Below are 116941 nucleotides of genomic sequence, written 5' to 3' on the forward strand. Positions count from 1 at the left end.
CCAGTAACGTCCTCATGTTCCAAGTCAATGGAGTTCCCACTGATGCCCTCTCCAGACCATCCTACACCGAATCACCACATGTGGGACGCAGACCCGTGCAAGTCTGTCCAGTACCGGCCTTAGCTCTTTCATTTATATCCTTTGTTTTCTAATTAGAGATCCTCTATGTTTATCCCACGCTTTTTCGAATTCCGTCACCGTTTTCTTCTCCACCACTTCCCTCGGGAGGGCGTTCCAGGCTCTACCACCCTCTCCGTGAAAAAGAATTTCTCTAGTGCCACTAGATATCCAGAAGTGCTTAATAAATGGTGCCTGCTCTGCAGAGCTTACCCTCCAGTTAAGACAAACAGACAAAGACAGGCTTCCGCAGAATGTGATCGAGAGAGCCCACCTGACTTTTTTGGTTACCATTTGGTCCAGGACCTCAGGGGCACAAGACTTTATAATACTAATGTTTGCCAGTGGCGTCATGGTGGTTTACGACCAAACTAACATATTTTAAGAGATTTTTTTTAAGCATAATCAATAAGGGAAACAGGCAGAAGATATATTAAGCATCGCATCTATCACACCTGGTACCAACTGTCATGCCAATCAGTCACACTCCAGAGGCCTTGGAGAAAAAATAGATCACTAGACCAGCCATAAATTTAGAAAATGAGGTCTCCGCACGCAACGGCCGGGGGATAGAATTTCATAATAATGGTGGCAGACTACAAGCTGAATGCCATGCACAATTACACGAGCCCTGGAAGGACGTCGAACCGAGGCAGGTCTCGTCAGACGAATCCAATCAATTTCTTTGACTGGGTGACCAGAGAATTGGTTAGAGGAGGTGCGTTAGACGTGGTGTATTTAGATTTTGGCAAAGCCTTTGACGGCGTTCCGCGCAGACGTCCGATAAACAAAGCGAGGGCCCTCGGGATGGGTCCCAAAGTCAGGAACGGGTTGAGTGGAAGGCGAATGAGGGTAGCGATCGATGGAGATGGCTCTGAGGAAAGGGACGTTACCGGTGGTTTTCCTCGTGGTTCGGTTCTCGGGCCTGTACTTTATAACATTTTTTGTACGTAATATTGCGAAAGGGCTGTCAGGTTCCATAGGAGAGAGGCAACGCGTGAGAAGGCAGATTGTCTGTTGAGATGAGATTCAAAAAGCAGAACCCAAGAGACGAGGAGGCTGGTGGGGGAGTAACGAGAGAAGAGGCTGCCTCTGTAAAGTGCCGTGGCACCTTGAATGCGCTCTACCAGTGATTAATGGGGCACAGATATCACAATATAGACATTGGAAAAGCTTTTAAGGAATGGAAGGATATTCTTTTTCACCGAGACAGTGACCAGGGACGAGCTTCCAGTGGAGACCAAACCTTAGCCAATGGAGGAAGGAGGAAGAGCACCGATCACAGATGGAGCAATGGAACCCTGCAAGAGTACTGAGCGGACCCTCAGCCTTAAATGCGCTCACCCACTTCATGACCCTAATCTGCCTTCCCCAAAGGCTCCCTGCGTGTACACAGTACTTTCTAGTGCGTGGACGGCATTTCAAAACCCGGCCCTCGCTCCGGGTTTTGAAAAGCTTGCTCAGAATCGCGTCGGGCAGGAGGGCAGGGGCCTGGATTTTAACTCAAGTAAAATCTGATAACCCTATCCCCCCCTCCTGAAGCTTCTGCCCTAGGCAATTGCCTAGTCAGGCCTAATAGTCGGCCTAGTCCTGGAGATAGGATCTCTGATTGCACCACCTTCTGGTTAACATCCACACCTAAGGATTGGATTGGATGTATTCAGCGGTTTGCAGTGCCTAATACGTTAGAAATGAGGGTTGCAAAAAGCGATTACATTGCAGATAAAAGTTACATTTTCCAATCCACTGGAGGAAAGATAGAAACATAGAACATGACGCCAGAAAAGGGCCACGGCCCATCTAGTCTGCCCACACTAATGGCCCACCCCCTAACTACCTCCATGAAGAGATCCCACATGCCAATCCCATCTTTTCTTAAAATCTGGCCTCAATTACCTGTTGTGGAAGATTATTCCAGCGGTCAGCCGCCCTTTCGGTGAAGAAATATTTTCTGGCGTCGCCGTGAAATTTCCCACCCCTGATTTTGAGAGGCAAGAGGATGCCAGAGAACGTGACAGGGGAGGACATGAGAAAAAGAGTGGGGAGCAGTGTGAACACACGAGGAGCCAGAGACGTTGCCAGAGGAAGAGATTGCAGCGCGTAAAATGACAAACACCTGCTATTAGGAAACGATCATAATTAGTGCCGTGTCCTGCCCTTCCCAAAATCATTTCAACATATGCTTTCTTTACCGTGAAATGAAAGGCATTTGGTGTGTTTGCGTCAAGCGGTGCTAAGATGGCGGCTCCGGCAGGCGGACAAGGTCTGTTTCCCCCCTAGGTGGCGATTTGATTTCGGCTGGGACGGAGAAGGCTTTGAGGGAAACAGGAGGCCAGAGCTAAGCAGACTTTTATGGCTTGTGTCCCGCCAGTGACAAGATGGTTTGGATTAGGGTCGCCAGATATTCCAATCGGAAAATCCGCGCCCCCCCTAGACCCGCCCATTCCCGCTCTGTAAACGCCTTAATACCGCCCCCCCCTCCCAGTCCTGCCCTAGCCCCGCCCCCCCCTGCTGCCTGCTCAAGTCGGGCAGAGAGGACGTCTGCGCAGACGTCCTCCCTGTCCGACGCGATTTGTGGAGGCTTTTCAAAACCCAAAGTGGCGGGTTTTGAAAAGCCATCCGGACCCCCCTCAAAAGGAGCACATGTCCAGGGAAATAGTTTGGAACAGCTGACCATAGCTTTTGTCAGAAAGTATTAAAAACATGGGCTTTCGAAGATCGCAGGTGCTAAAGTGCCGTCATTTTGATTGCAAAGGCCAGCAAAATTTGGGATTGGCAATGTTCACTCTCAACTTTTTCACTGGTGTGGCGTAGGGGGTTAAAGCTATAGCCTCAGCACCCTGAGGTTGTGGGTTCAAATCCCTCCCTGCTCCTTGTGACCCTGGGCAAGTCACTTAATCCCCCCAATGCCCCCAGGCACACTAGATTGCGAAAAGTTTCAGCCTCTGATTACCACAGCTGGTGTTGTGACATCATAATGCCTCATTCCACCAATGCCTAAGAGCCAACCTCATCAGTGATGTCACAATGGCAGAACCCAAAGAGTAGCAACATTCCAGAGCTGAGATTGTGATGTCATAATGCCTCATTCCACCAATGCCTAAGAGCCAAACTCAACAGTGATGTCACAATGGCAGAACCCAAAGAGTAGCAACATTCCAGAGCTGAGATTGTGACATCATAATGCCTCATTCCACCAATGCCTAAGAGCCAACCTCATCAGTGATGTCACAATGGCTTCACTGTCCTACACCTGGATCACTTTTGCTACATTTTGATTTCTAGAGTGGCGGAGTGGTTAGAGCTGCAGCCTCAGCACCCTGAGGTTGTAGGTTCAAATCCCTCACTGCTCCTTGTGACTTTGGACAAGTCACTTAATCCCCCCATTGCCCCCAGGTACACTAGAGTTTGAGCCCACCGGGACAGATAGGGAACTATGATAAAGTACCTGAATGTAAAACCACTTAGAATATAAATTAAATCAATATTGCCCTATGGGCTAGGAAATCCAGAGATTGAGATAGGCCAGGGGTAGGCAATTCCGGTCCTTGAGAGCCAGGTCAGGTTTTCAGGATATCCACAATAAATATGCATGAGATAGATTTGCATCTCAAGGAGGCAGTGCATGCAAATCCATCTCCTACATATTCATGGTGGCGATCCTGAAAACCTGACCTGGCTCCGGCTCTCCAGGACCGGAATTGCCTACTGACTGTGTAGGTCTGTTGACTTTATACCAGTGGTTCCCAATCCTGTCCTGGAGGACCACCAGCCAGTCAGGTTTTCAGGATGGCCCTAATGAGATTTATTTGCATTCACTGTTTTCATTGTATGCTAAGAGATCTCATGCATATTCATTGGGGAAATCCTGAAAACCCGACTGGATTGGGGCCCTCGAGGAGGGACTTTGACACCCCTGCCCTACGAACTCTAGAAGGAGGGCTCACTTTGACTAGCAGTAAATTTGAGAGACTGAAATCAGAGCCAGCCTGCCCTGGCTTACGCATGAACTCCGTTCCTGCCATGGTATGCGATATAAATTTTTTGCTGTCAGTTCGGTAAATATATATTCTATCCCCACAGGACGACCACCCCCTCTCCATCAACCGCCCCTAACACATGGAGCGGAGCCGGGATATTTTCCCCTAAAATGACCATGCATGCATCATTTCAGGTTCTTCTGTCATCATAGCCCCGATGACATAAAAGGTCTTAGCGTCTGACCCTCTGTAATTATTATACGCCTGTCTGCGTTGTAGGTAGGTGTTTAGAGAAAGAAAACTTTGGACACAATCATAAAGTTTTTGAATACAAAGTTTTTATTGAAGGTGAAAGCTCTAGGCATTGAAGATTTTTTTTTTTTTTAATTTTCCTTAACCGTCCATGTTTACCCTATGGTTCTATAGAATATTTACATTCGGGTAGGATGCTTTTTTAAGGCCTTCGTCTTTTTACGTTATTTCCAGCACTTAGGGCTCCGTTTACGAAGGCGCGGTTAGGGCCTTAACGCGTGCGCTAAAAACCCCTGGCGCACCTTCGTAAAACGAGCCCTTAGAGCAGGGGTAGGGAACTCCGGTCCTCGAGAGCCGTATTCCAGTCGGGTTTTCAGGATTTCCCCAATGAATGTGCCTTGAAAGCAGTGCATGCAAATAGATCTCACGCATATTCATTGGGGAAATCCTGAAAACCCGACTGGAATATGGCTCTCGAGGACCGGAGTTCTCTACCACCCGCCTTAGAGTCAAAGTCCCTCCTCGAGGGCTGCAATCCAGTCGGGTTTTTAGGATTTCCCCAACGAATATGCATGAGATCTATTAGCGTACAATGAAAGCAGCGCATGCAAATAGATCTCATGCATATTCATTGGGGAAATCCTGAAAACCCGACTGGATTGCGTCCCTTGAGGAGGGACTTTGACACCTGTGCCATAGACAGAGAGAGAAGATCCTCAGTTATCAAGAAATGCAATCGGAAACCAAGAAAAAGTGGCAGGAAGATATGGAACTAGTCCCCATCGTTTTGGGTGACACGGGCTTGATAAAAGGCCATTTTCAAGTACACGTTTACAGGTTGACTATACAGTACATGGTACATCTGACGAAGTCCAGAAGGAAGCTCTCTTTGGCACGATGCAAGAACTGGAGTACGAACTGGTTGTAAATTTAAGAGATTGAGATCATAGTCCGCATACCCTGGCTTAGAAGGAAGATTCATTACTGTTACGATATAGGCCAAATGAACCCATTTGGAAGCGCTGTCCCAGAGAAGACCCTAAAATAATAATACGCTTTCTTATTGGGAAAGCAGAACAAAGAAGATCCTTCACACGCTAGCAAAATACCTCGGCTTGGGGGAGGTCTAACTAGGACATTGACCTTCATCGAATAACAACGTAGAAATGTGCAGGCAAAAAAAAAAATATGGAAATTATATCCCTGGCTAGACTCCGGATGCATTGCAAAAGTGGAGGGCTAGCCACCGAGATACATTTCTTCCTAAGCTAAGCTGTACTTGTGGGGTTTGAGGAATGTTATGTCAAGCAGCCAAGCTTCTGTCGCTGTGTGTTCCTGTAGAAAATGTAGGTTATAAATTTATTTATGTAGGTATTTTTTTAAACTCCACTTAATTCTAGAAGGATTACAACAAACATACATATCTTATATAAATCTGAAAAAAACATTACAAGAACATATCAGCCATCTCTACCACCCAAGGGAACGACGACAGCACTACGGTGGCCTCAACATAACACTTCCTGTTCTGTTCCTTGTGGTAATTAAGAACTTACTGGGTCAGACCAATAGTCAATCTAGCCCACGATGGCCAATCCAGGTCCCTAGTATCTGCTTGCCCTGTATCGGCAGCATGGAATGTCATTACTCTTTGGGGTTCTAGACTCTTTTGTTACTCTTTGGGATTCTGGAATGTTGCTACTCCTTGGGTTGGCCACCGTGAGAACGGGCTACTGGGCTTGATGGACCATTGGTCTGAACCAGTAAGGCTGTTCTTATAGTCTGTTATTGAGAAAGATATGGGGGAAGCCACTGCTTGCCCTGGATCAGTAGCATGGAATGTTGCTATTCTTTGAGATTCTGCAGGGAATCTCGATACTCTTTGGGGTTCTAGAATTTTTTATTACTCTTTGGGGTTCCAGAATCTCGATACTCTTTGGGGTTCTAGAATTTTTTATTACTCTTTGGGGTTCTGGAATCTTGATACTCTTTGGGGGTTCTAGAATCTTTTGTTACTCTTTGGGATTCTGGAATGTTGCTACTCCTTGGGGTTTGGCCAGGTACTAGGGACCTGGATTGTCCGCTGTGAGAACGGGCTACTGGGCTGACCCAGTAAGGCTATTCTTATGTTCTTATGATTTGAAAATCTGGCAACCCTATCCAGACGCAGAGGGCACGAGGTTTGTGTGGGGGTGAGACTGGGGGCACAGTGGGGCAGGGCTAGGGGAGGAACAGGGCAGAACCAGGTGTCCTCTATTTCTTAAAGAGGAAATCTGGTAACCCTCGATATACAGGTCTAGCTTTTGCCACTTTGCCACAGCCAGTCAGAGGCTGAATATCTGCTTGGCCAGCTCAGAACAAGGTTGCCGACTTTGACCTGGACATTTATGGCCCCGGCATGAACATCCAGGATCACCACGGACCATGGAAGGTAGCCGGGCTGCTTCCCTTGCTCTGAATATTGGCCCCAGGTTGTCTAGGTGCGAGCGCCAAGTAGAGATCTATTTCTAGCTTATTTCAAGAGACGGGTATGCATCCGGGTAGGGTTACCAGATGTCCGGATGACTTTTCAAAACCCAGCACTTTGTCCAGGTTTCGAAAAACTTCCGACGTCGGGACAGCATCCGCCAACGCACGGATGCAACGCGGTGACGTCACGCACCCATGCACGCCATCATCACATCGAATCTGCGCATGCGCGGACGCCATCCCGATGCACTAACAGATTAAGGGCTGGGGGACGGGACGGGGCATGACATGGGCCTGTGGGGGGGGAGAGGGGGGGCACGGCCAAGGGTCTGGATTTTCATTCGGGAAAATCTGGCAACCCCGACATCTGGGGCAAAGTGGCAGAAATTTCAAGATCCTGAAAGGCCTAGATAAGGTAGACAGGGACAGATTCTTCAGACTGTGGGGAACCACAAGTACAAGGGGGCACTCGGAGAAACCGAAAGGGGACAGGTTTAGAACCAATGCCAGGAAGTTCTTCTTCACCCAGAGAGTGGTGGACACGTGGAACGCACTCCCGGAGGCTGTGATAGGGCAGAAGACGCTACAGGGATTCAAAGAAGGTTTGGATAAATTCCTGAAGGATAAGGGGATTGAGGGGTACGGACAGAAGTAGTGATAGGTTATAGGATGAGTTCAGGGACCATTTGACAGGTCATGGACCTGATGGGCCGTGGCGGGTGCGGACTGCTGGGCGTGATGGACCTCTGGTCTGACCCAGTGGAGGCAACTTCTTATGTTCTTAGATGGTGGATAGATTGACGCCACCGTCAATGGTTCCTACTTCAGAGCAGGCATACAGATGCACATGTTTTGTGGAAATTTTAACTCTGCCCAAAGTCCATCCCTGAACATTCCCACGTAGTACAGTGACACAAACCCACTAAGTACCATTAGACACCACGTAACCACAACACCAAACAAAAGCAAAGCCTCAGTGCCTCCCCCCTCCCCAAACATAGGGACTACAGCAGTTACAATCAGTGGCAACCTACCCACTACAGCAGGGGTGTCAAAGTCCCTCCTTGAGGGCCGCAATCCAGTCAGGTTTTCAGGATTTCCCCAACAAATATGCATGAGATCTATTTGCATACAATGAAAGCAGTGCCTGCAAATAGATCTCATGCATATTCGTTGGGGAAATCCTGAAAACCTGACTGGATTGCGGCCCTCGAGGAGGGACTTTGACACCCCTGCGCTTCAGCAAAAGACTCCACTCAACGTGTGGTAACTTTTATCTAAGGTAAAAGAAGTCCAAGTGACAAAAAAAATGCCCATCACCGGATAATAAAGGCAGCAAAACCATAGAAAGTTATCTTCAAATATTCTTAAACTTATCTCTGGGAGATTGCTAATCTTCCAAAGATAACTTGAAGATAACTTTGCATGGTTTGGTGCTGGGCATTTCTTGTCAGGCTGCACTTTGGCCAGATGTTATTTACTCTGCCAAACGCCAGCGTTGAAAGATGTGGAAAGACCCGATCGGCTAGATCTAACGGGCATATTCGACTTCGAGCGGAGGGAGGGAGACTCCGCAGCATGTGACGTGAACTTGTACCGGAAGTTTAAATGCAGGCAGAGGGCACAGAGCAGAAGATTGAATGCCGCAAAAAACCAGAGGGAACGGTACAGATTAGGGGGGTGAAGAACTTTTGTGCATGAAAGAGGAGTGGGGCTTGGGTGGGATTGTATGTGATGACCTTAAGGTGGCCAAACATGTTGAAAAGGTGACGGCGAAAGCTAGAAGGATGCTAGGGTGCATAGGGAGAGGTTTGGCCAGTAGGAATAAGGAGTTATTGATGCCCCTGTAGACCTCATTTAGAATATAGTGTACAATTCTGGAGACCTTCAAAAAGATATAAACAGGATGGAGTCGGTCCAGAGGAAGGCCACTAAAATGGTACGTGGTCTTCATCATAAGGCGTATGGGGACAGACTTTAAGATCTCAATCTATATACTTGGAGGAAAGGCAGGAGACGTGATGTAAATGTGCATGAGTGGAGTCTCTTTCATTTGAAAGGAAGCTCTGGATTGAGAGGGCATAGGATGACCTTAAGAGGTGACAGGCTCAGGAGTAATCTAAGGAAACATTTTTTTACAGAAAGGGTGGTAGATGCGTGGAAGACATGGTGGGGGACAGAGACTGTGTCTGAATTCAAGAAAGCATGGGACAAGCATGTGGGATCTCTTAGGGAGAGGAAGAGAGAGTGGATGGGCAGACTGGGTGGGCCCTTTGACCTTTATCCATCTTCATGTTTCTGCAAAGGGATGGTAGCTGTGGTGACAGCAGAGAAAAGGGAAGGAGGGGGGAATGATGAGATTTTGGAAACCTGGGAGGCAGTAGGAAAGAGGACAGGAGATATGCTGCCCACCCGGAAGGGCTTTGGAGATGCTGCATTCAATTTTGTATGACTTTGGGTAAGTCACTTAACCCTCTGTTGTACCAAGTACATAACTAGTACCTTTATATAATATAAACTACTTTGGTTGTAACCACAGAAAGACGGTAAATCAAATCCCATCCCCCCCCCCCCTTCCTCAAGCAGGAGTGTGGGACAGATATAATGTAATATAAATAAACTTTCCACTGCTTAATCCTTTAACAGCTTGGAAGTCACTTCCTGAGGAATTTCAGGAAATCCCTAATTATTATGCCTGGAAAAAACGTGCATACAAATCTCTCTCATGCATATTCATGGAGGAAATCCTGACAACCTGATCTATTTATGAGAAACTTCCTAACTCCCTATTTGTCCTGTTTGTTTGATTAGATTGTAAGCTCTACTGAGCAGGGACTTTTGAATGTTTTAAGGTATAGTGAAGGCCAAGGCTTACAGTTTTGAAAAAAAAATCTGACCGATTATGATGCCATTTTGGGGGGGGTAGGATAAGGCAGGCCCTGTTCTGGGCTTCTTGGTAGCTATTGGAGTGATATCAAATGAAAAGATTAGAAACTACAGATCCCACAATGCCTTAGGGGCCAAAAGCCAGGGCTTGGCTCCTCCTTCCTCAGAGATCCCCAAACCCGATTCTCAGAAACACAAACCGGTCTGGTTTGGGGGGGGGAGGGATTTCCACAATGACTTTATCTGCAAACCTTACCTCCTCTGTATGTACTTGGATCTCATGCATATTCATCCAGGAAATTCTGCAACGCTCGAGGACCCTATCTGGGGACTTCTGGATCAGAACTATTTATCAGTCAGAAAAAAAGAGCCATTGAAGTGGGTCTTTAGATGTCAAAAGAATAGTGTCGTCATGTTTATATTGGGAACTCAATGTGCTTATAAAAACTGATCCTCGCCTGAGTGGCAAATGAAAACTAATTCCATGTTTAATGATTAACCGGTTTGAAGCTGGGCAGGTTTGGTGTTTGCCAAGAGAGGGAACCTGGACCAGTCCTGCGCTTTGGAGGGGTGCAATTCATGCCACTTTCGTTGAATGCAGCTAACTCATTTTAAAGCGTAAGCTCCGAAGGTTTACTCTAAAATCAACATTAATTCATTTTTTTTTAAAACAATTCTATGTTGTTTGGGTGGTTTTACATTCAGGTACTTTATCATATTTCCCTATCTGTCCCAGCAGGCTCAAACTCTACCTAGTGTACCTGGGCAATGAGGGGATTAAGTGACTTGCCCAGGGTCAGAAGGAGCAGCAAAGGATTTGAACCCACAACCTCAGGGCGTTGAGGCCGTAGCTTTAACCACTGCACCACTCGAGAAATCAAAATGTAGCAAAAGTGATCCAAGCGTAGGACAATCCAGCCATTGTGACATCACTGATGAGGTTGGCTCTTATTGGTGGAATGAGGCATTATGATGTCACAACACCAGCTGTGGTAATCAGAGGCTGAAACTCATCACAATCTGTCTAATGTACCTGGGGCACTAAGTGACTTGGTCAGGGTCACAAGGAGCAGCGAGGGATTTGAACCCACAGCCTCAGGGTGCTGAGGCCTTAGCTTTAACCACTGCGCCACTCGAGAAATCAAAATGTAGCAAAAGTGATCCAAATGTAGGACAATGAAGCCACTGTGACATCACTGATGAGGTTGGCTCTTAGGCATTGGTGGAATGAGGCATTATGATGTCACAACACCAGCTGTGGTAATCAGAGGCTGAAACTTTTCGCAATCTAATGTACCTGGGGGTAAGGGGGGATTAAGTGACTTGCCCAGGGTCACAAGGAGCAGCGAGGGATTTGAACCCACAACCTCAGGGCGCTGAGGCTGTAGCTCCAGTCCTACACCATTCTGGGATATTTATCAAGAAGAGTCAATGCTTGCCAGGGCCAGGGAGTTCTTATCCTTTGTGTTGGCTTGGAGACCTAGATAGTGAAGGCAGCTCTCATCTTAAATCATGACAGTCATCTTTGAAGCCACCCATGTACCGCTCGAGGCGTAACTTGGCTCTATGCAAGACCTTGCACAGAAATTATTCATGCCTGTTAAAACCTGCACCAGGGTAATCTAAAGACACTGGTCCAGTCCGGTTTTATATCGTTGCTGGGGTGGAGTGGGAAGAGGGTGGTGCCAGCAGCAGCAAACCGGGAGCTCAGACGCAAATACCTGAGTGGCTGGTTGACAGTGCGGGTCAGAAAGAGGGCACCTGTGGTCTGGGGTGGTTGCCCCAATGCCCCGTTCACCTCTGTCCGGAGGCTAAAGGCAGTCCAAAATAGTGCAGGGTTTGCCTCAGAATCAACGATCCCTCTAAGGCAGTGTATGGAAAACTGTGCGCCTCCTGCGATTTCAGGTGCCTCGGCCGCTATGTTTAGTGCGCCATGACTTGACAAAGTTTGCGGGACACTGCTCTAAGGAGCGGCTGGATGTTTGCAAGTTTGGTGCGCGTGTGACCCGACTCGTTCTAAAAACCAACAATTTTCGATCCCGGTATTAGCACAAAAAAAAGGCCATAGCACGTATGGTAATTGATTTAGCTTAGTTTAATTAAAATTTGCATAGCTTTCATTTTCTTTGAAAGTCTTCTCGGATCCGTATTGGTGCGAGCGACCGTGTAAAAGCCCCGTCAAATGTAGGCGCGATTGCTGACGCGCTTCGCTTAGAGGGAACATACCGCAAAATACTATGAAATGAGATGGAAGGATGCTTATAGGCAGCGGCATAGCGGGGGCGCCCCTCCCCCGCCCTCCCCACCGCATGCGCATTTCCCTATCCCCATACCTTTTGATCCAGCGCGAGCAGCCACAAACTTGCTGGTTGCGTCGACTAGGCATGGGGGGGGGGGGAGCGGTGAGCAGGAAGGGTGCAAGCGCTCCAAGGAAGACCGCGCCCAGGGCAGATCCCCCCCCCCCCCCCCGCACTCCTCTTACTATGCCACTGCTTACATGGATGTCACAGAGCAGAGAATAGATCGGTGGTCTCAAACTCGTGGCCCGGGTCAGGTGCAGCCGTGCAAATCCACCTCTGCTTTAAACGAGAGCGTCAGAAGTTTAAAGAAAACAGTTGTTGTTGTTGAACAGGTAAACAGAGAGCATACAAACGTGACCTGATTTGTGCAAATTACCTACAGCCAGCTATTGGGCGGAGGCGTTTTGAGCCAACTCCAACACTTTGACCGCTGTCAAACCAAAACGTACTGCACCAGAGGTAGCACTGAACTGGAAAGATTCATGATTGTGAAACAGCCCTGAACAGACTCTGTGGTCGACAGAGTACATGCAATTTGAAAAGCACGGCTTCAATATCTTCCTTGCTATGTGTTTCATAGGCAGCCTTGAACTGAGTGTAACCTCCAAAACAATAAGGCTCTTAAGTCCTTCTGCAGAAAAATCAGATGGGTTTTAGACTAACCGCTAATGCCACAATTTGAGGGCTGGGAGGGAGTCTATGGTAGGGTTACCAGATTTTCCGTCTGGAAAATCTGGACCCCTAGACCCGTCCCCAGGTCCACACATCCCCGCCCCCATCACGCTCTGGTTGCACCCCGCTGCGCCCCCGCCCAGGGGGTAAATGGCACGGGATAGAAGCAGAGTCCGGAGGGCATGGTCCAGGAAGAATAAAAGCTTCGGGCGCAGCTAGATTAGGAGGTCTACAGGGAAGCAGCCATTGCTTCCACCAGAAGTCCAGGAAAACCCGGACATGTCCTCTTTTTAGAGGATTGTCCGGGTGTCCAGACAGCTTTCTCCCCTGTTCGGCCCCATGAGAGAAGTGTTCCCAATGAAGAATGAGTTGGTTCCTGTTTTCAACAGGACTAGAGAGCATCCTGACATCTGTATTCCAGCTGAACCAAAGTAGACAATCCTACAGACCAGCCCATTGGTAACTGAGGCACGAGGGCTGATGTGCATCTTGCCACACCATTTCAAGGGAAGAGGAAGCATTTTTATACTAATCTGTTTATATTTTAGCTTGCATTGAGCTGCCATGTTCTCCAAACCCATAGGGAAGGCTTTCTGACCAGTCCTGATTTTGAACTTACATCCCAAAGCAATGTGGGATTTGTAGTTCCTGATTCTACCCATTGGCGTTGGTGCTGCGGGTTCCATAATGAATCAGAGATGGAGCTGTCAAAACTGGTCTAGCCTTAAATCTCCCTCTTGGAGCTGGTGCTTAGTTCCAGAAACTCTTGCCCTAGTAACTCTTCACAGTTGACTACGAATAAGGCCATCGCAACCTGCATTGGCTGACGCTACTTCCCTCTTCTTGGAATACTGGCATTCCAGGAGCCTGTGTAGCTGGTATGACGGCAGAGACATTGGCAGTGGTCCGAGAGGTAGATTGGAAGAGGACTCAGGCAGGCCTTATCCATTGTTCTACTTCAATCTCAGGATGGTGAGACCCTCCCACCACACCACCCCCACTTTTCAGTTGCAGTCTCCAACTCTTCAGTTTCAGGCTCAGAGAGATGCTTCCCATTTTTCAATCCCAGGGAGTCCGCATTGGGTGATTGACCCTTGGAACCTGCACACAGTAGGGTCAGCCCTTACTTTGAAGGTCAAGTTGACTAACTTGGCCTTGTCCAGCAGTAAAATCCTGTGAATTTGTCATAGCCATGAAAAAAAAAAAAAAAAGCAAGAATTCAGGAAAGCAGAGCATCCAACTTCACAGGTGTTTACTTAAAACAAGATCAATGATAACCTCTCTGTTACCAAAATATACTTTAGACTGGGTGAAAGTCTCGGTGTCCCAAATGCCTACTTAATTGATTTGCTTCTCCTTCAAATTCTTTATGGGACATTAATTTTCACCGGTTGTTAAACGTTCCTCCTTTTATTATTTCCCTGGCTGAAGAACAACTCCTTGAGCTTTCAAAACCTCCAAGAATGGGTGACGAGTCGGCAAATAAACAGAGAAAGAGCTGGTTAGCTCCAGAGCTGGGGCCAGTTGTCAGTGGCTTCTAAAACGTGCCCAGGGTTAAAAACAGAAGAACATAAGAATAGCTTTATTGGGTCAGACCAATGGTCCATCAAGCCCAGTAGCCCGTTCTCACGGTGGCCAATCCAGGTCACTAGTACCAGGCCAAAACCCAAGGAGTAACAACATTCCAGAACCCCAAAGAGTAACAAAAGATTCTAGAACCCCAAACAGTATCAAGATTCCAGACAGAATCTCAAAGAATAGCAAGATTCCGGAACCCCAAAGAGTAGCAACATTCCAGAACCCCAAAGAATAACAAAAGATTTTAGAACCCCAAAGAGTATCAAGATTCCAGGCAGAATCTCAAAGAATAGCAAGATTCCAGAATCCCAAAGAGTAATAAAAGATTCTAGAACCCCAAAGAGTATCAAGATTCCAGGCAGAATCTCAAAAAATAGCAAGATTCCGGAACCCCAAAGAGTAGCAACATTCCAGAATCCCAAAGAGTAACAAAAGATTCTAGAACCCCAAAGAGTATCAAGATTCCAGGCAGAATCTCAAAGAATAGCAAGATTCCAGAATCCCAAAGAGTAATAAAAGATTCTAGAACCCCAAAGAGTATCAAGATTCCAGGCAGAATCTCAAAAAATAGCAAGATTCCGGAACCCCAAAGAGTAGCAACATTCCAGAATCCCAAAGAGTAACAAAAGATTCTAGAACCCCAAAGAGTATCAAGATTCCAGGCAGAATCTCAAAGAATAGGAAGGTTCTGGAACCCCAAATAGTAGCAGCATTCCATGCTACCGATCCAGGACAACCAATGGCTTCCCCCATGTCTTTCTCAATAACAGACTATGGATGAAAAAAAATGATGGGTTCTTCTTGCTGGGCACATCTGAATTTCAGGCTTCCTCTATCTTTTACTCTCATCATCTCACACAGTTTAAGGACCCCCGTCCCACACTTCCTGAAATCAGAACATGTGGTTTACGAAAATAAATGCCAAGGCAAAAACAAGATGACCCGAATCTCCAGAGGAAAAGAACAGCAGTTCCAAACTGTGGAGACACAATGTCCTCGGACCTTCAGTTGTAGTTTATTCAAACCATAAAAACACAATATAGATACTATCCATATTTATCATGAATGGACCCAACACGGGCTGTGTTTCGGCTAAACACGCCTTCCTCAGGGATCCTAAGATATAAATTTAAAAAGGTGTGTATTAGGGTAAGTGTGTGAAAATTGTAAGATCAAATAGTGTCAAGCGTGATGTGAACTGAAAAAGAGAGTGAACTACACAAACTTTTGTGCTATTGTGATGAATCAGACAGACCTACGGCCTTAAAAGTGGTATGAGGTATGGAGTCCATTGACTAATTTTATTACGTTATAATTAAAATTATGATTCTCTTTTTTTTTTTTTTTTTTTCCTTTCTCTTAGATTCCTTTACACATCCAGGGAGGGTGGGTGGAATATTTATTTGGAAGAGTAAAGTTAATTATTTTTTATTATTGAAGATGATTGGCACACGTCGTACTACCATTTTTTCGGTAACAGCCCCAACGATTTGGAATTCTCTTCCGTTGTATTTAAAAATGGAAAATAATCTAAAATCATTCAAAAGCAAATTAAAATGCTTCCTATTTAAAGATGCTTTTAACTGAAGTTTTACTTTATCTTAAATTTAATTTTAACTGACGTCTTATTTTTAATCTCTTTTTTACTTTTTTTATTAATCTCCCTGCCCTTTTGTTCTTTCCATTAATGTTTCTTTCATTTACTATAACTATTGTATTTCTCCCCTCTTTACCTTGTGTGTCTTTTGTTCGTTCGTCCACAACAACTTTGTATGTATTATAGTTCGTCTGTAGTTTTTTTTTTTTTTAAAAAAGTATGTATTAATTGTAATATTGTTTGTCTAAAGGAAAAATTTTTTTTACTCTGTACAACGCTTTGTAGAATCGATAAGGCGTTTAATCAAATAATTAAAATAAACAATAAACAAAAAATAAACAATTATATTGATAGTATAATATATAATTTTATTGTTTATAATTAGGATAAGAAGGGGATAAAAATTGTTTTATGTAATAACTGTGATGATTACAATGTATTTTCATAGTTTTTTTTTCTGATTCCTCAATTGTATACATTATAAAGTTTGAAATGTCAATAAAGATTAAAAAAAAAAAAAAAAAAAAGTGGGGTAACGGCTCTAAGCCATAAATTCATGAAGACTAGTTGTGAAAGATCACAAAAAGAAATTGTGCATATAAGTAAAAAAGACTCCTCAGTCACGTCACCATTTCTCTCTCCACAGTCTCGTTTGTTAAGAAAATAAATGCCACCATAGCGGGACGGGATTGCAGAGCAATTGAGGTGCATTTAAAAATAACGGGACAGTATTCAGTCAGCGGTGATGAGGAAGCCATTTTTAAAATGCTGGTTGTCGCCGGCGGAACTGAATTCCCGGTCGGGGCAGCGGCCAGGGATTCCCTGGGTACGGCTAAAATTCTACGGCTGTAACCAGATGACAACCTGGTTGGCGCAGGACAGACCTTTCTCAGTCCTAAATTAACCAACTAGCGATCTGGGTCCTGCCGCTGAATATCAGTGGTGTCCGGATAACGCTCAGACCCCACCTCCAAACTGCCCTTGCACGCTGACCAAAGAGTGCCATGCTGCTCTGTCCGGATTTTCCGTGGCACTCTCTGGGTACTGCTGCTGCTATTAGTGGTGCCCGGATAACTCTTCCCTTCGTTGTTTTGGGGGGGGGGGGGTTGTTGGGTTTTTTTTAACATTTATTCTGTTTCTTTCTGTCTAATCCACAATAAAGTGGCCCAGCTGTCAAATTTGAAAGCTTGCAAAATTAAAAAAAAAAAATGCCACACTGGGAACTGCATTTCTAGTTTGCCCAAAGGGTTGGCATTGGCCCAGGTGTTCTTTTGTGAGAGCTCTCTGGATCCTTGAGCTGTGGCACATAGGTGTGACATGGACCCTACGAGGACTGGGTGTTATCTGCTAATTAACTACATCGATTGCCCAAGAGCTTCTGACTTGGACCAGCTTTCATGAGACTTATTAAGGAGCTCCATCAGGTTTGAGTAGCGTGTGGCTAAAAGCAGCCTTAAACGCTCTTTTTTCCTGTCCTGGGAAATGTTTTGCTATAGACCTAAAATAATAGCCATAAATTGTGAACACAAACAGCATTTCCATCAGTGCCTGGGAGGATCCAGCTATTCAGACACATTCCTGCATATGGTTTCCATATCTGCCATATCAAAGCGTTTTGCAAAGATATAATGTGGGGATGGGTGGCCTAGAGTAAACCTCAAAGCAATGGGCTGAAAACCAGAGCTTAAATCCCACGTCCCCCCCCACTCACATTCCTTGTGATCTTGGCCAAATTATATTGTCTTCCATTGCTTCACCTGCCCACTTAGACTGTAAGCTCTCTGGGGCAAGGTACAGTAGGATAAAATTCAAAAATTATTAACCCACATATAATTAACTAATCTCATGGTCAGTAATTCTTCCCCCTTCCTTCAAGAACTAAACCCTGTGAGGATGTGTCTGGGGAGGAATTAAATTGACGTCCCATTTGAAAATGACCCAGTGTGTTGCATGCCGTCATCTCCTCCGGGAAAATGCCAAGTTCGATGTACAAAGCCTTCTCCTTAGGACAGCCACAGCATTTCTCAAATGGGTTAATCCCTTATTGTGCTACCTAAATCTGAAATATTTAAACCCAAATCGTTTCGTCATCCTCCCCACTCTCTCGTGCAAGATTGGGCACAACCTGTGATTTGGGTTGTTTTCCAGTTTCTGCCTTATGGAATTCATTTTTTTTTTTACTTATAGACAAATTGAGAAGCCTTTACAAAGAGCCTTAAAATCTCTCTGTGCTTTTATTTGTGACTCAAATATTTATGTGTTATAATTAGGATTTATTCTGGTTCTATTTTTATTAATTCCTTTTATGTGTTCTGGTTTGTTTGTTTTTAAATGACTGAACCATCTATAAGTCATTTTAATTGGTCATTAATTAGAATGATAGTATATCAAAAATTATGAATAAACAAGTTTAACACAAAAAGAACTTCACATCTCTGCATGTGGTCCCATACAGTAAATCCAGAGACTGGGCCAACCTAGCCAAGGATATTAGAGCCTGATCCTGAGTCCGCTGGATAGTCTTCAGAACTAAACAGCTCATCTTCCAATGGAAAGTTTCTTCAATGTGAGAGAGCTCTGGGGCCTGGTCAACAGATTATGAATATTTGTGAATATTCAAGATGTATTTGGCAAATGTTTAATACATTCGCTGGAGAAATCAATCTCCCTACAGAGAGAATGGAGTGCTGACAATGGATCCATCTTCCAACAGATTAAATAATGGATCCACGCCATCTACTATCCCTTCCTCTCTCTTAGAGATCCAATGAACTTGTCCCAATCTTTCTTGAATTCACTGCCTAAGGATTTATGTAGCATCCAGATCTGCGAGATTGCGAATAGTACAAAATGCCGCGGTTCATCTCATCTTCGGATTGAAGAAATTTGATCATGCATCCCCTTATTATCGGGAACTTCATTGGTTGCCTGTCGAGGAAAAAGTGTTCAGTTTAAGTTTGGCTGCCTTTGTTGTAAAGTCTTATTTGGTTTATCTCCCAGCTACTTAGTAGATTCATTCGCCATTGCTCACTCAACTGTGTGCGAAAATCTCACTGTCTGTAGTTTTCCTCCGGTACAAGTTTGTCATTATAAAAAGTTTCATCAACGTCTTCTCTCTTTTCAGGCAGCACTCTAGGACAAGGACTTGAAGTCTCTATTGCTGAGTTCAGAGTCCTACCACCATTTTCAAAAACAATTGATGATTAGCCCCTCCGGAAGGTCCAAAATCCTGACATTGTTCCTTCTGGATCGATTACTACTGTCTTCAAGTTCCCTAGTCAGACGAAATAATAAAGTGTGATCCTGCTGGCTCTGAACTAATTTCTCTTTCATAACAGTGACCCGACTTTCTAAATTCTCCACCTGAGTATTAGAGATTTGTAGTTTGGTCAATGAAGCTACCTCTTCTTTAAGCTCTCCCAATTGATGAAATATTTGTTTCCTAAATAATGATTATTAATGATTATATGGTGTATTTTCTTTAACTTTGTTAACCCATAGAATTTACCTGTTATGTTATGAAACAGTTACCAGATTCTTGGTACCGGCAGTGCTTTAACAGGATGGACGAATAGATCCCATGGCCAAATTGGCCATCACCAAGTGAACCCTAAGATGCACAAGGGTGTGACCACAGAGCCTGAAGCTGCTTTTTGTCTTTTCATTTCTAGGAATCCAGCAACAGATAAGTAGAGCCAACAAATCTGATTCATGAGCAGTTGGGAAAAGCCACCGCCTGCTTGTAGCATTCCCGTGTCTGATTTCTATTGTTCATCAAAGCTAGCAAAGTATTTCTAGGAAACCCAGATGCCTGAAACCGCCCTGAACTATTCTGACTTTTCTTCCCTTTACTGTTTAATTCTTTGCATGTGGAACTTCTGTGCTAGAATCAGGCGCAACCGGCAGAAGTTCTCCTTGTCCATGCAAGTCTGTTCCTTGTCCCAACCTTTATCAAATAATCTGCAAAGCACCGTCTCAGGCCACTGAGTTTCTCTCTCCTTAATCTGGACATTTGGATCTTTGCTTCTTTATGGGTGTCAGGGGTGAACCGCTTTCTCCCTCGCTAGTGTTTTCTTGTTTTGGCGGGGGGGAGGGGAGGGAGGGGGAGGGTTGCAACAGGTACTGTAGGAAAGACTTACGAGGGTAGTTTGAAAAGTTTGGTAAATTTCCATGCGATGATGCCACAGTCCGTCAATAGGTATTTTGCAGAGTTTGACAAAACTTATTTTTCCTACGATACGAAAAAAACTGGAAACTTGTCGGACTAAGGCAGGGGTAGGGAACTCCGGTCCTCGAGAGCCGTATTCCAGTCGGGTTTTCAGGATTTCCCCAATGAATATGCATTGAAAGCATGCAAATAGATCTCATGCATATTCATTGGGGAAATCCTGAAAACCCGACTGGAATATGGCTCTCGAGGACCGGAGTTCTCTACCCCTGGACTAAGGTATCCTTTTACTAAGGCGTGTTAACTGATTTTCTATGGAGGCGTTAGCATTTAGCGCGCACTAAATCAGTTAACACGCCTTAGTAAAAGGACCCCTAAGTGTATAGCCCTTGATTGATACTATATTGTTTAACTTGCTTTGTCACCAAACTTTCTGAACCACCCTCGTATGTGTCCCTCCATGTAATTTTTCAGTGGTACACATAGTGTACAGCAGGGGTGTCCAATGTCGGTCCTCGAGGGCCGCAATCCAGTCGGGTTTTCAGGATTTTCCCAATGAATATGCATGAGATCTATTTGCATGCACTGCTTTCAATGCATATTCATTGGGGAAATCCTGAAAACCCGACTGGACTGCGGCCCTCGAGGACCGACATTGGACACCCCTGGTGTACAGGAACTTATGGCACAAGTAAATCTTGGGAACTGGAACTCACGCATTGTTGGGAAAGTTTAAAAGCAGATTGGCAAGAGGAGAAGCAGCCAAGGTGGAACGAGTGGGGCTGGCAAGATTTGCTATGCCCCCACCAGCCAAGAAAGAACAAGAGTCGGCAGTCGGAGCAGTGTGGTTGCCCAACCAGCTGAAGAGAAGAAGGATCTTTGGCCTCAGGAGGAGGCGAGAGGGCCCCAGTGAGATTCTGGAAACAGCAGAGGTTGGGGAGAGAGAGAGGAAGAATGAGAGAGTAGGAAGAAAAGTGGACGGGGAAGAGATCGAGGGAAAAAAAGTTTGTAGGTGGGGGAAGCGGGAAGAGAGCAGAGGGAAATGCCCCTGGGTGCTAAGTTGAGTATACAAAAGCACCAGGGCAAGAATGCTCTCGGTAACGGCCCCGACATGGTGGAATGCCCCACCGAAGGAATTACAGCTAGAAAAGAACACCGGAAAATTCAAGAAAGGGATAAAGACTCTCCTTTTCTCAGACGACTTCGACTGAAATTATGAAGTTGACAGAGAGGAAACTAGAGCTTTCAGGGATGCATGTAAAGAGATTATAGTTAGTTGAAATGGCCAACCTCCTTAGGAGGTGTGTAAATATAGTGTATAGAGCAGGGGTGTCAAAGTCCCTCCTTGAGGGCCACAATCCAGTCGGGTTTTCAGGATTTCCCCAATGAATATGCATGAGATCTATTAGCATACAACGAAAGCAGTACATGCAAAGAGATCTCGTGCACATTCATTGGGGAAATCCTGAAAACCCGACTGGATTTTGATTCTCGAGAGGGACTTTGACACCCCTGGTATAGAGTAGGACGATTGATTTGGTATAAACATGCACCTATCAGGCCTGTCATTTTCTTTGCACACTAAAAAAAAAGTGACATAGAGGGAGGGGTAGACTCGGCATCTCTCCCGCTGCAGGGGAGGGATGTTCGCCACCGCTGTAGGGAAGGGGTGTTGTGATGCAGCAGAAGAGAATGAGCATCTCTCCCACTGCATCACAACATGCCTTTTTACCAGTCTCTGACACTGCCATGCCTGTACAGGCACCCCGGGACCAGTCGTTTATTTTTGTTGCCAAAAGCCAATGCCACTTTTAGAAAATGACTCGGCATTTTAAAAAAAAAATCCACCAGAGGGCTCATTTAAGTGTTGAAGAGCCCTTTTACATGACATTGTCGGAGACTGCTAGAAAGCTTGCGAACGACCGAGATAATCCGCCACTAAAACGCACGCAAGCTAAACCGTCAGGAAACAGTTTAGCGACAGCATTAAAGTTTTGCGAATCTGGGCCTGGGTTCATTTTTTTTTTTTTTTTTTCCTCGAAAATTTATTGAAAGTTTTACAAGATACAAATGCAAAAGGGAAAATGGTACACACTGTCACAGTATTTGGGTACAATTTAAGGCTGATCGTGAACATTTGCAGGACCCTGGCACCATCTAGTGGTCTTTGGATAGTACTGCCTACTACAGGGAAAAATATTTGGGGAAAATGATTCCAGCTGACAAACAGATCTTAGGAGTATTAAGATGAAAGGCGTCTTCCATTCAGGGGGAGGGAAGGGAAGTGGAGAAGGGGAAGGAGAGGGGATATTACTTGATTTGCAATGGGTCATTTGGAAATATATTTTGAAGGAATGATAAAATTTGTATGAAAATATAATAATTGTGAATCTAATTGAAATGAAAATCTACAGAATATTGTCCCTTTTTATACTTTAATAAAAAGATTTAAATAGAAGATAAAAGGGGCTCTGTGTTCCCTGCCCTGAGAGTTTATAAGTTCGGTCATTGAAGCTTAATTGCGCCTTTTTTTTTTCTCCAGTTCAATAATTTTTATTAAGTATTTTAAAGGATACAAGAATCATTTAAAGTACATAGAAACAAAATAAAGCTTTCTGTATATAGAGTATACAAATCTATGTTTAGCTATAGAGGAGCAAAGGCTCCAATTATTGAAGGTGCATGTAAGGGATATGTAAGATAAAGATGAGAGAGAGCAGTAAAGGAAAAAGGAAAGAAAAATGAAAGAGAGAAGAGAAGAGAAGAAAAGGATAACAGGAGTGTCTAAGAAGATGAGCGCACATAGGAATCTAAGAATGACCATGGAGATTTGTTATATTTCAAGTTCATGCAGGTTCTGAATGTAACTCTTTTCTCATATGCATAGGATTCAAATCTATGATACATACTCAGAGAGTTCCACCAAAAAGTATAATTTAGTAGCGAAGGTGATTTCCAATTTTTTAGAATGTGCATGAGAGCAGTCACCAACATGGTATCAATGAGTTTAGGTGGACAATTTGATTGTGTGAAACATGGGTGTTGAGATCGAAGGATTACAATGTCCATAGAGATTTCTTCTGAGCAGTTAGTAATAGATTGTATGGTGTTCCAGACGTAGGTCCAAAAAGAGCGGACTAGAGTACAATGAAATAACATATGATCAAGAGTTCCTTCCTCTTTCAAACAGTTCCAGCAAACAGAGTCTTGCTTTAAGTTAGCTTTCCACATGCGAAGTGGGGTCCATATTGCCTGCCACATAAGAAAGTACATTGATTGTGATACTCTAGAAGATAAAAGCGGGCGATTTGTTGATGACCAGAAAAGCTCCCAATCAATGTCAGAAAGCGGAGTGGTAAGTATAGCGTCCCAGTGCTTCATAGAGTGAGGTGAAAAAGTGAAGGAGTGATCTCTTAAAATGCTGTAGAAGGATGATATCGCCTTGCCTTTTAATAGAGACAGAGAAGACCAGTTGTAAATAGTATTTTTGGAAGTCATATAGTCAAATCGTATATGCAAAGAAGGCAACACTCCAGTGAGAGAACGCCATTGTGAATAAGTAGAAGGAGGCAGCGAGTATGTAGAGCACAGTATATCGAATGGAACTAACGAGTTGAGGGTAGACAATTGATGGACAAACCATATACCTGCCCGCTGCCACCTTTTCCATGATAGAGATTTATTGTGATTTTGAATTTTGGGATTGTTCCAAAGGGACATGAGTGGACTAACATTAACTGAGATTTCAGTCAATGTATCTATAAGATAAAGAGCATGCTGCGTTGCACCCAATAAAGAGTATCTCTTTAAGTGCCTTGGTATTGACACCGTTAGTAAGCATGAGATGTGTAAAGGCGTACATAAAAAACATTCCATTTCAAACCAGGCAGGAAGATCTTGAGTGGGAAGATTTTGAGTGGTGGAGTTAGTGAGCCAGTAAGCTCCATATTTGGCTAATGAAGCAATATAATAGTGATAGAAATCAGGAAAGTTGAGACCACCGTTGATCTTAGAGGCTTTCAGTTTGGCGAGAGCAATTCGAGGTTTTTTCTTGTTCCAAATGAATTCAGATATTTTCATATTTAGCCAATTAAATAATGATTTCCGGCATAACAGAGGGAGCATAGAAAGGATATAATTAATTTGAGGGGCCAGAGTCATTTTGATGGATGCAATTCTACCCCACCAGGATAAAAAGAGTGGAGTCCATCGAGATGTAGTGTTTAGAACTAGATTTTTGACTTTAGATATATTAAGATCTTGAGCATGAACCGAATCTTTATGTATTAAAATCCCCAAGTATTTCACAGCTTCATGTGACCATGAGAAAGGAAAATGAGCCAAATCTGATGGAAGTATATTATCATTTAGAGGGAAGATCTCTGATTTCTCCCAATTAACAGAGTCTTTTTTTTTTCTAAGTGTCTGAAAATATGCCCAGTTCAGGAAGTGAACTCAAAATTTATGAAATCGCAGCCAACTTCAGCTCTCTTGAACCAAATCCACGTTTCTCTCCACCGCTCCACAAGTGACCTTTGAAACTTGAAAAACTCCTGACAGGTTTCTACCAGGTTTCTGAATTGCAGGGCTCAGCATCTTCCTTTCTAGCACTAGAAACCAAATTAATTGTCTCATGAAACTGTTTTCCAGTTCGCTGTGGGTCTAAGGGTAACAGCCGTTGTGCTGAGGCTCACTTCGACCTTATTCTCACTCTAACATGTTTGTCTCAGGCTTTCTTGAATTCAGACACAGTCTTTGTCTCCACCACCACTCTAGGGACACTAGTTCACAAATTTACAGAACTTCATTTGCAGCCACTGACACTGAGACCATCAGATCTGCAATAAATTCTCAGAGTGCAATGTGCATTTAAAGGGATCTGCTGTAAAAGAATGGAGTTCTTTGCAGGATCTCTCTCCCCTTGCAACGGCATTTCATTTGCCACCAGCAGGTGCCTGATGCCTGTCGATACCCTGCTCTCCGAAAGGGTAATAATGGTTCCCTTTCCCACAGGCATTTCCTGCTTATCTCAGCAGTATACCACAGAGAGCGTGACATAGTCAGCCTTCGCCCTTGCCAAGGTCACGGCTTTGAAGGGTGATATTCAGAAATAGCTCTTTTTTGAGAATGCGTGAAAACTGATTTGAAACACACACCCCCCCCCCCCCTCCCAACCTTGTTGGTAACCCTAAGAGCCACATCCATAGCTTGACATTTTCACTGGCTTCTGGGGCTGCGCTGACCGGAGTTGGGGAGGGGGGGGGAAGTGTAGGGTGGGAAAGAAAGGCAGCCTTGTTGTGGTCCAGCCACTGACTGACCAGAACAATGCGGAGAAAGGTCCCGCCACACAATGGGAAATTGTGTTTCCTGCGGTCTCGTGCATGGGGAAGGCAGGTCAATGCAAAGTGTCACACTGACCCTGCACCAGAGCATGGACAGCCACACCTTGGCTTGGGCATCCGGATAAGAAGACAGGGCACTTGCTTCCTGGGGGGGGAGAGAAGGGGGCAAAAGACCCCTTTGATCTGGAAATTTCCTGGAAACGGGTCATGCAGCCTCGATAGCTCATCCGCAGTGAGCAATGTCAGAGGCAGAAATTCTTCTGGACGGCAACAAAACACCTTCGCCAGGTAAGACTCTTGCTGTTGTTTTTACTCTAAATAGGTGACCTAAACACGTCCTTCTGGTGAAAAGCCTCACTTGATACGGGGCACCTATAAGTTGCCTTGAAATCTCTTTCCCTGTGGTTTATTTCTAACTAGGTAGAGGCAGCTGGAAATGTGTCTTTTCGTCCTGTTTCCAATACTGTTTATGGCAATTGTCTGTATTTTGTGTGTTTGTTTTAGAAAATGACACGGGACAAATTTTTTCTCATCCCCGAGGGAGCTCATTTTCCTGTCCCGTCCCAGCCAGTTCTTTTCCTGTCCCTGCCTCATTCCTGCAAGCTCCGTCCTCATCTGCACAAGCCTCAAAACCTTTAAAACCATAAGTAGCGACATTCTAGAGCTGAGATTGTGATGTCATAATGCCTCATTCCACCAATGCCTGAGCTCCGTCCTCATCTGCACAAGCCTCAAACGCTTTAAAATCCTACGTAGCAACATTCTAGAGCTGAGATTGTGATGTCATAATGCCTCATTCCACCAATGCCTAAGCTCCGTCCTCATCTGCACAAGCCTCAAACCCTTTAAAATCCTAAGTAGCAACATTCTAGAGCTCAGATTGTGATGTCATAATGCCTCATTCCACCAATGCCTAAGCTCCGTCCTCATCTGCACGAGCCTCAAACACTTTAAAATCCTAAGTAGCAACATTCTAGAGCAGAGATTGTGATGTTATAATGCCTCATTCCACCAATGCTTGAGCTCCGTCCTCATAAGTAGCAACATTCTAGAGCTCCGATTGTGATGTCATAATGCCTCATTCCACCAATGCCTAAGCTCTGTCCTCATCCGCGCAAGCCTCAAACCCTTTAAAATCCTAAGTAGCAACATTCTAGAACTCAGATTGTGATGTCATAATGCCTCATTCCACCAATGCCTAAGCTCCGTCCTTATCTGCACAAGCCTCAAACCCTTTAAAATCATATGTGTTCGAGGCTTGTGCAGTTAAGGCAGAGCTTACAGGAATGGGGCAGGGACAGAGGCAGCGACAAAACTTGTGGGGACGGGACAAGGAAACTGAGTTCCTGCGGGGACAAATTTCTCTAGTTTGTTTGTCATTAAGGACCCATTTTGCAAGGCCCCGTAGCGCTTCTCCCACGGCACATGCACCGAAGCCCATAGGAATTGAAAGGCCTTTGGCGCGTTTGCCGCAAGAGAAATGCTTCCGCAGCTTCGTAAAAACGGTGTGTACTCTTTCCCGGGAGCTCATCATGCATCCCGCGCGGCGTGCGCTATTTGCCGAGTGCACGCTATCCCTGGCCCAATGAGAAAACACAAATGCGTTTCGTTTGCTTTGTTTTCTGTGTTCACAAGATGCGGCGATATGGGATCTGTTCTGGACATTTCTCGTGGCATTGCAGACGGCAGCCCATCCCTACGGGACCTGCGCCATCCCAGCTGCCGGAAAAGCACCATATCCAGAGCTTAAGTTTCAAGTTTCAAGTTTATTTAATTTTTGATGAATCGCCTATTACAAATTCTAGGCGATGTACATATTACAATTTAGATAGAAGAAACTTACAAAATAAATTCAAATTTCAAATTTAAAACAATACATACATGAGTTTGAGGAATAGGGATAAAAGTTACAATATATGGGTTTGGTTAAAAAAGGGAAAAACAAAAGGAAGGGAATTATAAAACCAAAGCACCATGTAAGAAATAAATTTTAAATTAGTTGAAAAAACTAATTTTAAAAATCATAGGCATCTTTAAATAAATAGGTCTTTAAAAGTGTTTTAAATTTTACAATATCTTGTTCAGATCGAATATACTGAGGCAGAGTATTCCACCATTGAGGGCCCATAACTATAAAAATATCTGATCTTCTGGTCCCAATAATCTTTAATGACGGTACCGTGAGGAGATTTTGTTCAGATGATCGCAGGGAGCGTTTTGGCTTATAAGGAATCAGTGATTTGGAAATGAACTGTGGTTCATTAGATGCTAATGTCTTAAAAATAAGAAACAGTATTTTAAACATGATCCTGTGACCGATAGGCAACCAATGCGCATCTTTCAAGAGAGGGGAAACATGGTCAAACTTTTTTGCATTATAAATTAATTTTACGGCTGTATTCTGGATGATCTGTAGTCTCCTTTTTTCCTTATTAGTAATATTTAAAAATAAGGCGTTACAATAATCAATTTTTGATATTATAAAAGAATGGATTAATATTTTCAAAGATGATGTGGTAAGAAATTTGGAAATTGACCTAATTTGACGAAGTTTATAAAAACAGTTTTTAACTATGAGGGAAATATGATCATGGTACGAAAGTTTCTCGTCTATCAATATACCAAGGATTTTAACCGAGGGAACCAAAAGTCTTGGGCATCCCTTACCCACTTTATCCCTTTCACCAGCCCTAACAAAGCCTGGAGTCAGTTTACCACCTACAGTTTGAATTTGCTTAAAATGTTCCCCCTGGGGTTTAATATTCTGTGACTTCTGGAAGGGAGCATGCAGCTTTTCAAAGAATAAAATGAGTGGAAAATGCACAGGTGAGGCTTTTAGCTGTTTCTTAAATTTTGCCCGTATGTAGAATGGTGTCTCTGCACAAGTGATGCCTGTTTGGCCATTTCTAGTCCTTGAATGTTAAATTCTGAGTCACAAGATTCATCCCTCATCTTGATACAATGGAAATGATTTCAAAAAGCTAACTCCCCCTTCCCCCAACCTCACACTTTTATTAAGCCGTGGTACAGGCTCCAACATTGATCCAACGCTCATACAATTCCTATGAGTGCCGGAGCTAGGGATTTGGAAAATCTGGATCCCTAAACCCGCCCCCCCTGGCACGCCCAGTTGCACCCATCCCCATCCTGTTACGCCCCAGCCCCGCCCCCCAGCATTTGCTGGCATAGCCGCAAAGATTAAGAATCTTCCTTCCGTCGTGTTATTCGATTGCCCGCAAATTAAAAATATGACCAACAGTTCAGAAAGTAGCCTCAATTGTTATAAAATCTGCGCCACCATCCATGAATCACAGAAACCTCTATTGGGCATATCAAGTGAAAGTGCCAATCAATAGCAGGATGCTGAAAAGATTCGAAATATTTGAATGATCCTTTCTGGTGGCTTATGAATACATAAATTCAAGTTTAAAAAATGAAAAACAAACTTACACTGGTTACCTATGCAACAAAGAACGCGGAGACTTAGAGGGGACATGACAGAGACTTACAAAATCATGAAAGACATAGAGAAAGTGGAGAGGGACAGATTCTTCAAAAGGGACAGATTCAGAACCAATGCTAGGAAGTTCTTCTTCACCCAAAGGGTGATGGACACCTGGAATGCGCTTCCAGAGGGTGTGATAGGACAGAGTACGGTATTGGGGTTCAAGAAGGAATTAGATGATTTCCTGCAAGAAAAAGGGGATAGAAGGGTATGGATAGAGGATCACTATACAGGTCCTGGACCTGATGGGCTGCCGTGTGAGCGGACTTCTGGGCATGATGGACCTCTGGTCTGACCCAGCAAAGGGACTCCTTATGTTCTTATGTTGCCATCAGACATTGTATCCTGCTTCCCCAAAGATCTTACAAGAATTCTTCCAGATCTATAAACCGAGAAGAGATCTTAGAGATGTAAATGGGATGAAATTAAGTTTGGAGGGTAGAATGTCGACTACGCATGCCAGGACTGGAGCGTCCATGATATCTGTGGCTGGCGTAGAACTATGGAATGCCTTGCCTGGTATCCTGCGGTTTTGTATGGGGAGGATGAATTTTAAGAAAATGCTGAATGACTTCTTATGCTAAGGGATATTTCAGTTGATAATTGCCTTTTAGAATTATTTTGACAGCAATGTATGATTTAAAGCAGGGGTGTCCAACCTTTTGGCTTCCCTGGGCCGTATTGGCTGAAAATTTTTTTTCTGGGGCTTCACAAACGTGCAAACGTTGCGGCAAGACAGAGGAGGGAGCCAGCAAGACGGTAAACACCCAGGGGTAGCAGAGGAAAATACTGCATCGCCCTCAACCAGGGCCGCAGGTTGGACACCCCTGATTTAAAGCTTGATTGTATCTCTGAATTGATTGGATATGCGCTCTATCCAAGTTTATAACAGGGACGATTAATGATGCTGTTTAGACATGTCTATGTTATATGTGGTAATTGCAAGGAAACAAGATTTTATGTATGCGATATGGAAACCGCAAAGTTGTTTGCGGTATATAAATTTTTAAAATAAGTAAATAGATTAATGGCTTCTTTTGCAAAGCCACGGTAGAAGAATTCTGTGAGCGTCGGAGCATTTTCCTCGCCAGGCCCACGGTACGAGAAAACCTCTACCTTAGCTTTGTAAAAGAAGTCCTTGATTTTCTGCCGTAAAAGCCAGCAAAAGCAAGAAATGTGCTTTGAAATATGGCACTTAGGACTCCTTTTACGAAGGTGCGCTCAGCGGATTAGCACGCACACCGGATTACCGCACGCTAGCCAAAAATCTACCGTCTGCTCATAAGGAAGGGGTAGCGGCCAGCGCACGCGGCATTTCCACGCTTTAAGGCCCTCGTAAAAGGAGCCTCCGTGAAAGGAGCCCTTAATGCGATGTAATAACTGAAATATCGGATAGAAAGGTGCGTCATTTGGTGAGACGTTTGATCGATACGGGCAAGTTGCTATGGAAATTGTTGCGTGTGTACGTTTAATTGTTTTATTAAGGATGTGCATTTTGTAACCCGCCTTGGTTAAAGGCAGGCCAGAAATGATAATAAACTAACCCTCCCTTTTCTTCAAAAATATTCAGATTTTTCCAGATGTCTCTAAAGAGACTCAAAAGAGAAGAAGAGAATTTCTACTATTGAAGCCAGGTGTGGCCCAGATTGGGGGGTTTATTTTTTCTTAGATACCCTTGTAAACGTGTGGTAAGGTATCGTACTTTAAAATATGTGTTTTTTGAACCGGCTCATTTGACGGCCTTCCTTTCCATGAAGCGCCTTGAAAACGGAGAAACATCTGTGTCCAAGTAATAATTTAGCTCTATTTCAGCATCAGATAATGTGATTTCTTGCTTATTCTTTTATATTTCAATCCCTCCTGTTCTCTTATTTCAGATACTAATTTTGAGGACTACTGTGTGATTAAGTCAGTGGTCTCAAACTCATGGCCCGGGGGCCACATGCGGCCCTCCAGGTACTATTTTGAGACCCTCGGAATGTTTATCATAATCACAAAAGTAAAATAAAACCGTTTCTTGATCATATATCCTATAAATCAGGGGTCTCAAAGTCCCTCCTTGAGGGCCGCAATCCAGTCGGGTTTTCAGGATTTCCCCAATGAATATGCATTGAAAGCAGTGCATGCACATAGATCTCATGCATATTCATTGGGGAAATCCTGAAAACCCGACTGGATTGCAGCCCTCGAGGAGGGACTGTGACTCTAAGGCAGTAGTAGGGAATTCCGGTCCTTGAGAGCCGTATTCCAGTCGGGTTTTCAGGATTTCCCCAATGAATATGCATGAGATCTATTAGCATACAATGAAAGCAGGACATGCACATAGATCTCATGCAGATTCATTGGGGAAATCCTGAAAACCCGACTGGATTGCAGCCCTCGAGGAGGGACTGTGACTCTAAGGCAGTAGTAGGGAATTCCGGTCCTTGAGAGCCGTATTCCAGTCGGGTTTTCAGGATTTCCCCAATGAATATGCATGAGATCTATTAGCATACAATGAAAGCAGGACATGCACATAGATCTCATGCAGATTCATTGGGGAAATCCTGAAAACCCGACTGGATTGCAGCCCTCGAGGAGGGACTGTGACTCTAAGGCAGTAGTAGGGAATTCCGGTCCTTGAGAGCCGTATTCCAGTCGGGTTTTCAGGATTTCCCCAATGAATATGCATGAGATCTATTAGCATACAATGAAAGCAGGACATGCACATAGATCTCATGCAGATTCATTGGGGAAATCCTGAAAACCCGACTGGATTGCAGCCCTCGAGGAGGGACTGTGACTCTAAGGCAGTAGTAGGGAATTCCGGTCCTTGAGAGCCGTATTCCAGTCGGGTTTTCAGGATTTCCCCAATGAATATGCATGAGATCTATTAGCATACAATGAAAGCAGTACGTGCAAATAGATCTCATGCATATTCATTGGGGAAATCCTGAAAACCCCACTGGATTGCGGCCCTCAAGTAGGAACTTTGAGATCCCTGCTATAAATGACAATATTATTATTAAGACTTAGCCAAAAGGAAAGATTTATAAACTCTAAAGAGCTTTACCTCATGCAAAGTTGTCATTTTTTTAATAAGACATTAACTATTTTTTTTCTGATGCCCTCCGAGTACCTACAAATCCAAAATGTGGCCCTGAAAAGGGTTTGAGTTTGAGACCACTGGATTAAGTAGAGAGATATTTTCCTATTATAGTTTGATTTATTTTCTAGATGGAAAGTAATTTAAATATTATGTTTTCTTAATTACACTTTCTGTACAAGATGATATGCTTGTTAAATAATGTGAAAATCTATAAATAAATTAAAAAAATAAACTAACCCTCCCCCTTTTACTAAACCGTGATAGCGGTTATTAGCTCAGGGAGACGCCCTGAATGCTCCGCGCAACTCCCGGCACTCATGGGAAATCTATGAGTAGCACGGAGTATTCGCGGTTTAATAAAAGGAGGAGGGGATTGAACTAATAAACTGGACTATTTATCCTAATTAATTTCATCGGAAAGGGCGATTGCTAAACCTTTTGTAACAATGTCTCATTTCTTTTTCCTTAAATGAAAGTTTGTTTCTGTTCCTGTTTTAATTTTCTGTTCTGTAAAATATTCAGTTTTCTGAATTAAAAATATTTGAACGAATAAATTTTTTTTTAAAAAATCCTATGATGTGAAAAAAATGACACCTTCTGCTGCTTCTCTGTTTTAGACTAGCGCGCCCAGCCATGCGTCTGAAAATGCGAGGGCTGCTCCCGCTTTTGGCATCCGTCTGTCTCGCCTCACTTCATGCTGGTTTGGGTAGTTCTCGCGTGATCACTAAGAACAAAGGTCTGTGTTTCGTCTCCCTAGCGTTTGCCTCCCTCCGGGTCAACCAAATCTTCTAATCCAGGCCTGGTTTTGCCCCGTTTACTAATTAATGGTAAAAACAGCCCATCGTGATGGTGGCCCACATTGGCAATGCCCCTCCTCAAAATTATTTGGATACATTAAAGAGGTATGAGGTATAGAATGACACGGGGACAAATTTTTTCCCAACCCCGCGGGAACTCATTTTCCTGTCCCGTCCCGGTGAGTTCTCTTCCTGTTCCTGCCCAATTCTCGCAAGCTCTGTCCTCATCCGGACAAGCCTCCAGCACGTTAAAATCGCAAGCGCTCAAGGTTTGTGCAGATAAGACAGAGCTTACAGGATTGGGACAGAGAGAGCGACAAAAGTCGCAGGGACGGGATGGTGAAATTGAGTTCCTGCGGGGACTGGGGACACATTTGTCCCCGTGTCATTCTCTAGCTATGAGGTAGGAACTGGTACTGATAAGATCTTGTAATGCAGTTAAATTCAGTCCCGTTCAAGGCGGAGTCATCCAGTTTTCATGGCTGGATCTGACGCTGAGCCCTTCTGCGTCAGCCTTGGGCGAATCGTTTTATAAACCTGTGCCTCTGGGTTTCAAAATGTCTGCCTATGACCTTGACTTACCATTCATGCCGCATCTCCTTTGTGGCTTTGTTTTATAAAAGCGCTTTGATTAAAAATGCTAAAGGAAAAGAAACTTAAAATGTTTAGATATAGCAGGATAGAAATGTTTTTAGTGAAATAAAATGTAAAAAAAAGTCAAAGGATTTATGCTCCTACCTTTGGGGTCCTGTTACCAAGCTAGCACATGTTTACCAGAGCTTAAAGGGGTTTACCATGGTACGAGCAAAAAGAGGGTGGTAACAGGGGAGGATTTAGAATAAGGGAAAAAGTTAGGAGCTTAGCACTGATTTTCAGTGCCAGGCTCATAAATCTAGGCAAATGACTGGCAGGCCTAAATTTATGAGCATTTATAGATGGTCCCTGCTCGGAAGAGCTTACAATCTAACTCGGGCAGACAGACATGACATAGAGGGTAGGAGATGAAGAACCCAAGGTGAGAGGAGTTAGGAGTTGAAAGCACTCTCAAAAAGGTTGGCTAACATTTATAGATGGTCTCTGCTCTGAAGAACTTACAATCTAACTTGGACAGACAGACATGACATAGAGGGTAGGAGATGAAGAACCCAAGGTGAGATGAGTTAGGAGTCGAAAGCACTCTCAAAGAGGTTGGCTGACATTTATAAACGGTCTCTGCTCTGAAGAGCTTACAATCTAACTTGGGTAGATAGACATGACATATAGGGTTGGGGATGCAGAACTCAAGATGAGAGGAGCTAGGAGTCAAAAGTACTCTCAAAGAGGTGGGCTTTTAAATGGGCCTTGAACACTTGCCAGAGATGGAGCCCACTGTAGGGATTCAGGCAGCTTGTTCCAAGCAAGGCAGAAGGGACGGGGTCTGGAGTTGGCAGTTGAAGAGAAGGGTGCAGATAGGAGGGACCTACCAGCTGAGTGGAGTTCACCGAGAGGGAGGGGGGATCATAGGGGGCGATACGTGAAGAGAGATAGTGAGGGGCAGCTGAGCAAGTGCATTTGTAGGTCAGTAACATGAGTTTAAATTGTATTCGGAAACGGATGGGAAGCCAATGAAAATAGGGCACAAATTTATGAGCCTACCTTCGGAGCTTAAATGTAGGAGCTCAGTATTTTCTGAATATTGGACCCTAATTTAAGACAGTCTTATGAGATCTTTGTGGAAAAACCTCTTCAAATTTTTATGTGTCAGGTTAATCAGGTCTTATCTGTACCCATTTCATCTCCAATCTGAAATCTGTGTTTCGCATCTCTTTGGCCAGCTAGTACCCCAGGACCACGACATTTGCTGGAACCCATTTACGAAGTGATCCACACCCAAAGAGGTGCCAACGTCACCCTTCCCTGTGTCCTTCGAACTCGGCCTAGAGTCTACAAGGTGAAGTGGACCAAGATCAACCCAACGGATGCCCTAGAGAACATCATTCTGATTACCAATGGGCAGCAACGAAAGAACTACAACCAGCTTTCTTGGAGGGTGCGTCTGCGAAGGGGCCATCGGAACGACGCATCGTTGGTTATCACCGATGTGAGACTGGAGGATGACGGGAAATACAGGTGCCAACTAGTCAACGGCCTTGAAGATGAAAGCTTGTTTTTAAATCTACGATTAGATGGTAAAAATCCCATTGGATTCAAATATATTTATTGAGTTTTGACAAACAAATGTACATCATCTTGAGAAATGCCTAACATAACATAAAATATTATTTCGATCTCGCAATACCTTGCAGTTCAATGTGGGTAACAACACGCAATAAAAGAAACAGTTCATTTACAGCAGATTACAAGCTTAACTCACACAATTAATACATCGACAATCAACAAAGGCGCTAGGAATTCATACAGCCCCGAAGAACCAATGCTGGTGCAAGGTTGGGTTTGGTGCTCGCCCCTGGGAACTTAGCATGCACGCACACACATCAGGAGGGGGGGGAAGGAGTGGATGGGGGGGTGTTTGTACCCACTAGGACTAGGGTTATCAGATTTTCCATCTGGAAAATCCGGACCCCCTAGACCCGCAGGGTTTTGAAAAGCCGTCCAGGGAAACCCATCTAGTGCCCACCATCCTGGCTCTTGGCTGCAGATTGTGCAAAGGGAGAACAGAACGCAGACGCTGTTGCTCGTGAAGTCACCGTTGAAAGAATCTGATGCCTTTGCCGTTCTTTTTCTTATCTCTCTTCTCTCAATCATCCAAGGCGTTGTTTTCCCATACCAGGCAAGACTTGGACGCTACCTGTTCAATTACTTTGATGCAAGGCAGAAATGTGAGGAACAGGATGCCTTGCTGGCCACCTCTGCGCAGCTCTACCAAGGTAACTGTGACCCCTTCAGAGGCTGTGCGGTGCTTGAAATGAAGGAGGCTAATCTGTGCACTTACGTTTGGGTTATAAGGACCAAACATAGGGTTACCAGACGTCTGGAAAAACCCGGACATGTCCTCTTTTCAGAGGATTGTCTGGATGCCTGGATGGACTTTCCAAAACCTGGTCGTTTTTACTGGGTTTTGGAAAGCCCCGACTTCTGGCCGGGTTTTGAGAAGCCATCCGGACCCCCGGACATGTCCGGCGGAAATCCGGACGTCTGGTAACCCAAATTGTGGGGCTGCAGTCCGGTGGGCGCAGCTGTCGGCTCGGTCAGTCCCCTGCCCCAGAACAGGAAGTTGACATCAGAGGGGGCAGGGCCTACAGAGCCAATGGCCACGCACATCAGACCGTGACCCCCGTGGTTTCTCCCTGCTGTATCCCCTTCCTGGCTGTTTCTGGGGTAGGTCCACCACCCCACTGCCCCACCCTTGGTATGCCACTGTTAATAACTGTACTAGGAATTCACTGGAGGGCCAGTTTTATACACTACACCAGGGGTGTCCAACCTTTTGGCTTCCCTGGGCCGCATTGGCTGATAAAAATGTTTCTGGGGCCGCATAAATGCTGTAGCAAGACAGAGGAGGGAGCCGGCAAGACGGTAAACACTCGGGGGCAGCAGAGGAAAACACTGCATCACCCTCGACCAGGGCCGCACAAAATACTTCACGGGGCCGCAGGTTGGACACCCCTGGACTACACCAAGTGACCGTCCCACAAGTTCAACAGAGAAGTGGCTGTAGGGGGGTTTTTTATCCTGTTAGTTTGTCACTAAATTTTATTAACTTTTTATAGCATAATTTTAAAAGGGAATGGGCACTTGTATAGCGCCCTTTTGTCGCTTGTCATTTCAAAAGCTGACATTCAAAGCAGTGGGCAGTGGAGGATTAAGTGACTTGCCCAAGGTCACAAGATCTGATCTCACAACCTCTGGCGGCAGAGCCAGTGAGCCTCAGAAAAGGAGATTTCTGCACTTTAATGACCCAATCGTAACGTTTACGAGGGCGAGTTTGTTTGTAGGTACATTCAAGCGCCACCTTAAGTTTGTGAACAAAGGCCTGTGACCTTCAGGCCACGAGGTCAAAGTCCGCCCTAAGGCTGTTGCATGTTTTCCTGTCTTCGACTCCAAAGCTTGGACGGAGGGCCTGGACTGGTGCAACGCAGGCTGGTTATTGGACGGAACCGTTCAGTATCCGATCATTCAAACGCGGGGGCCCTGCGGAGGAAATATTCCCCCAGGAATCCGGACCTATGGGCCAAAGGACTCAAAGAAGGACAGATACGATGCTTTCTGCTTCACCTCCACCATAAAAGGTGAGTTAGCAGAGCAACATCCAGGGCTGCTTTTCTTTGCCTTCATAATGCCTCTGTATAAGACTCCGGTGAGACCTCATTTAGAATAATGTGTACAATTCTGGAGGCCGCACCTTCAAAAAGATATAAAAAGGATGGAGTCTGTCCAGAGGAAGGCTACTAAAATGGTGTGTGGTCTTCATGATAAGGCGTATGGGGACAGACAAAGATCTCAATCTGTATACTTTGGGGGAAAGGAGGGAGAGGGGAGATATGATAGAGACGTTTAAATACCTACGTAATGTAAATGCACATGAGTCGAGTCTCTTTAATTTGAAAGGAAACTCTGCAATGAGAGGGCATAGGATGAAGTTAAGAGGTGATAGGCTCCGGAGTAATCTGAGGAAATATTTTTTACAGAAAGGGAGGTAGATGCATGGAACAGTCTCCTGGAAGAGGTGGTGGAGACAGAGACTGTGTCTGAATTCTAAATCTTAGGGAGGGCTTGTAAGAGGCATTTTTTAAGGAGGGATTACCACTTGGACGTTTTACAGCGATAATCAAACGTTTTACAAAATGCCCAGGGCACAATTGGGACGTTCTGGGCTAGACCTGTTTTTAAAATGAATAAGGCCCGAAAAGGCACCCAAGCTGACCATGAAAATATGGCCCCACCGCACAATCCCTCAGTGGTCACTGACCCCCCCCCCCCTCCCTGCCCCCCCTAATGTCTGCATGAAACAGTACATATCTGTCTCTATGACGGCCGCAGAAACTACGGCCCCATGGGGTTGTCCAGAAAAACCTCAAGTTGGAAAAACTCTGCAAATTGAACTCGATTGGGCTTGATCAGAAAATAACTTTTAGCAAATTTTTTTAAGCCCATCCCGGCGTCTCTCAAAGCCACCGATTACATAAAGCTCCGTTTTTCTTAGAGTTTGCTATTAGTTTTGCTTAAAGGAGCAAATTTCTTCGTATTATAGCTCTAACTTTTGTGTTTTCGCACACAGTAACGATACACTGATAAAAAGACATTTTGGCCCAAATTCTAAATGGCAGCCCGATTGTAGGCAGCCAACTGCAGCCTAACCAGCAAATCGGGACACACGTTTGTTTGTTTTTTTTTTAAAAAAAGCCTCTCGAGGCAGGCCGTCTACATTGGAGGTGCCTCCGCAAGCCCACCTAAGGCTAAGCGTGGGCGTGGCTTGGACCAGAAGTAGCCTTAGGTGGGCCTAGGAACTCTATGCGGAAGATGTCTGTAATGTAGGCCACTCATCCCCTCCGTACATCACTGGCAGGAGGGATACCCAGTCCCTCCTTCCGGAACACCCCTCCACCCCCCCCAAACAATTATGGCAGGAGAGATGCCCAATCTCTCCTTCTGACACCCACCGCGATCCCCCCCCTCCCCTCGAATGATCGCGGCATGAGGGATGCCAAGTCCCTCCTGCCGACACCCCCCAGAAAATTCACCCCCACCCAGACCCTCCACCCCCACCACATCCGCTAGGCCCCTCCTATGGGAGGGTGGCCTAAGGGATCTGGCCAATCAGATTATTAGACCACTCCCAATGCATCCCAGAATGCACTAGGAGATGGGCCTAGCATTCCGATCAGCCCAGGTGTGTAGAGTTGGGGGATTGGAGAAGAGGGCAGGGGAGGAGCAGTGTTCTCACCCTCTATGCTACTGGGTCTATTTGCATACAATGGAGGCAGTATATGCTAATAGATCTCATGCATATTCATTGGGGAAACCCAACCGGGTTGCAACCCTTGAGGACTGAGGTTAGGGTGCCCAGTACCCTCACACAGGCCCTTGATAAGCCACTAATAAATTAATGCTTGGTGAACTGGAGCCCCCTTCACTCTGAGCTGAATGAGCTGCCATATTGTGGTGCATGATTTGGATTGAAGGTGGTAGATCGTAAAACGTAACTGGTATTTGTCTCTTCACTTCTTTCCCCAGGACATGTCTACTTCATCCCTGCACCCATGAACTTTGAAGAAGCCGTTCTGGCCTGCCAAAAGCAAGGGGCAACCATTTCCAAGGTTGGACAGCTCTACGCCGCCTGGAAGTTCCTGCACTTAGACCACTGCGATGGGGGCTGGTTGGAAGACAGTAGTGTACGATTTCCCATTGTCAACCCTCGAGACCGGTGCGGGGGTCTCCCAGACCCGGGGGTGCGGAGTTTTGGCTTCCCTGATAAGGCAAAGAGGATATACGGAGTTTATTGTTACACACAGAAGGGGGGTGGAGAGTGGAGGGGGTGAGAACTTGGCTCGCTGCGTCAGTCGAGAATGTTGCCACATCCAGGTTGGGCAAGTTGGCCATTTGACTCCAACTCAAAGGCTCTTCTGTAGAACTCAGTTCCCGGTTAATGCTTCCAAATCCATTTGAGAGTGTGAATTAAATCAATCCATGTCTAATCATTTTATACTTTTCAGATTACTGGAGGAGAGGATAAGATAGACCCCCAAGCTGTGCTCGGCACTGTTAAAACTCAGTCCCCCACCTCCTCCCGAAAAAGATGAATTAGCAAGAATCTTAACGAATTCATGCCAATTCCACCTTCCATGTGATCACTAATTCCTTCCCTGGTCATTAGATATAAATCGTATTTCTTCTGCTCTCTTTATAATTATTCACCTAACGTGGCGTTGTTCTGTTTCCGATCTTCAGCAGAGTAATTGTGTAATTAATTAGCATCCCATAATAAATTCATCACATCACCAAACGGTTTTCGCCTGATGTCAACTGGATTGTTCCGTAGGCAGGAGAAAGGGAGGAGGGGGCATTGCTGGGTGAACTCTGCGCTCTTTGCATCCTCAGGTGGGGGCTGTTATCAAAGCACCTTATCCTAGCAGCAATAGGCTCAAATAAAACTATTCATCTATTCTGTATAGACTCATTAACTCCTGCCCCCCCCCCCAGTGGCGTAGCAAGGGTAAGAGACGCCTCTCCCCCCGCCCCTTTCCCTACACCTCTAGTTGAAGCTGTCGCTTGCGGTGGTCAACGTGCTCCTCACGACCCCGTCGCCTCTCCCTCTGACAGGGTCGAGAAGAGCACGCTGTAGACTGCTGCGACAACTTCAACTGAAGGTGGGGGAAGGGAAGGAGGGGCGGAATGGGAAGAGGCAGGGGGGCCAGCGCCCCCATCAACATGGCGCCCGGGGTAGACTGCCCCCTCACCTCCCCTCACCTCACCACAGTCCCCCCCCCCCCCCGTTTCCTGGGCTCTGAACTAATTAGATTGTAAGCTCTTCTGAGCAGGGACTGTTAAAATGTACAGCGCTGCGTACGCCTTTTCAGCACTATAGAAATAATAAATCGTAGTGGTAAGTGTTCTCAAGACAAGGTGATTGTAAAGAACGGCTCTGCCCGCGATCATTCCTTTTTCTTTCTGGCGGGGGCTGCAGGAGCAAATTTATTTTTACCCACATCTAAACCCTGCTGCCTTCCTATGACACCGTAGGCCTGGAACAAACTGCCTGACTCGGGGCGTTAAGCTCCGTCTCTGACAGCGTTCAGATGCCGCTCCTTTGAAGCTGATTTAAATTCCTAACTCCCGCCCTTCTGCTAGCACTCGTCTGTCCTGAGTTCCCTCTGTAGACTCCTCCTCTTCCCCCTCCATCTGATCACTTTGTACTGATGCGCCTTTTTCTCCAGTTTGTCTGTCATATCTAGATTGTAAGCTCTTTCGTGCAGGGACTGTTCTATTCCATGTACAGCGCCACAGAAATGAGAAATGGCACTAGTTAAATTTCCATTCAGCAGGGCTAATTAATGATTTTCCGAGGCATGATCCAGACGATGCCACTGAAAATCATCGCAGACCTCCCCAGCTCTACCCAGATAATGCCAAGGAAGTCCAGAGGCAGAATGACACGCTATAAAACACCTGGAAAATGGCATTTAATATTTCCACTCTTCAGGAGTTGCCTTTGGGTTGTTGATTTGGTTAGATTCGTTTTCCTTTTTACAAGTATCATGGAAGATATACCACAGATTCTCGAATATAAACTGGGATTTTGGGGCCTGGTCCTGGTTTATATTCGGGCCAGCGCACCCCTCCCAAACTTATTGCAGGCCACCGCCAGGCTCTGCACCCTCACCCCCCTCCCTGCCGATCCCTGGGGGTCTAGAGGTGCAGCGGGCAGAAGCGAGCTTTCTGCTAACCCGGTCGGTCGGTAGCTGCCACGCGAGTTCTGGTTTTTTCAGCCGCTGAGCGGCACCAAACAGGAACGCGCTTTGGCGCTGCTGCTCGGTGCTGAGTGACTTCCTGACTGGCTCCCGCGAATTTGCATGAGAATTAGCGGGAGCCAGTCAGGGCAGGGAGGGAGAGGGCCTAGATGCAGAGCCTGACAGGGAAGGGAGGGAGGGAGGGAAGGGGGTTGGGTGCAGAGCCTGGCAAGACAGGGCACTTGAATATTAAGCTGCCCAACTTATATTCGAGTCAACCATTTTTCTTTCTTTTTGGGGGGAAAATGGGGGTCTTGACTTATATTTTGATCGTCTTATATTCAAGTATATACAGTAAAATTAGGTAATATTTTCTCAGCTATAGCCACCTTCTCCTGTCCTTTCAAGTGTTTTAGCATTTTGCATTGAGAAAGACATCAAATACACGTCTTGAAAGACACAGAGGCTGAAAACAGAGAAAAAAAAGGGACTTTTTTTTTATTCTCATAGCCCACAGCTCAAGAGTTGGGGAACATTGTTTTCATCTTACCTCAGGTTTTGTTTATTCCCTGGCCTTGTATGAGCTCCCCCAGGAGCGACTATGGTATGCCCCCATCGCCGGCAATGGAATACATGCCAGGCTGAAGGAGGACAACCCAATTGCTCTTCTCAGCGCCTCAAAAGTAAGGAAGAAAAGTGAATTCAGCTCAACCCTAGTTCATGAGAGAAAGTCTTCCTCTTTCTAGGGGACAGATGTGCTTCTCAGCCCAGTTCTAATGACATTGCCCCTTGCCTTAGCACAAAAACATATTCCCTGGCACCAACTGCATACAGAACTCGTCCTGGTTTTGCCCCGTTGCCTGTATGGATTTGAGCTTCAGGATCTCTTAAGAGAATCACAAATTCCAGTATGCAATAGCATAGAGACAATATCTCCATGCAGGCCATGGGGTAAAACCGGGACTGGACCGCAGGGCCTGTGTGACTTGGCTTCATTTGGTAACTCCATTAAGAACCATAAAGGCCACCCAGAAACAGAACGAAAAAAAGTCCATTTTGCAGCATCGTTAGTGGAAGAAGACTCCATTCCCTGTACGCTGGTTCCTGAGACATTTGATAAGTGCACCTGGTGAGGGGCCTAGAAAATGCGACATTCCTTATTCCCACTGAAATACAAAACTTTAGCTCTCCTATTCTGAGCCACATAAAACAGGAGAGCTGTCATCGCATACATTGGACAAGCTTGACCCATCCCAAGTTGATGTCCAACACAACTGTTGACCAGTCATAAGGAAGCACTTATGAAGTGACATTGAAGCGGTTCTCGCAGTTGACCGAGTCACTGTCTTGAAGAATCCTATTACGTATAATGGTAGAATGAGGGTCCTTTGTACAGGAAGTGCCTCCCTACCATTTAGCTCTCCCTCTTCCACCAGGTGCTAAGGGGAAGTGAAGTTTTCTTCCACAGGGAATCGTTTATTTGAGCAAGTCTCGAAAGGACTGTAGGGTTCATTGGGGGGGAGATATGTTAACGTCATGTTGAATGAGATCGTTGCATGAGATGGAATCCTCAATGCTCTTGCTCACAGCGAAGGTCTTGGTGTCACAGTGAAGGGGAAGTTCAGCCTCTACAGGCTCTGGGTGGACACGTCACTCTTGGGAATGGTGAAGCACTGCAGAGAAAAAAATGATATAATTAACTCCTGCTCTTCCCCCACTGTAAACCGTTTCATGAATTGTGTTGGAGCTGCTTATTCTGGGAAGTGCAGTTGATGGGGGCTGTTTTCTTCCTAAGATGGTGTCCACTAGCCATTGTGAATATTGGGCATCGGAGGTAAGGATATCTCTTATTTGTCCATCAGAAATCTTGTTGAAGATGGTTCTACAACCACCTCCGCTCACTACCTGTCCATTCATCCACTTAAGGCCTTGGTCTTCACTCCCAGTCCTTGAGGGCTGCTGACCGGACAGTTTTCAGGACGTCCTTAATGAATATGCATGAGAAAGATCTGCACACCTGCCGCCTCTATTGTATCCAATCTCTGTCATGCATATTCATTGGGGATATCCTGAAAACTGACCCAGCTCTCAAGGACTGGGCGTGGAGATCAAGGACGTAAGGTAAAGCTGCTCTGAAGAGTGAAGGGAACTCAGCAGAGTCCGAAACCGAAAGGCATGCTGCACAAGACTAGAAGAACCGAATCTCAGAACCGAAATGTAACATTTGAACAGTGTGAGCTGCATGAAAGGCAGGGACCACATTCCCCTTCATGCGGTGGAGTGAAAGCAGCTCTGACTCAGCCTCTCCTAGATCAGTCTTCGGGTCACACCCAGCCAATCGGGTTACTATGATATTCTCAGGTAATACACATGAAACGGATTTACATACAAAGCAGGCAGCGCCTACAAATCTCTTTCATGCCTATTCATTGTGGAACGTCCGAGTCCAACTTTGGACGTTTTCGGCAGCACATCCAAATATCGGGTAGAGAAAATGTCCATTTTAAAAATTGCAAAACGTGCGTCACGGGGGTTGTTGGGGGTTTTCGGGCACCTTTTTTTTTTCTTTTTAGCACTTGCTTGTTTTTAAAACAGGTCTAGCCTCAAACGTTTAAAATGGCGCCCTGGACATTTTGTAAAAAATGCTTATCCCTGAAAAATGTCCCAAGTCCTGAGCCTGCTTTAATCCCACCCAAAACACGCCTCCATGAAATTTTAGGTGCACTGCTGAGGAATGACATAGGAAACCCGTCTAGAAAGTAGGTTTCGAAAATGGCGATTGGGACGGTTTTTTTCGATGCAAACGTCCAAATGCCACCCAAAGATTTAAGCTTTCCTTTCCCTCAGTTAAGGGAATAAAAGCAATTAATAAACTTAGTCAATCTTTCATTTTCAAACTAACAGAATTATGGAATGGAATATCCTTTACTTTAAGGGGTCCTGGCTCCTTTCAATCTTTTCGTAAAACGCTAAAAACAATTTTGCTTGCAAATCATTTTGGAAATCCCTCTCATTAGTCTTTATTCTTTACTTTTTTTTTTAATTATTGTTAACCGAGTCGAGTTCCTCATTTGATGATGACCAGGTCTACAAAGCCAAGTTTCGGTTTAGTTCAGTTCTTTTGGGCGTTTTTTTTTTTTTTTTTTTTTAATGAGCCCCATAGTAAATGCCAGCAGAGAAGGATCTATACGGCGCATCCAAACGGTGGTCTTACTTCCCAACCTCTGAAGCTGGCGTCATAGCTCACCCCAGTTTTGAGGTCATTTCAGTTTTCATTTGATTGGATTCCATCTGTTTTTCGGTATCGTTGTTCCTCTGTGTTTATCCCATGCAGTCTTGAATTCCATCACCATTTCTGTCTTCACAACCTCCCGCGGGAGGGCGTTCCAGGCATCCACCACCCTTTCTGTGAAAAAGTATTTCCTAATATTGCTCCTAAGTATCCCACCCAACCTCAACCCATGACCTCAACCCCCCATCTCTGAAAAAGATTATTTTGCATATTAATACCTTTGAAGTATTTCAACATCTGCATAGCCTGAAAACCTAATTAGCTAGATGTGTCCCAAGGACTGGGTTGAGAACCCTTGTTCTAGATCTAGAATCATCTAGAACCCCCTCTGTGCTGATAGAGCTATATGGAGTACCTTCCCAGAAAATATCCTTATAGAGCAGTACAAAGCTGTGTTAATGTCACTGAATATTGTTTGGTGGGGAGCAAGTCTTCCCTCTAGAAACACAACATTTGGAAAACAGATGCAGGGCAAAGCTCTGTGCTTCGATACCTGTGCCGAGTGGTTCTCTGCTCTGTGTATTTGGAGCACAGGTAATGTGTGGCTGCTCCCACTGACCATCCTCTTGGCACCTAATGATGGGTGAGTTGTGCTGGATGAAGCCGCCGTGGCACCGGTACCGCACGATGGAGTTGATCTCATAGTTGCTTTTGGGTTTCCCAAAGACCAAAGCGTTTTCCACTTCTGGCGGAAAGCCACAAGACACTAGAGCCGGGGAGACAGAAGGACCTCGTCAGTTTCTAACGTACAGTGCTGTAGAAGGCTCATGATAAAAACACAACTGCTCGGAGAATGCATTGAGCTGCTTAACCATAAATCGATCAGAGACATTTACAACGCAAATCCCTAAACTAACTATTGAGACAGATAAGGGGGAAGCCGCTGCTTGCCCTGGATCAGTAGCAAGGAATGTTGCTACTATTTGGGATTCTAGAATCTTCTTACTCTTTTGCATTCTGGAATCTTGCTATGCTTTGGAATTCTGCATGGAATGTTACTACTCTTTGGGATTCTAGAATCTTCTTACTCTTTTGAATTCTGGAATCTTGTTATGCTTTGGAATTCTGCATGGAATGTTACTACTCTTTGGGATTCTAGAATCTTCTTACTCTTGCTTTCTGGAATCTTGCTATTCTTTGCAATTCTGCATGGAATGTTGCTACTCTTTGGGAGTCTAGAATCTTGTTTCTCTTTTGCATTCTGGAATCTTGCTATTCTTTGGGATTCTGTATAGAATGTTGCTACTCTTTGGGAGTCTAGAATCTTGTTTCTCTTTGGGATTTTGCATGGAATGTTGCTACTCTTTGGGATTCTAGAATCTTGTTTCTCTTTTGCATTCTGGAATCTTGCTATTCTTTGGAATTCTGCATGGAATGTTGCTACTATTTGGATTCTAGAATCTTCTTACTCTTTTGCATTTTGGAATCTTGCTATTCTTTGGAATTCTGCATGGAATCTTGCTATTCTTTGGGATTCTGTATAGAATATTGTTATTTGGGTTTCTGCCAAGTACTTATGACCTAGAAAAAGGACACTGGGCTAGATGGACCCTGTATGACTCCTCTTAACTAGCTAACCGTCAAATGTCGAGGGTCTAGTCCCACCCATCTCCGCCCAGTTATGCCCCAGATCCGCCCCCAGCCTCGCCCCTTCCCGACGCAATTTCTTTTCAAAACCCAGACAAAGTGCTGGGTTTTGAAAAGCCACCTGGACCCCCAGACATGTCCTCAAAAGGATGACATGTCCAGGGAAATCCAGACGCCTGGTAACCCTAGGTTGAAGTGAACCAAATAAAGATATCTGGTTGACATCAAGCTGCACTTCAAGCTGTGGATCGTTATGAATATCCAGCAAAAGATCATTACTTATAGCTATTGGTAATTGTAGATGCGGCTGCTTGGTAAAACTGGAAGGATTAGACCACAGACGCAATGGAGGACACCCAAGCAGTGGCATAGTAGGGGGTGGGGGCCAAGGGGGAGTCGAGGGGGGGGTCTGCCACAGAAGCCATTTTGCTTAGAGCGTGGCACTCCTCTTCCTCCCCGCCCCCCACCCCTGTTCCACCCCTTGCCTTCCCCCGTACTTTTTTTTTTTACTCCAACAGCGTGAGGTTGCTGCCCACATTGGGGCGCTCTCTCTGACGTCACTTCCGGAATCCACGCCCAGGAAGTGACGTCAAAGGGCGCACCGACACCGACGTTGGACACGCTGCTCACGCTGGAGAAGTTTTAAAAAGTTCGGGGAAGGGGGTGCACATGTGGCCGGGGGGGGAGAGCGGGGGAGGGGCACCATCGCCCCCAGGCACCACTCGCCCATACTACGCCGCTGCACCCAGGACTCGTTCTGTTTCAACATTTGCAATGGCCTTGATAAGCAGAAGTAGAGACATACGTGGAGCGTGTGATCGTTAATAAGAAGGGTTACCAGACGCCTGGATTTACCCAGACAGTTGGGGTTTTTTTTTTAAAAATGCAGCGGTTCATCCGGGTTTCCAAGTTTGGGGCCGTGTCTGGAGGGCCTCTGAGCACGCCCGGGTGTGATGCGATGAAGTCGCGCCCGTACGTGCTCAGAGTCGCTCCAGAAGCAGCTCTGAGCGAGAAGAGGTTTGGGGGCAGGGCTGGGGTGGGGCCACCTGTCCAGGTTTTCGCATAAAAAAAAAAAAAATCTGGTAATCCTATTAATAAGGAGCTTACCGAGACCCATTTTGCAGGTGTAGGAGAGGTGGTAGTTGCAGGGCACATCACTCCATTCCCCCTGGTCACGCGACACGATCACCACGCAGTCCTCTCCGGACAGGAAGTAGCTGTCAGGCTGACCATGGTGCCAGTTCTCATAGAGCTACAAGAGGCAGAGAGAACGAGAATCAAGAGATAGCTCCAGACGGAGCAGAAAGTCATAGGTCCTGGTTTCATAGTAAGTCTCGAGTCTGCCTCTGGTGGTGGCACCAGGAAGCACAGTGTAAGACGGTATCAGGAGCATACTGAAATGTGATCAAGGCTGGAATTTGTGCATTCAGCTCTGGAGCTGCTGTGGCTTCAGACACTGCACGGGAAGAACTTTGATTTGCCAGCCCCTCCCCCTTCCCACTGTCTCCCTTGCTCTTCCGTGTGCACGATCACGTTTCCATCCTGTAGACACAATTCCTTCACTACTGTGATGTCAACAGTCTTTTATTCATCTGTTAATGGTGGTTTCAGCAGCGGTTTGAAATCTGAGTTGAACGAATGGGGGGGGGGGGTGGAGGCGGGTGGGCAGACTTAGGAGTAATAAAACATGTCTTCCTAGGAAAAGGTGACTGGCGCAGAGAGCAGCTTCCCAGCGAAAGCGAAGGACGCGTAAAAATGGTATCAAATGTCAGACTAATGTGAAACAGAAGTCCCTCGGCAGGGAGAGAAACGAGGGCAAGGCCAAAGATCAAACAGCATTTGCGGTGTTGCAGTCAGAAGAGAAATAGGTGGATAAAATGGGCCTGGCAAGACTATATGTGGCAATCCTTTTCATATTCAAAAGGACGGGATCCATTTATTATACCTCACGACAGAGATCAAAGTGAAAGTGGGAATGTCATTTTCCCACAACCTTCACGTGACATGGGCTTGGCTCTCCGCCGTCTGTGATGTTCCTGGAAACCACGGCTGGTATTGCAGCTTGTACAGCGGTATTAGAGTCTTCTCTAGGCTGGCTTCTCTTCCCCCTCCTCATAAGCCCCCAATTTAAAGCCCGCAGGGCCCCAAGGACGGCACGTAAGAAGGACTCACCAATGGGTTTCCATCAGACCACTGAAAGTCTCCCTCGATGGTCTTGTCATTCAGGCCCGTCCACTGATAATTCTTGTATCTGCCTGGGGAGGAGAGAGCGGCAATTAGAAGGCAGGAAAGCGTGAGCGAGAGAGGTACAGAAGAAGAAAACAACCCAGTACTAGGAGCAGCTACTCATTAGTGAATTTTCTAGAATTATTTATAATTTTTGGATGCTGCTGGTCCCTTTCAGATGAAAACTGCAATCATGTGGGTTGCGGAAGGCTAAAGGAAGCAAAACTCGAGCCATATAGTTACAGATTCTTTCCAGCCTTTGCATTTGAACACACGCGTCTAACAGAAAGTCATTCCTATGCCATGTCACTGTGGCCAAATTCTACTGCACCCTATTCAAAGCCCTAAATGGAAACGGACCAAGCTATCTGAGCTAATCAGGGAAAACACACCCAGACCAAGGAGAATTCAAGCGCACTTTACCTCCCCCCCCCCCAATCAAAGGCATGCGATGCAAAAAATATATACGACGGACTATTAGCCACCAGAGCAGTGAAACTAGACTGCCACCTCTCCAATCTGTTGACTATGACGCCCAACTAGAAAACATTCAGGAAAGAACTTAAAACCTTTCTATTCAAGAAATTTATCAAATGATCTAACTACACCTGATCGGCCCTCCACAGATCCCGACGCATACTACATCTATTAACCATGTATTCTCCCTGGAAATACCTAGGCCGACTCTTGTTGTAAACCAGCCAGAACTGAAAGGTATTGGCGGGATAGAAGACACCAGTGTCATGGACCTGCTGTCTGTCCTTTCCAGCGTCTCTACCTGCCCCCTTCCAGCCCGCTCAGTTTTACGGTTTCATCACCTCGACCTACGGCTGCACTGAATTGTTATCAAGTTTCCAGGGGCACAGCGAGGGTGACCAGTGACACCCCTCTTCCCCACGCACCCCTTCCACGTACCTTTTTGAACTTGCTTTGGAGCTCTCTCTCTCTCTGGTGTCGCTTCCTCTCGGAAGCGTCATCAGAGAAAGCGCCGAGGCTAGCGCTGTTCGTGCCGAAGTTCGAAAGATATGGGGGAGGGGCGTGGCCACGCTCGCGGCAGGGGGAGCCGTGGGAAGGGGGATGGGGAGGATGAGGGGTGCCGGCTCCTCGAGGAAGATCGCACACACACCCCCACCTCCCCGCGCTGCAAGTTTCCTGCTGTCTCCTGGTCCCTCCGCCCAGTGGCACAGCTGAGGAGGTTGGTGCTTGGGGCGATGGCGCCCAGCATTGCTACGCCGTGGGACAGACGTCTGGATAACCCTAAACATGAGGCCTAGTGTATTTTTTAAAAAATTTTTTAAATAAAGATGCTCTTTCTACAAATATTAACAGAGAAATCTCTGATTTTGGGGGTCTTATTAATAATCAATTTATATACCGCAGGGCTGTAAAGTTCTACATGGTTTGCAAAAAATTAAAAAATTGACAATTAAGAGAAAAAGTTAGATAACCAAATAATTAGAAATAATACTATAATGATCTAGAATGGTTCATTACAATATCCCTACCAGTTAGTTGCCTAAATGTTTCCAGACCAAATATGTCTTTAAATGTCTCTTAAAGTCCAAATAGGAATCAGAAAGCATAATCCGATGTCCCAGGTCCTTATCCCATAATGCTGCCACGCACTTACTGTTGATAAAACTTTGCTCCTCGGGGCTCATAATGCTTACGAGGTGTCCCCCGTAGTTCCTGCAGTCCAGTTCGGCCTCTTCCCAGTTCTTGCGGCTCAGAAAGTGCTGGTAGCAGAAGCCCTGGAACTTGTCCCAGCCGCGCTGGCACTCCCGAACACCTGAAAGCGAGATCCCAGCAATGGCGTTTTAGTGGCTCGGGATATGGCATTGCGGGCTTTCACAGACACCTTGCTGCATTAAAGGAGGCGTCCCTAAGTGACTTTATAGTCCTCGCGGTGCAGGGTCTTGAGAACGGTTCAGGTGCAGCTGGGGGTTGCTGCCTCACCCTGAGGAAGCTGATCCAGTCCTGGCTTTACCCCCCCCCCTCCCTGTGCATGCATGGAAGTGCTTCACGGTGATTTAAGAGCAATGCGAAAAGCAGGTCCATGCGTGCGAGGAGAAGCAGGCAGCCCAGTGTTCAAAGCCAGTGGCTTATCTGTGGATGTAGCAGGACAATAAGAAAGCAGACTGCGTGGCCTGATTCTATCTATATAAGGGACCGGTTTGGGGGGGGGGGGAAGAAAATCCCCTAATTTTCAGCCATTATCTGAATAACTTACACATTTAGGTTAGGCTAGGGTTACCCGGATTTCCCCGGCCATATCCTCCTTTTGAGGACATGTCTAGGGGTCCGGACGGCTTTCCAGAACCCGACACTTTGTCCGTGTTTTGAAAAGCTTGGAACAAATCACTGTCGGGCAGGACCGCATCTGGGGTGGGGCTAGGATGGGATTGGGGGGGGGGGTGGTACTGGAGTGGAACTGAGCGAGCCTGGGGAGGGGGGGGCGGGCCTAGGGAAAATCTGGTAACCCAAGGTTAGGCCTTCTGACTAGATGGTGCCAGTGTGGTATTGACACCACTGCCTGTATGTAGGGTTGCCGGCCGGCCAAATTTATCCGGACATGTTCTCTTTTTAGACTTCCTCCCTGCCTGGACAAAGTGCTGGGTTTTGAAAAGGACGACATGTCTGAGGGAATCCGGACGTCTGATAACCCTAATTATGGATATCCTGAAAACTTGACTGCTCCCCAAATATCTGCCACACTGACCTCTTAGCCTGTTGGATGTTCAGGATGTTTATCTCCTGCATATTAGGGGACCAATGCTCCGACCGCCGCATTGAGCGATCTCTTATCCTATCCCAGACTCACTTGTTTCACAAAGATCTCCTCCGTGGCCTGGAAGACAGAGGCAGGTGACTCTGTCTTCCATCTCCATGCAGGTCCCTCCGTTGTGGCAAGGATTCGGGATGCACTCATCTGAAACATTAGAGAAGCCTCAGTTTATGGATTTAAAGCAAATAATGTTTGGAGGAACGCAAGAGTCTCAGATGCAATAGGAGTAAAATCAAGGATGAACCTACAAATGCACTCACTCAGCTGCCCCCCACTCTCTCTCTTCACTTATCTCCCCCCTATGATCCCCCCCCCACCCCCACCCCCGGTGAGCTCCACTCAACTGTTTTTCTGGGTTTTGTGAACTTTGGACACGTTTGTGCGTCACTTGATTTTTTCACGCTGGGATTGTGTACCAATGTCCCTTTTCATAAAATCTTTTGGACTGTGTCTTCTGATGGTATCAAAGGTCCAACGTCTCCAAAAATCAAGGAGATGAATGTTTAAGTACTCAATCTCTGGCATTCAGATAAGTGATCGCCTTCTTATCCCTTGATGGCTTTCTATTATGGCATAAAATTAAGTTTGAACAATTAGAATAGGTTTTTATGTCTCAGCTTTGAACATATTATTTCTATAATCACATATTCTATGCCAATTTGGAGGGTCTCGATAAGGACGGAATGCTGCAGTGATGGTCCTTTACTCATTGGTCTTTATCTAATGTGACCGGTGTGTGGGGTGCTGAGGACATTCACTAATATATTATATATTTAAGTTATGACTTTTTAGATTGATAGAGAAAACATTTTAACAGACAGCATAGGATGTAGGCAAAGATATGATTGAAGTCTACAAAATCCTGAGTGGAGTAGAACGGGTACTAGTGGGTCAAATTTTCACTCCGTCAAAAATGACAAAGACTAGGGGACACTCGATGAAGTTACAGGGAAACACTTTTAAAACCAATAGGAGGAAATATTTTTTCACTCAGAATAGTTAAGCTCTGGAACACGTTGCCAGAGGATGTGGTAAGAGTGGATAGAATAGCTGGTTTTAAGAAAGGTTTGGACAAGTTCCTGGAGGAACAGTCCATAGTCGGTTATTGAGAAAGACATGGGGGGGAGCCACTGCTTGCCCCGGATCGGGGTAGCAAGGAATGCTGCTATTCTTTGGGGTTTTACCAGAGAACGGGCTACTAGGCTTGATGGCCCATTGGCGTGACCCAGTAAGGCTATTCTATGTTCTATGATAGAACATACAAGACAGATAAGATATATTAGCAGGAGTAAGAAAATAAAGGACTAATTTAAAGAAGTTGCATATGAGATCAGAAAAGTGCTTGAGAATTCTCAGCTAGGATAGGAATGGATAGAAATGCGTGAGTGTGTCTAGGGAGTCTACAAATAAAAATGACAGACAAGAAACATTCACAGAAGACCAAATACACTAAAATTGTCCAAAAAACAATATTTACAACAGGTTGTCTGGTCACTCAAGTCGTCAAGATTGCTAAATAGCTCATGTGAAATAGTGGGTTTTCAACAGTTTTGAACTTGGGGAAGGAGACTTCAGTTCGTGTCATAGGGAGAAGATCATTCCACAATATCAAGGCTACCAAGGAGAAAGCCGAGTTTCCGGTTGATTTGGGGTTGGGCAACACTAGCCTGTTGGTGTCCAAAGAACGTAACATCTGGGTTGGAGTGTAAGTTATGATTAAAGAGGACAAATACAGAGGTCCACCCGAGTGCTTTCTCCACTGGATGGAGTAGGAGAACTATGAGATGACAGGGGTGGGGTGGGGCAGGTTGAACATTTTTGCTAGCGGTTTTTGACTTTTGGTGTCCTTATCATATAGAAGTTAGATTTGATAGCGTTAAACTCCACTCCAGAGATTCCCAAACCTGTCCTGGGGGAGAACCCCAGCCACTCTGGTTTCCAGGATATCCGCAATGAATATTCAAGAGACCAATTTGCATACACTGCCTCCTTGGTGTTCGAATCTACCTCGTGCATATCGGTTGTGGGTATCCTAACAAGCTGACTGGTTGGGGTTCCCCCCAGGACATATTCTCTACTCAGTAACTGAAGGCCAGTTCTCCCACTTCATTTGGAGTGGGCTCAATGGTTGTCCTGTCTTACTGGAAATTCTTTGCAGCTTGCCACATATTTTACTGGCTCGGAACAAGACGTTTCCTGCATATGGGCTTTTGAGATCGTATTCAGCCCCTCTGAAGCACTGCCAGAAAATAATGGCGATGGTCACGGAAAATAATGGCTTTTCGTAGGGAATGCAATGGGGCAATCAGAACTACAAGTCCCTGCAAGCAATGGGGCCAAGACAGGACTGGATTCACCTTGTCAGGAGAATCTGGATCCAGCTGGTGAACCTACCTATCAGTTCCTCAACTTATTTATTTAAAATTATTTATAACCCACCTATCTACAAATCTATGCTTAATCTCTGCTCTCACATCCTGGTATTTAACAATCCTCTACGATTTATCCTGGTAAGGTTGCCATGCATAACTAACCTGTGGTAGCCCAGTACTGCAGGTTAATGCCTTTCACAGTACAGTATATGAATATCGGTGTCTGCATCAACCTTGGAAGCGGTGTTATTCATGCTGTCTGGGAGCATCTTAAAGGGGGACAAGCATTAGCTGGCTTACCCAAGGCTACCACTAGTTGCTGCCAGCATCATTTTGAATCCACAGGCAGGCCTGGGAGATCCAAGGAGTGGGCCCTACCTAGGGTGACCGGACGTCTTTTTAGAGGACTGTTCGGGCGCCCAGAGGGATTTCCAAAACCCGGCAGTTTGTTTTGGAAGCCCTGAGCTCGGAGGCCGCGTCTGGAAGCCTTTGCGCGCACACGCACGCGTGGTCGTCACCGTGATGGCATCACATGTACGCATGCGTGCGTGTAGCATCATTGTGTCATCTGCGCATGCGCCAAGGCTTCCAAATATGGCCTTCAAGCTCGGGGAGGTTCGTGTGGGAGTGAGGATGAATGGGGCGAGATTGGGGGGGCGAAACAGGGCGGGGCCAGGCCTCCTCTTTTTTTCAAAGAGGAAATCTGGCAACCCTAGCCCTATAAGGGTGAGGGGTGTGATTGGGGGACTGTTTAGGGGTTAGAGTGTTAAATAGTGCCTGCCCTCTTTAAGATGTGGGCCAAGAGCATTAGGCAGCAGCCGTGTGGCCCAATGCAACTGCTCAGGATAAATAATGTAGCTTGCCATATTCAACATAAGTTGCATTATTCAGTTTACATAGTAATGAGGTGTCTTGCATGCTATGCAGTTCAATAATATAACACCTGTCCTGGCCTGGTTCGTTGAGTGTCTTGGGAGCGACACTACATATAAAGAAAGAATTGCCAATACTGTTAGATTCAGGGTTAACCATGACTTGGCCAATAGTCAAGACTGTAAAGTCATGTTTTAGCCAACTTCACATGTTCTATCGCTTGAAATCGTCGCTTTCCCCTTCTGACTTTAGGACTGTTGTCCAAGAGATGGTCTTGTCAAGACTGGATTACTGTAACACTCTCGGTCTCGGCATATCAACGTCAAGAGGGAGAGCAATGCAGTTAGTACAAAATGTTGCTGTCATGGGGGTGGATAGGATGGATAAAAACCAATAAGACGAAAACTCGCCTTGACGTGTGGATAGGATGGCCCATATGCCGCTTTTGAAGAAGTTTCAATGGCTGCCAGTAGCATTTCGGGTTCAGTATAAGGTTATTTCTGTGATTCATCAAACTATTTATTGTCAACTGCCGTGGTGTTTTCGCCAAGTTGTGAGTCCATATCAGCCAAATAGATTTTTGCGATCTGAAAACCAAAGGTTATTGGTCCCGATAATGCAGGGGAGATACGAGGGCAATGGCTTTTTTGTATTGCTGCAATTACGATTATGTTCTAACCGATTACAATTTAAGAAACGGCTTACAACACAGTTGTGTGTTAAAGCATTTCGGTGAAGTATCTGATTTTATTGCAGAAGAACTTAACTATGAGTGAAGATTTTAAATTTTTTTTACATTTTGCAGTTGATTTTATGTATGTTTTAATTCTGTAAAATATCTGGGCCTGATATTTGAACCACCGTAAGCAGCGAATGCGGATATCCATCGATGGGGCCATATCCAGCCTCCAGCACTGAATTTCCAGGTTAAGATTTGGAGCCATGGACTTAGCCAGCCAAGTCAATAATCGTTGGCTGACCGGCTAAGGCCTAGCGGCCAAAGACCTGCTTTTTAGGCAGCTCTATCTGGCCACTAGACTTAGCTGTCAAGCCAATTGGCGATGACTTTGTCACTGGCCAATCCATTGAACGGGAAATCTCCCACTGAATATCGGTGGTTAGGCAGCTTAGTGGTGCTTAGACAGCCAAGAGCCATTCCTGGATGGCTGAGTACCGTTGAATATCAAGTGGCTTAATATCTACCTCCTCAACGTGCAGGAATCCCAGGAAGACACTCATTTAAGGGCTAAAAAAAAAGCAATAGGGTTACCAGATGTCCTCGGACCACCCTAGTCTTGTGGGGCAGAAGAAAGACTTATCTCCCTCACTCATTCACAGATCACAGTATTGCTCCTTGATTCTACCTGGTGCTCACCGAAAGAAATCCATAGTTTTGATACGAGAGTGAAGGAATAAAGAATGAGCTGTCGGGCAGTGCAGGCCTTAGGGTATTTACCTTCTTCCACACCCCAGAACCCCATCTTTTCTCCATTGTAACTAGAGGTCTGCACGGGAACGGGGATTGCGGGAATCCCCCCCTTAACTCACGGGACTCCCACGGGGACCCCCCTCTGGCCCACGGGACTCCCACGGGGACCCCCCTCTAGCCAACGGGACTCCCACGGAGATGGAAGGCTTTGGAAGAAGGGTTCGTCCATATAATATAATGGACACGTCAGCCTTAGTAAAAGAGGGGGTTTATAAGTTAATTACCTGAACAGAAAACAAAAAAAGGGTTCCACCAAAGAGATTCCACAAGGAAAACAGCAGCGCAAACACAAAAGAAACTGTGCAATTGATGATCCTGTCAGAAATAATTGCTGCTTTTTATGGGGATGGGCGGGGATGGAGGTAATTCCTTGTGGGGATGGGTGGGGACGGAGAGGATCCTGGCGGGGACGGGTGGGGACGGAGAGGATCCTGGCGGGGACGGGTGGGGACGGAGAGGATCCTGATGGGGACGGGCGGGGATGGGTGGGATTCCTGTCCCCGCGCAACTCTCTAGTTGTAACCCCTGGCGTCACACAGTTTACTTCTAGTGCCATGCCATGTTTTCTCATACAGTGTTCTTCCACTCTGTCATAGTATGCATCATCTTTTTCCTACTATACTATACGCCATATTTACCATAGTGTGTTGGCGATCGTTGAATCAAAACGTTCAAAGACGTACATACGTTCTCTGCAAATTTTAAACATATCACCGACGCCACAAGCAGCATCATGGAACAGGGATTTGCAATCTCGAATAATGACTTCTAGCACCTACCGACGCTTTAGGAGAAATCTAGAATCCTAGGTATCCTTTTACTAGGGCACGCTAATCGATTTATCACGCACACTCAATGCTAAAGTGCCCATTATATTCTATGGGCATCTTGGCATTTAGCATGCCTTAGTAAAAGAACCCCCCTAGTTTCTTGGGTAGCTGTAACTGAAATTTCCATTAAATTGTAACTTTACGGCGTTGCGGTACCGAAATGAGCTTTTAGGTTATGTCTCTCATGCCATGACTGCCACACAAGTGTTTGCTGTTCCATGTCTTCCATCGGGCACGGTTGCCCTACCAATTTTGCCAAGCCGAGACATTCTCTGTTACCCATGCTTTGTAATACTAGGCTCGCCATACCATGCCTGTCACCGTGCTTTGTTATCTGTCGTTTGCCGTCCCTGTCAGACAACGTTTGTCCATTCTATCTCTTACTACGTATGTCTGAGAGCGTGGTGCAAGGGTTTGAACTGCAGTCTCGGCACCCAGAGGTTGTGGGTTCTGACACCCGCTGCTCCTTGTGACCTTGGACAGGTCGCTTGGTCCCCCGGGTAGATTAGATGCATTGTGGCAGGGACCGACAGGGGAAAATCCTTGCATACCTGAATAAATTCTGAGCGCCCCTGGGAGAAGGGTATAGAAAATTGAATGAACGAACAAATAACCAAGGTCTAGGAGGCATTTGAATATCTCAGTCACGTCCTCTCTCTCCTCTGTGGTATGGATCATCCAGTTAAACGTGCCGTAACCTGGCTCCTTGGCACGCGATCGTTTTCCCATTTTTTTCAGCCCTCGCTGAGGCCTCATTTCGGATGCGTAATGGTCTTCCTGCGGAATGTTTATGTGGCATTGGTCACAGCTTTCTGTAAAGTCCCTGCGTGGGCAAAGAACTGCTCCGGCTCAGACTGGAAGCTAATAGGAAAATCACTCGGTTCCAGGAGTCATGACCCTTTCGGGTTTGCCAGTCGGTCTTCCAAGAGAAAGCGGGTCTCGGACACGGAGCAGATGCACCTCACGTGGCTTAAGCCCCACGCGGACCTGCCCAACACACACCCATTTCTATAGGGGTTAGCCACAGAAGCATGCCCCGCATGGCACCAGCATAATCACTGCATTTGGAGACCAAATGCAGCTGGCATACGACATGGACAGGAGACATAGGCCCACCTTTTATCAAGCCACGTAAGGGTTTGAACCACAGACCGCTGCAGTAAACGCTCTAACGCTCACAGGATTCCTCTGAGCGTCGGAGCTTTTACCGTAGCGGCCGGCGATTAAAAAAAACCCTAGCGCGGCTTGATAAAAAGGGGGCCATAACCAGATGTGTAATCAGCATACGGGGGGTAAATTTTATATGTCACTACAAGTTAGGTGGCAAAAAAAGCGGGAGCTAAGCTAGTATTCTACATGGTGTCCGGACACAACGGGACCCCCTAACATTTCATGGGAAATTTCATGGCGACACCAGAAAATATTTCTTCACCGAAAGGGTGCTTGATCGCTGGAATAAACTTCCACAACTGGTAATTGAGGCCAGCAGCGTGCCAGATTTTAAGAAAAGATGGGATTGGCATGTGGGATCTCTTCATGGAGGTAGTTAGGGGGTGGGCCATTAGTGTGGGCAGACTAGATGGGCCGTGGCCCTTTTCTGCCGTCATCTTCTATGTTTCTCCAAACAGCCAAAAACAGATGTTCTATTATTGACAGGCATGATTTCAAGATATGTAAAATCCGGGAGGATCCCTTTTTATGGTGATGGATTTTTACCCCTCTGTCCCCCCCGTTAGTCTCTCTTGTGTCTCCCCCGTTTTTAAAGCTATACTTGTTAAAACGTTTGGGGGTTGTTGTTTTTTTTTTTTAATGTTAACCGCCTAGAAGTATGATAGACAGTATAACAAATTTTGAATAAACTTGATGCCTCCGTTATTCATAGTGAAAATCCTACAGACCCGACCTGGCATGGGTCTAGAGCGGTGCTTCTCAAATCAGTCCTACCCAGGTCTACCTAATCCCATCAGGCTTTCAGGATATCCATAATGAATATGCATCAGATAGATTTACCTACCAAGGAGGCCATGCATGTAAAACTATCTCATGCATATTCATTACGGATATCCTGAAAACAGGATGGAACTCGTTGTACCTCAAGAACTGGGCCGAGAAGCAGAACTCTAGGCTATACTGCGGATGCAAACTCCCTAACTGCAGAATCTTCCATCTACCCCCAAATTCTGTAGAGTACGCTACAAGTTAGGTCCCAATAAGATGTGTATATTTAGGCATTCACTCATTTAGGCATTCAAGCAGGAGTAAAGAATTCATGTTTGAATTAGAGAGTTGCGCGGGGACAGAAATCCCACCCATCCCCGCCCGTCCCCGCCAGGATCCTCTCCGTCCCCACCCATCCCCGCCAGGATCCTCTCCATCCCCACCCGTCCCCGCAAGGATCCTCTCCGTCCCCACCCATCCCCGCCAGGATCCTCTCCATCCCTATCCGTCCCCGTCAGTATCCTCTCCGTCCCCACCCATCCCCACAAGGATCCTCTCCGTCCCCACCCGTCCCCGCAAGGATCCTCTCCGTCCCCACCCATCCCCGCAAGGAATCCCCTCTATCCCCGCCCGTCCCCATAAAAAGCAGCAATTACTTCTGACAGGATCATCAATTCCACAGTTTCTTTTGCTGTTTTCCTTGTGGAATCTCTTTGGTGGAACCCTTTTTTTGTTTTCTGTTCAGGTAATTAACTTATAAACCCCCTCTTTTACTAAGGTGTCCATTATATTATACGGACGAACCCTGCTTCCAAAGCCTTCCATCCCCGTGGGAGTCCCGTTGGCTAGAGGGGGGTCCCCGTGGGAGTCCCGAGGGCCAGAGGGGGGTCCCCGTGGGAGACCCGTGGGCCAGAGAGGGGTCCCCGTGGGAATCCCGTTGGCCAGAGGGGGGTCCCCGTGGGAGTCCCGTGGGTTAGGGGGGATTCCTGCGGGACTCCCGCGGGACCCGCGGGACTCCCGTGATCCCCGTTCCCATGCAGACCTCTAGTTTGAATGCTCGTATTTCTCCAGCCCTCACTTATTATCAATTTCGGAAAGATCTTAAAACTTATCTATTTAAACAATACAAAATTTAATCGATTTCAAAATTATCATGATAAGTGGATTTTTTAAAATTATTTTTATGGAATAATCTTTACAGCTTCTTATCTATTTTAGTATAAATAATCTGTATTGTGCATATCTTACTTTGAATAAGTTAGGGTCGTATTTTGTTAGTCAGTATCTTTTATTGAATGGTGTTCTTTCTTTTATAAGACATTGTTATTTGGATCTGTATTTTAATTACTTCTTGTACTTGCTATTGTGTAAACCGCTAAGAACTGATGGTTTGGCAGTATTTAAAAATAAACTATTATTATAATTCTATAAGGGGCTCATAATAAAAAAATAAAGACATCCAAAACCCATCATAAGTCGATACTTGAACATTTTAACCCGACTTAAGCTGACTTTCTGGATGTCCAGCGAGGTCTTTTTCCCACAGTGGATTAGACGCAGATGTCGTACACTGATAATCAAACCTTTCACCAGGACGACAGAGAAGGACCTTAAGACCTGTTTTAGAAGCATCTAAGTGCCACAAAAGGTACCCAAACAGACCAGGGATTACATAATGACCCCCTCACACTCCCCCAGTGGTCACTGACCCCCCCTCCCATCCCACAAAGATCTCAATGAAACAGTACCTACCTGTCTTTAGCACTTGGTATGGGAAAGCCTAGTAGAGCAGTACACAGGTGTCTTAAGTAGCCTGGTGGGTGGGCTAGTGAGCCCTAGAGAGGAAGACCCAGACCCATAAACCACTCTAAATACTACACTTATGGTGTACAGCAGGGGTGTTAAAGTCCCTCCTCGAGGGCCGCAATCCAGTCGGGTTTTCAGGTTTCCCCCAATGAATATGCAGATCTATTTGCATGCACTGCTTTCGTTGTATGCCAATAGACCTCATGCATATTCATTGGGAAATCCTGGATTGCGGCCCTCGAGGAGGGACTTCGACACCCCTGGTTAAAGTGTTTGGCCACCAAAACCCTAATCTACTGCAGTGATTCCCAACCCTGTCCTGGAGGAACACCAGGCCAATCGGGTTTTCAGGCTAGCCCTAATGAATATACATGAGAGATATTTGCATATAATGGAAGTGATAGGCATGCAAATCTGCTCCATGCATATTCATTAGGGCTAGCCTGAAAACCCAATTGGCCTGGTGGTCCCCCAGGACAGGGTTGGGAACCACTGATCTACTGCCATACAGGTGACACTTGTAGCCATAAGGGCTATTGGGGAGGTGGTAGGTTTTAGGGGACTCGCCATAAATTATAAGGGAGGGTTATGGTGAGATATACACCTGGCCAAAAAATAAGCTATAATTTGCTAAAATATATATGTCAAAACCCTAAACCAGGGGTAGGGAACTCCGGTCCTCGAGAGCCGTATTCCAGTCGGGTTTTCAGGATTTCCTCAATGAATATGCCTTGAAAGCAGTGCAAGCAAATAGATCTCATGCATATTCATTGGGGAAATCCTGAAAACCCGACTGGACCCGACCGGCTCTTGAGGACTGGAGTTCCCTACCCCTGCTCTAAACAATTGGCAAAGAATGTTTTCAATCCTTTGCTCAGAATCCCAGTGTCAATATTAAGACTTCAGCTTGTCATATTTCAGTTTTACCCCCGGCAGACAACTCATAGGTGACTAGCACCAGACTATTGCCTAAATGAATCCTGCCTCGTACATCATTAAGTCTTATGTAATTTTCAACTATTTTAATATTTCTGTGATCCAAAAAGTTTTTATAAAAAAAAAAATACACTTCTCTTTCTCAGTGAGAAGGAAATAAAAATTATAAATCCCCCAAACTGTCCAATAACTTGCTTCACGTGAAAAAAAATCACTAAAATTGATATTATCCAATTAGATATTATGACCAAGAAAGCAGTCCAACTTATCTGCGTCCCAAAGGGATACTGTCACCGCTCGTCAGGAGCAAAGACAAATCAGTACTTATGTAGAACCGCAGACAATGATAAATTCCTCTTATAGAATACCAATTAAGGGGAATTAGGCGAATACCAATTAAGGGATTAGCAGCACTCTGCTTTTGGTTGTTAATGCCAGTTAGCAAGAGTTTCATGACTAATTTGCGACACGTTTTTAGTGGCTTCCTGTCTGCGTAATCTGTTACTGGTCATATGAATTTTCTTTTCAAATTATTGCAAAGTGGTTTCATTCTGCCCCTCGTTGCAAGTTTTCAGCTACGTGGACCGGGATAAGGGGCCAGGACAGAGGCAGTTGCTAATGTCTTTTTGCCTTACAGGATAGAAACATAGAAGCATAGAAGATGACGGCAGATAAGAGCCATAGCCCATCAGGTCTGCCCACTTTACTGACCCACCCCCAAGTCTACTATCCTAGGGATCCCACTCCTTGGCTTAACCCTAAGGCAGGGATCTCAAACTCCCTCCTTGAGGGCTGCAATCCAGTCGGGTTTTCAGGATTTCCCCAATGAATATGCATTGAAAGCAGTGCATGCACGCAGATCTCAGGCATATTCATTGGGGAAATCCTGAAAACCCGACTGGATTGCGGCCCTCAAGGAGGGACTTTGAGATCCCTGTGCTATGACTAGTCCAGGGGTGGGTGACTCCGGTCCTCGAGAGCCGTAGTCCAGTCGGGTTTTCAGGATTTCCCCAATGAATATGCCTTGAAAGCAGTGCATGCAAATAGACTTTGACACCCCTGCTCTAAGGGATCCCACATGGGCATAGTCACTCATGAACCAAGGCTCTTACTTTCATGTTTTAGCATATTCCAGCCCTACCTAACCCAAAATGCCAAGCAAAGAAATATCCTACACCCTTTCACTGCATCAAGATTTACAAAGACTAGAGGGGACAGTTGACGTTACAAAGTAATAATGTACATTTAAAACCAATATTTTTTTCCACTCAGAGAATAGTTGAGCTCTGGAATGCGTTGCCGGAGGATGTGGTAAGAGCGGTTAAGGTGGCAGGTTTTAAAAACAGGTTTGGACAAGTTCTTGGAGGAAAAGTCCACAGACTGCTGTTTTAGACAGGCATGGGGGCAGCCACTGTTTGCTCTGGTTCGGTGGCATGGACTGCTGCTACTGTTTGGGGGTTTTGCCAGGTACTTGTGACTTGGATTGGAAGACGGGCTACTGGGCTAGGACCATTGGTCTGATCCAGTAAAGCGATTCTTATGTCCTTACTGCATCCCAAAAAGTTTGAATGTTCTGAAGTTGCTTTGTATCTGAAATCAATTTTCTTAAACCAGGAACTTTAAGCACGTCTCGTAAAGCATGATACAGTTAAACTCCTCAATAAGTGTTTTTCTTGGAAAAGTTGTCAGCGTGGATTGATTCAGAAAGGCATTGTAGGTAGGCGGCTGCCTGCCCCCCCCAAAAACACACTTCTCCTCCACTTCCCTCCAATTTCCACAGACACCCCCTTTACTCCAACCCATACCCCTGGATTTCCCATCTAGAATCCCAGCTTCCGCTGGACGTTCTGCTGTGCCAACCAGGTTGCCAAGCTGACGGCTTTAGCAAACCCTGCGCTCCCCTCCAGCTGGCTCCGAATAAAAGGTTCCCTTTCTCAGCACAGACAAAAGTAAAAGAACGAGACAGACACACAAGGAAGACTCAGAGGAGACAGAAAGAAAGCCTGCAGACCAGAGAACACAGAGAAGGCACAGAATTTGGCCAAGACAGCTTCGTTCTAGAAAGCACTTTAATTCTTTTATTTTCTCATGGAAACAAGTCATAAAACACTTCACAGAAGTAGGAAATTGGAAGTGCGTGCATTACCAGGCCAATTTGTTTGACAAATAGGTGCTGCTGGAGTTCGTCTATTATACCTTAGTCTAATGGAGAGGAAGAGAGAGACAGGAAGGCACAGGAAGACGGACGACTTCAGAGCAAGACATTCATATAAAGAGCTACGAAGACGGACAGAGTTGTATAGTGATACAAATTACCTGTAAGGTTCAGTGCTGCTCCTAGGCTTGCCTTCTCCGTTGGCAAAGCAGGACGCGGAAGCGCTGCGCTCAACGGTACCGCAGGAGTCCCACCAGAGCTCTGGCTGGCTGCTTCTCCCGAGTTGTGGAAGAGAGGCGAGGTGAGCTCGTCCGCCGAGGTCAACAGGCGGGACAAAGATGGAGAGGAGCCATAGCCACCTGCTCCCGGGCCTTCACCGATTCCCGCAAAGGATGTTTCCATTAAGTCTATGGTAACCGGAGATGTGCTTAGCTCTACACTCGTCTCGGTGACTACGAATTTATGAGCTAGTAAGCTACCTTGGTTTTTCGTGCCAGGAGGCGTCTCTCTAATGTGAAAGCTGTGTGAAGTTGAAGTCTCGGTCACTTGTCCGCTGGGCTGCATGGTGTCCGTTCTCAGTGGCTCATCAGTGGACGGGAGAACAGAGAAAGGTGCAGCCCCGGAAGCTTCGTTTAAATCTAAATGGCGAGAGGCCTCTTGTGTGGCAAGAGTAAGTGGAATCACCGTGGCCTCAGGCTCAGCAGCGGTAGGTTTTGTTCTCAAGGAAATTCCTGTGGCTTCAAACAACAGAAGTTCCGAGGGTTCTCCACTTCCCTCATGGCTGTGAGAAGTTGAGCCATCCTGGGTTTCTGACTCTGTGTCTCCCTGAATTTCTGCGATAGTTTCAAACTCCGCAGCAGCTGTGCTAGCTACACTCAAAGTCGCGGCAGTAGGTCCTTCAGATGTGTCCTGGTCTCTGGTGATCTCTGGATGCCCGGTTGGATCAGGGGAATGCTCACTAGTCACTCCAGAAGCTTCTCCAGAAACAGATCCATCCATGAACCATCTGGGGGAATGCGGGCTCTCCGTGGCAGGTCCTCCCGAGAACGTACCATGAATCTCTTGGCCCGAAGCTTCAAACTGCGATCCGGATAACCCTACGCCATTTTCAGAATATGTGTCTTCATTCTCATTCTGGTCAATGGCACTTGCCAGCCGTCCTTCCGTGCCAGCATTTTCTCCAGTCATGCGGTCAGACGCACGGTCATGCGCCTCAGGTTGAAGAGTTGTCAGATGAGCCGCAGGGATTTCCTCGGTTCTGTGCCTCACGTCAGAAGTCAAATCTGACTCACTGCTTGCTTTGAAGATGTGAATGTTTAAAGTGCTGAGCAAGGTACCATGTGTAGTGGCTCTTTCTTCAGGATCTGCGTCATGCTCTTTGGAAGCTGTGGAAGTTAGTATCATTGGATCAAATTGGCTTGTTCCTTCAAAGGAACCAGATCCACCGGGCTCCAAGAAATCAGTGGGGCTAGCCGTAGCATAGCGTCCCCACAAATTCAACTCTGTGTAGGGCCCGGCTGTTGAAGTCCCACCTGGAAGCGTTTCAGTGGGATGAACCAGACGCTCTGGGACTTGTTCTCCGTCTTCCCACGTCGTACTTTGTCCAGAAGTTCTGCCGCTCACTTCACTTGAAGAGTTGGGTATGTGTTCTGGACCAAGCGTGGTCTCGCCCACTGCAAAAATCCCACAATGAAAAGCAAGAAAAATAAAACAGAAGTTAAATGAGAAACTAGGTCAGTTTTAAATTTAAATTTAAAAATTACTTCAGTTAGAGACAGCTCCTCAAATGCTTCCCACTTTTGGAATAATCACAATTAAGTAGTAATTATAAACACGAGCTATAGTTATCAGTGTTAGATGTCCCGCCTCCCCCATTTCTGTTAATGTTCCATTCGGTACCAAAAAACCCCAATTGTACTGATCATTTCCATCAACCGTCTTGCCTCATGGCAAGGACTGTTTTGTTTTCGCTGCGAATGCAGGAATTAACCAAAGAATTTCCTTCTCCTTTTTTAAGATTCTTCCTCTCTGAAGAAGGGAAGGGTAAAGTTCCTGGGTAACGCTCATGTCGCCTAACCAGAGATATTACAGCCCTCAGGCAACAAAGTTTCCTGTAGGACCAGCAGAGCAACATATGGGTCCAACTGTATTATCACCCCCATGGCCAAAACCAAACACGGTCTATTCCAGGGATCTCAAAGTCCCTCCTCGAGGGCCGCAATCCAGTCGGGTTTTCAGGATTTCCCCAATGAATATGCATTGAAAGCAGTGCGTGCGCATAGATCTCATGCATATTCATTGGGGAAATCCTGAAAACCCGACTGGATTGCGGCCCTCAAGGAGGGACTTTGACACCCCTGTTCTAGAGTCTTTTGTTGCTCGTTGGGATTCTGGAATGTTGCTGCTCCTTGGGCTTTGGCCACCGTGAGAACGGGCTACTGGGCTTGATGGACCATTGGTCTGACTCAGTAAGGCAGAGGTAGGGAACTCCGGTCCTCGAGAGCCGGATTCCAGTCGGGTTTTCAGGATTTCCCCACTGAATATGCATTGAGAGCAGTGCGTGCGCATAGATCTCATGCATATTCACTGGGGAAATCCTGAAAACCCGACTGGAATACGGCTCTCGAGGACCGGAGTTGCCCACCCCTGGACTAGTCATAGCACAGGGATCTCAAAGTCCCTCCTTGAGGGCCGCAATCCAGTCGGGTTTTCAGGATTTCCCCACTGAATATGCATTGAAAGCAGTGCATGCACATAGATCTCATGCATATTCACTGGGGAAATCCTGAAATCCCGACTGGATTGCGGCCCTCAAGGAGGGACTTTGACACCCCCTGGTCTATTCCATAGATGCTTAAGGCTCTTTCCAAGATGAAGCTGTGGGATGAAATCATGTCATTTCGTTCGTGTCAACAGTTGTAGAGATCTAGTCCAGTAAAGTGGTCGGGACCTCACTAGGCTTCGTAATTCTCTTCTGGAGTTTGAGGTGCAACTTTACCTCCAAGATTCCCTACCAGCCGTCGATCTAAAAAAACTGGCATTATAGGGGGGGGAAAAAAGGATTCTTGCTGGCTAATAGAAGTAGAGGCCTTCTGTTAACCCCCTCTTCTCTCTACCCCCTAAATAATCCCACATTTAAGTGGGGTTTTTTTCTCAACAGTTCTGATTCCTAGTGAAAATATATATGTATAGCGAGTAGACTTATACCCTCCCTTTTTTTACAAAACTGTAGCGCGGTTTTTAAGAATTCTTATGAACGTCGGAGCTGTTACTGCCGCGGCCAGAGCTAAAACCCGCGCTACGGTTTTGAAAAAAAGGGGGGGGGGGGTTATTGAGGTAACTTTTCAACTGCCTAGGTGGAAATGACACAGGAAAAGCCAAAGTTTATGTATTTCTTAGGTGCGCGTGGCGGCAGTGGTTAAAGCTACAGCCTCAACACCCCCCGAGGTTGTGGGTTCAAATCCCACGCTGCTCCTTTTGGCCCTTACCCCCCATCTTTTACTAAGGTGGGCTAACCGATTAGCTAACGCATCCATAGACTAGCTTGCAGGCGTTAGCGTTTAGGGCGCACTAAATCGATTAGCGCACCTTAGCAAAAGAGGGCCTTCATCCTGAAGGCCTGAAGCCACCAACATGGATTCTCTATGTCAAAGATGTTCACCGCATTTCGTCATCAAAGAATAGCGTCTGCAACCCTGATCCTGGAACAGAACATCCAGCGACTCAGCTACTAAGCAGCCTGGATGATTCAAGACAGGGAATTCCTCCCTATTCCAGGCCACCTGAGGTTGATGAGGTAGGCGTTTACACGATTGGCAAGTTTCTGTTAAGAAATACCCCTAGCCAATGCCTCTCCCTGGCGCCATCCTAATTTTAAGGACACGACCGATAAGGAATTTCATAAAAGTCTACGCAGGGACATAGCCAGCAGCTCGATCACCTTGGTACCACTTTAAGGTCACCATACCTGTTCGACCTTGCCTCCAGCTACCCTCATGGAGAAGAAGATTCTTCTTCTTAGCTTTCAGACTGATCTGTGAAAAATCCCTCAGAAGGCCAAGCCTTAAGGAGACTTCACCTCTGCATATCCCAGGGAGCTGAAAGGAAAGTCAGATGTGAATAAAGGTTTGCACTCACCACTGCCAGATGTTCCTTCTCTTAGTACCACAGCTGCCTCTGTTCTAAAATCGCTCTCGTCTCCTTGATGAACAAGGCTCCCGCTCTCTGTTCCAGAAAACCCAGATCCTTCATGGCTGGGCAGGTTCTGGGCTCCATCGACAGCTTCTATGCCTGGGGCTTGCTGGAGAAATCCCTGGCTCCCAAGACTGTCTGGTGACGTCGCTGGGGGATCTTCAGACACAGGTGTCGCCTCTTCCAGAGCACGGAGGCCCTCGCTGCCATTTGTGTCCCCGGGAACAGTGGCGGATTCCACGGATCCTCTTGCCTCTCTTTCTGCCGCTTCTTTTCCTAACTTCAGTTCCTGCAGCTTTTCCGTGATGGTAATAATTTGCTGGATCCCTTCGATCTGTGTGCTTTCATACTCTTCTGGCGACTCTGTGGACGAGTCGGTTATTTCTTGTACCCCTTCAGTCTGTGTGTTTTGGTAATCCATCGGAGACTCCGTGGACGAGTTGGTTATTTCTGGAAAGAAAGCAGAACATCGATTAAGATCCACCTTGGCTCGTGGTTTTCCACAAGAACCTTGCCACCCAGTGACTAGGAGGTAATTGGGCTGTGTGACCCGAATCGGATTTTAGCTGTGACGCACCTCTCCACAGCTGCCACAGACTTTGTCTTGAATCAGATAAAGTTCTGGCTCTTAATGGCTTTAACACAGATCTGCCCTAGTTCAAGGGGTTGGGCAGGGAGAGGTTATGATGCTAACCTATGCTATATATCCCTTAGCACATGTTAAAGAGTTCCAATGCTGGATTTTGTTCCCTAATGCAGCATTAAATAAGTCGTTCCACATTACATAGAAATGAGATGCAAGTGCTATAAGCTGGGGTTATTTTATTATCCAGAAGCATTGGGTGTGGCTTGGTAGCCAAATGCTCCCAGGTCATTGGCCAAACACTGCTTGCGAGGTGGCTCATAATCACCATAACTCCTTTACCGTGGGAGACAATGAGCTACCACAGGTTCATGACTCACGTGGTGCAGTGGTTAGAGCTACAGCCCCAGCACCCTGGGGTTGTGGGTTCAAATCCCGCACTGCTCCTTGTGACCCTGAGCAAGTCACTTAATCCCCCAGTGCCCCAGGTACATTAGACAGATTGTGAAGAGTTTCAGCCTCTGGTAACCAGGGTTGGTATTGTGGCATCAACCTCATCAGTGATGTCACAATGGCAGAACCCAAAGAGTAGCAACATTCCAGAGCTGAGATTGTGATGTCATAATGCCTCATTCCACCAATGCCTAAGAGCCAACCTCAGCAGTGATGTCACAATGGCTTCATTGTCCTATACTTGGCTCACTTTTTCTATATTATGATTTCTAGAGTGGTGCAGTGGTTAAAGCTACAGCCCCGGCACCCTGAGGTTGTGGGTTCAAATCCCGCACTGCCCCTTGTGACCCTGAGCAAGTCACTTAATCCACCAGTGCCCCAGGTACATTAGACAGATTGTGAAGAGTTTCAGCCTCTGGTAACCAGGGTTGGTATTGTGGCATCAACCTCATCAGTGATGTCACAATGGCAGAACCCAAAGAGTAGCAACATTCCAGAGCTGAGATTGTGATGTCATAATGCCTTATTCCACCAATGGCTAAGAGCCAACCTCATCAGTGATATCACAATGGCTTCATTGTCCTATACTTGGCTCACTTTTTCTATATTATGATTTCTAGAGTGGTGCAGTGGTTAAAGCTACAGCCCCGGCACCCTGAGGTTGTGGGTTCAAATCCCGCACTGCTCCTTGTGACCCTGAGCAAGTCACTTAATCCCCCAGTGCCCCAGGTACATTAGACAGATTGTGAAGAGTTTCAGCCTCTGGTAACCAGGGTTGGTATTGTGGCATCAACCTCATCAGTGATGTCACAATGGCAGAACCCAAAGAGTAGCAACATTCCAGAGCTGAGATTGTGATGTCATAATGCCTCATTCCACCAATGCCTAAGAGCCAACCTCAGCAGTGATGTCACAATGGCTTCATTGTCCTATACTTGGCTCACTTTTTCTATATTATGATTTCTAGAGTGGTGCAGTGGTTAAAGCTACAGCCCCGGCACCCTGAGGTTGTGGGTTCAAATCCCGCACTGCCCCTTGTGACCCTGAGCAAGTCACTTAATCCACCAGTGCCCCAGGTACATTAGACAGATTGTGAACCCCCCCAGGACGGACAGAGAAAAATGCTTGAATACCTGAATAATTTGTAGTCCACATAGAATTGTAGGATATGCAGAATATAACTAATAAAATTAAGGTGATGTAAAAGCCCACCTTTTACCAAACCTTGATAACTTGATAACCTTTAATATGGCAAAACAGTAGCATTAAGCTTTCCACTCCAAAAAAAATGCCACCACAATTTGGGAAGAGTCGGTATTTTTGTAACCACTGGCTTTCTGGAGACTTTACCTCTGAAGCAATACACGTCGTATCTGGCCATGGAATCGGGGAATCCCGTCTGGTTTCGGAACAGGAAGATGGTCTTTACGCCCGGCGTATTCCCGCCGCACCTTTCCCGTGGGCTAACAATGGGATAGCGAACGCTGCCATCGGAGAGCCAGCCCGGGTTGCAATGATCCATGCCCTCGTTCCAGGCCGCATAAAGCTGCCCCGGAGTGGCCAGATCTGCCCCTTCCCTCTTGCAGTGCTCCTTGCCTTCCGCCAGAGAGAACTTGCCTGGCACAGAACCCAGAAAAACTTCTCCTGAAACATGAAGAAAGAACATAAGGGGGAATTAAGGAGCTGGACCAAAAATGGATGTGTCAGAGAAACAAGATACAAGAAAGAAGAACCAGACTCTGCTACAGCACAAGCAACCAGACTAAATAAAGACTAAATCATTCTTTTTCTTTTTTTTGGCTTCCCTTTTGCGTTTTCTTATCTCAAAATATTGTAGCACGGAACGCATTGCCAGAGGTTTTGGTATGAACGGATAGCGTAGCTGGTTTTAAGAAAGGTTTGGACAAGTTCCTGGAGGAAAAGTCCATAGCCTGTTATTGAGAAAGACATGGGGGAAGCCACTGCTAGCCCTGGATTGGTAGCATGGAATGTTGCTACTCTTTGGGGTTCTAGATTAGAATCTTGTTATTCTCTAGATTCCAGAATTTTGCTATTCTTTTGGGGGCAGGGTGTTGAAAGTATATTGAATCAGGGGATTAAGGGGTCAATGCAGAAATCTTGTGTTAATAGCCACGTGTTAACATAGATAAAGACTCAAATGGTCCAACCAGTCTGTCCAACCGTACACCCTCTATAAATTCATGGATTTGATTTAAATTAGATATTTCTGGGCCAGAAACCCAGAGCCCTGCCACGGTGGCCAATCCAGGTCCCTAGTACCTGGCCAAAACCCAAGGTGTAGCAATATTCCATGCTATCGATCCAAAGCAAGCAGTGGCTTCCCCCATGTCTTTCTCAATAACATACTATGGACTTTTCCTCCAGGAACTTGTCCAAACCTTTCTTAAAACCAGCTACGCTATCCGCTCTTACCACATCCTCTGGCAACGCGTTCCAGAGCTTAACTATTCTCTGAGTGGAAAAAAAAAACACAAGACAGAGCCCATTTAAGCTGTTTTACTTCTCTGCACAAGAGTTTATGAGCTGCATTTTGTATATTGCCAACTTGCAGTTAGAGTAACTAACGTTGTTCACACATTATTCTCCTTCAAATTCAACGTTATGCAGTGGGACTTGTGCTGAAAAGATTAATGTCTGTGCTAGCACGGTAGCTTATGTTAGGAAGTCTAACTAAGCCTGGATTGGACTCTCTAGGCCAAAACCCCCTATGACAGGAAGAAGTTGAAATTACCGTGCAGGTCTTCAATGTAACAATACACATCGTACTTTTCTTCTGGATCCACCACACCGTAATTCCTCACACCTGGAAATTCGTCCATGTCTCCATAACAAGCCTCCCGGGGGGTCTGGATGGGGTACCTGGAATAGTGACGGTATCCATAGGTTCTTTAAACGTTCTGACTGGCGAGATGGTGCGATTTGTAAGGCCTAGGTATGCAACCACAACTAGCGTACGATGGCCCGGCAATACGCTTCTGTTGCAGTGTGCGCATCAAACTTTCCAGAAATTATCATACAATAAACTTTGGCATTGATATTCAGTGGGATTCATTCGGGTAGGTGCAACTCCTGTTGGGATAAGTACTGCATGAGATAGGTTTGCATGCAACTCTCTCTCATGCATACTTATTGTGGATATCCTGGAAACCTGAGTTGATGGATGTGCTCAGAGGACTTGGTTGAGGATCACTGGCTTAGATCACTTGTAAGCCTTGTGCAGATCCTGGGATGACAATTTTCTAGATAAATGGGTTTAAATTAGAGAGTTGCGCGGGGACAGAAATCCCACCCATCCCCGCCTGTCCCCACCAGGATCCTCTCCGTCCCCACCCGTCCCCACAAGGAATTACCTCTATCCCTGCCCGTCCCCATAAAAAGCAGCAATTACATCTGACAGGATCATCAATTCCACAGTTTCTTTTGCTGTTTTCCTTGTGGAATCTCTTTGGTGGAACCCTTTTTTTGTTTTCTGTTCAGGTAATTAACTTATAAACCCCCTCTTTTACTAAGGGTGACTTGTCCATTATATTATATGGACGAACCCTGCTTCCAAAGCCTTCCATCCCCGTAGGAGTCCCGTTGGCTAGAGGGGGGTCCCCGTGGGAGTCCCATGGGCCAGAGGGGGGTCTCCGTGGGAGTCCCATGGGTTAAGGGGGATTCCCGCGGGACCCCCGCAGAACCCATGGGATTCCCGCGATCCCCGTTCCTATGCAGACCTCTAGTTTAAATATGGACTCAGTTTTCTTCCATTAATAGGAAAGGCATTTATAACCACTTTGGAGCTCGTCTGAATTCCACTCTGATAATATTGAAAAAGGGATGTGCACTGGGCTGCTGTCCAGGGTGCTGAAACAACAATTGCTTAAGAGCCCCCAAAAAAATCCTCAGAGCACTTTACACCAACGGCTGTGGCCAGCTTCATCATAACAGCGTCTGGAAACAAATGACGCTTATAATTTCATAAGCTCCATGTCGAAAATCTCCGTCATGCTCACCTGACCGTTTGATCTGCAAGCCAGCCCGCATCGCACTGTTCATAGCCACCTTCATAGGCAGCAAACAGCTGCTCTGCTGTGGCTACCTGAGCCATGATTCCAGTGCAAGCCTCCTGAGCCCTAGAGAAGGTAAAGGCATAGCGTCTCGCTCCATCCCGGTACAGGAAGACAACCCCTGGAGAAAATAAAACGCTTGTCAACCACAGGCTCAATTTTTAAAAAAAACAGCTGAGCTCCTAAATTTAGGCTTGAAAACTGGGCCCCCATTTTCAGTCAGACTTAAAAGCCTAAATTTTCACTGAATGTTACGGGGCTCATAATCAAAAATTTAAAAACCCATCCAAAAACCATCATAAGTCAACCCTTGGCCATCCTAATTGCCGGGACATCCAGGTGTTGATTTTCGGAGCTGTTTTTCTGGATATCTTGCAAGGCATTTTGCCCGCTGTGCGTCCAGAGTTCCAGGTGTAGTATGGGCGGGCTTAACTTGGATATCTTGCAGCGTTAATCGAAGCTTTCCCAAGAAGCCCTTGGATGGAACTTAGACGTTTGGAGCTAGACTTCTTTTAGAAGCATCTAAGTGCCACAAAGGTACCCAAACTGACCAGAGGACCACCCCCCCTCCCACCCAGAATAAAAAATCTTAATAAAAGAGTACATACCCATCTCTAGAACACTGGGCATGACAAAGCCTATCAGAGCATCACACAGGTGTCTTAAGGTGGATGGGCTAGTAAATCGTAGAGAAGAGGACCCAGGCCCATAAGCCACTGTATACACCACATTTATGGTGGGAAATGTGATCCCACCACTATATAGGTGCCACCGGAAGCCAAAAGGGATATTGGGGTGATAGACAGATGGATATACTAGGTTTGGGGGGCTTTTTAGAGAGTTAGAAGGGGGTTATGGTGAGAAATATCTGACATCCTTTATGTGAAGTTCACAGCAGTGCCCTCTGCTGCTGGAATGTCTACGTGGTCAGTCCATCACAAAGATGGCCACTCCTACATCCAAATGGTCTGGATTTGGACGTTTTAAACTTGGGGTATAAAGTTAGATGCCCTGAGGAGCGGATGTCCCGTCGGCCTAGACATCCATCTAGGTGGTTTTCTTTTTTTTTTTGGACATCTAATGGTTCAGCTTTTGAAAATGGATGTTTCTTTGCTTCCGACTTTGGACGTTTAGCAGGAAACGTCCAAGTCAGACTTATTATTTTATTATTTAAAAATTTATATACCGCATACAACTATGAGGTTTACATATCACATACAAAAAATCTTATTTCCCTGCGATTTCCACATGTAACGTAGACGTAACTAGACGACATCATTAGCATCTCCCAATATAAAATATCAATATACCAAGTCAAATTAAATTTCAACAATTAAGAAAGCAAAAATGCATCAGATCAAATTATCTAGTTCAAGGTAGGTGACAAAACCGATCCACATATACAGGCAAAACAAGCCAAATTCCAACAATTCAAGACATTCTTTTCGAAAATGGCCCTCCATGCTTATACATTTAGGCCTGCCGTTTGTTTGTCTAGATTTATAAGCCTAATTTATGAGCCTAGTACTGAAAATCAGGGCTCAGCTCCTAACCATTCCCCATTGTAAATCCACCTCTGTTGCCACCCACTTTTTATGCTCATAAAATCAGATTAGTGAAATTGTTCTTATAAATGTAGGCGTTCAACCCTAGTTAATTTCCAAAGAAACCAAGTTAGGAGCATTACTCTCAAAGTTAGAAACACAAATCCTTCTATTAGGGGGGCCCAACAATGTCAATATTTGGTAGCACCAGGAAGAGTATGAACACATTGAAATTATCTATTATACAGATGACTCTCATGTACTATAGATCCTGAAGACCTATACAAATAAGAATCAGTATATGGTAACCCTCAAACTGCAAAACTTGGTTACCTTTGACTTTAACCTCCAGTAGAGCATGGTCATCCTCAATGCCGTACTGTACATCACAACGGTATATTCCTGAGTCATTTGACCTCAGATTGGACAGCTCTAAGGTGGCATCTGTGGGAAACAGTGAGTAATATGGCAAGGACACTCGAGATCTGTACTCTTCGCTGATCTTGACTTTCTGGCCCCTTGCTACAAGGATCTCCACCTCCTTCCCATCGGAAATGAAAGTCCATTTGACGCGGGGTGTGGCTAGAACAGCTTGACGGCCCAAGGTTGGGGTTGGAAATGGGACTAGATGTGTAATGTGGCAGGGGATGGCGAGGGTACCCGCAAGGATGGCATTGATGGGAGGACTGGTGGGAATTGATACTTCCAGAGTCTTCAGATCATCTGTTCGAGAAGAAAACAAGATCATTAGCTCCTAAACCCTGAAAAACGTGACACTTTCTCTGCAGTCCTCATCACATCCATGTTAAGTTCACATTTACCTCTATATACACAGTTAGAAGAAAGATATTAGACTATTCATGTTAAATCCCTTCAGTCTACCTTCAACATGACAATTATTTCTGTGATGAACCAGAAGGTGGAGATAAAAGTCCCCTGGGTTTTATAAGGAGGGGTCTCCAATATTATTGATGCTGAGAGAATGTCCTTCAGTTCCAACCTTCTTCAAATGGCCCTAATGTCTATCTCAGTATAGTGATTCAGAAGAAAACCAGAGATGCCCTGCATAATCAATCCGGTCTGCACCACAACAAAGGAAAGCCTGATATGCTCATGGGTCACTCAGGCTGAGATAGCAGAAGGCGCTCTTTGCTGCATCACTAAATCAGAAAGCTCCAGGACAGTCAATCTCAGTTGATTATCTGTTGAGAATCCTCCTGCAACCTGACTTATTGCGCTTCCGCTGTAGAGTAACTGCATTTTAACCAGCACATTGATCTAGGTGTGGGCTGGAACTGTCAGAGCAACCTCACACAGACGCCTACTCTAGGCAAGTCACTTCACCCTCCATGACCTCAGGTACCATAGTTAGATTGCACTGTATAGGGAAAAATACTTAAGAGTACCTGGTTTTAAACTTGCTATACACCACCTTGGGTGAATCGCTTCATAAATGTGATTAATAAATCCCAATAAATAAAATATTTTATTGACAGATTCATATCGCTACAGTCATGCTATTAATATTTCAAAGGACCCTTAAATCACAAGTTCCTCTTCCCATAGCCTCTCATCTAAGTTGACTTCAAGTGTGCACAAGTCAGTTCCATCTATCAGCGATTAAATATAAATGCTCCATATCGAACAATACTGATATTTGCTTTTTCCCCACGAAAGTCAATCCACTTCCTCTTCACTATGACCCTATACTATAATGTACCCCAAGAAAGAATTTTAGTCCTTGAGATCAATGCACACAGAAATGGCAGTGGTCCCCAATCCTGTCCTGGACAGCCAGTCGGGTTTTCTCAATAGCCCTAATGAATATGCATGAGAGATATTTACATATAGTGGGAGGTGACAGGCATGCAAATCTGCCCCATGCATATTCATTCGGGTTATCCTGAAAACCCGACTGGCTGGTGGTCCTCTAGGACGGAGTTGGGAACCACTGTTCAATGCGATGAGTAGACCAGTGATTCCCAACCCTGTCCTGGAGGAACACCAGGCCAATCGGGTTTTCAGGCTAGCCCTAATGAATATGCATGAGAGAGATTTGCATATGATGGAAGTGATAGGCATGCAAATTTGCTTCATGCATATTCATTAGGGCTAGCCTGAAAACCCGATTGGCCTGGTGGTCCTCCAGGACAGGGTTGGGAACCACTGGAGTCGACTGTGGGATGAGAGCATCGTGGGATGGGGCATGCAATATATGACATGAATGAAGCTGCTTTCTTCCTGCAATACCTGAATTCTCTCTGAAGATTGAGGCAACAGCCAGCGCAGCCTGCCAGACAACGAACAGCAGTTGATTGGCTCTCGTCATTTTCCTTCTGCTAAAAAGACAGCATGAGTCCAGACGTCAGAAGATGAAGTCCCAAAAGCCATCTACATTGCGGCCCAGGGGTTAACACCCAAGATACAAAATGCAAATCCCATCATTCACCATGTAACCTAGACATTTACAGGGCACCTGAATTACAAAGAGGGCCGAGGCAGAAGGACTTTTGCCTAAGTCATTGGCGTGGCATAGACAGGATGTGGTGACATCAGATTTCCTAATGTCCAACACAGGGTTGTCATCGCCACCACATCACTTTCCCTGAATGAGTTAACACAATAGCATACGGGCCAAAATTCAGAACAAGTTAAGACTCTGTACCTAGTTTCCAGTTGGTGTGGAAGAGCTCTTAGTTCTACTGAGTTTAAGAAAGTTTTGGACAAGTTCCTGGAGAAAAAAATCTCTAAATTATTAAGGTAAACCTTTGGAAAGCCATTGTTTATCCCTGTGGGTAAGTAGCCTGGAATCCTTTTAGGATCCTGACAGGTACTTGTGACCTGGATTGGCCTCTGTTGGAACCAGAATACTGGGCTTGATGGACCCAGTATGGTAATTCTTGTACATTCATTGGCCAGCAGCGAACACAAATTGTTTGCATAAAGCAGGGGTGTCAAAGTCCCTCCTTGAGGGCCGCAATCCAGTCGGGTTTTCAGGATTTCCCCAATGAATAGGCATGAGATCTGTGTGCATGCACTGCTTTCAATGCCTATTCATTGGGGAAATCCTGAAAACCCGACTGGATTGCGGCCCTCAAGGAGGGACTTTGACACCCCTGGGAGGGTCCTGCAAAAGGTTTGAGTTTGAGACCGCTGTTACAAGTGATACTCCCTGCCTCACCTCCACACACGTGCTGTTTTGGAATTACCGACAAGTCACCAATCTGATGACTTTGACCACAGACTACAAAACCTTCAAAAAAAGGAATAGAAATTCTACTTTTCAAAAAAATATATAAAACCAAACATGCTCCAATCTCCTTCTACAATACCAACTACCCATCAGCAAACCAGGAAATGTTCAATCTATTCCCTAAATATTTCTTATATCTTAATTCCTTAACCCTTTCAGGACCAAGGGACATATTTGTCCCATAACTTTAAAATCCTATAAATTTTGATTGGGATAGTCTACAGTTCTAAATTTGATATGTACGGATTCCATATGATACTGCCTTTATGTAAACAAACTGGTTCCGACATTCATTCATTAGCGTCGTTGCCAGATTGACGAGAAGATTCACTTGCCACACTGTCCATAAGCCAGAAGTGTGATTTAAAAAAAAATAAATAATGATATTTCACAAAAAAAATCAATATTTTGGCATCTGCAAGCCCTTTTTACCATAAAAATGTCGTCAAAACCACAAAAATTGGCCTACGATCCTTATGGTCCTGAAAGGGTTAACAATATATACTTCTTAATATCTTATTCAATTCTTATGTAATCCGCCTTGAACTGCAAGGTAAAGGTGGAATAAAAATAACTAATGTAATGTAATTCCATTTCTGGTTTTGCCTCCACCACTTCCTTCTGGAGTTCACGTCGTTCATCCGTCACTTTTTCCCATCAAAAATAAACTTCCTGAAGTATTAGAGAACAACTCCCGTTCAGTGCTACTGATTTCTGATCCGAAGAAGGGTTACCCTCGAAGCTAAAATCAAAAAAATGAATTAAGTTGGTCCAATAGGAAAAAAGGCATCACCTTATTTCCTTCATTCCTATACGTATTACCTTTAAAAGCATGGTTACCATCATTGTACCAGAAATCTGATGACGAATCAGGAAATTTTTGGTTTTTAAGATATTAATTAATGACATTACGGGGACATCCAATGTGCTGTTCCGTGATGGGGGGCTCGGTTCTGCTCAAGATACTGTACGTGGGAAACTATGAACTTACTACAGAGATGAGGAGCTGAAAAGGGGAGAGGGAGCCATCTCACAATAAGCCCAGGGGAGCCTTTTCTTTGAAATTCAGCTCACGTGGTTGGAGCCCTGTTTGCTTGTCTGTGTGTCACGTGAACTTGGGACTGAGTGGAAAACTATTATTTCTCAGGTGGCGTCTCGGTGCTCCCGGAAACAAAAGCGACTTTCTTCTAAAGAATAAATCTTGGAACGCATTTCGGTCTGCGCAGCTTTGCTGTGTTTTCCCTTGCATCCCCCCCCCCACCCCCCTTTTCATGCACTGCCTCAGTATTCAGGGTCATTCTCCCTCGGTCTCTGGGAAAAGCAGAGAGGCGGGGCCTATGCAATTGAATGATGGCCCGGCGAGACACCCCGGCCTTCTACCCTAAACCCGCACACACTAATGGATTTGGATTTCGGATTCATTATTTTCCAGATACGAGCTCTAAACACCGCCTTCCCTGTTTTCTAGCTAGGGATTCAAGAAAAGGTTGGATAAGTTCCTACTGGTAAGGCTAGACTCAAATAGGTCACTGGTCTTTGACCTAAGGGCAGCTGTGTGAGCGGAGTGCTGGGCACGATGGACCACTGGTCTGACCAAGCAGTGGCAATTCTTATGTTCTTACTGTACATTTCAGCCTAAGTGTTTCCACAGCATCTGACCAATGAAAGCTCCTGCAGGCGAGCCTGGGGCGTGGCCACAGGTCCGGATTTTCCTTTGGAAAAATCGGGTAACCCTAAATTTTGTACCTGGGGCCTACGATTCCAAACCATAGCCTCCGATTAGAGGGACCCGATTCCCAGTTTGAATCGATTCACTTCGGTCGAATCAAGTCGAATCGATTCAATCTGGGTGGTGGGGGGGGGGGGGGAACATCGGCCTCACCAATTCAGTGCAGGCCCAGCGTTGGCATGCTCTGGGAACTTCTCCTCAGCAGCGGCCTTCACAACTCGCTGCTCTCGCCAGGGTCGGGCCTTCCTCTCTGTCGGGTCCTGCCTTTGCGGAAACAGGAAGTAGGCGGGACCCGACAGAGAGGAAGGCCCGACACTGGCTACACTGCCAACAGTGTGTGAGGGGGGGGGGGGGTTCACAAATAAAAAGAGCGAGGGAGGGAGGGGAGGGGGAGGAATAGGGGGAGTTATCAAACCTCAGTGAAGGGGTATGGATGGAGGGTGTCCAATTTCATTGGTGGGAGGGAGGGCACCCAAATTTCAAGTACTAGAATATAATCCCTAACCTGGGCCCACTCTCATTTAAATGTGGGGAATATACTACCGATTGATGCAACTGGCAAAAGTTTTTTTAATTTTGGTATGGACCTTCAGACGCCAACCAGGCACCGCATACTTCTGGTTTTTTACATCTTTATTGAATTCTTATGTACGTGAATTTTTTTTATCTTGTCTTTCTTCCTCTCATTAAATAAACTTCATTCATAAAATAACCATCACTTAGCTTTAGGGCTTTAACGCGCGGAATAGCATTGAGCTGGTGTTAGTTCTAGCCGCACAGCGTGGGTTTAGCGTGCGCTAAAAACGCTAATTCGGCTTAGTAAAAAGAGCCCTTAGGATTATTCTTCAGTGGCTTAATTGCGCTCACCAATTATTATTATTTTTTTTTTTACCAATTTACCAATACAAATGTATGGGGGTGGGACCGCGCCAATGTTCCCTCTAAGCAGAGCGCACGAGCGATTGCTCACAAAAAAATACCGACCTGACTTTCAGACAAAATTAAACTGTAAAGATGAATTAAACGACATCAATTTGTGCGATGGTATTTTTGCTTTGCTAATACCGGACGGAAAAAAATGGTTGGTTTTTAGAGCTTGTTGCAGCACACAAAAAAATTGAACAGACCAGGCCACTCCTTAGAAGGAACATCGGACAGCGCAGGTAGCTTACGAGATCGCTGGCATAACCGGATTTGGTTACAGTAAAAACATGCCAGCTGACAAAACCGAGCTGCGATATGTGACTGCAATCTAATAGCCCAAATATTTGTGTGTGTGTGTGTATTTAACGATTAAAGGCCGGGTAACATGAAACATGGTGGCCAGTCAACAAAGCCGGTTCTTTCTTCTTTTATATGTGTACATGTTGGCATTACCCACCTCCACCCCCACCCTTTCCTTCACCCCTTCGATATCCCCACTGAATCAGGGTGCTATTGGAACGAAGAATTATCTTCCCGCTGACGAGATCATTTGGAATTCACAAAGCGTTCTGTGTTTTCACAGACTCCACGGGAAATAAGGGGGGGGAAAAAAAAAAAAATCTCAATTTAGAAAAAGCCTTTTTATGCCGGTATCTGGCTGGTTTTCAATCCCCAGCTGGTAATGTGATGGGTTAGAATCAACCTTGTCCAAACGTATGACACTGAGTCAGCCCTTTGTAGAGGAGATTTCCTGGGCAAAACTCAACAGCCCCATAAATTGACGGGAATGCATCTTGAAGTCCTTTTAGGGAGAACGCGTCTAATTTTTCTTAAAACAGAGAACTGGTGTCCCCCTTTTAGGCTGAATCACAGTGATAAGGAATTTCAGACTTTGGAAACAAGGTTTTGGCTAAGATGCCTCTATGACGCTGCCCCTAGACCAGCAGAAGCCCTAAGCTCAAGAAGGCTTTTGCGGTGGAAATTCAAGTGTTATTGCAAAGGAAAATGTAACGGGTATCAGATACAGGGAGGTGAGAGAGGAAGGAAAGGGGGAGGATAAGAACATAAGAATTGCCGAAGGTCCATCAAACCCAGTGTCCTGTTTCCAACTGGCCAATCTAGATCCCAAGTAGCAAAACAGATTTTCTGCTGCTTACCCTAGGAATAAGCAGAGGATTTTTTTTCCCAAAGCCATCTCAATAATGGCCTATGGACTTCTCTTTTAGGAAATTGTCCAAATGTTTTTTTTTAAACCCTGCTAAGCTAACTGATTTCATTACGTTCTCCAGAAACAAATTCCAGAGTTTAATTACACACTACATCTTAAGACTGTTTTTCATAAGGTACTTTATAATTTACTTTTACAGTATATTCATATTTATTTTTGTTCAATGTTTTTTTTTATTTGTTTTGTTTAGGGTCCCTTGAGGAAGGCGAAACTAGGATCCTTGTTGGGACTTGTATTTTTTGAATAAAGACAGTTTTCCTTGGCTGATTGGACTCTCTCCTGCTGTACAGGGAGAACTCCAGCACCACTTGGGATGTAAGAAGGAACCTGTAGGCTAAGTTTTTAGATGGTGGCAGCTACGATGCCTTCTTTTACCCTCCTGCCTCCCCCCCTTCTCGTTACTCTGTCTAAACATCCCCTGCCTCCTTCCCCAGTCACCTCTCAATAGGGTTTGACTTCCAGGACTGTGGATCGGGTGCCATTCTGTCAGCAAGACAAACTCAGGAGCTCAGTTTGGCACTTTTGACACTTTTTAACCATATCTGAGCTTTGGTTTGGCTCTTTGTTCGTGAAAGGCTGTTATATTTTGGCTAAGAGCCATTTCTGGGATGGACGGGCCAGCCAGAAACAACTCTCGTTGCTCAGAACTGTTACCACAGAATCACTGCCTGGTAACACCAAGAGGCAGGCTGTGGCGGTGAAGTATTTTTTTTAAACTTAATGCAAAACCTAGCCGCGGGCCAGAACATATAAGCTATGTTTTCCCCCCAGCTGAAAATAACTTGAGGGGTGGAAAACGTTCAGACATGTGAATCACTGCAACAGCCCTGTAGCCAAGAGAAACAGCTGGGAATTGCGATTCCTGATGTTTCTTAGTCGCACGTCCTCTTGCTTTCATCTCTCAGGCAGTCTTGGGTTTTACCACCTAGTTCAATCCCATTTCTTCATGGCGGAAGGAAATTTGGACGTCCACGAATGCCTTGAATGGGGAGATTCAGCCTGTCCAAATTACCTGGAGCTAGCTGATCCGTTTTCTTCTCTACTGGCCTTCTTCCTCTGCCTGCCTCCTTTCCCAACATTTCCCTTGCTCATAGGGCGAACAGAAAGGGGCGTTTTAGTAGACGTGTAACGGGAAAGAAGGGCACCTCAGGGAAAAAGAAAATCCATCAAACTCATCAGATTACATGAACTACATTTTTTCAGGATATGGTAGGATTGGAGGGGGGGGGAAAAACAAAGTATTTTGACAATGAAATAAGAGGAGATATGATATGGCTCTTCACCTTAATCCTGCTGGCTGGGGCAATTAATGACAAAAATTATGCCCAGAGAAGAAAACCAGACCGTTCTCACTGTGCTACAGAACAATATGGTTGACACAAGCGGGGAAAGCATGCGGCGAAAGGCTCGCGGGTACGACATGTACAGTCTATGCCTCACCGCACCAGGTTTTGTCATGTACCGGAAAACGTTCGAACGGACAAATAAGGGATTGTAAGCGACGTGCTCCTTGCCTGATCCGTTTATTTCTCCTTAGTCCTTAGTGAGTTGATTCTTTTGGAAACCGAATCGAGCCCCATAGCCGGGATGACTCGGTATACAAGACTAACTACCACCCCCCCCCCCCCTCTATTACAAAGGTGCGCTAGGCTTTTTAGCGGGCGCTAAACGCTAAAGTGTTCAGAACATAAGAAATTGCCTCCACTGGGTCAGACCAGAGGGTCCATCGCGCCCAGCGGTCCGCTCCCGTGGCGGCCCATCAGGTCTATGACCTGTGAAGTGGTCCCTGACTATTCCTATAACCTACCTCTACTTCTATCTGTACCCCTCAATCCCCTTATCCTTTAGGAACCTATCTAAACCTTCCTTGAACCCCTGTAACGTGCTCTGGCCTATCACAACCTCCGGAAGCGCGTTCCATGTGTCCACCACCCTCTGGGTAAAAAAAGAACTTCCTAGCGTTTGTTCTAAACCTGTCCCCTTTCAATTTTTCCGAGTGACCCCTTGTACTTGTGGTTCCCCACAGTCTGAAGAATCTGTCCCCGTCTACCTTCTCTACGCCCTTCAGGATTTTGAAGGTTTCTATCATTTTCCAGGGAGAATAGCCCCAGCTTTTCCAACCTGTCTGCGTATGAGAAGTTTTCCATACCTTTTATCAGTTTAGTCGCTCTTCTCTGGACTCCCTCAAGTACTGCTTGGCTCGCCTTTGTAAAAGAGGGCCTAAGGATTGGATTGGATCGGAACTATGTTTTGCCATCCCTGTCAGCCAATGTTTGCCATACTATAATCTACTGTCAAATTTCACGTTTATTTAAGCTTGATATACTGCTTAACCATCCAAAGCGGTTTACATAATAATCTAAAACCAGGGGGGGGGGGAATCTGACAATACGGTTAAAATATAATAAGGACAACAGGGAAAACTTTACAAGATACGAAGGGAGGCGGGTGGGATTACAATGCTTCTATAGAATAAAAAGTCGGCGGGGAAGGGAAAACCAGAAAGAGCCAGTAGAACAGCTGAAATCGTGCTCCTAGCCTAAACCTCAAAGGCGTCTTTGTAAAGAAAGGTTTTAAGGTTAGATTTGAGTTTAGCACTATTGGTTTCTTGTCTCGTAATTAACGGGAGCGAGTTGCGCAACCTGGGAGCTTCTACCAAGAGTGTCTGAGCGTTTGGCCCTGAGGTTGTGGGTTCAAACCCACGCTGCTCCTTGTGACCCTGGGCAAGTCACTTAATCCCCCCCATTACCCTAGGTACATTAGATGGGTTGTGAAAAGTTTCAGCCTCTGATAACCAGAGCAGATATTGTGACATCATAATGCCTCATTCCACCAATAAGAGCCAACCTCATCAGTGATGTCACAAGGGCTTGATTGTCCTAGACTACATTTTGATTTCTAGAGTGGTGCAGTGGTTAAAGCTCCAGCCTCAGCACCCTGAGGTTTTGGGTTCAAACCCACGCTGCTCCTTGTGACCCTGGGCAAGTCATTTAATCCCCCCCATTACCCTAGGTACATTAGATGGGTTGTGAAAAGTTTCAGCCTCTGATAACCAGAGCAGATATTGTGATGTCATAATGCCTCATTCCACCAATAAGAGCCAACCTCATCAGTGATGTCACAAGGGCTTGATTGTCCTAGACTACATTTTGATTTCTAGAGTGGTGCAGTGGTTAAAGCTCCAGCCTCAGCACCCTGAGGTTTTGGGTTCAAACCCACGCTGCTCCTTGTGACCCTGGGCAAGTCATTTAATCCCCCCCATTACCCTAGGTACATTAGATGGGTTGTGAAAAGTTTCAGCCTCTGATAACCAGAGCAGATATTGTGACGTCATAATGCCTCATTCCACCAATAAGAGCCAACCTCATCAGTGATGTCACAAGGGCTTGATTGTCCTAGACTACATTTTGATTTCTAGAGTGGTGCAGTGGTTAAAGCTCCAGCCTCAGCACCCTGAGGTTTTGGGTTCAAACCCACGCTGCTCCTTGTGACCCTGGGCAAGTCACTTAATCCCCCCCATTACCCTAGGTACATTAGATGGGTTGTGAAAAGTTTCAGCCTCTGATAACCAGAGCAGATATTGTGACGTCATAATGCCTCATTCCACCAATAAGAGCCAACCTCATCAGTGATGTCACAAGGGCTTGATTGTCCTAGACTACATTTTGATTTCTAGAGTGGTGCAGTGGTTAAAGCTCCAGCCTCAGCACCCTGAGGTTTTGGGTTCAAACCCACGCTGCTCCTTGTGACCCTGGGCAAGTCATTTAATCCCCCCCATTACCCTAGGTACATTAGATGGGTTGTGAAAAGTTTCAGCCTCTGATAACCAGAGCTGATATTGTGACGTCATAATGCCTCATTCCACCAATAAGAGCCAACCTCATCAGTGATGTCACAAGGGCTTGATTGTCCTAGACTACATTTTGATTTCTAGAGTGGTGCAGTGGTTAAAGCTCCAGCCTCAGCACCCTGAGGTTTTGGGTTCAAACCCACGCTGCTCCTTGTGACCCTGGGCAAGTCATTTAATCCCCCCCATTACCCTAGGTACATTAGATGGGTTGTGAAAAGTTTCAGCCTCTGATAACCAGAGCAGATATTGTGACGTCATAATGCCTCATTCCACCAATAAGAGCCAACCTCATCAGTGATGTCACAAGGGCTTGATTGTCCTAGACTACATTTTGATTTCTAGAGTGGTGAAGTGGTTAAAGCTCCAGCCTCAGCACCCTGAGGTTTTGGGTTCAAACCCACGCTGCTCCTTGTGACCCTGGGCAAGTCACTTAATCCCCCCCATTACCCTAGGTACATTAGATGGGTTGTGAAAAGTTTCAGCCTCTGATAACCAGAGCTGATATTGTGACATCATAATGCCTCATTCCACCAATAAGAGCCAACCTCATCAGTGATGTCACAAGGGCTTGATTGTCCTAGACTACATTTTGATTTCTAGAGTGGTGCAGTGGTTAAAGCTACAGCCTCTGCACCCTGAGGTTTGGGGTTCAAACCCCCGCTGCTCCTTGTGACCCTGGGCAAGTCACTTAATCCCCCCCATTACCCTAGGTACATTAGATGGGTTGTGAAAAGTTTCAGCCTCTGATAACCAGAGCAGATATTGTGACGTCATAATGCCTCATTCCACCAATAAGAGCCAACCTCATCAGTGATGTCACAAGGGCTTGATTGTCCTAGACTACATTTTGATTTCTAGAGTGGTGAAGTGGTTAAAGCTCCAGCCTCAGCACCCTGAGGTTTTGGGTTCAAACCCACGCTGCTCCTTGTGACCCTGGGCAAGTCACTTAATCCCCCCCATTACCCTAGGTACATTAGATGGGTTGTGAAAAGTTTCAGCCTCTGATAACCAGAGCTGATATTGTGACATCATAATGCCTCATTCCACCAATAAGAGCCAACCTCATCAGTGATGTCACAAGGGCTTGATTGTCCTAGACTACATTTTGATTTCTAGAGTGGTGCAGTGGTTAAAGCTACAGCCTCTGCACCCTGAGGTTTGGGGTTCAAACCCCCGCTGCTCCTTGTGACCCTGGGCAAGTCACTTAATCCCCCCCATTACCCTAGGTACATTAGATGGGTTGTGAAAAGTTTCAGCCTCTGATAACCAGAGCAGATATTGTGACATCATAATGCCTCATTCCACCAATAAGAGCCAACCTCATCAGTGATGTCACAAGGGCTTGATTGTCCTAGACTACATTTTGATTTCTAGAGTGGTGCAGTGGTTAAAGCTCCAGCCTCAGCACCCTGAGGTTTTGGGTTCAAACCCACGCTGCTCCTTGTGACCCTGGGCAAGTCACTTAATCCCCCCCATTACCCTAGGTACATTAGATGGGTTGTGAAAAGTTTCAGCCTCTGATAACCAGAGCAGATATTGTGACGTCATAATGCCTCATTCCACCAATAAGAGCCAACCTCATCAGTGATGTCACAAGGGCTTGATTGTCCTAGACTACATTTTGATTTCTAGAGTGGTGAAGTGGTTAAAGCTCCAGCCTCAGCACCCTGAGGTTTTGGGTTCAAACCCACGCTGCTCCTTGTGACCCTGGGCAAGTCACTTAATCCCCCCCATTACCCTAGGTACATTAGATGGGTTGTGAAAAGTTTCAGCCTCTGATAACCAGAGCTGATATTGTGACATCATAATGCCTCATTCCACCAATAAGAGCCAACCTCATCAGTGATGTCACAAGGGCTTGATTGTCCTAGACTACATTTTGATTTCTAGAGTGGTGCAGTGGTTAAAGCTACAGCCTCTGCACCCTGAGGTTTGGGGTTCAAACCCCCGCTGCTCCTTGTGACCCTGGGCAAGTCACTTAATCCCCCCCATTACCCTAGGTACATTAGATGGGTTGTGAAAAGTTTCAGCCTCTGATAACCAGAGCTGATATTGTGACATCATAATGCCTCATTCCACCAATAAGAGCCAACCTCATCAGTGATGTCACAAGGGCTTGATTGTCCTAGACTACATTTTGATTTCTAGAGTGGTGCAGTGGTTAAAGCTCCAGCCTCAGCACCCTGAGGTTTTGGGTTCAAACCCACGCTGCTCCTTGTGACCCTGGGCAAGTCATTTAATCCCCCCCATTACCCTAGGTACATTAGATGGGTTGTGAAAAGTTTCAGCCTCTGATAACCAGAGCAGATATTGTGACGTCATAATGCCTCATTCCACCAATAAGAGCCAACCTCATCAGTGATGTCACAAGGGCTTGATTGTCCTAGACTACATTTTGATTTCTAGAGTGGTGCAGTGGTTAAAGCTCCAGCCTCAGCACCCTGAGGTTTTGGGTTCAAACCCCCGCTGCTCCTTGTGACCCTGGGCAAGTCACTTAATCCCCCCCATTACCCTAGGTACATTAGATGGGTTGTGAAAAGTTTCAGCCTCTGATAACCAGAGCTGATATTGTGACATCATAATGCCTCATTCCACCAATAAGAGCCAACCTCATCAGTGATGTCACAAGGGCTTGATTGTCCTAGACTACATTTTGATTTCTAGAGTGGTGCAGTGGTTAAAGCTACAGGCTCTGCACCCTGAGGTTGTGGTTTTAAACCCACGTTGCTCCTTGTGACCTCTGGGCAAGTCACTTAATCCCCCCCATTACCCTAGGTACATTAGATGGGTTGTGAAAAGTTTCAGCCTCTGATAACCAGAGCAGATATTGTGACGTCATAATGCCTCATTCCACCAATAAGAGCCAACCTCATCAGTGATGTCACAAGGGCTTGATTGTCCTAGACTACATTTTGATTTCTAGAGTGGTGAAGTGGTTAAAGCTCCAGCCTCAGCACCCTGAGGTTTTGGGTTCAAACCCACGCTGCTCCTTGTGACCCTGGGCAAGTCACTTAATCCCCCCCATTACCCTAGGTACATTAGATGGGTTGTGAAAAGTTTCAGCCTCTGATAACCAGAGCTGATATTGTGACATCATAATGCCTCATTCCACCAATAAGAGCCAACCTCATCAGTGATGTCACAAGGGCTTGATTGTCCTAGACTACATTTTGATTTCTAGAGTGGTGCAGTGGTTAAAGCTACAGCCTCTGCACCCTGAGGTTTGGGGTTCAAACCCCCGCTGCTCCTTGTGACCCTGGGCAAGTCACTTAATCCCCCCCATTACCCTAGGTACATTAGATGGGTTGTGAAAAGTTTCAGCCTCTGATAACCAGAGCTGATATTGTGACATCATAATGCCTCATTCCACCAATAAGAGCCAACCTCATCAGTGATGTCACAAGGGCTTGATTGTCCTAGACTACATTTTGATTTCTAGAGTGGTGCAGTGGTTAAAGCTCCAGCCTCAGCACCCTGAGGTTTTGGGTTCAAACCCACGCTGCTCCTTGTGACCCTGGGCAAGTCATTTAATCCCCCCCATTACCCTAGGTACATTAGATGGGTTGTGAAAAGTTTCAGCCTCTGATAACCAGAGCAGATATTGTGACGTCATAATGCCTCATTCCACCAATAAGAGCCAACCTCATCAGTGATGTCACAAGGGCTTGATTGTCCTAGACTACATTTTGATTTCTAGAGTGGTGCAGTGGTTAAAGCTCCAGCCTCAGCACCCTGAGGTTTTGGGTTCAAACCCCCGCTGCTCCTTGTGACCCTGGGCAAGTCACTTAATCCCCCCCATTACCCTAGGTACATTAGATGGGTTGTGAAAAGTTTCAGCCTCTGATAACCAGAGCTGATATTGTGACATCATAATGCCTCATTCCACCAATAAGAGCCAACCTCATCAGTGATGTCACAAGGGCGTGATTGTCCTAGACTACATTTTGATTTCTTGAGTGGTGCAGTGGTTAAAGCTCCAGCCTCAGCACCCTGAGGTTTTGGGTTCAAACCCACGCTGCTCCTTGTGACCCTGGGCAAGTCATTTAATCCCCCCCATTACCCTAGGTACATTAGATGGGTTGTGAAAAGTTTCAGCCTCTGATAACCAGAGCAGATATTGTGACGTCATAATGCCTCATTCCACCAATAAGAGCCAACCTCATCAGTGATGTCACAAGGGCTTGATTGTCCTAGACTACATTTTGATTTCTAGAGTGGTGCAGTGGTTAAAGCTCCAGCCTCAGCACCCTGAGGTTTTGGGTTCAAACCCCCGCTGCTCCTTGTGACCCTGGGCAAGTCACTTAATCCCCCCCATTACCCTAGGTACATTAGATGGGTTGTGAAAAGTTTCAGCCTCTGATAACCAGAGCTGATATTGTGACATCATAATGCCTCATTCCACCAATAAGAGCCAACCTCATCAGTGATGTCACAAGGGCTTGATTGTCCTAGACTACATTTTGATTTCTAGAGTGGTGCAGTGGTTAAAGCTACAGGCTCTGCACCCTGAGGTTGTGGTTTTAAACCCACGTTGCTCCTTGTGACCTCTGGGCAAGTCACTTAATCCCCCCCATTACCCTAGGTACATTAGATGGGTTGTGAAAAGTTTCAGCCTCTGATAACCAGAGCAGATATTGTGACGTCATAATGCCTCATTCCACCAATAAGAGCCAACCTCATCAGTGATGTCACAAGGGCTTGATTGTCCTAGACTACATTTTGATTTCTAGAGTGGTGAAGTGGTTAAAGCTCCAGCCTCAGCACCCTGAGGTTTTGGGTTCAAACCCACGCTGCTCCTTGTGACCCTGGGCAAGTCACTTAATCCCCCCCATTACCCTAGGTACATTAGATGGGTTGTGAAAAGTTTCAGCCTCTGATAACCAGAGCTGATATTGTGACATCATAATGCCTCATTCCACCAATAAGAGCCAACCTCATCAGTGATGTCACAAGGGCTTGATTGTCCTAGACTACATTTTGATTTCTAGAGTGGTGCAGTGGTTAAAGCTACAGCCTCTGCACCCTGAGGTTTGGGGTTCAAACCCCCGCTGCTCCTTGTGACCCTGGGCAAGTCACTTAATCCCCCCCATTACCCTAGGTACATTAGATGGGTTGTGAAAAGTTTCAGCCTCTGATAACCAGAGCAGATATTGTGACGTCATAATGCCTCATTCCACCAATAAGAGCCAACCTCATCAGTGATGTCACAAGGGCTTGATTGTCCTAGACTACATTTTGATTTCTAGAGTGGTGCAGTGGTTAAAGCTCCAGCCTCAGCACCCTGAGGTTTTGGGTTCAAACCCCCGCTGCTCCTTGTGACCCTGGGCAAGTCATTTAATCCCCCCCATTACCCTAGGTACATTAGATGGGTTGTGAAAAGTTTCAGCCTCTGATAACCAGAGCAGATATTGTGACGTCATAATGCCTCATTCCACCAATAAGAGCCAACCTCATCAGTGATGTCACAAGGGCTTGATTGTCCTAGACTACATTTTGATTTCTAGAGTGGTGCAGTGGTTAAAGCTCCAGCCTCAGCACCCTGAGGTTTTGGGTTCAAACCCACGCTGCTCCTTGTGACCCTGGGCAAGTCATTTAATCCCCCCCATTACCCTAGGTACATTAGATGGGTTGTGAAAAGTTTCAGCCTCTGATAACCAGAGCTGATATTGTGACATCATAATGCCTCATTCCACCAATAAGAGCCAACCTCATCAGTGATGTCACAAGGGCTTGATTGTCCTAGACTACATTTTGATTTCTAGAGTGGTGCAGTGGTTAAAGCTACAGCCTCTGCACCCTGAGGTTTTGGGTTCAAACCCCCGCTGCTCCTTGTGACCCTGGGCAAGTCACTTAATCCCCCCCATTACCCTAGGTACATTAGATGGGTTGTGAAAAGTTTCAGCCTCTGATAACCAGAGCAGATATTGTGACGTCATAATGCCTCATTCCACCAATAAGAGCCAACCTCATCAGTGATGTCACAAGGGCTTGATTGTCCTAGACTACATTTTGATTTCTAGAGTGGTGCAGTGGTTAAAGCTCCAGCCTCAGCACCCTGAGGTTTTGGGTTCAAACCCCCGCTGCTCCTTGTGACCCTGGGCAAGTCATTTAATCCCCCCCATTACCCTAGGTACATTAGATGGGTTGTGAAAAGTTTCAGCCTCTGATAACCAGAGCAGATATTGTGACGTCATAATGCCTCATTCCACCAATAAGAGCCAACCTCATCAGTGATGTCACAAGGGCTTGATTGTCCTAGACTACATTTTGATTTCTAGAGTGGTGCAGTGGTTAAAGCTCCAGCCTCAGCACCCTGAGGTTTTGGGTTCAAACCCACGCTGCTCCTTGTGACCCTGGGCAAGTCATTTAATCCCCCCCATTACCCTAGGTACATTAGATGGGTTGTGAAAAGTTTCAGCCTCTGATAACCAGAGCAGATATTGTGACGTCATAATGCCTCATTCCACCAATAAGAGCCAACCTCATCAGTGATGTCACAAGGGCTTGATTGTCCTAGACTACATTTTGATTTCTAGAGTGGTGCAGTGGTTAAAGCTCCAGCCTCAGCACCCTGAGGTTTTGGGTTCAAACCCACGCTGCTCCTTGTGACCCTGGGCAAGTCATTTAATCCCCCCCATTACCCTAGGTACATTAGATGGGTTGTGAAAAGTTTCAGCCTCTGATAACCAGAGCAGATATTGTGACGTCATAATGCCTCATTCCACCAATAAGAGCCAACCTCATCAGTGATGTCACAAGGGCTTGATTGTCCTAGACTACATTTTGATTTCTAGAGTGGTGCAGTGGTTAAAGCTCCAGCCTCAGCACCCTGAGGTTTTGGGTTCAAACCCCCGCTGCTCCTTGTGACCCTGGGCAAGTCACTTAATCCCCCCCATTACCCTAGGTACATTAGATGGGTTGTGAAAAGTTTCAGCCTCTGATAACCAGAGCTGATATTGTGACATCATAATGCCTCATTCCACCAATAAGAGCCAACCTCATCAGTGATGTCACAAGGGCTTGATTGTCCTAGACTACATTTTGATTTCTAGAGTGGTGCAGTGGTTAAAGCTCCAGCCTCAGCACCCTGAGGTTTTGGGTTCAAACCCACGCTGCTCCTTGTGACCCTGGGCAAGTCATTTAATCCCCCCCATTACCCTAGGTACATTAGATGGGTTGTGAAAAGTTTCAGCCTCTGATAACCAGAGCAGATATTGTGACGTCATAATGCCTCATTCCACCAATAAGAGCCAACCTCATCAGTGATGTCACAAGGGCTTGATTGTCCTAGACTACATTTTGATTTCTAGAGTGGTGCAGTGGTTAAAGCTCCAGCCTCAGCACCCTGAGGTTTTGGGTTCAAACCCCCGCTGCTCCTTGTGACCCTGGGCAAGTCACTTAATCCCCCCCATTACCCTAGGTACATTAGATGGGTTGTGAAAAGTTTCAGCCTCTGATAACCAGAGCTGATATTGTGACATCATAATGCCTCATTCCACCAATAAGAGCCAACCTCATCAGTGATGTCACAAGGGCTTGATTGTCCTAGACTACATTTTGATTTCTAGAGTGGTGCAGTGGTTAAAGCTACAGGCTCTGCACCCTGAGGTTGTGGTTTTAAACCCACGTTGCTCCTTGTGACCTCTGGGCAAGTCACTTAATCCCCCCCATTACCCTAGGTACATTAGATGGGTTGTGAAAAGTTTCAGCCTCTGATAACCAGAGCAGATATTGTGACGTCATAATGCCTCATTCCACCAATAAGAGCCAACCTCATCAGTGATGTCACAAGGGCTTGATTGTCCTAGACTACATTTTGATTTCTAGAGTGGTGAAGTGGTTAAAGCTCCAGCCTCAGCACCCTGAGGTTTTGGGTTCAAACCCACGCTGCTCCTTGTGACCCTGGGCAAGTCACTTAATCCCCCCCATTACCCTAGGTACATTAGATGGGTTGTGAAAAGTTTCAGCCTCTGATAACCAGAGCTGATATTGTGACATCATAATGCCTCATTCCACCAATAAGAGCCAACCTCATCAGTGATGTCACAAGGGCTTGATTGTCCTAGACTACATTTTGATTTCTAGAGTGGTGCAGTGGTTAAAGCTACAGCCTCTGCACCCTGAGGTTTGGGGTTCAAACCCCCGCTGCTCCTTGTGACCCTGGGCAAGTCACTTAATCCCCCCCATTACCCTAGGTACATTAGATGGGTTGTGAAAAGTTTCAGCCTCTGATAACCAGAGCAGATATTGTGACGTCATAATGCCTCATTCCACCAATAAGAGCCAACCTCATCAGTGATGTCACAAGGGCTTGATTGTCCTAGACTACATTTTGATTTCTAGAGTGGTGCAGTGGTTAAAGCTCCAGCCTCAGCACCCTGAGGTTTTGGGTTCAAACCCCCGCTGCTCCTTGTGACCCTGGGCAAGTCATTTAATCCCCCCCATTACCCTAGGTACATTAGATGGGTTGTGAAAAGTTTCAGCCTCTGATAACCAGAGCAGATATTGTGACGTCATAATGCCTCATTCCACCAATAAGAGCCAACCTCATCAGTGATGTCACAAGGGCTTGATTGTCCTAGACTACATTTTGATTTCTAGAGTGGTGCAGTGGTTAAAGCTCCAGCCTCAGCACCCTGAGGTTTTGGGTTCAAACCCACGCTGCTCCTTGTGACCCTGGGCAAGTCATTTAATCCCCCCCATTACCCTAGGTACATTAGATGGGTTGTGAAAAGTTTCAGCCTCTGATAACCAGAGCTGATATTGTGACATCATAATGCCTCATTCCACCAATAAGAGCCAACCTCATCAGTGATGTCACAAGGGCTTGATTGTCCTAGACTACATTTTGATTTCTAGAGTGGTGCAGTGGTTAAAGCTACAGCCTCTGCACCCTGAGGTTTGGGGTTCAAACCCCCGCTGCTCCTTGTGACCCTGGGCAAGTCACTTAATCCCCCCCATTACCCTAGGTACATTAGATGGGTTGTGAAAAGTTTCAGCCTCTGATAACCAGAGCAGATATTGTGACGTCATAATGCCTCATTCCACCAATAAGAGCCAACCTCATCAGTGATGTCACAAGGGCTTGATTGTCCTAGACTACATTTTGATTTCTAGAGTGGTGCAGTGGTTAAAGCTCCAGCCTCAGCACCCTGAGGTTTTGGGTTCAAACCCCCGCTGCTCCTTGTGACCCTGGGCAAGTCATTTAATCCCCCCCATTACCCTAGGTACATTAGATGGGTTGTGAAAAGTTTCAGCCTCTGATAACCAGAGCAGATATTGTGACGTCATAATGCCTCATTCCACCAATAAGAGCCAACCTCATCAGTGATGTCACAAGGGCTTGATTGTCCTAGACTACATTTTGATTTCTAGAGTGGTGCAGTGGTTAAAGCTCCAGCCTCAGCACCCTGAGGTTTTGGGTTCAAACCCACGCTGCTCCTTGTGACCCTGGGCAAGTCATTTAATCCCCCCCATTACCCTAGGTACATTAGATGGGTTGTGAAAAGTTTCAGCCTCTGATAACCAGAGCAGATATTGTGACGTCATAATGCCTCATTCCACCAATAAGAGCCAACCTCATCAGTGATGTCACAAGGGCTTGATTGTCCTAGACTACATTTTGATTTCTAGAGTGGTGCAGTGGTTAAAGCTCCAGCCTCAGCACCCTGAGGTTTTGGGTTCAAACCCACGCTGCTCCTTGTGACCCTGGGCAAGTCATTTAATCCCCCCCATTACCCTAGGTACATTAGATGGGTTGTGAAAAGTTTCAGCCTCTGATAACCAGAGCAGATATTGTGACGTCATAATGCCTCATTCCACCAATAAGAGCCAACCTCATCAGTGATGTCACAAGGGCTTGATTGTCCTAGACTACATTTTGATTTCTAGAGTGGTGAAATGGTTAAAGATACAGGCTCTGCACCCTGAGGTTTTGGGTTCAAACCCCCGCTGCTCCTTGTGACCCTGGGCAGGTCACTTAATCCCCCCATTACCCCAGGTATCTTAGAAAGATTGTGAGCCTGCTAGGACAGACAAGGGGAAAATGCTTGAGTACCTGAATCCCATGCGAGAACAGTATCGAAAACTGAATAAATATAATAGGCACCAAACAAATCTCACAGTCCTAGATCTGCTTTATAGCCTGTTAATTACATGACTGGTGGATTCTCCCTTTGTATATTTTAAGTCTGTGCCCCCCCACCCCTCCCACACAAGCCTACTGGCGTAGCTTAGAAAAGGTCCCCTCAATCAATGCTCACCCCAACCCCTCACTGAAACAGCCAATTCTGCCTTGGCAAGTTTTGAAAAAGAGAAGAAAGGCACCCCCCCTCCCCATCCCTCCCTCTCTCCTCCACCCTCTACAGCGACACTGGGATTGATCGCCAGCCTTGGCAGGGGGAGCTGCTCTAATTATAGCTGAAGTGCAACCAGCCAGAGATTTCTCTTAGTGGGCAAAAGAGAAAGTGATCATTCAAGCCCAAGGACGGCACAGCGGCAGCTACTGTAACTGGGATGAATGTAAACGCTGGACACCGATAATCCATGGGGTTCCCATTATTCCGAATGGAGCATCGCCTACCATAACGGTTGACAAAGGGGACGTAGGGGTGAATATTCGGGGTTGGAATCTCTCCTGGACGGGCAGCACTAACATCCCAAGGACAAAAACCTCATCCAGCCATTTCTGGAAATCTCCTTCTCTGTATGGAATCTTTTCCTAAAGAGCTAATACAAAGATTTCTATCTGTATATTACAGGGATCTATCTGTGTCCCCCAAGATCCTTTTGTGTCCCCCATGAATCTCTTTGTGCCTCTAGGGATATTTCTGAGCCCCCAGAGATCTATATCCCTAGAGATCATTATGTGACCCCATGAATGTTTGTACCTGAGTTCCCATGGATCTCTGGGTCTCTAGGGATCTTTCTATTTGTATCCTCAGGGGCTGTGTTCCCATGGATCTCTGGGTCTCTAAGGATCTTTCTAGTTGTATCCTCAGGGGCGGAGCTCCCGTGGATCTCTGGGTCTCTAGGGATCTTTCTAGTTGTATCCTCAGGGGCAGTGTTCCCGTGGATCTCTGGGTCTCTAAGGATCTTTCTAGTTGTATCCTCAGGGGCGGAGCTCCCGTGGATCTCTGGGTCTCTAGGGATCTTTCTATTTGTATCCTCAGGGGCTGTGTTCCCATGGATCTCTGGGTCTCTAAGGATCTTTCTAGTTGTATCCTCAGGGGCGGAGCTCCCGTGGATCTCTGGGTCTCTAGGGATCTTTCTAGTTGTATCCTCAGGGGCAGTGTTCCCGTGGATCTCTGGGTCTCTAAGGATCTTTCTAGTTGTATCCTCAGGGGCGGAGCTCCCGTGGATCTCTGGGTCTCTAGGGATCTTTCTAGTTGTATCCTCAGGGGCAGTGTTCCCGTGGATCTCTGGGTCTCTAAGGATCTTTCTAGTTGTATCCTCAGGGGCGGAGCTCCCGTGGATCTCTGGGTCTCTAGGGATCTTTCTAGTTGTATCCTCAGGGGCGGAGCTCCCATGGATCTCTGGGTCTCTAGGGATCTTTCTATTTGTATCCTCAGGGGCAGTGTTCCCGTGGATCTCTGGGTCTCTAAGGATCTTTCTAGTTGTATCCTCAGGGGCGGAGCTCCCGTGGATCTCTGGGTCTCTAGGGATCTTTCTAGTTGTATCCTCAGGGGCGGAGCTCCCGTGGATCTCTGGGTCTCTAGGGATCTTTCTAGTTGTATCCTCAGGGGCAGTGTTCCCGTGGATCTCTGGGTCTCTAAGGATCTTTCTAGTTGTATCCTCAGGGGCGGAGCTCCCGTGGATCTCTGGGTCTCTAGGGATCTTTCTAGTTGTATCCTCAGGGGCAGTGTTCCCGTGGATCTCTGGGTCTCTAAGGATCTTTCTAGTTGTATCCTCAGGGGCGGAGCTCCCGTGGATCTCTGGGTCTCTAGGGATCTTTCTAGTTGTATCCTCAGGGGCAGTGTTCCCATGGATCTCTGGGTCTCTAAGGATCTTTCTAGTTGTATCCTCAGGGGCGGAGCTCCCGTGGATCTTTGGGTCTCTAGGGATCTTTCTATTTGTATCCTCAGGCACGGAGCTCCCGTGGATCTCTGGGTCTCTAGGGATCTTTCTATTTGTATCCTCAGGGGCGGAGTTCCCATGAATCTGGGTCTCTAGGAATCTTTCTATTTGTATCCTCAGGGGCAGAGTTCCCGTGGATTTTTGGATCTCTAGAGATCTTTCTAGAGGGCCTACAACAGGCGAAATATGCTGATACCAGAACAAGGGCCATTTCTGTTGCTGGGGTGATTTTATGGAATAACGTAGCTAGACAGTCGAGGATGGTGGATAACATTCAGCCCTTTAAGAAGCTTCTAAAAACAGTACTATATGTGGAGGCTTTTTTTTTTTTTTTAAATAGATGGGTCATCTTTTTGTGACTCATGACCCATGTGACCCATCATGCCTTTCACCCATTACCTATTCCCATGATCCGCAGTGCATTTTCCCAGCTCCAGATGCAGTGCCAGCAGATAAGGCTACAATTGACAAATCTAGGCCTCCTGCTACCTGCCACTGCATTGTTAACTGCCAAACTAGTTGTAGCCGTGACGGCAATGGTGCAAGTGCTCTTCTCATTTCATTTTTATTATTTACGATTACTGTATTCAATTTCCGTTCACTCATAAATGGCAGAAAGACACGGATTGCAATTGTAACGGTCACAGGCCTGGCACCACGTGCGAGTCTGTGTCCTGCGGCTGCCGAACCAGTCACTGTTCCAAAATCACTTGATCAGCCTATTTTTGTACCCCTCAGAGACAATCGAAATAACCTCAACCGTTTCAGGATACATGCTACTGTGCTGTGATATCATTATGTGTTGAGCGTTGAATGCGCTTTAGTGTCTGACGCTGGAATTATATCAAGTTGTCTGGCAATGTCTGATAACATCGGAAATGTCTTGCCACGGAGAGCCCACCACTTCAGCGAGTCAAAGTGAGGTTATGACGGGTTCGCTTCTCTCTCGTAATCTCTCATTTCATCATCGACTCGGTTCCAGTGTGCGCCTGGATAGTTGGCTCAGACATATATAATAAACACGAGATGCATAAGCATAAGTATAACAATATATGTGACGTTCATTTATCTGCTATTTTTGCTCTAGTCCTTGCAGATCCCAAAACAAAAGTGGCTGAAAATTATTATGGCACCTTGTCTCTGAATTTCTGACCCAATGCGAATGGATCAACCTTCACCTTCTCGAATAAAGGCTCCAGTGGTGCACTCAAGTTGACATCTGTAACATATTCTGCAAAACCCAAGGCTGCTTCAGTAACATCATCGGAAGTTGAGTCAGTCAATTCAATGGCTAGCATTTGAAGGGAGGACTTCACTTGTTCGAAGAACCCTTGGCGATCTTTTAGGTTTTTCACAAAACTAAATCTTCGCTAAGTTGACTCAAGATACATTGCCATAAAGTGCAACATGGTCAAACTGTTCCAGTATTTGTCATTTAATCACAACTCTCCAAAATTGATGAAAACATGTCACGCAAACCACGCCATGGCCTCGTTTCTCCCCCATGTTTAAGGCTTTTGGGCAAGTTGGACTGAATGCCTGTTGCCTGGTTTGCATATTTGACCAATTAATGGAAATAGTTGTCCAGTTGATGTACTTCGGGGCTGTGTCAACGGAAGTATTTAGCCAATGACACGAGCAATCCACATGAGTTTTTGCAGCAGTTGCGGCCACAACATTTGATCCTTTGTCAGTCGTGCATGGTGTATCATCCAACAGTGTAATTGATTTCAAACCCGAACTCTCAATGACCAAGAATGATAGTCCAACCTCAACAACCCGACGCAGTTCGGCACTCTTGACAGCAGCTGTATCCCCTGGTGAACACCTGCCTACTCTGGCGACAGCACGTGACTTCATATGATCGGTCATATTTTTTGTACCATACTGTTTAATCGATCCTTCGTCTACTCTTGACTTAAACAGTAGACAACTTGAACCCACACAGCCGCCCAGCCAAAAATATGCTCACCATTTGCGGTTTCAACCAATCTGAATGTTTTCCAACGTTTGGCTTTGCCGTCTGCATTTTCATTCAGAACCATTTTGAATCGCATTATACAAACTGTCCAATGTCCAATGTCCACGATCAGATGGTTTAAAGTCATTCTTAGCTATCTTGACTGATATTTCACTACTCTTACACACAGATCTGGACTACCCAATCTCAGCTCAGACTGCCAATCGAATTCCTACCTGCAGTCAGTCCAGTCCCGCACACTCGTAGCCTCAGCCACCAGTGCATAGAACAGTCCGCATCCGGGTTGGACGGTGCCTGCTCAGTCATCTCATTGTGGTTTTCTTTCTCCCTGTGGTGGCGACCAAGTTGTGTAGGCATTTCCCATGATAGCTTTGCAGATTCACGGTAAATTGTCTCCCCGCAGCCATAGGCAGCTACATTCTGCAGCAGGCAACAAATCTCAGGCCTCCAGCAGCACTCCACTCCCCCACCATGGCCCAATGGGCTTTTTAGGAGGGCCAAGCCACAAGCACATACTACAGCGATCATCAGGGCCACTAAGCTCCAGAGAGCAGACTGACCCGTGACCCATTAAATATTGTTGGCCCATGACCTGTTGACCCATTATCAGCTCTGAGACTACAAGTAATGTTTATTGAGGAAAGATGGATATAGAATGAATAATTTTTATGCATATTAATGTCTGCTTTAAAGGGTATTAATTTTTGTATTTTAGGCATGCATTTTGTAACCCGCGTAGGTTTTAGGCAGGATATAAGTCTGTTAAATTTGTACCCTAAGGGATCTATAAGAGCTCTAGAGATGAGTTCCTATGGATCTCTAGGGGATCTTTCTATTTGTATCCTCAGAGATACGAGGGGGTGCTGAAAAGTTCTCCAAGAAGAGAATGACATGGATATGGTTCAATCAATGATCTGAAACAACGTCAAAACATAGAATTTCATTTCTGGAAATTGGCACTTAACGAAATAAGAGAACACTCTTTAGTTACATTGGCAAAATAGGAAGTTGGTTGGTTGGACTGAAAACATTTCAGCACTCCCAAGTATGTAATAAAAGTGAACCAAGTAGAGGACAATCAAGCCACTGTGACATCACTGATGAGGTTGGCTCTTATTGGTGGGATGAGGCTTTATGACATCACAATCTCAGCTCTGGCTACCAGAGCCTGAAAGTCTTCACACTACGAGGAAGTTCTGAAAAGTTCTCAGTCCAACCGAGAAGAGAATGATGTGAATATGGTTCAATTTTCGATTGAACTGCTGTCCGCAGATCTTGAATAGAGGAGGAGGACAAGATCTGCTTCCGTAAATTGCTGACAAACAGTTCAATCAAAAATTGGGACAAAAGAAAAATTGTGTGATCACTCCAAAGACCCCTGAGGCAGGCTAAGAGCCGAAACACCGATAGTGTCGGCTCTTTTTCATCTGGAATAAAGAAAATAATATATGTCCCAGCTCTTCAAGCATCTACACTCTTTATTGGGTGACATTTGGTTTGTTGTGTACTTAGAGGTCCCTTTCTTTGTGCGTTGGCCTTTCTTCCAAGATCAAATCTTGTACAGAAGGAGATTAGTTTCTGCCGCGACTTTCTACCTAAAGGGCTGGACTAGCCTTCCACACCCCCAGCACAAGCTGAGCAGTCACTTAACTGTTTGATGTGGGCAATTAACTCTACGGCAGTCTCTGGCTCAATCTTACTGTCCCGCTCTCAAACACAGGTGCACACACCTAGACGAGGGGAAATCAAACTGTTATAGGGTTTTCATAGTATATACACTTTGAATTAAATACAGCTTAAGCCACTGACGGTGGAATGACATTTAAAAGAAGCAAAGAATCTCAGAAGTTTGATGTTTGTCCCGGAACAACGTCAGGACGGAACCTGTCCAAGGAAGGACAGAGACCAGAGCTGTGAAAATGAATTGCACAGCAGAGAAAAGGCAAACGGTCTGGAGCATAGCATCCTCTGCACTGCTCAATGTCTCAGGGTGGGAGGGAGGGAGAGATGTTGATTGGGGTGGGCACTACATCCACTCCTACACCCTTATTGCACCCCTGCTCTCCTACACAAACCATGTATATAGCCCAACATTTACTAAACTGTCTATCCTTTTGGGGAGTGAGGGGAGACTTGCAAGCCCCTTTCGCACCACCTCTGCCCTCCGTATAAGTCCTGAGCCCACAGAAGGATGACTACAGATAAAAAAAGACCTACGTGGTCCATCCAGTCTGCCCAGCGCTCTCACGAAAATGTTTCAATCGTTTTAACACAGAAGTGCCCAGAATTTATGCAAACAGTGGGATACAAGAGTTAATCAACTGAATGCTTATTTGGAAGAAGGTTCAATAATAACTCATAAAGTGCAGAATGAATGAATTCAGGGAAAGGAGCCTCTTGCAGACATTCATTAGCCCTTTCAAAGGGTCACCCTCTCTTTGTATTCTTTTTTTTAGTATAGCTGAAAAGTGTTACCTGTGACTTTAGCAGCAAAGGATGTGGCTGGGACCAGCTTCGTCCGATGAAGGCGCTGAAAGAAGTTTTGAGTCTGTCCCTTTTGCAGGGAGAGGGGGTTGGGGGTGGGAAGGGAGGGAGGGAGGGATGTTGCAGCAGGAAACTGCGTCTAATCCAAAATCCAGCGAGCAGGAGCTGGGAAATGATCCATCCCCAGCCCAGAACTGCACCAGTCCAGGACCAACCCCTCAAAGAGACTTCGTCTGCCTTTCTTTCCTCTTTTATCCCACCTCTTGCCCTGAAAAAAAAACACACACACACACACACAAACACGTATATATCTCCTGCCAAGTAATTGCACAGGCTCGACACGTGTATTTCTAATTCAGTACTAGGCTGGCAATCAAGGGGGGTGGGACTCCCCCTTTTCCTCCCCCTGGCTTTGTGGGACATAAACCTGGCCCAAGGAAAAAGGGCAGGAAGAGAGAGAGAGGGAGATGCGGAATATGGTTTTAGTTTCCATTCGATGGCACCAGAACTTGCTGACTCTGTCAATTGCAATTAAAAAACCAACAAAACCCAGCCCTGCAGCATCTAGGCGTGAAGATTGAAAGAAGAAGCTTTAGGCTGGGGAAGCTGGAGTCCTCATTTTCCCAGGCAAAGGTGAAAGTGGTGCCAGGGGAGCACAGGAGATAAGGTGCTGGGAATATGGCTTTGCCTCGGGATCTCTCTTGATGCGGTGTGGTGCCTTTAGGGATGTGAAATTCTGGATCTTCTAGAGAGAGATGAGGAAGGGCAGGAATCAATTCCACTGCAGAGAAATTGCAGCAGGGACTTTTTAAAGGGGGGTGACATTGCGGTAGGGATCTGCCTCCTGAGAGGCCTGAGGTGTGCCTGTCCTCATGAGCTGATGGTGGCTTACTGTTAATTGACCTCAGAGAAATTCTACCTGCTCAGAACATTTTATAAGAAATTTGGCAAAGAGGTGGATGCAAGGAGCAACTAACAGGGGTGGCCAGGAGAGAGGTGTTTGGGTGCAGTTAAACTCTACGATCAGACAGGATTTATCAAGATTTGTACCGAAATGGGGGGGAAAAAGGCTAGGAATTGGTTCAGAATGATTTTCTAAAGGGAAAAATCAACCATTTCCTATCTCTCCCTGGTCTAACTCTGAGCACGTGGTGCCTCTTTCGTCTTAGGAAAATCAGAACCACATCTCCATGCATGCAACGGGGTAAAATCAGGACCGGATCAGCTTCCCGGGATTGACACCATAGCCCTTCCCCCAAATACGCATAATGCTTCCTGGCAGAGCTCTTCTGGTCTCTTGTGTTGTGTTTCTGTCTGGCAGAGATCCACGGAGTTGAGGGGCCCATTTGGATTTTAAGTTCTGGTCGAAGAACTTGTCCTCTTATGAGCAGCCTTGAAGTCTGGGGATGCAAAATGGCTGAAGTAATTTTCTGTGCGCTTTTTCCATATTTTGCCTTTCTCTTCTGTATTATTGGGGGAACTACCGGTAGTAGAAGCTAGATCAGGACTGAGCAACTCCGGTCCTCGAGGGCCAGAATCCGGTCGGGTTTTCAGGATTTCCCCAAGGAATATGCGTTGAAAGCAATTCATGCAAATAGATCGCATGCATATTCCTTGGGGGAAATCCTGAAAACCCGACTGGATTCCAGCCCTCGAGGACCGGAGTTGCCCACCCCTGAGCTAGATAGACCCAACAGAGCTGCCATGTTATCTAATTCCAGGAGGGAGACTTTTTGACCAGTCCTGATTTTTACATTTATACTCCAAAAGCAGTGTGGGATTTGTAGTCTCTGAGTCTTCACATTGAAATCAATACTGCAGGTCCCATAATGCATCAAGGTGAGGATGTCAGAAATCCAGGATTAGCCTAAAGTCTCCCTCCCGGAACTGACACAATGAACTTTTAGTTTCCCACTACCCTAGCTTTTGTTACTGTGTGTGACTCCCTTCCAGGTAGGCCAGAGGTGCAGCATGAGGAATGTTTTCCTCTGATTTAGCCTAGGCATCTTTCATTTTAGAGAAAAGGCGCAGCCTAGTGGTTAAAGCCTACAACTACAACTGAAGCCAAGTCAGCTCATTGGGGTCAAGACCTTCGTCCAGCACTATCTGTAGGACATCTGATTCAGAGGATCTAAAAACTGTCCTTGCAGGTGCCCCAGGTATTAAAGAATTGCAATGAATATGCATGAGAATAGATTTACATTCCGAGGAGGCAGTGTATGCAAATTAATCTTATGAATATTCATTGTGGCTATCCTGTGCTTGCAAAGGGCTCAAAAATCCAGCGTGCATATCATCTCCCACCCCCTGTTAAGGTTTAGGAACATGATTTTATAGGATGGGGCCCCTTCCAGGAGGCCAGAGACGCACTGGCAGGAATTCAGAAGGGCAGAAAGGATTCAGGATGTGAGGAAAGCGCTGAACAAGGGCAGGTGAAGCTGCCTATTTGCCTTTTCCAACGTACGCTCTTCGAGCGTCCTCTGGGGCTAGTCTTACATTATGAGCTGCAAGGTTACAAATCTTGCAGCTCATACCCAAGATTGCTAACCAGAAAGGTTGGGCCACCAGAGTAAGTGCTGTGGTAGGACTTCTGGGCAAGCAGAAATTGCCTACAGAATCCTGGTGCTCTAGGTCCGTGTTTACTCAGGTGTTCATGAAATCCACAATGAATATGCATGAAAGAAATTTGCATATAACGGAGGCAGTGTATGCAAATGACGTTTATGCATATTCATTGAGGATATCCAGAAAACCTGACTGGCCAGGGGGGACTCCAGGACTGAGTTGAAAAACACTGCTCTAGGCGACCACCTGGTTTGCTTAATGGAAACACCAGCCCTGCTCAGGGCAAGAGGGAACCCTGTTGGTGGGTGGGAGGTTGCCAGGCCAGGGCAAGAAAGGTCTACGCAGTGCTTGTTGGCAAAGGTCATTCTTCCGAGAGCCCTCGCTGCGCTGGCATTTCACTGCACCAGGCCTGGGAGGGGAGGGAGAGTAATTTTCCCCAGTTTTCCTTTACATCCACCGAAACACGAAACATATTATTATCTGAAGCTGTCTCGGATTTCTTCCTTATGGAAGTACTTTGCTTAAGTCCTAGTTACCATGAAAACCAAATACTTCTGTCCTGAAACAGCGTAGGATTCAGAACCTTTTCCATTCTCTCATTACCACCTCATTTAAGTGTCTGGAGAAGGTGTGTATTAAGTATGTGGGTGGGAAGTGCCTGTTCGTGCGGAGATGTGACTGGACGTGCAAAGCATATGTGTGATTGTGTCTGTGTGTGTCTTTGGAAATGTATTAGTGTATTAATCTGTAAGTCATCCATGCCCGATAACCCCCCAAAACAATACACTGGATATATGTGACTGCATAGCAATGCATTGTATTTTTAATGTAGTGTAGGTGTGTCCGTGATGCTGATATGTGAATGCATGTATGTGACTGTACATGTAGAGCTGTAGGAATGTTGATATACATGAATGGATGGGTGTAGTTGTCTTGGAGTAGCTGTTTCGATGTGCTCGTATATGAAAATGAGTGGATATGTTGGAGGGTGTGTACGAGTACATTGATGAGCGTAGTGTTGGACTGGATGGATGTTGCCGTGCGACTGAATGCGAACGTGAGTGGAATGAGTGTAGGCGTATGATGGGTGCATTGATGGGCGTAGTGTTGGACTGGATGGATGTTGCCGTGCGACTGAATGCGAACGTGAGTGGAATGAGTGTAGGCGTATGATGGGTGCATTGATGGGCGTAGTGTTGGACTGGATGGATGTTGCCATGCGACTGAATGCGAACGTGAGTGGAATGAGTGTAGGCGTATGATGGGTGCATTGATGGGCGTAGTGTTGGACTGGATGGATGTTGCCGTGCGACTGAATGCGAACGTGAGTGGAATGAGTGTAGGCGTATGATGGGTGCATTGATGGGCGTAGTGTTGGACTGGATGTATGTTGCCGTGCGACTGAATGCGAACGTGAGTGGAATGAGTGTAGGCGTATGATGGGTGCATTGATGGGCGTAGTGTTGGAGTGGACAACTGTATCTGGATGGATGTTGTTGTACGACTGAATGCGAACGTGAGTGGAATGAGTGTAGGCGTATGATGGGTGCATTGATGGGCATAGTGTTGGAGTGGACAACTGTATCTGGATGGATGTTGCCGTGCGACTGAATGCGAACGTGAGTGGAATGAGTGCAGGCGTATGATGGGTGCATTGATGGGCGTAGTGTTGGAGTGGACAACTGTATCTGGATGGATGTTGCCGTGCGACTGAATGCGAACGTGAGTGGAATGAGTGTAGGCGTATGATGTGTGCATTGATGGGCGTAGTGTTGGAGTGGACAACTGTATCTGGATGGATTTTGCTGTGCGACTGAATGCGAACGTGAGTGGAATGAGTGTAGGCGTATGATGGGTGCATTGATGGGTGTAGTGTTGGAGTGGACAACTGTATCTGGATGGATATTGCCGTGCGACTGAATGCGAACGTGAGTGGAATGAGTGTAGGCGTATGATGGGTACATTGGTGGGTGTAGGGATGCTGGCGAGTGACTAAGTGAATGCACGTGAATGAGGGTAGGTGTGTATGCAAGGGGCCACTGAAACGTTCTCAGCCCAACCAAGAAGAGAATGATGAGGAACCATGAAAACAAGTTATTCCACACTTTCCTTGACACTTTTCATTTTTTATGAGGCAAATGCATCCAGTAAATGGGCACAAGTATAGGGAAACCAAGCCATTGTGACATCACCGAAGAGGTTGGCTGTCAAGCATTGGTGGAATGAGGCATTATGACATCACAACACGAGGGGCCGTTGAAAAGTTCTCAGCCCAACCAAGAAGAAAATGATGTGGAGCCATGAAGCTTACAAGTTATTCCACGCTTTTCATTTCATATCATTGAAAAGTGGGCTGAGAACGTTTCAGCAGCCCCTCATAAAGATGAAAAAAGAACTGAGGGCTGAGGAAGGAGTGAGACTGCATAGTAATGCATTGTGGCATGGGAGAGCTAGTGGGTGAAGGAAGAAGATGGAAATTTGATAGCTGAAAAGCAAAAAAATGAGGAGAAGGGTGAGAAAGAGGCAGAAAAGAGCTAAAAAAGGAATGGTCAATAAGTCAGAGGCAAGTGTAGTGAGGGAACAGACAGGAGAAAGGAGACAAGGCAAATAGGCATCAGCTGGTTGAAGAAGAATTAGCAGACGACAGACAGAACCACAGAAAAGAGAAACTGAAACCAATACGAAGGAAAACCAAAATGTCCAGACAGACAACAAAGGCAGGGAAAAACCCCAATATTTTAAATGGTATGTGTTAAGTTTGGGAAATGTGCATAGCAGATGTGTTCAGAAGGAAATGCATTTCAGGTTTTATTTCTCTGGCGTTGCAGCACATGCGAAGTTTAACTTCTTGGGGGTTCCCAGGTCAGTTTTTGTATATGTTTGGACCCCATTTACAAATCGTATGGGCTTCAGTGAATTTGCCACGGGAGAATCACTACCGTGGCTTTGTAAAAGGGCTCTTTTATTTCTCATTTGTGACGCCTCGTTTTATATTTGGTGAGGGTTTGTTGGAGTGATAGTAATAGGAAGTGAGAAAATTGGAAGGGAGGGAGGCCCTCTTTTATGTTCAGACCTGGGCCCTAGCAGGGCGAACACCAATCCTGATCCTTCCTCTCTAGCTAGCGGGGATCCCCCCCCCCCCCTCAAGCATCCTGCCTAAATCCCGAAACTTCTTATTGTACGGCAAATATCGATTTTTAGAGAGGAAAATGTTCTCAGACACCGGCTCGGAAATTATGGCAAAATGAAATCATCTGAGACTTATCAGTTCCAGATTTCTATCGCGGACCTTTCAAAGTGCAGTTTGCAGTGTTTGAAACCCAAATACATAAAGTGTCTGGTGGCGATAGACTTAATATTTAACCAACCTTGCTCGCATATATTCAGCGACACATCTTAATCTGCAGCCCTGTGCCAATGGGACCTGTTTTTGCCAATAAAAATGGCTTCTTCTGGAGAGATTTAGATGTTATATTGAAATTATTGCTCCTTGGGGGGGGGGGAGGGAGAAGGGTGCCATTGTACAAAGATTGAGTAACGAGTCAGGCATAAGCGGTGAGAAAAGTGGAAATAGATGAGAAGGAGAAGGAAGAAAGTGAGAGGGGGAAGAGGAGGGGGGGAGTTACAGAAATAGGAAGTGAATAGAGAAGAATAGAAGAGGAAGACGTGAGAAAGGGCTGCACTGGGGTGAAAGAAATTGACCTCATGGGGAGAGTATATGGTGGAGACGTTTCATCCTTGGTGATTAAGTCCCTGCCCATGGCAGACACACCATTTGGCACTTAAGAGAGAGGTTCATTTTGCTGCCAACTTTTAACCACCGCACCACCAGAGCAGTCGTCCCAGTGGTCTGGGCTCCCAAAAAATCTGTCCGCTCAGCACTGGCAAGGCAGGAAGCTTGGCGGGAAACAGTCCTCCTTGCTGTCTGCCCACTGGCAGCCAGACATCTCCTGCAGCCACATGCACGCTTACTCCAGATGGAAACTTCCACAGGGCAGAGAGAGTAATACAAAATTCCCGTCACACTTTTTGCAGAGGTTCTTAGCTTGCACGATTCTTTGGAGTGGAATTCTTTTACCTTTCCAGACAGATCCCTTAGATCAATCCACCAGAATCAGATTGCGAAATGATCCACAAACACAGAAACATAAAAACACGATGGCAGATAAAGGCCAAATGGCCCATCCGCAGCATCCACTATCTCCTCCTCTCCCTATTGGCTAAAGCTCTTAACAGTTGCATCTCCTCTTCCTATAGGCTAAGGCTCTTTACACCTCCATTGTGAGGTCATAGAAACATGATGGCAGATAAAGGCCAAATGGCCCATCCGCAGCATCCACTATCTCCTCCTCTCCCTATTGGCTAAGGCTCTTTACACCTGCATTGTGAGGTCATAGAGCTTTAGGGTTATAGAAACATGATGGCAGATAAAGGCCAAATGGCCCATCCGCAGCATCCACTATCTCCGCCTCTCCCTACTGTCTAAGGCTCTTCACATTTGCATCTCTTCTTCCTATAGGCTAAGGCTCTTTATACCTGCATTATGAGATCATAGAGCTTTATGGTTATAGAAACAGAAACATGACAACAGATGAAGGCCAAATGGCCCACCCAGTCTGCCCATCTGCAGCATCCACTATCTCCTCCTCTTCCCTAAGAGATCCCACATGCCTGTCCCATGCTTTCTCAGTTCATGGACCTCAACTTTAGAATTCCCTCCCTGTATCGCTTTGACTCCAGATACCCATAGGCCTGTTTAAATCTGAATTGAAAAGCTTCCTCATTAATGACTCCCGTTCTTGATTTTTTCCCCCTCTAATCCTCTAAGCTGGACACAATGTTTTCCCTTATGCTACTTCCCTCCCTCAATTCCTATCAGAATTTTGAAGTTCTACTCCCTGCCCTCACTCTTGTGTTAATGTCTTACACAGAGCACACAATACCCCTCCACCCCGTCCCCTAATTAGATTGTAAGCCGCTGAGAAGGCCATAACCATAGCATGGGATAGTAACCCCATAATAAACTTGGAAGAGAGTTCAAAAGAAGCCCCATTTCAAAACTGTACAAAGCAGTTTAATATTGCTGGAAGCCATGGAATGGGCAGAAGGGGGAAACAGAAATCCAGACTGATGCCGAATGAGCCCAGAAGAGAAGGGAAGTTCATATTAGAGAATGACACGGGGACAAATGTGTCCCTGTCCTCGCAGAAACTCAATTTTCCCTTCCTGTCCCCCTGAGTTTTGTCGCTCTCACTGTCCCTGCCCCTGCCCCATTCCTATAACTTCTGCCTTAACCCCACAAGCCTTGAACACTTATGATTTTTAAGTATTTGGGGCTTGTGCAAATGAGGACAGAGCTTGCAGGAATGGGGCAGGGGCAGGAAAAGAACTCGACGGGACGGGAAAATGAGTTGATGTTAATCAAATAAATTTAATTAATTAAGACAATAAAAATTCTCCCCCGAGGAGGGGAAAAAAATCTGTCCCCGTGTCATTCTCTAGATCATCTCCTGCCAGTAAAATTCAATTGGCATCTCTTTCTCGTCTCCAGCCCTCGAGAGCTTCACTGCCACGTGATCCAGAGCCCTTGAGACCAAAAACCTCCTGGACACATTCTTTAGGGTGAAATGCCCAGTTTTGGCTGCCAGAGGGCGCCCTTCATCTGCACTTAGCCAGTTTTCAACATCTCCAATCCAGTCGTGTGAATGTGGAGAGAAGAAGCGACTTAAGTTAGCCACGTCCAGGCTGGAGATTTTGGGACAGTCCTGGATTTCTAACCAGCCCCCCCCCCCCCCCCCCCACACACACACATTCCCAGCTTGGTGCATTATGGGACTTGCAGTACTAATTTAAATCAACAGAACGTAGCACTGCAAATCCCACACTGCTTTAGGATGTAAATTCATCCCAGAAGGGACTCAGAATCTCCAGCCTGGAATTGGGTAACTTGATATTTTTGTCATGCATCAGCACAAGAAACCCCCCCTTTTTTTTTTTTTTTTTTGTATAATTCAATCAGCAATTGAGCTAGAATTGGGGTTTTTTAATTTCAGTTCTGATTCACTTTATTTTTTTAGGCAAGAAATAATTCTGTACAAATTTTGAAAGCTTATCTGTTCCCATTACCTCATAGAATGATACATTGAGAGAGGAACCTTGAAAATCCCCCAGACTATCCCCCACCTCCTGGCAGGATCTGCTAGACCAGGGGTAGACAATTCCAGTCCTCGAAAGCTGGAGCCAGGTCAGGTTTTCAGGATATCCACAATAAATATGCATGAGATAGATTTGCATCTCAAGGAGGCATATCATTGGGTGCAAATATCTTTAATGCATATCCTGGAGGGCCACCAGCCACTCAGGTTTTCTGGATATCACTAATGAATATGCATGGGGCAGATTTGCATGCTCATCACCTCCATTATATGCAAATCTTTCTCATGCATATTCATTAGGGCTCTCCCGAAAACCCAACTGGCTGGTGGGGAACCACTGCTCTAAAACATGGTTGTCCAACAATCCAGTCAGGTTTTCTGGATTTCCCCAATGAATTTGCATGAGATCTATTTGCATGCACTGCTTCCATTGTATGTAAATAGATCTCATGCATATTCGTTGGGGAAATCCTAGAAAACCCGACCTGGCGAGGGCCAAGGTTGGACATTCCGAAACCTCTGCAGTTAGAAAGTCTCTCCTAATACATCTCCTTACTCTCTCATTGCACCCAGATAAATTGAAAGATGCAGTTATTCTGACATCACCCACCCACATCCCACAGAGAGAGAGTGACTATGTCCTTTTGGAAAAAAAAAATGTAAACTTTTCATGTGGAAATTCTGAAATGAACTGATGGAGGGGAATTGAAAACTACCCATACAGATATCTATACTAGAGAATGACATGTGGGCAAATTTGTCCCCATCCCCACAGGAACTCAATTTTCGCGCCCCCTGAGTTTTGTCGCTGTCCCTGCCCCCATTCCTGTAAGTTCTGCCTTAACCGCACAAGCCTCATACGGTTATGATTTGAAAGGGTTTGAGGCTCGTGCAGATGAGGACGGAGCTTAGGCATTGGTGGAATGAGGCATTATGACATCACAATCGGAGCTCTAGAATGTTGCTGCTTAGGATTTTAAAGGGTTTGAGGCTTGTGCAGATGAGGACGGAGTTTAGGCATTGGTGGAATGAGGCATTATGACATCATAATCCGAGCTCTAGAATGTTGCTACTTAGGATTTTAAAAGGTTTGAGGCTTGTGCAGATGAGGACGGAGCATAGCCATTGGTGGAATGAGGCATTATGACATCACAATCTGAGCTCTAGAATGTTGCTACTTATGAGGACGGAGCTCAAGCATTGGTGGAATGAGGCATTATGACATCACAATCCGAGCTCTAGAATGTTGCTACTTATGATTTGAAAGTGTTTGAGGCTTGTGCAGATGAGGACGGAACTCAGGCATTGGTGGAATGAGGCATTATGACATCACAATCTGAGCTCTAGAATGTTGCTACTTATGAGGACGGAGCTCAAGCATTGGTGGAATGAGGCATTATGACATCACAATCCGAGCTCTAGAATGTTGCTACTTATGATTTGAAAGTGTTTGAGGCTTGTGCAGATGAGGACGGAACTCAGGCATTGGTGGAATGAGGCATTATGACATCACAATCCGAGCTCTAGAATGTTGCTACTTATGATTTGAAAGTATTTGAGGCTTGTGTAGATGAGAACAGAGCTTGAAGGAATGGGACAGGGACAGGGACAGGGACAGGAACAGGATAAGAATTCACCGGGATGGGGTGGGAAAAAGTTCCATCAGGGACGGGGAAAAATTTGTCCCCGTGTCATTCTCTAATCTACACACACCGGAGTTTAAAAGGCTTCAGTCCCATTTCTGCTGGTGAGCTGGTGCCCTCTACTGGTTAAGGGGGATGAAACTGCCCCAGTAATTGCAAGCCTGTCACCACATCTATTAAACACTGCAGTGCAGTCCTGTACCAAGAGCTGTACCACTGCCAGCTCACCGTCGCCTCTCATTGGTGGTGACAAAGCAGGCAGGGCAGGTGGGTACAGTCCTGACGTTCTGTTGCACATGCAGACTTAACAGAAGGGGCCTGGAAACTGCTTTCAGAATCCAGAGTATTAAGCCAGTCCTGGACATTCATTGCAATCTGGGTTAGAGCGAAAACAAATTTTGAAACCGCGAGAATCGCTAAGCTCTGGAACACGTTGCCAGAGGATGGGGTAAGAGCGGAAAGGTTTGGACAAGTTCCTGGAGGAAAAGTCCGTAGTCTGTTATTGAGAAGGACACGGGGAAGCCACTGCTTGCCCTGGATCGGTGGCGTGGAATGTTGGAAAGCTCACCGGACGGGGGTTATGGCGAGGTGAGTATCCGGGGCGCCACTGCTCTGCTGGGATGTCCGTGTGGCATCCCGAGGGCTTTTTCTGTGCGCTTTTCTTTTGGAGGCATGTTTTGGGGTTGTTTGGGGTTTTTTTTTTTTTAAATGGTTCATAAACGAACACGTAACGCAGGTTTTAGCGCCGGCAGCAGCGGTAACTGCTCTGACGCTCATATGAACTCGCGCTACACATTACTAAAGAAGGGGGAAAGATAGAAGCATATCTGAAAAATGGTCATTTGGGGGGGAATGGTCATTTTTTTTGGGGGGGAACCCCAAGAAGGACATGTTTGGTGCTGGATTTTTGTGCGTCTTCTGCAAAACATCTAAACCCAGATTTAAACGTTATATTGAAAACGCCCCTCCACATAAACGCTGCCAATGGATATCTTTGCAAAATGGCAGCCCAAGGGTAGCGATGACGTATTTCTAGTGTGTTGGTGAAATATTCTATAAATCTTTAAGGAAACCTCATACACACCTGCTGTCCCACTGTGGAACAGGTACAACACGGGCAGCGGTCGTAAAAATTTCTCCCAGGCCAACGGCTTCAGCGCTGTGTCGCAGACTGGCTCCGACAGACCACGGCAGAGCCAGTGCGAGAGGGTCATTCAGTCTTCCTGGCCTGTCACCTCTCTCCTGTTGATAGCAACAAGCTGTGTGTGTGTGGGGGGGGGGGGATGGTTGTTATGATGCGGGTACCTGGATTAAAACCAACACCGCCCGGCATTTGTCACCAGCGGACCACACTGCATTGGGAATAATCATCAGCCCACCCCCTGTAGACCATGCTGGGTTCATTGGAAGGCATCAAATTGCTCCTCCATAGCCCCCCCCAGCCTTGATGCTGGGATGGATGAAAGCAATCGCTGGAGAACAAACTCCCTGGAATGAAGACAAGGATCTCAAGCGCTCGGAACTGGACTCCCTCCTCTGCCCCCCCCCCCCCCCAATGCAAGCATTCTTTCATTATCTGGATATAATTGCTTTGGGCACAGATTTCATGGCCTTCTTTGCTGCATCTGAATATTCAAGGTGAATGGTTAACCTCAGACCTGCCATGCTTATCTCATCCAGATAAATAAATTCTTTATCAGCCCGGTATAAGGGTCCTGGAGGCAGGCTCTGCATTTTTCGTTGACTAGAAAACCTGTTTTTATCGTAGATTAGGGCTGCCACATAATCTTGCAGGGCTCTGCTTCTCTTCTAGGTCAAATATAGAAAAACAGGAGAAAAGCGACAGAGGCTTCTCTCCTTCCTTATAAAGTCATTTGCTGGGCGCCTCAGCTACGATCCTGATACATGCACTTGACATTTTGGGTCAAAATCCTTCAGAGTGTGGTGCAGTAGTTAAAGCTATGGCCTCAGCCCCCCCTGAGGTTGTGGGTTCAAACCCACGCTGCTCCTTGTGACCCTGGGCAAGTCACTTAATCCCCCCCATTACCCTAGGTACATTAGATGGGTTGTGAAAAGTTTCAGCCTCTGATAACCAGAGCTGATATTGTGACGTCATAATGCCTCATTCCACCAATAAGAGCCAACCTCATCAGTGATGTCACAAGGGCTTGATTGTCCTAGACTACATTTTGATTTCTAGAGTGGTGAAGTGGTTAAAGCTCCAGCCTCAGCACCCTGAGGTTTTGGGTTCAAACCCACGCTGCTCCTTGTGACCCTGGGCAAGTCACTTAATCCCCCCCATTACCCTAGGTACATTAGATGGGTTGTGAAAAGTTTCAGCCTCTGATAACCAGAGCTGATATTGTGACATCATAATGCCTCATTCCACCAATAAGAGCCAACCTCATCAGTGATGTCACAAGGGCTTGATTGTCCTAGACTACATTTTGATTTCTAGAGTGGTGCAGTGGTTAAAGCTCCAGCCTCAGCACCCTGAGGTTTTGGGTTCAAACCCACGCTGCTCCTTGTGACCCTGGGCAAGTCACTTAATCCCCCCCATTACCCTAGGTACATTAGATGGGTTGTGAAAAGTTTCAGCCTCTGATAACCAGAGCTGATATTGTGACGTCATAATGCCTCATTCCACCAATAAGAGCCAACCTCATCAGTGATGTCACAAGGGCTTGATTGTCCTAGACTACATTTTGATTTCTAGAGTGGTGAAGTGGTTAAAGCTCCAGCCTCAGCACCCTGAGGTTTTGGGTTCAAACCCACGCTGCTCCTTGTGACCCTGGGCAAGTCACTTAATCCCCCCCATTACCCTAGGTACATTAGATGGGTTGTGAAAAGTTTCAGCCTCTGATAACCAGAGCTGATATTGTGACATCATAATGCCTCATTCCACCAATAAGAGCCAACCTCATCAGTGATGTCACAAGGGCTTGATTGTCCTAGACTACATTTTGATTTCTAGAGTGGTGCAGTGGTTAAAGCTACAGCCTCTGCACCCTGAGGTTTGGGGTTCAAACCCCCGCTGCTCCTTGTGACCCTGGGCAAGTCACTTAATCCCCCCCATTACCCTAGGTACATTAGATGGGTTGTGAAAAGTTTCAGCCTCTGATAACCAGAGCTGATATTGTGACGTCATAATGCCTCATTCCACCAATAAGAGCCAACCTCATCAGTGATGTCACAATGGCTTGATTGCCCTTTACGTGGCTCACTTTACACCATTTTGATTTCTAGAGTGGTGCAGTGGTTAAAGCTACAGCCTCTGCACCCTGAGGTTTGGGGTTCAAACCCACGCTGCTCCTTGTGACCCTGGGCAAGTCACTTAATCCCCCCCATTACCCTAGGTACATTAGATGGGTTGTGAAAAGTTTCAGCCTCTGATAACCAGAGCTGATATTGTGACGTCATAATGCCTCATTCCACCAATAAGAGCCAACCTCATCAGTGATGTCACAATGGCTTGATTGCCCTTTACGTGGCTCACTTTACACCATTTTGATTTCTAGAGTGGTGCAGTGGTTAAAGCTACAGCCTCTGCACCCTGAGGTTTGGGGTTCAAACCCACGCTGCTCCTTGTGACCCTGGGCAAGTCACTTAATCCCCCCCATTACCCTAGGTACATTAGATGGGTTGTGAAAAGTTTCAGCCTCTGATAACCAGAGCTGATATTGTGACGTCATAATGCCTCATTCCACCAATAAGAGCCAACCTCATCAGTGATGTCACAAGGGCTTGATTGTCCTAGACTACATTTTGATTTCTAGAGTGGTGCAGTGGTTAAAGCTCCAGCCTCAGCACCCTGAGGTTTTGGGTTCAAACCCACACTGCTCCTTGTGACCCTGGGCAAGTCACTTAATCCCCCCGCCATTACCCCAGGTACATTAGATGGGTTGTGAAAAGTTTCAGCCTCTGATAACCAGAGCTGATATTGTGACGTCATAATGCCTCATTCCACCAATAAGAGCCAACCTCATCAGTGATGTCACAATGGCTTGATTGCCCTTTACGTGGCTCACTTTACACCATTTTGATTTCTAGAGTGGTGCAGTGGTTAAAGCTACAGCCTCTGCACCCTGAGGTTTGGGGTTCAAACCCCTGCTGCTCCTTGTGACCCTGGGCAAGTCACTTAATCCCCCCCATTACCCTAGGTACATTAGATGGGTTGTGAAAAGTTTCAGCCTCTGATAACCAGAGCTGATATTGTGACGTCATAATGCCTCATTCCACCAATAAGAGCCAACCTCATCAGTGATGTCACAATGGCTTGATTGCCCTTTACGTGGCTCACTTTACACCATTTTGATTTCTAGAGTGGTGCAGTGGTTAAAGCTACAGCCTCTGCACCCTGAGGTTTGGGGTTCAAACCCACGCTGCTCCTTGTGACCCTGGGCAAGTCACTTAATCCCCCCCATTACCCTAGGTACATTAGATGGGTTGTGAAAAGTTTCAGCCTCTGATAACCAGAGCTGATATTGTGACGTCATAATGCCTCATTCCACCAATAAGAGCCAACCTCATCAGTGATGTCACAATGGCTTGATTGCCCTTTACGTGGCTCACTTTACACCATTTTGATTTCTAGAGTGGTGCAGTGGTTAAAGCTACAGCCTCTGCACCCTGAGGTTTGGGGTTCAAACCCACGCTGCTCCTTGTGACCCTGGGCAAGTCACTTAATCCCCCCCATTACCCTAGGTACATTAGATGGGTTGTGAAAAGTTTCAGCCTCTGATAACCAGAGCTGATATTGTGACGTCATAATGCCTCATTCCACCAA

General features: G+C 45.9%; 2 protein-coding genes across 5 annotated transcripts; one reads left to right on the forward strand and one right to left on the reverse strand.

The window, feature by feature from the left end:
* Positions 1-25306: 25306 nt before the first annotated feature.
* HAPLN2 (hyaluronan and proteoglycan link protein 2) lies at positions 25307-40087 on the forward strand. Of its 3 annotated transcripts, XM_033925651.1 has the most exons (7): positions 25518-25649; positions 30437-30500; positions 32572-32690; positions 34566-34919; positions 35502-35618; positions 36798-36980; positions 38926-40084. In XM_033925651.1, exons 3-7 carry the CDS (start codon positions 32588-32590, stop codon positions 39228-39230), a joined length of 1062 nt encoding a protein of 353 aa, XP_033781542.1. In that variant the 5' UTR covers positions 25518-25649; positions 30437-30500; positions 32572-32587; the 3' UTR covers positions 39231-40084. The 3 variants fall into 3 exon arrangements, with proteins under 3 accessions (XP_033781541.1, XP_033781543.1, XP_033781542.1); XM_033925650.1 differs by lacking the exon at positions 30437-30500 and having other exon boundaries at positions 25307-25649; positions 38926-40087; XM_033925652.1 differs by lacking the exons at positions 30437-30500; positions 32572-32690 and having other exon boundaries at positions 25471-25649; positions 38926-40083.
* Positions 40088-41609: 1522 nt separating this feature from the next.
* Positions 41610-102007, reverse strand: BCAN (brevican). 2 transcript variants are annotated; one of them, XM_033923167.1, is made up of 14 exons: positions 101784-102007; positions 76519-76604; positions 74602-74991; positions 72671-72845; positions 71407-71534; positions 70005-70298; positions 67565-68068; positions 63589-65100; positions 51065-51172; positions 49874-50032; positions 48190-48272; positions 47125-47269; positions 44924-45136; positions 41610-42811 (listed from the first exon to the last, which is right to left on the reverse strand). In XM_033923167.1, exons 2-14 carry the CDS (start codon positions 76595-76597, stop codon positions 42789-42791), a joined length of 3813 nt encoding a protein of 1270 aa, XP_033779058.1. In that variant the 5' UTR covers positions 76598-76604; positions 101784-102007; the 3' UTR covers positions 41610-42788. The 2 variants fall into 2 exon arrangements, with proteins under 2 accessions (XP_033779058.1, XP_033779057.1); XM_033923166.1 differs by having other exon boundaries at positions 76519-76607.
* Between the last annotated feature and the right edge of the window lie 14934 nt (positions 102008-116941).

The sequence above is a fragment of the Geotrypetes seraphini genome, chromosome 16 (assembly GCF_902459505.1).
Source record: "Geotrypetes seraphini chromosome 16, aGeoSer1.1, whole genome shotgun sequence".
Lineage (NCBI taxonomy): Eukaryota > Metazoa > Chordata > Amphibia > Gymnophiona > Dermophiidae > Geotrypetes > Geotrypetes seraphini.

Excerpts from the sequence above, each read along its gene's own strand:
- HAPLN2 (XM_033925650.1), top strand. The coding sequence starts at position 25,345 with ATGCGGAGAAAGGTCCCGCCACACAATGGGAAATTGTGTTTCCTGCGG. Across the intron at positions 32,691-34,565 it reads CGTGATCACTAAGAACAAAG|CTAGTACCCCAGGACCACGA; the intron begins GTCTGTGTTTCG and ends CTCTTTGGCCAG. Across the intron at positions 36,981-38,925 it reads CTTCACCTCCACCATAAAAG|GACATGTCTACTTCATCCCT; the intron begins GTGAGTTAGCAG and ends TTCTTTCCCCAG.
- BCAN (XM_033923167.1), bottom strand. The coding sequence starts at position 76,597 with ATGACGAGAGCCAATCAACTGCTGTTCGTTGTCTGGCAGGCTGCGCTG. Across the intron at positions 72,846-74,601 it reads ACTGGAGGTTAAAGTCAAAG|GGGTTGTCTTCCTGTACCGG; the intron begins GTAACCAAGTTT and ends TATTTTCTCCAG. Across the intron at positions 65,101-67,564 it reads AGAAGGAACATCTGGCAGTG|TGGGCGAGACCACGCTTGGT; the intron begins GTGAGTGCAAAC and ends GGATTTTTGCAG.